Below are 144179 nucleotides of genomic sequence, written 5' to 3'. Positions count from 1 at the left end.
CCCTGATCTGTGATGGGAAGGTTACTACCACTTGGTTGTGACACTCTGGCTGATCCGTGTCCTGTGAGCTGAATGAAGGGGTCGGAGTGGCCTTATGTCAGTCTGTCTGACATCAGCTGACAGGCTGAAGGAGTGAATGATGGCTTTTCATAAAGAAGAATGGCAGTTTTACAGACCACCAGCTGCTCCCAAACACTCTTCTCTAACCTCCCATCCACTGCTCGTGTACGTGGGTGCGTGTATAGTATGTTTGTGTGTATTGGTGTGTATGGGCTTGGGTTGTGTGTACATGCTTTATATGGACAGCTTGAAAAAAAAACCTGAAAAAATCAAATGGTTTGTATTGTAACACACATTTGTAATGCATATACCCCCACATATTTGCTTATAAAAGTATTTATCCATCATTTTGATTTTATCTTTGTATTGGTGTGTAGAGTTACTTTAAATGTAAGAAATGGTCTGGTGCATATGTATTGTCACAGATTCTGAGCTAACCTACCGAGCAATTGGGAAATCAACTTGAAATATTAATAGAAAAAGTCTCCATTTAAGGATGACAACAAAAGTGTAGAGCATGCATTTCCTTTGTATCCAGATGATGAGTCTCCACATTTAGCCTACAGTATATTAATCCACTGTGACATGTAAAGTGGTACATGTCAACAGGGGGTAACAAATGGGATAAAGGTTTACTTGTCTAATCCTACAACGGGATAATTTTGGAAATAATCCTAAAGGGCAGTGGATTTTATGTGTCGGGTTTTTGGACCAGGGGCCTTGAGCAGCATCCATGGTTGCCCATACAGGAATTTCTCCATCTGTTATATGTCACTTAATCTTAATACTTAATACTAATACACTACTGCAAGTGACTCTTGAACATGTCATGTTTAAAAAAAAAAAAAAACACACACACTTTACTTTTAACAATTTTTGACAGAGAGCTTTTATTTTGAAGTACCTTTTCCCCTGCTTTTCAGCTACTATTTGATTGCCCTGTTTTTGGTAAAAATCGGCCATAAACATGCATTTTCTGTGCAGTGTTTTTATGTCACTGATCTTGAAGCAATATAACACGCATCTTTGGTTGTAGTGATCTTCATTCACTAAGTATTAAGTAATTGCTCTTTATTCTTGCAGTATGTTTTATTGCACTGTGTTCTAAACCCTGGTGTTTTATAGCTTTTGTGAAATAAAATTGAATATGTGCTAATTTATCTTATGTGTGGACCTTGAAGGAATGACTAAGGGCAACATCTGGCTAGATCTGTTGGGAACAACTGCATCATTTCTACAGTACTTTACTGTGCTAGAAATATAAACAAAATTAACCCTAAGATAGTTATTACTAATATCAAGCACTTACTGTAAACTACAATAGATGTGGAAAAAAATCGAGTTCTGTGCTCTAACTAGAGACACTGTAGGGGAATTTCAACTTTTTTTTTTTAAACTGCAATCAGCCCCCTCCGTGTAGAGCTGCCAGAACTGGGAAATCGTGATGGTGTTTCAGTCGTGCTTGTGAGCTCTGGCTTGGCTTGCTGCTCACAACACGGACTTGTGTTGCCCGCTTGAGGCGAGGCAGGGGAAGGCACGCTAACGGATGTAAGAAGAGGCGCTCCGTATTTCCCTGCTCCCCCACCCGCGGCTTGCTGTAGATAGCCGCGGCCAACCTCTTCGTCCCCAAGCAGAGAGAGGAGGTATTGGCAGGGCAGGGTGAGGGGTGCCAGCTCCATATGTTTTAGCGCGCCCGACTGCATCCGAAAAAATGACCCCCAGTTGAGGAACTGAGTACCATTGTGATAATCATTAAATAAATCTCGATAATAAAAAAAAATAAGCACACGCAAAGACGGAGAGAGAGTCGTCTTAGGTCCTGACTGTCATCCACAGGTCTGGCACCCACCCCGCACGGCGCGCTCCCTCACTCTTATTTATTTATTTCCTTGATGCGCGTCCCCACCGCGAAAGCCGGAGCGATCCTCACTCTCTCCCCTCTTCACTTCGCTTCCTCTCCTCCTCTCGACAGCATCCAGAACTATAGCGCAACCGTCCCCATCACTCTTTTCCTCCCCTCCTCCTCTCTCTCTCACCGCCAGCTCTCTCTCCACTGCGTCTCTCACCCCTTTGCCCCCCCACCCCCCACCCCCCTCCACCTCCCCATCTCAGTCCCTCACTCCTCTGACGCACGACAGGGAAACGGACCTGAGGAAAGAAAGAAAGAATAAAAGAAAAGCAGCAGCTGACCCAATCGTCGATATGATCCACAGGCTCTTGTTACTGCTGCACCGGACAGAGACACGGTCCTGAGACCGAGAGAGAGCACTCTCACCCGGCTACACTGCTGTTGAGCGCTCGCCCGGGGGCGGCGACGGCGGCGGAGGAGAACGAGGAGGAGGAGGAGGAGGAGAGGGGAGGAAGAGGAAGCGGACGGGCACAAGTCGAGGGCTTGCATTTTAAAGCAAACTGCTAAGAGAAAAAAGGGAGACGAGAAAGAAGGGGAGAGAGTCAGAGTCACCGGAGCGAGAGTGGGAGAGATTGCATTCCCATCACGTCTTCATTTCTCCTCTCTTTTGCCTCAGCCACTGAGAGAGGGTGAGAGAAGGAGGGAGAGAGAAACAGAGAGAGAGAGAGAGAGAGAGAGAGAGAGAGAGAAAACGAGCGAGAGAGAGAGATCTAACAAGATTCATACTAGTGGTCTTTTTTCCCTAATGCTGTCCAATTGCAGCACGAAACTAAGGTGAGTGCTTAAGCTATGTTGCGCTGGAGTGTTTTAATGAGGGAAATCTTATGCAGATATGTGTGTGTGTGTGTGTGTGTGTGTGTGTGTGTGTGTGTGTGTGTGTGTGTGTGTGTATGTGTGTGTGTGTGTTCATGTGTCTATTGGTGTCTGCATAGCCATGGACTTCAAAAGGGGACAACAAGCGCTCTCCATACATCGAAGATAGCGGATCGTAGGGATCCAGTCGAGTGATCAATAGCCGTTTGTTCTTTATTCACCGTTTTCCTGCCAATGTCACGACGAAAAGGCTACTGCATTATGCTTGGCATGTATTTCAACAAGCGCTATGCTCTCTCCGCTGTATTGACAGCAAGGTTATTTTGGGGGAAATTTCAGTAAACCAGAGCGGGATTCTCTGTCGGTTAGCTCAGACTGAAGCTTGTTAGAGATCATCGTTTCACAAAACTTGACATGAATTCAAGATTGAAATCTTCTGAATTGGTCGTAATGAAATTTCCAATCAAGCGAGCATCACTTTTAATTCATGTAAGTACAGGGCTGTGGAGAATCTCCCCCCAGCTTGCTTTTGAAGCCATGGCTCATTCACATGCGCATCTCTTCCTCTCTCCCTCCTCAATGCCCTGCTCTCTCCTTCCATCTCTCCCTCTCTGTTTCCTCCTGTTCCTCTATCGGCTCGGTCACCCCCCGTTTCTTGTTCTCTTCCAGCCCGGCATCGGACGGTGAGCGGGACGCACCGGGCAACGACGCAACACAACGCAGGAGGATATGTGAAGTTGGAATCCCACTAAACTAAGTAGGTATACCACCCGATTTGATATACCCCAAGGGAATATAATATGGCACGAATTGTTTTTAATTGCGTTTAATGTCGTTATTGCTTTTTTTTTTAAACATCGCATCTGCAATTTTTGATCTCTATCACGAAAGCGGAATCAATAAATCCTGGAGGATTACGCACGGAAAGGGCAATGAAAGCAGTGCATTTTACAGCGAGGAGATCGTGTTTGAGGAGCTTTTTTCTCTCCTTGGCGCGATTTACTGTCATGTCTTTTGTGGGGATTACAATACATATCATTTTCACTTCCTTTTCTCCCTTTTTGGCGCTGGGCTTTTGGTTTCAGCACCGTGGACAGCGGCTGGGCTCCGGCAGACGGTCCCAGCGCATCTCCTCTGGATTTTCAGCACATTCGTTTGAAAAAACATCGCTGTCAGTGCGCGGGTGCGTGTGTGAAAAGTGACAGCCTACAGAAAAGATATGTGCGTGTGTGTTTGTGTGTTTGACTTTTTTTCCCACATAACGCAATGAAGATACCGAACGGAATCTTTGATCAGCCTTTTTTTCCAATCAATATTTTACAGACTTACTACTTTTGTTTTTATCATTATTATTTCTTTTTTAAAATCGCATCAATTTATCCTCTCTTCAGGCCAGCGGGATCTACTGAAATACAGCCTCATGAGCTTCTCGGAGCAGCAGCTTCGCTCACTAGGCTTTTCACTTGCGTTGTTGTTCATCTAATCCTCCAATTGCATCACCAAGTGGGAAAGCCAGGAGAAGTTTCATTGATTGCATTTTTGGCAGATGACTGGTTCAATTATAGTGAATAGGTCGACAGTTCTTCATATTCCGTGGGGCATTTACCCAAGAAAACGCCGTGGGCGAACAGCCTCGGCTCTGCCGTTTTCTGCACATCTGTCTTTGGACATTTTGGACTATTTTCCCCGATTAAAAAAATGTTTTTAACATCTTTACACTGGTAAATTTTAAATCTTGCATTATCTGCAGCCCTAGGGCCAATGTTTACATTTTTACTTAAACGAAATCAGATTTTTATACGCTATAGACGAGAACATATGTGCGTTACATGAAATTAATTTTAGCGAAATTGATTTTCAGCGAGTACTTCGACAGTTCTTATCTCGTCCAACTAATGGTCACCGAGCTGACACCCATTCCGTCGCCAACCTCTTCCTGCTTTAGACTTTTGATGCACCTACTTTAATTTCCACCGCGCTTCTCTGGATTCTCATTTACCAAAAGAGGGATTGAGGTCCCTGTTATGTAATAAATACAACAGGGGGACGGTGTCTCCTCACCACTTACCTCACCCACCTGCTGTTGCCTTCGTTTATTCACAGCGATAAGCATCTCTGAGGTGATTTATTGCGACCTTAGCAGCATGTCTGCTGTATAATAAATGGCAATTCCCCCTATATACTGACATTAACTGTCTGGATGCAGAGATTTGTTTACATTGCTGGGTATCACGTTTCCCATCCAAGAGTGCTAGGTTTATATTTTGTTTGAAATAACCAGCAATATTGCAACACTGAAAGTATAGTCTCCAATGTCATTCTATTATTCATTGGTATTCATTTCAAAGCCGTCTTCCATTCTACTGAAACTAATGTGCCCATCCTCTCTGTCTCCCCCACTTCTGCCTGCCTGTCTCTCACCTCAAACCTCTCTTTGTGAGGGTGTGTGTACTCCTGTGTGTTCTCCTGTGTGTATTTCCTTACCCCCATTCCCTCCCTCCCATCCATTCTCTCTCCCTCTGTCCTTTGTTGCAGTGCTGTGAAGTGGCTCTGTTCCTGGAGCCAAGACTTCATCCCCTTGGTGTCAGCGAGGATGCTGTGGGTTACCTTGCTGAGCACCATAGCCTTAGGATGGACCACCCCGATCCCACTACTAGAGGACTCAGAGGAGATAGACGAGCCCTGCTTCGAGCCCTGCTACTGCGAGGTCAAAGAGGGCATATTCCACGTCCACTGTGACAGTAAAGGATTTACAAATGTCAGCCAGATCTCCCAGATATGGAGCCGGCCCTTCAAGCTTAACCTGCAGAGAAACTCCATGAGGAAGCTTTACTTTAACAGCTTCCTCCATCTCAACAACGCTATATCCATTAATCTGGGTAACAACGCTTTGCAAGACATCCATGCAGGAGCATTCAATGGCTTAGGAATACTAAAACGGCTTTTCCTACATGAAAACAAATTAGAAGTTTTCCGGAATGACACTTTTCTGGGGTTGGAGAGTTTAGAGTATCTCCAGGCGGACTACAATGTTATCAAACGGATTGAAAGTGGTGCATTCAGGCATCTTCACAAATTGAGAGTGCTCATACTAAATGACAATCTGATCCCCGTGCTCCCAAATTACCTTTTTCGGTCTGTCTCACTCAAAGTTCTGGACCTGAGAGGAAACAGACTAAAGACATTGCCATATAAGGGCACGTTGGAGTACGTTGGGAGGAGCTTAATGGAAATTCAGTTGGAGGAGAACCCCTGGAACTGTGTGTGTGAGATTGTCCAGTTAAAAACCTGGCTGGAGAGAATCCCCTATACAGCTTTGGTTGGCGAGATCACGTGCGAGTACCCATTCCACTTACATGGGAAAGACTTGCGGGAAATCAAGCGCAGTGAGCTCTGTCCACTGCTCTCCGATGCAGAGATTGAGGCCAAGCTGGGAATTCCCCGGCTCCCGTTCAACAATGAGAACACATGGCCTACGAAACCTTCCTCCATGCTTTCCTCCTTTCACAACACAGCCTCTTCTGTGGAATACAAGGAAAGAATTGTCAAGCCTACCAAACGACCTCGACCTACAAAGAACCCTCCAACTCCACGTAGCATCTATCCAGGCATCAACCAGCCCCCTATTGCTGGCTACCAAACAAGGCCTCCAATCCCAATAATTTGTCCAGCTGGATGTACTTGTAACCTTCACATCAATGACCTGGGGCTAACAGTGAACTGCAAAGAGAAAAGCTTTCACAACATCTCTGAGCTTCTGCCTCGGCCCCTCAATGCCAAGAAATTATATCTCAGTGGGAACCTAATACAGAAAATCTACCGCTCAGACTTCTGGAACTTCTCAAGCTTGGATTTACTGCATTTAGGGAATAACAGGATATCCTACGTCCAAGAGGGCGCCTTTATCAATCTGCCAAACTTGAAAAGTTTATATCTGAATGGGAATGACATTGAGAGACTCACCCCTGGGATGTTTCGGGGGCTTCAGATGTTGAGTTATCTTTACTTTGAGTATAATGTCATACGTGAGATACAACCCAACTCTTTCTCCCTAATGCCAAACCTCCAGCTGGTTTTCCTCAATGACAACTTGCTTCGCTCCCTCCCCAATGACGCCTTTGCTGGCACCAATCTTGCACGCCTCAACCTCCGCAACAACTACTTCCTTTCCATGCCTGTGCGTGGCGTTCTGGAGCATCTGACCTCCATTGTCCAGATTGATCTCCATCAGAACCCCTGGGACTGCTCCTGTGACATCATTCCCCTCAAGCAGTGGCTGGAGAAGCTTTCCTCTGTGATCGTAGTTGGAGATGTCATCTGCAAGACACCTGAGTTTGCTTTTGGGAAGGACCTGCGTTCACTGGAGGTTGAGGTCATCTGTCCTGAGCTTAAGTATTCTTCAGGCCCATCACCGGCCCTGCCTGGTGGGGATGACCTCACCACAGGGAGCAATGACATGGGGGAGGCAGGTGGACGAGGGGCTGTCCCACTGTCTGTCCTTATCCTCAGCCTACTCATCCTCTTCATCTCTGCTGTATTTGTGGCTGCCGGGCTTTTTGCCTTTGTTCTTCGTCGGAGGAAGAAGCTTCCCTTCCGGAAACGTTCTGAGGTAGATCTAACGGGGATCCAAATGCAATGCAGGATTTTTGAGGACCCACCAAGGCAGAGCAGTGCCGGCAACCCTGGTACACCGGAGAAACCAACACCCAGTATGCACACACACACTCACACCAGTCACACACATGCCCATGGTCATGTTTATGATTACATCCCCCACCCTGTGACTCAGATGTGTAACAACCCCATCTATAAGCCTAGAGAGGGGGAGATAGCAGAGGAAGACAGAGCGCAATTTTCAGAGAAGAAAGACAATGGCAGCAGTAGCAACAGTAACTACAGAACCTTGTTAGAGAAAGAGAGAGAGTGGACTCTGGCCGTCTCTAACTCTCAACTCAACACTATTGTCACAGTTAACCACTCACCGGCTGACATGGGAGGATTTCATGAGAACGGAGGGCTCTGCCCGACAGTAATTGACAGTCAGAGGCCCACGCCAACAGTGGGCTTTGTAGACTGTTTGTATGGGACAGTACCCAAACTAAAGGACATGCATGTGGCGCATGCGCACCCACCAGGCATGCAGTACCCGGATTTGCAGCAGGATGCACGGCTGAAGGAGACATTGCTTTTCACGGCGGGGAAAGGCTGCTACCCTGACCCCTCCCAAAGCGATTACCTCGAGTTAAGGGCCAAACTTCAAACCAAGCCGGATTACCTCGAAGTTTTGGAAAAATCTTACCGGTTTTAACATCTCTAGCCCGTGGGGAAAAAAAAAAACAAAAAATATACAAAATCAACACATTCACTTTGCCACCCTCAAAACAAAAATCACCCAAAACCAATATCAAAAAAACAAACTGGGGAAACAGCAGCATGATATAAAATAAAATATTATATTACAGTTACAACAAAGTTTCCCCCCCAAATCACTTTGGAGGAGAGGCCATTCTCAGATATTACAATGAAGTGCCTTTTTTTCAGAGTAGCCAGCAATGTCAACAGCCGTTATTTTTATAATATATAAATATCTCTATATGCCCAAGAGAGAGCAAAAGAGGAACGAGAGGGGCACCGGGGAATAAAACATACAAAACATCCTAAAATACATCTGTCACTAAAACCCCTTTTTATGGAGTTACCATGATGTGCAAGACGCACGGGAGCTGGACGTCTCCCTGACTTGGGGGTTTCCCTTCTGTCTCTTTTACCCCTGACTAGGATGTACAAACACCCGGAGGCCGTGCACATAAAGTTTGTAGGAAGTGATCGAAAGAGAGAAAAAAATACATATATTAAAAACAAACTGCAGTTTGCTGCATGCACTCGCTTCAGTGCAGGAAGCGAGGGGATTTACTCAGAACTATCACATCACATTATGAACAGAGATACTGCAACACATTTACAGTTCAGTGTTCTATTTAATTTTTATATCTTATTAATATGGTTATTACTATTAATGAGGACTTCTGTCTACATCAGGGTGCTTCTCATTAAAAGGACGCGCCAACGCACGGATGGTAAAACATTTGTGAATATTATTATAAGACAACGCTCAAGGTTTTCTGGATATTTCCACGCACTTTGTTGACCCTCCCACCCCTCCCCCTCCATTGCTTCTGGATTCCCCATCGTCACCCACTAACAGCTTTGTAGGAGGCACTTTTAATGTTTTCTCTCTCACAAAGATTTGAAGAAAAATGTGCATATATTTATTCTGTAATTTCAGTGAAGAATTTAATTGTAAAGGTAATGTTAAATCAATGTATAGTGATTATGCGTCTGGTATAGCCTTCTTAATAAAAACAAACTCTTCAATCAAATGATGAAAGGGTTGATGCCACGGGAACCTGTGTGTGGAGCACTGTTGACAGGCTGTGTATTTGGTGTCTTGTTAAAATGGCATGTTGAAGCTGTGGCCAACCATCATGAGGTAGTGCTGCTTGAGATGGAAGAATAACTACTGAACCAATACAGTGCTGGACAGGAATGTAGTGGAGGGCAATAACATTTAATCTCAGTTCAACTACGTATTAATTTTAGATTAGTAACAAATTAAGTTTTAGGGAAAGGGTGAATTACTTGTTTTTTATCCTGGGAATATAATCACTTATTTCTGTCGATTGCTAGTTTCTTCTACGATCATCACCTGCTGGATGTCATCGTGGGCTGTTTTTTTAATTAATTTTTTTTTTTTGCCATTACATTACTGGTTCTACTTGGATGTAATCTGAAGATAAAAGATCAGGAAAACACGCCAGAAGAAGTCAAGTGAGTTCTGCTGGTTTTAAAGTGGATGATATGTCAGGATATAACAAATCTTTGAGGAAGGCTGCAATTTTAATTATCTAAACGGGTATTGTTGATGTAGGATAATAAACAGTAATTGAGAGGGAAAATGGAAATGTGATTGGATGTTGCTCTTTGGATTTGTGCATCCAAATGCCCTTCAAAGTAGCAATGTGGATTCAGTCCACCGGGGGGCGATAAAAAGGCGTTCAGATTCATTGGGCATTTAGTAGATTGGATGCAGTTATAATGTAATGCACAAAATGTTTATCCTAAGAGATCATCATGTCTTGTATTCAGTATGAATTATTTTTGAAAATATCTATATATATAAATATATCAAACCTACAAGTGGCATAAGATAATTTTATTCATTCCAGCACCGTTTCACCTGCTTCATGCTTTTTTCCCCCTTTTATTTTGTCTTGCTTTATTTCAACAAATTGTCTCGAAAATGGCAGAATAAAGCAGTCATTCGAGCTGTATCAACAAAATGAAGCATTATTTTCAAAAGGAATATCTTTATAGAGCTGGCCATTGCTTTTATATATTCAATGTCTGGATTGTTCTTTGCATTGAAATCCCTATGGGTCAATGAGTCCTCAGTATCCTCTATCACAGCAGCCGACTCTAGTTGCTTAGCTTGTTTGCTGTGATTTTTAATATTTTATATTCCCCTGTCCAAGCCTGATTCATTTTTGGGACCAAATAGTACAAGATTGAAGCAGCTGTGGAGTAAATATGGTGTTCTAGTATACATCATCATAGTGCTTTTGCTTTTTCACTTTCATGAGGTGAAATTTTAATTTGGAAAAAAATATGACGCAATCTTGATGTCTATAAATTTGTGAATATTTTTTTGGAAAAGGAGAGTGCATTTCTGTTTTGTTATCAGATGGGCATGGTATGCAATTTGCTTTGATTTCATTAGGTTTACTAGGAGTGGTGATCCTCAGTTGCAATTGGGTGTTATAGTTTCTCACGTGTCATCATACACTAGGTGGAAGATATGTAGCAAACCACATACTTCCCTGTTAAATGGGGAGGCCCTTAGCTAGTTTAGAGCAGTCATCAGTATCGATCATCAATGATCTGGTCTATAAGCTTGCATAATATAAAGCATTTCACCTTGTGTTGTAATCACTGTTGCATTTCTTTGACAGTTATTGTTGCTGAAATGAGTGGAGGTCACCTTCATATAAAGCTTTTATAAGCATGGTAGCATTACGTCGGGGCTCTTTGTTTTCTACTCCGAGAAAGATTCACAATGCTGTACCCCCGTGTTCTGCTGCCCACCTCATTTCTCTGTTCTTTTTTTCTTTTTACTTTATCACTTACACGCTCTTTCTCTCTCTCTCTCTCTCTCTCTCTCTCTCTCTCTCACACACACACACACACACACACACACACACAAACACACACACACACACACACACACGTTAAGCCTTCCTTTCCCTGACCAAGATGTTAGACTATATGGTCAGCATTTTCAGTGTGCACTCAGTTTGATTAAAAACATAATGCATTACTCTGTTAACCCCCACCATCACCCCTAACCCCCAAATGAATAAATAAATAAAAGTTTTGGGATCACTGATGATTTTTGCTATAGTCCCATATCTTGGTAAGCGTTCATCACCCACCCACAATAATATTTCACAAATGAGTGCTGGGCTTTGTCCCTTTATACCATGCTGAGTGGTTTTATCCCAATAAATCCTCTTGTTATCCTGCACTAATATCTCCAAGTGATTTTTGGTGGAATATTAGATATGGGCAACCAATGGGATTGAAGGTTGGCTAAATGTTTCTTTTTTTGTGTGTGAAATGTAAACATTCACTGCCTGTTTGAATTTCTCTCTATTCACTCAGTGGTATTTGAATTTCGCAGTGGAGTTAACCTTTCCTTCAACATCTCTCTTGAGGTTTGTACGTTGGCAAGACTTCAGCACGGTAAATGCAGTGTGTGCATATCATTCTGTCCTTGGCTTCCTCCGTGTTTCTGTCCCCATGACTTCTTTGTTGCTGTATTTTGTGCATTTCTGTCTGCTCCAATGTGAGTTTGTATTATATTGTTCATATTTTGTTTCGACATTCTTGAACTGGGATTTGGCTGTGTGTTACAGTGTCCCTTGTGGCATAGGTCCAGGGTCAGCTTTGTTTCTTTAGTCTTAGTCTGAACCATTTTAACCAGCTTTGAATGCAATGTTGAATGAGAGACTTTTTGCATGTCTTTGGACTAATGACAGTTGTATTCATCTCCATTTTAAATCCATCATACAGTCTTTTTAACTTATGTAGGGACAAAATGTCAACAAGGCTCTCTCGCACTCTTTTGACCCTTTGACAATTACATAATTTGAATGGAATTCATATACTTTAATTAGTCGTGTCATGCATCTCCTTCTAACATTTTGTGCTATGTTAAAGATGTTTCGCATTGCTTTTCTCTGGAGTTGCTCTCCTTATAGTTAAGTTAAACTGAGAAAAAGCTTGGCACACTTTCCCTCAGGCATTATCTAAAACTCGTATTAGAACATAATGCAGAATATAATCCAGCAACGCATGCTTATTAAAATACACGTAATGACACATTATTCTATATCAATTGGCTGATTTAAACCTTAACCATGACATAGCTGTTTCAAATTAGCTCGTTTAAGAGATATGAGATACTATAAGCCTATTAGAAAAGCTTCTGTAGGCTCTCACACAAGCTCAGAATTCACCCTCGACACTTTCTGTAAGTAAATATATATTTGTGTTAAGTGAAGGCAGTAACCTAGATGTGGCTATGTGGATTACAGGCACACTTTTTAGGTGGTCCCCAAGGATGTGGTTACCAGTGTGGTTGTGGTGTGATATTTCCCCCCTCTCCTTTTTTTTGCTCAGGATATTTTTGGGCATCTGGTTGTTGTTTGGCTGGTATGTGCCTGCACTGCATAGTGGAAGAGGGGAGCTGTCAGTCGTCAGTGCACCTATGTGTGTCGGAGTGTGTGCATGCATGTCTGTGTGCTTGTGCAGAGAGAATTCAAAACTGACAGATACATAGATAGATAGATATATCTGTCATTGTGTGTCACATGTTTGCCATCTCTTGTTTCCCCCTGCTCTATCAGTGTGTGTTTGTTGATGGGGGTATTTGAGAGTCTTAATTAGCCCAGACATGATTTGGAATGGCAGTGCGGCATGAACAGCGAGAGGAATAAAATGGGAGGAAGGGATCAGTTTGAGAGCACTATTGATGGGAGCGAGAGCACAGACAAGCGGCTTAGGGAAGGGTGAGAGAACATGGAGTTGTCAGTGGAGGATTGTGAAGGATGTGCCACTTAGAGAAAGTAGGGATTCTTTTTGCTCTTTTGTCGCTGAAAGAAGCCGTAATTGTCCAATTAACCAAACTGAGAGTCCAAAAAAAAACATGAGAGCATGTCGTGAAGGGAGTGAGAAAGGGTTGTGACCACTTATATTTTGCATTATGTGCACACGTATGTGTGTGTGTGTGTGTGTGTGTGTGTTTGTTGCATATGTTATGCTTTCCCCATTTGGGAAACAGGGAATTATCTCCAGTTTGCTGAAAAAGCCAATCTGTCTCTGACCATGGTGCTGAAGTTGCAGTATACTGCAGGTGCTGCATACAGAGAGACACATTCCACTTTTTGTGCATGCGTGTTTGTTTGTGTGTGGTGGGAAATGTGGGGGAAGGCTCTCAGGCCTGTGTGTGTGTCTAGGAGCTTATTTGAATTTTGTGTGATTATGCTGATGGCTCAACTGACTTCTGGTTTTCTTCACAGTATCATAAAGTGCTGCATGCATCTTAATGCAAAGATAGTGGAGCATGCAGTTTTTCCCAGTTATATATCCGTGCACTACAGGGCTGAATACTGCACCAACTGACTTGGACTGTGTTGACAGGGGTAATCTTCAGAGGACCAACTGTCATTTGACAGATTTGCCACAAGTTAGCTTGGCCGTTGCTAAACATTACAAACATTGTTCTTTTTTTAACATATTTTCTTTAAAAAAACCCTATAAAATCAACCAAGTCTGTCTTTGTGCATCCAGCATACTGGCTATTTGGCTATTAAACACTATGATGTCCCTGCTAAAATAAGAAATTTCTCTCCTTGTCGCAGCTACACATTTTAATAAAACCAACTCAGTACATGGAATCAAACGTTTTCTAAAAATCTGATTACACAACAACAAAGAAATCAAAGAGAGAAAACCCAATGGGAGAAGAGAACCAACACAGTCGACGCAGTTTCCTTAGTCCTGAGATCACAAAAATGCCGTTAACACATTACTTTGCTGTGCTGCAGTGCAGGAGCTCAACTGACCCAGTACGTTGAGAGGGAGGAAGGGGTGAAGAGAGAAAAGAAAGAGAAAGAAAGTGGGTGCAGAAGGAGAGCTAGAGAGTGAGAGAGAAAGTGAGAGGGTGATTCTCAACCCTCTGCTACTTTTGCTGCCGTCTGCGCTGTAAAGCTCTGCATTTGTACTGTTTGCCTAGTGAATTCTGGGTCCCCAGAGATTGTGGCCCTCTCTCCTGTCTAAAAAAATACTGCAAGTTTGGGAAAAGTTGCAGCCGTTTTGTGCTGCTCAGCAGTGCGCTACAGTCTTAGCTCCTGTATGTAAGAAAGATTAGCAATCTGTGTCGTTATCACTCATTTCAAGGAAGGGGAGGGTAGGCATAATTTTATGAAATAAAATATGGAGCATGGTGTCCCTGGATGGTGTTCTGAATAGCCCATCTCTGTCTTTGTTCCGCAGTGTGGAGCCTACTTTGTGCTTGAGGATGGCCAGCAGTAAATTTCCTCAGGACTCTTCTTCCCTTCATCTTTCTCTATTCCTTCTCCTTCTTTTCTTCTGCTTTGAGCTTGGCCACTGATTATTTTTTCATGTAACCATTACAAATGAGGTGACATTTGCACAAAGTCAATCATTTGTATCTTCCCCTGACTCACAGTCTCATATGGTTTCATATTTTCAACTTCAGTTATTCCACTTTTTCTCTCTCTTTACACATATTTGCCTTTTCCATCCATTTTTTTTCTGCCTTCATCTACCCATCCATGCATCTCTTATTTAGTACATAGACAAACAGCCAACTGTTGACCTGCTGACCTTGCTGTTAGTCTGTATGTTGTGCTCGGCTGGGTAATATTCCACTGACACCAGTTTAGTTCAGTCATGTATTTTGTGTTTTGCTTTCGCTGACATGGTACAACTGCTTTTTCGCAGCTAGTCTTCAAGAGGGAGGTTGCATGTGTGTGTTTGTGGGTGTGTGGCCATCTGTGTTTTAGTCAGGTACATCGCTTTTTGGACAGTGCTCAATGACAAGTGACCCGAGAGAATGGACCAAACTGGTTGAAATAAGAGTTGGATAACTGAGAAATGGAATAAGCCAACTTTCTATTTGTTTTTTTTTCTTTCATTCTTTGTTAATCAAAAGAAAGTGATATTGTCTTAGATTCTGAATATTGTATGTATTGCCTTTACCTGGTTTTTAAGGCTGCATTACAGTAAAGTGATGTAATATTCTGAACTTAGACTGTTCTATTTGCCTCTTCCCACGTAGTCTTTATGTCCACATTATTCTGTTATTCAATTCTCATGTAAACATTTTGTGTAAACACAAATAGTCAACCCTGTAATATCAGTCTTGAGGTATTTGGTCAAAAATGTTGTGATATTTGATTTTTCTTCATATCACCCAGTCTTAGCGTTGAGTCTCAGCTCTTAAAAGACGGCTGTTTGTTGTATGTCGGCAAAGAAATTTAAAGAGGAAAGTATCATTCTGAAGATCAGCATATTCACTGGTTCGACTGATTGCTTCACAGTTTCTAGAGATAGGCCTAAACATTTAAAATCCTTTTGTGCATTTTGATTTCTTCCCTTTATTGTTGCTTTATATCAAAACTGTTTAACAAAATGTTTTCTTTAGGCCTGATTTGTTTGAGGTTGTATTTTAAGAAAATGAAGCTCAGGATAGAGACTGGTGTCTCTTTTGTGCCTGCATTTAGTGGTTTGACATTCAGCTGGTCTACTCAGATTGTGAATGGTTTTAGTTGGCCAAGGCCACCTGCTGATGGCTGGTGTAGCTGATGTCCTTGCTTGTTTAAAGGGTATAATGCATCGTACGTAAAAACAGCCTTCAGGGGGGTTTGTTGCTATTTCAAATTTAGGGCTGTTAGGTATTCAGATATTTTGTGTAAGCAAGATCTAGCTGATGATTTAGAAATAAAAGCATCAAAGCATGTGTTAAACTGATGCCAATAAAACCAGCCCTGAATAGCGTAGTGCGGACTGCTGTGCCAGCACACTCTACAAATTTGAGTGACACTGGAATTGTGAATGGGGAGGAAAAGAAATAAGAGGGAAATGGAGGTGATGACTGAAGAAGAGACGACGAAGAAAGAAAGAGAGAGGAAGTAGAGATAGTATAATGGAGAGGGCTGGATTAATCAGTAAAGACTTGACGATCTTTGCAGTGCACTCACTGGCTGCTCAAATGGTCTGTGTGCTGAACAACCCACACTAATGCTTCAAAAATGCGGCACAGATTACAGCAAAGTACATTTGCATGAGAGATAAATAATTCATGTTTTTAGCAGGGTCAACATGATGCAAAGCTGGATTTATGAGGTCAAGTGAGGTGTAATGTCATATCCTACCTTGAGCTATATAAATATTGCTTTTATACATGGTTATGCATATGAATAAAATATATGGGTATTTGCTTGCACACACACACACACAGCAAAAACAGCGGGGATTTTAGCCAGAGTAGAGCTGACTTACACTTTTTTTGTGGAATTGTATTTGTATTGCTAACAGTGTGTATCCTCTCTGTTAATGTGTATGTGTGTGTGTGTGTGTGTGTGTGTGTGTGTGTGTGTGTCTGTGTGTGTGTGTGTGTGTGTGTGTGTGCGTGCGTGAATGTGTTGCTGGCTCTGGCTGTTCGATCGGCTTGCTGACTTGCATTAGCCCCAGGCTACTGAAGTGGCACAAAGAGAGGGCAAGTGGAGCAGGAGGAAGCAACTGAAGAGAAAGAAGCAGGGAGGAGTGATTGAGGACATATGGCACAAGACAGAGAGGACGGAGTTGCACTTAACAGTTGCATTAGTACGAATACATTATAGGCTTTTTGAAATAATGGAAGTATCAATCATGATATAATGACATAGACTATTGCTTGGAATTTCAATTGATGCTCCTCAGGTTACTCATTTATGTTCTTTGGTTGAGCTTTGTTTTATTTCAGACACAGTTATAGTCGTTCAGGTGAAAAATTGTTTTAGAATCTAAGAAACTATGTCACGATTACAAGATGAATTCTGCAATACACAACCAGTCATTAATGCTAAAATGGCCAATCACTTATTTTGTTGTTTAACTGGAGATACATTTAGGGTGAGTTATAAATCCAAAATCAGCAGTTTGTGTGCTGCTTAGCTGTTCAGAATTGAAAAGATATTCTTTTTTCTGATGTTTTTATGGTGCAGTGAATGCAGCACAGGCAGAACTCGTCATGAGGTTGTTTTTTTGTTTGTTTGGTTGTGTTTTGTTTTTTTTTTTTGTCCTTCTGCAGCAATTTAAGAAGTTTGAGTCGATCCGATTAGAGCCAATTAGATAAATGGGCAAGAGAGCAATGAATGGAGTGCAATGAATGGTTAAGTTTCACTTTAAGTGTGCCTGGCATTTGGCTGCTCCATCTGTGCCCAGAGTACGCTCTGAGTGTACTTCAAACAATAACCAAACAATATAGTCAAATAGTGCTGAAAATGAAGTTCAGCTCCAAAAATATACAGGGTTCCCATGCATTTTCATGGACCTATAATACTTTTTTTCTTGCCCCACTTGCCCAGAGTTTTTCAAAATCAGATTCTCTCCTTACAAACAATTTCAGGTAGCTTCCATACAGGAAGGAAAAGAGGGATCACAGGTAGAAAATAAAGAAACATACACAGTGATAAACAAAAAGTCACACGTTGACATATATTGGAGCTACGTTATGTCAAAAGCTATAGAAGCCGTTATGTCATATTACAGGAGTTATCCATCTATGATTACTTTAAAAATTCCTTACTTACAACAAACTTCCATGGCTTTTTCAAAACTGTCAGTAATTCTCACAAATTCTATGACTTTTCCAGGCGGGAGACCAATATCAGGTGGCAGATGTTTTAATTGTGGCAGGCCATCACACATGGATGAATGTGTGGGAGACCTGGTTGTAAATACCAATATGACTGAGTCTTTAGGGACGTTAGAAAATTTTAGGACCTTACAGTAGATACAGTAAGCCTAGCTTTAGATGGTCTTTTAAAGAAAGCTGACTACAGGGCTGTGTTTTAATTTGCAGTCACTGAACCTTTTAGAAATACATTGTGTGTGTCTGTGTGTGTGAGCGTGTGACAAAGAGAGAAGGCAGTCGCTGCCTTTCGACCCACCAAGACCTGCCACTGGCGTGTCGTCGCCCACTGACCTGATGTTAGCCAAACATTTCTGCTTGGTTAGTGAGCGTAATGTTGCGTAATATGTCTCTATACTGTAAGTGTGTATGGCTGTGACTGTGTGTATGCAAAGTGTGTGTAATGATGTGGATCTATTGTTGAGCTAGTAAGAGTGCTCTGAAACTACTACTACTACAGCAGAGAGGTGGAGGGGGAGGGGACTTATGGAGATTTTTGGCTAATGAGCAGGGATCACTTGCATTGTTAACATTAGATCAACAATACAGGAGTTTGCTTAATTAAGGCCTGACTGCATTTAGAGGATCAGCACTCACCCACGCACACATACACAACCACATGCCTCTGCATTTCTATAGGTAATGCGTATCTTAGTTGTCACCAATCCACAGCTACCTGAGGACTTCTTTAGCCAAACATTTTTGACATTAATTACATTGAAATGCATTTTTAATGAAGATCTTTGGCCATGTAGATGACAAGTGGTGTTAGACTGTGATTTGTGTCTTGAGGCAAGGCAAGACAGCTTTATTTGTATAGCAATTTTCATACAACAGGGTATTTCGAAGTGCTTAAGAGAGCAATAAAATATAAAACATAAGTAAGGATACACAGTTTTACAATAAAAGAGTAGAGATGTAAAATATAAAAGGCAAACTTAATTACTAAATTATTTTAACAAATCAAAAATCACCATTAAATATGGCAAACATGTAGACAAGAGGTGCAAAGATAAGGCGATCATTTAAAATTATTTCAAATTGAGTTTAAAAATAAGTTTGCAGTCATTACCGGGTGAAGTTGGCATTGTAAAAAATAAACATTTTAAGCTTTGACTTAAACTTGGTCAGAGTCAGGGCTTTTCTAACATCATCTGGGAGGTTATTCCAGGTTTGTGCTGCAAGATAACAAAAAGCTGCTTTACCTTGAGTGTATCACAGAGCAGTATATATAAATTTACTGTCCTAATGGTCCTGGTTGTGATCTTTTATCTTTTCTTTGAAACAGTTTGATCCATATCACCACTGCCTTTTCTTCCTCCTAACACCTTTAATCAAGAACCTTGCCATGATTTGGAATATACATAAACGATCTCCTTCATTCTTACTATTCCTAAAAGCCCAAAAATAATAGACAAGGCCATGACTGTCGCAACATAATCTGTTATACCATGTAAAACACAGGCCCTTAGAACACAGACAGGAAGAAAACCAAAATTGTAGATGTGCTAATTTTGCAGAGAAATAAAGGTTATTATCTTGTTTGCAATTTATAGAGCTGTGCCTGCAAGTGTGAACGTAGGAGGAGCATGTGTTTCTTCTTGCCACAGCTAAGCAATTGTATAATTTCTGTGGCAATGTAAAAAAAAAAAGAACAGTCTCACCAACAGGGGAAAATTGACACTAAGCACTTTGTTTTTCGTTATTTAAAAAAAGCTCTCACTGATGTCTGTTGGTCAACAAGCTGTTTCTGCGTGTGCATGTGTGCGTGCATGTGTGCGTGTGTGTGTTTCTCCGAACAATGTCTAGAGAGTATGTGGGGGTTGTGGAGAGAATCCATAATGCAGCCCTATAATTCAGGCAGAATGCTGATTCACGGTCACAAGCAGGACAAAAGCAGTAGGTTTGCTTTAGCACGCTGCATGGGTGTAGGCTGCTTTTTTTTTTTTTGCAAATCAGCATGCGTCTTACATGTCTGCTTTGTTGTGTAGTGTATTTGTGGAGATACTTTCTGTCCATGTACATTCCTGTGTTTCCCTGCAGGTGTGTGTGAGTACTTGTGTGAAGACAGGCATGCGTGCGAGTGTGTGTGCTGCTGTCAGGCATTGAGGGCAGCACCAGGCAGATCTCAGCTGTGTATGAGTGAAGCTGAGAACCCTTAAGGAAACACAACTCGACAGAGAAGAACAGAGAACCCCGCAGTGTGTGTATGTGTTTGTGAGTGAGAGAAAGCACAAGGGAGAGAGAGCTGAATAGTGAGATAGAAAACCAGAGAGGGGAAAAACAAGCCCCCACCCACTTCCCCGTAAGCTGCTGTCACTCTTCTCTCCGCTATCTCCTTTTCCACCCTGGTCTCTTCTTTCTCTCCTTCTCTCCATCTTGCCCGGAGAGGAGAGGGCAGAGTGTGATAAGAAACCAGGGGGAAGACTGATGAGATGGAGAGGTGAGAAGAAGAGAAGAGCGGATGGGAGATAAACAGAGTAGACGCTGCAGACAAGTGAAATTATAGACACCTAAAGAGAAGACTTTAAAAAAAAGAGAGGGGGGGGGAAGGGAGGGAGTGGAGACAGTGAGGTAAAGGGTAGGAACTATTTTTAAAAGTCTGATGTATGAGCATGCTTAACTGCTTCGACTGAGTAATTTTCCGGCCTCCATGAATAATGCGGTTTTCGAGAATGACTGAGCGGTGAAGAGGAGCACCGAGCAGGTGATAGACAGGCGGGTGAGGAGGATGAACTGTAAAATGTAAAGCTGTAATACTGTACCTTCTATCAACCTGGGCTCAGGCGGTAATTTGGAGAGACACTCGAGGCAAGAGCCAGGCCAATTTATCATAATTTTCACTGGCCATTACACCAAATTATTTTGTATAAAAAAAATAAAATAATAAAAAAAAGAAGTCACAGAGGATTTTCACTGTGAGATTGCTGCTTTGTTTAATTGGAGCATTGAGCATTTTTGCTAGCATCAGTTCTCAGAGAGGGAAAAGAAATAAAGGCAGGGGAAGTGGAGGAGAAGAAGTGGTTACAGGGAGAAGGAGAAAGAGGTGCTCCATGGTTTCAGAGGCAAAAAGTACCCCAACACTTCCCTCATGTAGTCCGCTGCTTCGTTTCATTGAAGGTTTCGTCCCTCTTTCTGACCAGTCTCTCATTCACTCTATTCTTTCTCTCCTTCAACTCACATCCTTATCCCTCCCTCCAGCAGCGGTTGATGGATCGTTCAGGTCGGCGGGGTTGACAGGCAGGTTGATGTAAGAGACAGAGAGACAGAGAGACTGAAAGACGTGGCATGCACGTGTGTGTGTGTGTGTGTGTGTGTGCGTGTGCGTGTGTTTGTGAAAGAACTGAGGACAGGGAGAGAGAGAGGTGGCTACCCTCATCCTCTCCTTCACCCGCTCTTGTTGCCCTTATCCTTTGAACTTCTACAATCATCTACCACTTTGACCCCATCTATTTTCCCATCCTTCTCCCTCTGTCTGTATCATATCATGGTTTTACAGTGATGTGCAGGAGCAGCAGTAACCTCGAGGCAAGAAAAACATGCCTGTGACCATCAAATTGCTGATAAAAAAAATCTCTGGTCCGGCGGGGAAAACATGGGTGGTGAATGTGAATGAGAAACATTATTATTTACTCACTTACTTCACATGGGTGATAACAGTGAAAGAAAAAGTTGTACATTTTGTAAAATAGGCTACCATTATTGGCTTTTTTTGCAGAGTCAGACAAAAGGGTTTAGATGGTAAATCCAAAACAGCAAAAAACAGTTAGCTTAGCTCAGCAAAAAGAGTAAAAATTACACGAGAGATGTAAATGGCTTATTGGTTAACCACCAAGAATATTTTTGGTCAGACGGGGTATAAACCAATTTTGCTCCTTTTATTTATTTCACTGCGCATCAACAGTGTCTGGTGGGAACTAACTAGCAGCGCTGCTCATCAGGGTCGGGGATTGTTTTTTCCAATACCAATGCTAAAATGATACTTTTAAAAGCGTACTGGTGCCTAAACAATGCCTGAACTGATTTTTTTTTTTAAGAAAGCACAAGATAGTTAATGACAATAAAGTACACCTTTCTTTTAACTTGCTATGGCAAATTCAAGTTTGAAATTTTGACATTAGACTTACCAGTTTAATGGTTACAGTATACTTCAATATATAAATATGGATAAATACAAAGCATTGTTGACAAAACCACCCTAAACATAAAACCAAAATCCAACTACATTAACACCATAACAGCAATTTTTTTTTAATTTTATTTGGGATCAGATATTGCCTCCTGAGCTCAGGACTGACTCATCAGATAGTAATTTCTGTCTGTTTAGGAGAGGCTGAGACTGTCACTACAATGAGAACAGCTCGTCCACCTTAAAAAGGAGCCTGGGAGGCTAATTTAGGTTGCTAATGTCAGTGCTAACCCCCTTCACTTTAATCAGCAGGTGACAAGCAAGACACAGCAGCTTGGCTTGGGTCAGCCTAAACTGTTGACACTGTTGTATAGGAACCGGTGCCATGTTGGCACTGAGTTTCAAACCCAACCCCACTGCTCATTTGGTAAAGACCATTATTATTGCTGCCCAGACCTAACATTGCTGTAAAACATTATACTCAACATCCAGTCTCCCCTCAGGTTGCCCCAGTAAGAAAGCAGCTCAATTTTGAGCAGCATAACACATTGTTAGCTACATTTTAGCAGAGTCAGCATGGTGCTAATATCATTTACAATGCTAAAGGAGTTTTGTGGCTTCAAGTGAAGCTGCTTAATGGCTATCTATCGGGAGACCAGAGGGTGACCACCACGTTTCCACAATAACGCCATCCTGCCACCGAAAAGGCATTACCTGCGGTAACTGCAGAATGAGAGGCACAGCTAGACATCTGTCTAGCAGGAAAGTCAGTGATGGTGAAACAACATAAAGGCAAGACATTTACAACACACACAAAGAAAATATATTAAAAATTTCTCCACCTCTAAACGGATCATGCTTTGAAATGCAACGTTAAAGCTCACTGGATCAATGGAATGCCAGACCAAGAGGGCCTCTTGCATTTAGTCTTTTTTGTTGTTGTTTGCATTTTTTTTCTTAAAATATAGGTAGTTAGTCGCTAGTTAGTCAGGCTACCAAAAGCAAAATTAACACAAATTGACATAGCCCTAGTTAAAAAAGATAGCTTGTCTCTGTCCAAAGGTAAAAATAAAAATCGTTTTTTCCTCTCTAAAGCTCACAAATTCAGTAAGTGAGTAAAGCGTTATTTATGTAGCACATTTTAAAATATGCAGTTACAAAGCGCTTCATAAACACACATAACTTAAAAATACACACTTTAAAATATATCAGTGAATGAACGAATTAATTGAGTTTCAGTGAATTACAATTTGGAACACGGTATAATATGTGACAGACAAGACCAAAACAAACAAAGAAAAACATCACACATGGAGTCGCTATAGGAAGGCCTGGTAGACGCTTAAAGCAGTCCAAGGGCTCAGCAAATCTAATGGAGTTGGAGAATGTTATGTCTTTAAAAGTATTCGTTTTACAAGTGGTTATGTGCTGGGTTATTTTTTGAGCAGGTGCCGTCACAAACTAGCTGCTAACCAAAGCATGTGTTGCTAGCAGTAGTTTTATAATTAACAAACAAATGTAACAGTTGTATCAATCTTCTCATTCGACTCAGCAATGAAAAACAAAAAAAAAACATGGGTATATGGGTGTATGTTTCCAAAATTATATAGGGCTTAAGTTATACATAACATAAAACATTATTAAAATAGTCTAGGCTACTCTATTTATAGATTGTCATCTACTTTGAATAACCCCTGCTAAACAGCAGAATAAAAATCCAATTTTCTCACATAGTTTGTGTAGCTGGGAGCTATTGTATTTTCATTATAGAGTATAATGCCCATTTACAACGTGCAGTGCATTTTATCCTACCATTACCACCTGATAACTCCTCATATTCATTTAGGTCTAAATGCTAGTTAGCTAATCACATTGTGGCGCATTACCTTAAAGGAATGTATTTCCCCTTTAATTTAATCCTAAAGCTCCTTACTTCACACAATTAACCCTTCGACACACATAATCCAATGCCTGAGATGTAAGTGTAGCGGTCTCTACCATGCACAATCTTACATGAAATACTGAGGAGCTTTGGTTAGAGCGTTTATGTTGCAGTGAGTCAAACGAAGAGCTGAAAATTACTGTTTACCTCCGGGGATACTTAAGCCCACGTATTGTGCCTGAAAGACAAAATAGATCTTTAGCGTCATTGGAATAGGCTATATCTAGCATATGTACTATTAAAGCTTTTATCTTCAGTTTGCCTGACCTTATCTGAGTTCATGCATCCACACAAAATATGAATTAGTCCTGAGTATTAGCAGCTTGTTGGTGGAGTGGAGAAGGCAGACATTGCAGGACAAACAAATGCCCCGATTTCCTTTCTTCCCTGCATTTTGGACTCTTAACTGGATGAATAAACGCTCAAGCATGCATGAGTAAACAAAGCCGGGGTCTTTAAGAGGTTGGAGAGGACTGACATTGAGGCTGTTGCCAAAAGCTGTAGGCTATCTATGGCAAGAAGAGAGAGTAGTACTATCCGTGCAGCAGTGGGTTACAGGATGGGATATAAATACATGTGTTTTTCCTCAAAATTCTTTGTCATTTCTTTCAAATCTACAAGAAGAAAAAAAAGATGTAGAATCAGAGCGTCTCTCCTACGTCAAAAGTCTAAATCAAAATTCAGTTCTGTTTGTATTGTCATCATTACGCAATATTTCTAAAGTCTGAAGATAAGAAAATGTAGATATATCAAAATGCAAAATGGTTTTACCCTCCAGACCCTCTTTAACAGTGCTTTAGAGGGCAAGTGTGCGTCTGAATCACAATGCAATATTGGGATAGACATAAGATAATTTGGTGTAATGTACTCTCTCGTAGTTCTCATTTTCTTCTGTATGCCTGCATGCCAGATTTCTTGTGACTTGATTCTCAGTCGCCTTTAACCAGTGTTAAAGGCCTTTTAGGGTATATGTGTGGAGGCAGAAAATTCCAAACTGTAAAGGGACTGCCTGCGAGGCACTCAGTCATGAAACACACAGACCTTGGTGATTGGTTGTGGCTGTTTCACAGGTTTCAGCAAAGCACTGATTTGGGACCTCTGTTTGTGATTTTGTTTTTTTCTGTTATTTTTTTAACTTGTCCGTATGACAGCACACTCTTCAGCGAGCTAGATTCCTGCCTGTGTTCCTCGGAGGAGGTTTGAAATGGAAGAGGCTTTGTTTTCTTTTTTTTTCACCTCTCATCATGTTCATTGAGAAACATCAAAGTCACAGACGGCACCTTTCATATTGCAGTATTATTATCTCACAAGTTTCCAATTTATACTCAGCTTTAATACCGCTCCACTGGTTTACGTCATTGCATTTTTATTTTAATTTGCTCTGATTCTCAAGTTTCAATCACTTGCCTCTCCCATTCATGTTTTGTCACATTAATTGAAATTTAAAAGTCAAAAGTCTTTTCATTTTGAGTAACCCAAAGGTGAAAAGCAGTGACAGCTTTATTTTTTGATACTTTGATCAATTTCTGCTCATCAAAGTTTGTTTTTTGACAATTTGCTTGGATAAAGAAACAGAAATGTCACTGCTGGCCATTGTAGGAGAACGATGAAGCATTCTCTGTCATGGACATGTGTGTGCAAGTGTGTGTGTGTATGCGTGTGTGTGTTCTCAAATGTTGTGGGTCTCAGATTAGATTGGTCTTGAGGGACCTCGTTGAACCACTCCCCTGGATTGAACCAGACATCAGTAAAGCCTGACATGGCAAAGGGCTACTGCTGAGCTCGCACTGCTTTATTTATCACCCCGAAGTGAGTGTGTTTGTGTGTATGTATGTGGTCACATATTTCAGCCTCTCACAAGAGTGTCTGCGTATGAACATGTGTGTGTGAGAGAGTATCAAAGAGAGTAAGAGGGGGGGTTGGGTAAGAAACTTTGCGTGTCTGCACACATGCACATGTGTGTTTCAAACTCTGGACTCGGTCCAAGTTTTTCTCCTTCTGTTTTTATACATGATATTTCTTCCACAAGGACAGTGATGAAGTCAGGAACAGAATTTTGATTAAGTGTGTGTGTTTATTTGCCTTACCGTGTGTGTTTGGGTGTGTGTGTCTACGTATTTATAACACAAGGACAGTGATGCAGAAAGGAGCTGCATACTGATTAAGTGAAGTCGAAAGAGAGGGCCTCTGTGTTGGCAGGCAGAGCCACACAGCAACAACAAGTCATTCACCTAATTTAGGACACACACTCACTCAAACACACACAGACATGTTTCACTCCAAAATCTTTCTGATAACTCTGTATGGATATGATGCGCCACAAGATGTCTTGCAAAAAAAAAAAACAACAACAAATAAAGTCTCCAGCTACGGTGCTATTTACCTTTCACCAGAGACTAATAGGTTTTTCTAATTATCGTTACATAGAAATAGAGATATGCCATAACTCTCCATGGCCTCTGATTCAGCAGAGAGGTCATTAGAGATGGAGTAAGGAAGAAAAAGAAAAGAGCAGCATGAAGGGAGGATAATGGATAGAGGGAGCAGGGAGAGACAGAGAGAGAGATTGAGAGGGAGGACGGGAAAGATCAATACAGTCTGTACTTTGAGAGCTAAGAATCTGCATATCACGAAACAGGGCGAGGGAGGAGAGTAGGAGTAGGAAAACAGAAAAACACACAGTAAGTTTTCACGTGTTCTTTCCTTGTGATCAGAAAGGGAAGACGAAGAAAGATGCACAGGAGCAGGTGAGAGCCAAAGAGGAAGGTGGCAAAGTTAAGAGGTCCCCTTTAGTCCTTTGAAGTGATAGGGAGAAGTATGCAACAATGGAGTTGCTGAATGAAAGATAATGGAAGATACGGAGAGAGAAGCTGAGAGAGAAAGAGAAAGAGAGTCACGCTGCTGGAGGAGTGAGAGTGACAGACCGAAAAGGGATTTGCAGTCTTTCTCCAAGATAAGCACACTGTTTTCTTTCTATCCTGCTAACCCCTTGCACTCACTGTGGCACCATGTGCAAGTGTGCACAAACGGGCACGCACACATAACAAACACTATTCTATTGCAGCAAGCTCTTGGCACCTGACAAAAGATCACCCGCTCAGAGTTGCCATGGCAACGGGGAAATTCGTTGTTGCTACCCGTACAGCCTGACTCCCAGCCTGATGAGAGAGAGAGAAGAGATGGGGGGGGAAAAAGACATAAAACAGCTAATTGAACTTTAAATGAGGATGTTAATTTGATTAGAAAACTGAGAAAATTGGAATCCCATGGTACAAAAATTCCATATTTATTTGTTGAGCAGTTTTTAATTAATGTTTGACCAACATGTTATTTTACAACATCAAGTGTATGCTGGGGTTTGTTTGTTGTATTGTCAAAAACAATTATTATTCACTGGACTCTGCACGTGGTGCAGTGTAATCAGAGATCATACCACTGCAACCTCGTCTGAAAAAATAAGCCATCAATAACGATTTGATGAATCTGTTATACATTTGAGCATGTCTTTAAACCTAAAATAGTTGATACCACCTGCAGATCCGTATTCCATCAATTCAATTTTGACACAAAAAAGAAGAAATATATTCAATTTGTTTCTTTCAATTGCATAGATGCATTTAGAATTTCAGAGAAATGTTAATGATATGATTCCTTATTTAAATTTGTTTTATGATAGCTGTGTTCTGATCTTTTTCACCACATTCAACTTGGATTTTAAAAATAATGTTAAAACAGTCCCATATATTCTATGTCAGGTAGAAACAGGATTCATTTCTTGGATTAACAGTCTGTCAGTGAAAAGAAATATTTTATTTGCTGATATAATGCATCTCCAATGACTGGAGAAAGGTAAATGCAAGTCTATTCTTTTGCGGGCAAATCAAATGAGTTACCACTTTGGAGAAATCTTTGAACACCAATAAAAAAGTTAAAGTCGATGAGTAATCTAAATCATCAATGTCAGCCTCACATTTTCAAAGTATGTGTAGATTGTCTATGTAAAACTTTAACAGATGCAACTCCTCTAAAAACACACACAAAACCAGAAAGATGGTGTCTCAGCAACTTGTCTAAAAGGTTCACGTACTTTTTGATGTTTAGTTTGTCTTTTATCTTTTTCTCCTTTGAGTTTGCTTGACAGGCGGGAGACATGATGAGTGAGTAAAGTTGCTGTGAATGTTCTAACGGGGGGTGCAACTAAAAAATTCAGCAATGCAGCAACATTGTCAAGTGCAGAAAAGATCACACCCGTGTGATATTACATACAGAAATCTCCACGCGAGAAAACTACATGCGAGAAGACGAAATGTTATACATAAAGGGCCTGCAAAATCACAACAAGCCTTATTGATCACCATGAGAGGATTCTCTCTCCAGGCAGGCTGAAGGAGAGGATCGGCAGCACAACAGCACCTCTGGAGGAAACACTTCAGAAGGACAGATGTTTGCCAATGATTGAACCTGGGTTCACATCCTGTGACTGCCAGCCTGCCACCAAGCTAAATGCATGTACATCACTCATTATGCATAAAACAAGCCTTGTCCATTAGTGCCCCAACAATTATGGCTAATGTTATCTTCCATACTTGTGCCAACAAAGATCAGTTTACGTTTGCTGAAGTTCTCAGTGCCTGTTACAAACCCAGATGAGGAAGATTGTTCCAGAGTTGATTAGTGTCTCATCCTGTTTCTAAATGATTGTGATGCTTGTCATACTGTGGTGGGGATATAAATGAAGAAAAAGTAAATATACTAATAATGAAATAGTTATCTATGGATGATATTGAGTTTTGTTTATCCTTTAATGGCATGACTATTATGCTATCGTCAGCGCATTCAATTTAAGATAATTAGCTGTCAGATTATATTAGCTTTTAAATCTGCTATGCAATCTGAGAGAATGGTGGGGGTAAAGTGGGGAGTCATCCAAGAACTAAAGAATCTTTTATGTGCACATGCACACAAAAGAGAGACACACACAGCACGCTTTCCTCTTCTGCTCAGCACACAGATATGAAATTATGAAATATTGATACTCCTCAGACCATGAGCAGCTCAGCAGCAGTACTAAATTTGAGACACATGAAAGGAGAGCTAGAAGTTTTTTTTTTTTTTTTTTTCTGTCTTTCTTCTTTTCGGCTTCCTGTGTAATACTCTACAACTCGGCTGAACTCCAGGCCCCCCTGGAGTTCACAAGGTCACTGCCGTGTTTCACAACATCACTGACATAAGACAGTGAAGAGGAGATATATTAGATATATTCACACTTTGACCTTCTTTTGAACAGATAGTAGCGGCTGGTGAGCTTTGCACCGAACGTGAATAACAACACACACAAATACTGTAAATAGTGGTTAATCATTATATCGGATCCAACACACGGTGCATTTAACGCAGCTATCAAAGCTTAACACTGCCAGTTGTTAGCAAACCTAATATTTTATGTGAGAGAGAATGTGTGCACATGTCTATATGTGTGTGTGAGTCTGTCAAAACATGCAGAGTAGCAGTAGGGACGGATGACATGTCCCTTAGAAATAATCCAGCAGACGCTTTGTGCAGGTGTATGTATGTGTGTGTGTGTGTGTGTGTGTGTGTGTGTGTGTGTGTGTGTGTGTGTGTGTGTGAGTGTGTGTGAAAAGAGTTGTGCATATGCATTTTCCTCTTTATTCAGTATGCTGTTTCTCCCCCATAGGGGTCTAACATCTGTGCCATGCTTATGGGGAATACTGCATAATGGGAACACTTCGATAGGCCACCTGCATATTATGGCTTGTGCAGTCATTGGTGATGTTACAATCACACATACAGGAACTGAGAAAACAACTGCAACACCCCTGTATAATTGCTTGATGACTTTGTCTCCAAAGAGGCTGAATAACTATATCAACACAGACAGTTCATTGTTATGTTGGTATTTCCTGGGCTTGATTTCTGTGAGGCTGAAAGCAGGGAAAAATCAATTTTTCCACCACTAAACTTTATCTTGTGTCAACAGTTTAACTCTTCCTGGAAGGGGTTATCCCATCGCACATCACAAGCCATAGTAATACATAGTGTGGGTGATACAGTGGGAGACACTTTAATGGAAATAAAATGCTGATAAAAGCACAAACCAGCATTTATTATTTGAGAAATCGGGGATGTATAGATTTCATCTAAGCTATCATCTTTCATTCTCACATTAAAAAGCTCAGGACACCAGTTTAATTCCAGATGATGTTGTTTGAGTGTTGAGTATTGCATGGACTGTAATTACCACCCCCTCCTCCATTAACCTACCAGCAGAACATGGATCCTTGTTAAGGAGACGGGCCTACATTTAAAGAACAACTTGGTAATTGCAGATTCCTTTAGAGAGGCTCTTTGTCATTGGGGTTACATTAGATGCTAATACACTGCAATACTATGGTGCTTATTGGAAACTGACAGATGTGTTGATTGTGCCACTGACACATTGTTTTGCTAAAGTATAAGCAGTAATGATCTGTAGCAAACTCACCCAAGGTGGTTACAGGGGCCACCATGGTCTCAGCAGATTTCCATTTTAAAACTTGGAGTCCAGCACTGAGTACAAGGTCTCTGAGCAATGGCACCTCATGAACTGTAACAATTTGGTGACATTATATATGCGGGAACAAATAGGCTGGTGTTTATTGTAGTTCCTCCAGCACCAGACTCGACAGATAGCGACACCCATGTGAAGAGGTCAATTAGTAAGGAAGGGGCTGGAGATCAAACGCAAGAGCAGCACTGAGACAACAGCTCAACACTATAGACCCCAGCAGGTAACAGGGTTAAAATGTGCATGAACAGAATACTATTGGGACAGAAGAGCAATAAGTCTTGAGCTTGACTGGCGCTCTTAATTAGGTTATTCTGTGCAGAAACTGAGCTGAAACAATCTGTTGTATTGCACAAATGGGGATGTCAAAAGGTTAACAGCCAAAACTCAGTACTGTATTGCCTCTCTCAGTCTACATTAAAACTCCATACGTATCATCATCTCTACTTTAAGATATTGGTTTAGGAGCTTGTATTGAGGATTTTTCAGGAATTTCAATTACCTTGGCTGCAATGAAGTTTGGAGAGATGCAAAGATACAAAGACTCAGAAATGCTGATTAATCAGAGCAGACTTGACTTTTCTTGGGAGGGGGGTTTTTAAAGAGAAAGGTGCCAAACCGGAGCTTTCTCTATGGAAAAAAAAAAGTATTTTTGACTACCGAAGACTCTAAAAATGATCTGTTAGAAACCCAAAACACATATATGAACCTGAAAATGAGCATAGCATGTCCCTTTTAAACAAAGCTGCTAGCCTGCTGCTGAAATTTTGGGTTTTCAGTTGAGCCAAACAAACCTTGAACTTCAGTTTAATTTAGACAAGTTTTAGAAATAAATCTAAGGGGAAAATATGAGAGATTCGTGTACACTTATTTAGCAGTTTAAGGGTAAATATTACTGAGTTGTGCAAAAAAAATGGTTACAAATTTGCCTATTTACATGACTGACAAGCAGAAAGACTTTGCAAATTTGGCAACAACGTGGTGATTATTTTGTCACAGTTTATGGAGGTTTGTTTGGATAAATGTAGATGTAGATCTTTCAAGCTTTAGACTAGAGTGTGCATTAGGAAAGTCTTCCTGTGTGAACTTTTGCAATACCTTCATATGGTCAATTATTAATAGTCTAGGCATTTATCACTGGAAAAAAAATTTAGTGTAGAGACACATACTCAGAGGGCTGAGGCTGGATAAAAATCAGTATTAACACATTTATTATATTGAGACCTTGAGAGTGTTTTATAGAGTTTCAAGAAAACAGAAAATGGAAATGTAGATAAAACGCTGCGAAAGTCAAATAAAAAATTAAATAAATAAATAAAGACCTACATGTGATTCAGCTCTACAATGCCAAGAAAAAGAAAGTGAACTCATTGGATTATTCATTCATAAATCATTATTAAAAATATGGTCTGATCTTAATCCAAGTCACCATGACAGACAAATACACACGATGTAAACTAATAACACTCAAATTCCCAATTGGCATATTTAAAAAAAACAAAACAAAGAGGAAATTATGCATGGACCACTTTGCAAATAACATTTAAAAAAGTCAGGTTTTCCCATCAATGATTAAAATATGTAGTTAGTGGTTATTTGTGCCTTCTATGTACAAAACACTTGAAAAATATTGTTTATACATACATACATACATACATATATATAATATATATATATATATATATATATATATATATATATATATATTACAATCTTAACTCTAGAAGTTAGAAAATGTATGCCCATAAACAGTAAAGAATGAACACAAAATGGCTTTGACATATGAAAAGCAATGTTTCAGAATGGTTAAGGTCAATCCTCAAATCACCAAATATTCTGTCACATGAACTGAAAAGACCCATTCACAAAAGACTTTCCTGTAATTTCAACATAACCTGGCCAAAGTGAAGCTGTGTCCAACACAAGGTTGTGGTTGTGGCTGTAAAGCAAGGTGAGCTAGCTAATAAAACCAAGGATTCACTTTCTTTTTCCAACCTAACTTTGAATGTTTAATTAAGTAATTGAATGAATACACATTCACTTTTGATGTTAAGTATCTATGTTACTATTTCAGGCAGACATAGTCTGTCCATTATTGTGATTTTGGAGAATATCAGACCACATTTTATCACTAAAATATGCAGAAACACAGGGGAATCAAAGAGGTTCATTTACTTTTTTTGGCACTGTAAATGATATTAATCAAGAAACATTTCAGCAGTTTATGGTGACCATACTATAAAAGTAACTAAAAATAACTTGGTTTGTGCATATCTGGTATCAGCTGGACAATCCAGGTATTGATTCTCTATAATACTGGTAAGGGTTACCAGTCCCACATGCACACAAAAAAAAACACACACGCATGAACACACATATATAATCTTGGTTGGTTGGCAGCTCTCAATGTTGAGTGCCTAGTCTTAAAGTGACTGGATCGATACAGGGGAGTGAATTGCCAATTTCAGTTTGTTCTATTGAAATCGGCTGGCGCTGCATTCTAGAGGGAGAGCACCTGAAATTGGCAGTGGCAGAGTGGAATTGGATTTGTAAGGAGAGAGAGAAAAGGAGTGAGTAGAATGATCAGAGACGGACTTGGACACCTACATTTTCATGCATGCACACACACACACACACACACACACACAAACGGTTGTTGAGTCGTCCTTGTGCCCATGTATTTTAGCCAAATTACGGTAAATGTTATGAAAGCCCTTTGTCTTTAACCATCTCGCCTAGATGTACCCACTCACACACACTCATCCAGAGCTCATTTTGGCTTCTTCGATCGTGTAGTCCCAGGCAATCAAGCTCTGTGTTGGAGGAGCAGATGATTGTGTCTCTAGATAGTGAATAGCTCATTCAGTTGATCCTCCCCATTCTGTTTATTGGGATTACATGGACTGATGCCATCACCAAACTACAGAGTGCATTGGCATAGATGGATGGATGTCTGGCCATAGACACTGTACACAATTTAAACCATAGCTTTGCAGTCCTTTCTAGGCTGAGAAACTAAATAAACAGACAGTGCAGAGTTTATTCAGTTCCGCCTTTGAAGGTCGCAGAGACATGGTGGTGCTGGACCACACTGAACCTTCACTCTTTCCGGTCAACTAACAGACCTATAATTTCATGTTCAGAAACAGAACTCTGTTATACAACTGGAGACTGCCTCCCGTTATAGCTATTTAATCTCTGTCTGAGGAGACAAACAGGACTCCCTGGAAGAAGAGAGCTTGTATCCCAATGGGACCCTCCTGGCTAAATAAAAAAATAAAAAATAATTTGCTAACCAACTGCCGGCTTCAGATTTCTGTGGGTCCCAACATCTATCACAATGCAGGATGACCAGAGAGGAGGTGAGTGTTGTTCATCACTGCTGCTGACCTGCAACATGATGATGATTGTGGCATTGTGTTAGTGTCACAACAGAGGGTGCAGTCATCCGTCTCCCCCCACAAAGCCTAGTGAGCATTGTTACGAGACAAAGATGGGGCAAAATTGAGCAACAGTTACACGTAGTGACTCTAGGTCTAGGATCACTTGCAGAGCTTTGTAATGAGATAGCTTTTTCCCTTTACCCTGTATTTGTTAAAGACTTGTGTTCTATACAAATAATGTGTTAAAAGTGTTTTGTTCAAAATAGCCACTTTCTAAAGATGGTACTTGGTCCAATAAATCCTCATAACCCTCAAATCCACAATGGCTCGTATATGATATCCTACAAAAATGCACACTAAACAATTTGTGCTGTTTTGCAAATGTGCAAACCACAAAAACATTAACTTCCTTCATAATGAAAAATTATGTTAATTAATGTAAATTTACTGAAATTAGGTTTAGGCAAGTAAGGTTACTATAATTAGGTTTAAGAAAAGAGGAATGGTGAGGACATAACCTTAAAATTACTCAAAGTTCACTAAAAGTTCACATGGTTTTGAACTCTGGTCTCACTGCAGCATTCAGGATTGTGTCCTCATAATCTAAATACTTGGGTTATGCATGAATTACTGGCTCATCATTATTTGGGATATGTATAAATTTTGGTTCTTCAGTTTATGAATGAACAGTGCAATATGAATAGCCTGCCTTGTCATCATAAGCAATATTTACACACCTGTTTTGTCCAGTGTCTTGGTTTTTGCCGGGTATGTGGAAATCAGAGTCTGCTCTTAGTAACACCAAAAATACAAGAGGAGGGGAAACGTCTGCACTTATGCAATTCACGGTTTAGCTAGTGTTAACTAATAACTATATTACCTAACACGAAAACACAGGAGTCAATCATATTTATGGACTACAAGCAAATAACAGTTTTAGTTTTCAACTGACTCACGCTGCTCACACACCCTGAGTGATCAGTCCTCTCTCACCTACATAATCATTTGGCTGTTGAACTGATTAGGGACCAGATAAAATGCCATGGCAGCTACTTGACTATATATGACGCTGGAGCTGTTTTTACTGCTTTAATGAGTGAGAGAACAACCATTAACTTCAGTGTAACTTGATCCGCTGTTATCAAAGGGAGAGAGGAGACGGCCCATGGATTTATAGAAAAAAATCAGAAAGTGAGTAGCTAGTTTCAGAGTGCTGACTGACAAAATTACATCACAGGGGTAGAAATCTTGTATGTGTCTTGCAGAAAACAGTGAACCTTTTTTAAACATCTTACTAGAATGCCACCAAAGCCCGGAAATCCCGATGATCCGCATGTGATTAAACATGTTGCCACGCCTGATAGCGGCAACACATACAAATACAGATACAGCGATTGCAGTATCATCTGTTACATAATCATATTGTATAAAAATATACAAATAACAATTAATCTTTGATCACAGTGGTTTAACAATATATTAACACGCACATGTACATGCATGTGTGTGTATGTGTGTGTGTGTATCTGTGCACCTGTGTGTAAATGAGTGGTGATGTGGTAACAGTGGGGTAAAGATTACTCATGCTAAGTCAGCTTACATAAAAAGCAAAAAATACACAATAATCTTTGGGTAAATTATAATCATACAAGTGTACACACACACACACACACACACACACACACACACACACACACACACTCGGCTCTGTGGAATCAAACATGATGCAGGATTGATTGTAGCAAGCTGATGTGAGGATTTTAGACTGCAGTTGTTTTCTTTCACTGTAGATGGTTATCTAACATTTTATGGTTTAGGGGTCTGCATGCTCAGACTATTAAACGCACGCACGCACACATGCACGTGCACACACGCACACACACACACACACACACACACACACACACACACACACACACACACACACACACACACACACACACACACGCACACACACGCACACACACACACACACACACACACACAAACAATGCTGTAAAGGAGTGGTGAGCCCCTATGACCATAATACATCCTGTTGATTATAAGGTGCTATCTCACTTGAACTCAGAAGCACTTTGCCCTGAACATCGGAGAGAGCCGAGGTAAGACTGCAGCTGCAGGCTGTCTACCAGCTTAACTCAAAAACTAATCTTTATATTATAGCATTTGTTGATGATGAAACATGATTCACAATACCATGTTGGATGATTATTACTGTTATGCTAGTGTTTTGTTTTGGTTTTTTTTGTTTTTTATAAAATTACATGATTATGATTAATAAAAACTATCAAATTCAAAAACCAATACTGATTTCCTTTTAGCTTTCTGCAGCCTGCAGATGTTTGCATTATGCCATTCTATCCACATTACTATGGACAGACTGTGACCAAGTTTGTTAATGATAATGTTGGTTATGTGTAGCTCTTCGCCAGTAGAGTAAATAATCCACTGCCAATTGCAATGCAGCCCTGAGGAACAGATGTCTATGGAGGGCTTTGAATACTGATTTGGAGACAGATTTTTTTTTTAGTCAGATGTACACAGCACTGACACACTGTTTTTAGTCAGTCTTGAACGTAACTACAGGTGACAAACCTCCTCTTGGGCTGACATTAACGTTTAAGGATATGTCTCAAAGTAACCACTGAACTAAAGGTATTAAGTTAAAGTTCAAATGAGATATTAGATGATATTCTAAACTGCCTGCACTCATGGGAATCTCAACAGTGCGGCCATAAAGTGCCACTGATTTTTTTTCTAAGTGTGTGTGCATGTACACATATCCGAGTCTGTGTGTCTGGAGACGTAAAATGATATGCTGTTATGGGTGGAAGCTATTTTTGGGCACTTAGGCTGAATGGGAGACGAGAGAGGCTAAAAGGTTTGTACTGTATGAATGGGTCTGTTTGTGTGCCTCTGTGTTTCATTGCATGTTTGCAGGCGAATTTTTGTGATTCTGTGTGGTGTGCAGGGGGGGCATGCACACATTTGACACTCTGTCTCTCTCTTTGCCCTCGCCTGCTCTTCACAGCACATTAAACAGGATGGCTATAAGCCTCTCATTCACCCAAATAGACACATACCCACACACACACTGACATTCACCTTGTTTTTGTCTCCAAGAGTACACTGGAGTGAAGCCTAATTGCTTGAGTGATATGATGGGTGCCTTTGCAAAGACTGGGCCCGGCCTGTCGGGCAGTTTTGTCAACTCTGTTTTCTTTCTTTCTGTGTTCTTTTTCTTGTCTTTCCTCTGCGCTCTGATTTTTTCAATTTAGTTTTTTTTTAAACTTCAGAAAGCTTTTGCTGAATCCAAGGTTAATGCAAGGAAAATATATGTGTGTGTTTACTATAGTTTGGCTGTTTAATGCATGTGTGCGTGTGTGTGTCCCGCCAATGGGCCTCATTAAGCAGGAAAGTTTTTTTGAGACCTTCGAGACCTTGCCTTTAGTAAACTTGGTGTCATTATTGGGTGTTAATGATGTTGGCCTTTGTAATCACTCTCTGTGTGTATGTGTGCATTTGTGTGGTGTGTGTTAGATGGGGAAAAGGCGGTTCTCGGGTTTGGAGGTGACCCTCATGGTCATGTTCACACTGATGTCTGTGGCAGCCATCAGTCTCATAGTTCTGTTTGTCACTGGAGAACCTGGGGTCCTTAAAGACGGTAAGTGAAGATGTGTACACATGTACAGTAATGACTATGTAAACTTAAACATGCCCTGTTCCCCCTGTATTCAAAAAAAAAACTGTTAGCTAGCTCATTAAAAAATCAACAATGCATTTTATTGCATAATGTAGGTAATAATAGGTTGCTAACATATTTCCAGCTATAGTTAAAGAAGGCAGGCCTATAACTTTGTATTAGAGATGGGGACTTGAGTCACATGACTTGGATTCAGAAATTTGATGACTTTGGACATGACTTTACAAAAATTTAAAAAAAGACTCACAACTCAACTTGGCCTTTAACACCAATGACTCGTGTCTTCACTTGGACTTTTTTTTACTTGAAAATACTCAAAACCACCACCCAAGCCCAAGAAAAGATTAAAACATCTGTTAAGGTTAGTAATGTCGTATATGATGTCAACGCAGTCTTTTTACTATTTTACAACATTTACAGTTATGTTATAAAACAAGATGAGCAAAAAAAAAAAAAAAAACACCCCAGAAAATTCTCTTTCTGTTATGATAGTGCTTAAAAGTGATAAAAAGTGTAATGTGAGTACAACTTTTAAAAGATAAGTTGTTTTTTGTAAATTTCATATATTTTTACTTTGATGTTAAAATGACATCACATTTGATGAAGAATACATATGACTTGTTTAGGACTGGGGACTTGACCTTGGGTCTGCAGTCTTGATTTGGGACTTAAGTGCAAAGACTCAACATTTACTTGTGACTTGCATAAGAGTGACTTTGCCCCACCTCTGCTTTGTATTATTTTGGATCTAACAAAATGTGAAATTATAACTGATCCAAAAAAAAAAAAAATTAATCAACAGAATGAGTCGTTTGGATCTGCCCTTAAGAACACAAGGACACATTCTTGACAGCCCTATCGGCAGTACAACATCATTGTCAGTGCCCTTCAGAACCTTTACCAAATTACTGAATAATAAATCAATTTGATGATCAAAGATGGTCTCTTGTGTTAAAGGCCAATGTGAGGATGGGGGGGGGGGGGGGGCTTCATCATTGATAGGTAACAGGCTGGAAATGGGAAAGAAACAGTTGTTACCCATGGCAGTGCTTTGTTGATGTATCCTTCCAACTTGTACAAGGAGGATTTTGTTCTATGACAAAAATCAACCTACTGTGTCCTCTGCTCCCATCATAACTTAAGCCGAGGTCTTTGCTGAAATGACTAATTATGCAGTTTTGTTAAATTGGTTAGGGTTATTGGTTCATTGCTCACATGGGTATGAATCTTAAATAAGACTATTCAGTAGTTTAGCGTAATAAGATTTGGTTTTCACTTTGATTTTCTGTTTTAAGCAAAAATTTCATCTTTTGGCAGAAGCTACTGATACATTCGTTCCTCAGTGTCCCATCATTCCTCTGGCTGAAAGAGTAGACTGTTTCCCTGATGCTGGCGCCTCAAAGGTATGAGTCATCACCATCATTTCCAAGAATGCAAAATAATGTTTGTGGAGAAGGTTTACCCACAGACTGTAAACAGAATGAGCACTGAGAGTGAGTTGAAGTTTACATAATGACTGGTTCTTCTTACAACTCGATTCTTAGGCCTGTTTCACACAGCACGCATCAGCAGTGCGTGTTGGCAGCCTCGCCAAGCTGCAGCATGTTTCATGCTTGTGGTGTTCACAAATGCAGCGTTGTTGTAACGTCTCTGCTACATCGCTGCCTGCTGCTATGAGTACTGTATTTCTACATTCATAAGCACAAATTACCCTCATTTATGAAGTCAGGCAAGCTTCTGCATTGCCGGTAACAGGGGTCTGCAAATGTTTCAAGTAAAAATGCCTCGATCAGCAACTAATGGGATTATGGCCACAGAAATGTTGTCAGAGGGCTTTTATTTTGAAATGGAAGCAGGGCAGTTGGAGTAAAACAGACATCTTTGTATTTCCTCATCTCTGTGACAGAGAGGGACTTTTAAACTGCAGTAAAAGTATAAGTATATTAGAGTCAATATAATCATCAAAACACCATTTTCACTGTCTACTGCTGACAAACGTGCATGGCACATGTAAAAAATTGGCGAGCCACCATTTCTTTAGTGGTGATGTGTGCTGTGTGAAACGGGTTTTACTCTTTAAAATCATTATCATCAACGCTTCACTTGTGAACATTCTTCTGTCCCGATTACAATTATTAGTACAATAGTGACGATGACAATGATAATGATAATATTGTTTATAGTATAGCAGCAACACAATAATTGCAGTGAGGGTGATGATAGTGTCACTAAGATCATATTTTTACTTGCACAGCACGGATGTGAGCAGCGTGGATGCTGCTGGAGACCGCTGGATGAGAGAAATGTTCCCTGGTGTTTCTTCTCAACCAACCATGGATACACAGTGGAATCAGTAGAGGAGCCAAATCCTTATGGTAAATCCCTACTTCCCCTTTTTTCTACCCTGTACTCCCACTTATGCGGTCTCCAAGTGGTGAAAATATTTGGCTTGCCATTTAGTTTATTTTCTAATTCTAAATGCTCCAAATTCCTTCAATCTGTCTGTCTGTCTTCCTCATATCGTTCTTTCCTTTTTTTACGTATTTTGCCTAAGGCATGCTTTTCTGTGAAATATGACATGGATGGAATATCAGAAAACATGATTGACTTTGCAGCATGCAGGTTTTTCCATTTTCTGCTTGATTTCACTGCCTCGTGTGAACTCAGTTATTGTGTAAAAGCAAGAAGAAACATTTTATATCAAGTCTGAGAGGCAACATTTTCAGTCACAGAACTTTTTTAAAGAAACAATATTCTTGGGCTTGTTTTGTGTTAAAAAGGTGTTTAAATTGAAAAATGACAAATGCTTAGACTGAAAGAAAGATTATCAAAAAACAATAATTTCCTGCTCTGTCTGAAAAAACGTGTAATGTTACTCAACAGGGACTTTAACCAATACAGGAATAAAACAAAAGCACACCTTATATAATTCTAACTGTGTCCAACATTTTCACATGCTTTCTGCCATGGTATCGCTCAAGGCTACTATGCAAATTACCCACATTTAACTCAGGGGCAACTGTAGACTGTATAAGCATATTGCACCCTTTGATTATACTGGTAAATGGATAACCTGGAAATACATCTGTGCTTCAAGGAATTTCCATCCCAGTTCACCTGATTAATTGTTATGCATGGTGCTCAAACCAAGGACGATTGCAGTTTATTGTTTTTGCAGTTTACTTATCATTGTAGGAAAAATATATTTGTCATGTTATGACTATTAAATGTTTTTGTTTCTCAATGCATTTACATTGCTTGGATAACTACTGCGGGTGGTGTACAGCTCATCCAACTATTATTCTCAAGCGCTTGGATGTCAGTGGGACCCATTGTGATCATTAAATGGACTATTCATATTTAAGACCTCTTGAATATTAATACTGAATATCGCTGAGAGATGTTAAATAAAGAAATAGGTTCTTGGAGTCTTGATGTCATCATGATGTTGCAATGCAACTGGCGGCACATAAACCTAACCATAAAAATTACTGCAGTTTTACAGAGGGATTTGTGTGCAGCCTGATCTCACTCCTGTTTAGCTTCTATGTAAGGCGCACGGGGCTTTACACCAATTCAATGTAAACTGATCAGCATTAATATAAAATGCTGTTTACAATGTACGTAGTTTCAAGAGCATGAAAGTCTTATCAGAGTGCAGATGTACGGGTCTAACTAAAAGCGAAATTTAAGATAGGAATGCCGTGTTCAAGACCGCAAACCCCTTCTTACTACCGAGTTTATGCCAATGAAAGCAGGGTGGTTTCTTAGCAACATCTCCGAAACATAGACAAGTAGTTTTGTTGCAGAAACCTAACTATCGACCCCCTCACACTGCAAACCCCCTTCCATATCAAGATGCAAAAGCCCCCCTCAGCGTAATTTTAGTAACACCCAAGGACTCTGCCTCAGCAGCAAAATATAATGTGTAGTGAAGTAATCACATTACTCTATAGGTTAAACAAAGGAGATATAAGTGTATTTAATGAGCTCTATAAGGTCGCAGATTGTGTTAACTTGGACAGACATGAGTTGTATCAATCGTTCCACCTAACTTGCATCTATAACAAAAGAATATTAAATGTCAATCTAATACTTTAAATCTGTAACTAAAAACCTAAATTGTGACTTAAGTCATTTCTATGTGCAGTAGAGGACCTGGAAATTGTAGAGGAAACAACAGTCTAGTATAATCTCCATTTTTGCTCACTTGTTCTGTGTTTTACTAAAATAATGACCATAACATTACAACTCTAGTTCCATAACAAGATCATCATTTTCATCATTGTCATTTATGCTATATTGGGAATTCATTTGCTAAATGTAATATATATATTTCTTAAAATGAATATTTCTACCTGTTTCTAACCTTTCATAACCTTTTGCCATGTGTTTAATTTTGCAGTAACAAAAGCAAAACTGAAGAGAATGGCCTCTCCTTCCTTATTTGGAGCTGATATACAAGAGTTGTCATTTCACGCAGAAATGCAGTCAAACCATCGACTCCGATTTAAGGTACACACTGACAGACACCATCTCTGTGAAACACCTTGTCTGTTTGCACACACATATGCACTAACATACACACATACACATTTAGACAGCAAGAGAGGAAAAATGTGTGATAAATCTCGTCCAGTTGAATTTATTCCTAAAGTAGGCTTTTTTTTAATCAAAGCATGTTCAACACAAACGCTGTACAGAACAAAACGGGACAAAAATAACAACGTGCACAACAAAGTACAAATATGACCACGCGATACGAGGCGACACTCACACTGTGCCTGTACGGTTGTTTCTCTCCTCTCCCTCTCTCTGCTCTCTCCTCAGATCTATGATGCCCACAGGCAAAGGTTTGAAGTCCCCCATGAGCACATCAGCAGCCTCAACAGTAACCCCTCCAGCCCCATCAGCCACACACTGGAGATGACACACAAACCCTTTGGCCTTACTGTGCGCAGGAAGGAAAACAAAAAAGTCCTGTGAGTGCACACCGTGTGTGTTTCTGTGTGTCTGTGTGTGTGTGTGTGTGTGTGTGTGTGTTAATTGTGTATTTTGGTTGGACGGCAACAAGGTTGTTCATAAAAACTACAATATCACATTGTTTGCCATGTGTATAGTGAAGGAAATACAAACTACACATACTGTGCGTATTCAACAAAACAAAAATGTGCATCAAAGCACATACTGTATGTTTACTGTGTGCTGTTTACTGCAAATACTAGAAACACTGGGTGTATATTGTATGGCTGCAGCTATAGAGAAGATTGATGGTTGAAGCATATACTGTAGCGGGAGATTGTTTTGTTGAGTTTTATTAAGATGGTACTGCAAACTATGTTCTGTGTGGAAGTAATTCTGGAGGCAAAATACAGTAAGTGTGACTGTGCCCAAAAATATCATAAAACAATCTGAGCTGTTGAATATTTTATATCTCACCTCTTGTTTCTCCTCTTACAGTTGTTACTCAGCCTTCTCACAGCAGCCTTGTGGTATTGTCAATATTTTTACATTGATTTGTTGCGTCCGAATTGATGCAATTATGTCAGAAATCCTCCGTGCTGGTCTGTGGGTCACTTAATCTCATTGTCATGAATTATTCCCACATAATGACATGTAACATGCTGCCATGTTACATGTCAAGTTTCCCACAGCAACGACGTATTATGTTCATGTCAACCAGGCTACTTGGTTAGCCCTTGGCGACATCCCAGTGATCAATTACCCCTCAGTGCTATGTGCCCACACACATACACTTACTATTAGAAATTACCATAAAGGCATTAAACCATTATTACCGTTGATGCTACATAGAATATGACACTTTGTGAAACATGTGGCTTGTGAGAGCAAGTGAACAGAGTTTTTAATGACTAGGACGTGATGCACAGGAGTAAATGCCTTCTCTATGACTTTAATGACTAATTGTGTTTTGAACATCACTGTTTGCTGTGAATTAGAGCTGATAACCAATTATGGCCCATGACAATTTTCCTTGCAAGGCAAACACTTATCTTTAATTAAAATGACTCAGAAAGTTTTAATTTTATGGACAGGTGATATCTTTCTCTTCTGAACTAACTTAGACTGTTATCCATAAATGTCAATATTTGTTTTTTCTCCATGTACTCCAATGTGGTTGTAAAGCTAAATACCTGAGTTTCTACACTGAAACACTTAGATCATATGACAATCTTTGCCTTGCCTCACCCACTGGTGTACTGAGCAGCATTATATTTCTCAATACTGCCCATGACCTTCAACCAGGGGGAGTGAAATTGCTCTGGAGATTAGAAGTCATTTAAATAACTCTAACTTTGTTTTCCTGTCATGACCCTGGCTTTACAGTGCCACATGTTATGTGAATCACCATTATAACTAAGTGTTTGCTGTGTATTCAGGTGATGGGTCAGACTTTTGTTTTGAAGAGATTCTCTTTTTCTTAAGATTACACTTCATTATTCCAAAGGGTGGATTGGACACTGCCTAGGAACTAAAATCAATTCTGCGCTCAGTACAGTGGTTACTGGTAATCGCAGGAATACAAAATTCCACATTAACACCCATGCTGCCAAGTTAAGTCATCTTAAGGAGAATATAAGCATGTATTAAAGGAGTGTTGGCGATTGACCCCAACTGAGTTTCAAAGGGCTTAATGATATTTAACCTTGTACAGGAAAATAATAAAAAAGGTGGCACCAGCTAAAAGCATGTAATTTATCACCATTTTTATGTGCATGCTATTAATTTAATAATCCTGTTGTATTAAAATGCTTATACAAGCTGTTGGAATTGTAATTGGAAATCATTTGGTACAATAAAATTTGATATTTTAATAATCGCATGAGCAGCACATGGCCACTGAAAAGTATAGCGATAAGAGTTTATATATTGACTGTTCATATGATAAAAATTGTAGCAAGTCATCATTAAATGTTTATTAAGGGTTTAATTCTCCTGATATCCAAAGTTTTATTGATGTATGGAGAGAGTAATACTGCTACTATCATTCTGCCTTTTGACCTTTCTTGCTGGCAGGCAGAGATTCTGTCCTTGTAAAAGAAAAGCTTGTGCATAGACTCATTTGGTGAAAACAAATGTAGCAATTCTTATTTTCATCCAGTTGACTATGATTTGATTTGATCTGATTTATTTCTCGTTTGAGAACAAATATATAGAAGGTTTTACTTACATCGAACCAAATACTAGGGGTTTAAATTTAAACTTGAAACCACTGATTTCATCACTATACCACATTACATTGATTGTTTAGACAACAATACGATATTTGCCAATATCAACACAGTCTGCCATGATACAATTTAAATTAATTCATTCCTGCATTCAAAAACAACACATAAAAAACTGTAACTCGTTAAGTGCAGTAAAGTTTACTTTAAATTGACTCCACCAATCAATTTAGTTAGCTGAAAAAATCTTTATCATTTTAACCCAAACCATGATCTTCCCCAAAAACTGAAGGACTATTTGGCTCAAACTTTTCCCACACTGCAGATTTCTTTATTCTATCCACATCACCTTTTCGTGGCTGCCTCCCATTTTATGCCTGATGTTGCTTGACGGTTAAACAGAATTTCAAAATAAAGGCGTAACCTAAAAACGATGATATGGATGAATGTTTTCACTTTGCTTCGATGGTATTGGATTGTTGATTATTTAATTGACACATTAATCATGATGGATGGTAGGATTGCTGCACCTCTACCAAATATGTACATACTAAATTAAAATACCAAGATTAATGCAATAAAGTTAAATGAACAACTTCTTTTCATTCTGGTTCTCAAACATAGCGGTTCAACTCTAATTAACAGCGACAAATTAAACCGTCACTGTCATCATCGTCGTCCCCATCATTGTCATCATCATCGTATGACTAACAACTGACATAGAAACACCAAATAGACTGAAATAAAGACTGTGTGTACATTAAAATTCAATAACAATTTGTATTTACATAATTTACAACCTTTGCTTGTAAATTTTGTCTCTATTATCTTTGTTATGGCAGCTGCTGTATACAGCTTCAGCAAGCTCAGTATTTCAACTACCGGTGTATGTCTTTTTGAAGGCTAGAGAAATGCTACCCAGAGGGCTTATTAGAGCTTGATGGGATGGTCTGTCTTCCCCTTGTTTTGTTTTTTTCTTTTTACAACTCAACTCCTCCACACATCTTGTCTTGTTCCCACTCCCACTCTCCCTTCTCATTGCATCTCACTCTCACTTTCTTTCTTACCTCTGTCTCTCACATCTCACTCTCACCTGCTCTCTCTCTTTTTTCAGCATCCCTTTGCTCTCTCATACATCAGTCTGTCTTCTCACTTCGCTTTTTTTGTCCCTTAACACATTCAGGTTTGACACTACAATGGCTCCACTGGTGTTTGCAGACCAGTACCTACAGCTGTCTGCTAAGCTTCCATCTCATAATATTTACGGCCTGGGAGAGCATGTGCATAGACAGTATCGCCATGACACAAACTGGAAAACGTGGCCTATCTTCACCAGAGATGCTTTCCCTAATGGGGTGAGGAGAGCGTGCACACACACACACACACACACACAATCAAGATAAGATATTAAATGAACAAATAGGGCAACTTGACAGTATGCATGGTTAAAGACACACTTGTGTGCATGCAGATGTACATAAGAATAAAAAATAAACACAGTGTATCAGCATTTAAGGATATGTTAACCCCTACAATGTTTTTGTTTATTTTATTGTATTTTAATACTGTTGTACCAGATATATTGTGTGCTTAAAGGCTTACACTTGATAGGTCTACCAAGGGTGTATGTGTGTGCGTGTCTTTAAGAGCTGTATTTACTTGTTATGTTTACGTGTGCTCCCAACATGTGTATTCTCCTTCCCAAAGGGCTTATAATTGAATGCCTTGTAAGCTGATTAGGCAGTGAAGTCACCCCCTTAGCTTCATAAGTCTTCCACGTCCCTCCTGCGCCTCACACCTCTTTCGTATATCCCCTCATCCTTCTGTCTCTTTGCTTTCCCTGCAGGGAACACACAACCTCTATGGACACTATCCGTTCTTCCTCTGTCTGGAGGATGAGAGCGGAAAGTCATTTGGAGTCTTTCTCATGAACAGCAATGCTATGGGTGAAGATAATTACACACGCAAGCACACATGCTGAGATAGAGAAACACATGAATTCATGCATGTGCAAGCACACCAACAGTGTCACTGTCCTCAGGGAAGTCAACAGGGACACCCTAAAACTTATTAAAAGCCATTTCAAAGAAGTTTAAGAGCACATGAACCATCAGTTATGTGTCCTCCTCCTAACAAAAATGGATATACTGTTGCCTCAATCAAAAAATTGTGCTGTCAAATCAAAGAGAATATTGCATGGCTGTTTTATTCCATGACAGCGATGACTGAAAGCAATGGGAATGCCCGCTGACACGTTTCTCTTGCTCATGTCTATAGTCTCCTGATATAAAAGCTTTTTTTTTTTTTGCCGTTCATGGATTGTTTGAACTGATACACTGACGATGTATGTTTGCTTATGTGTGAAGCAAAAGTCTGCAAAAAAATTAATAAATAAAAAATCAAAATCAAAGTATTGCTAGTTCACAGATGTTTGAGAGGGCATTTAAGGGTCATGATTTATAATTAGGAAAGGAATTTAGATTAGGTTTGAAGCATTTCCATTTTTTTGTGTCTCTTTTTCAGAGGTGACTTTGCAGCCGGCTCCTGCTGTGACCTACAGGACGATTGGAGGAGTCCTTGACTTTTACATTCTGTTTGGAGACACACCAGAACAAGTGGTGCAGGAGTTCCTTGTGGTGAGACACTCAAAAATTACTTGATTTTTTTTTTTTTTTTTACAATGTATACCCTAAAGTTGTCAAAAGGATTGATACTTTGATTTATTTTTGATATTAACTATAACTAACTATATTATTTCTATTAATTACATATTCAGCAATATCTATAGTATCAGCGCAATTTAACAAAATAGATCAAAAATCTGATTTTCAACACAAGGCTACATAAATGAAACAAATAATAGTGATTGTTTTGCTGTTGTTTTGTGACTTTTGTGCGGGTAATTTCAAAAGACAGATAGAAAAAAAGGAAAAATAAAATATTAGAAAGAAAGAAAGAAAGAAAGAAAGAAAGAAAGAAATGTTCGGAGAGGGGGGGGGGGGGGGGTAAAAGGGGTATTGAGTATATATTTTTTAAGAGTTTAAAATTTTGGTATTGGGACAACATTAATGTTTACTGTATATGAGAATATACAAGCACCAGTTTCTGGAAAGTCCATTGTGTAAAGTAGTTTGAGACTTGTCTTGGCACAGTAATTGCATTAACAATATGTCCAATTTTGTTGTCCAGCTCACTGGCAGGCCTGTCATTCCTCCTTACTGGGCCCTGGGTTTCCAGCTCTCTCGATGGGATTATGGTAGCCTGAGTGAGGTCAAGAAAACGGTGGAGAGGAACCGTGCGGTGGCCCTCCCATATGTAAGATCCTGTCTGCTTCCTTGATTTTCCGTTTTTGTTGTTTTTTTTTTCAGGCTGTTTATACGCAATATGTCTGACTAACTGCCAATCTTAAAATTGCTATCAGGACTATTGGTGTCACTGCAGTGGTCACTGTTTGTAAATCAGTATCTCAGTTCTATGCTGTAAATCTCAAGCATATATATATATATATATATATATATATATATATATACATATCACATTTTGTTTGTGCAGTGTTTGTTATGACCATATAAATGCACAATAAATTAATGTAAAACTAGGTTTAAGGCAAGGCTTGATGTTCATTTGGCTCTGACACCATGACAAAGACAAATGGGCAATCCGAGGACCTACATGACAGAATCCACCCAAAGTAGTAGTAGAGGAAGCATGTTATCAATTATCAGTTCGCGACAGTCTGGAAAATTAAGATGCGTCCTTGATTTTCTTTGCAAAGCGAGGAATGCAAATTGGGGACACAACAGAGGCAGGTCTTTGATTTTAACCTTAGATGTCAAATGCTGAGAGACGTTTTAAGGATGCATTTCAAAGACCAAATGTCTGAAGTCATGTGACAATGCATAGTACATGCATTGGGGTTTTTTTTAGCTGCTACCACAGCTGGAAATCAATAGTTCACCTTGCACACCCCTTGTTAAATTTGAACCACTCATGCACTACTGTGTGGTTCCAGAGGCAAGAGCCTTAACCACTACACTATCTGTGAAGACGTGATATGAAGGTTGAAGCAGGAGTTCGACAGACAGTCAGAGTGATAGGGATGGCCTTTAGCTTAGACGGGGTAATCCAGCTTTCTGTCAAATAATGGAGAGTCTGCTGGGCTCCATAGGTTCAATCCCAGGACAACTATTTTTCAAGCGTCACTGAATGTTAGCGCTGATCAAAGATCAATCGACCGAGTTCCTTTCATTATCTCATTCATCCTGATCTGAATGTTAAAACTACTCTAACACCTCTTCCCTTCCGAGACACTTGATAAATACCAGTTCTGGTTGACATTTTCTTGGGAATGAGCCTTACTGCTTATCTTCGTCTAAGCTCATGAAGAGTAACTGTATAAAGTCACTTCCAAACAGAGCAATGATGTTTGATGTACTCCCCATTCCTTAATTACGAAGGTAAACCCCTAATCCAAATATTTATAACACTTCAACTGTATCAAAACTCAGCAAAGACTGCGCCAATCAAGGACACAGTTTGAACTTTGCCATATTTAAGGATCAAATGCAAACAAATTTCCAACCCATCTCAATATTTCACTCTGATATTCTCCAATCTCTCTTTCATATCCGAAGACATTAGGATGCAGCTGCTTCCTCTCCTGCCCTACTCAGGGACATATTTGATAACCATTAGATAGACCACAGAGGGCATTATCACATTCTCCCTAATATGTCTGGAGCTGATTACCATTAGAGGAAGGATCTGGCAGAGGCTTCCAAACCATCTGCTCTATCGATATGAAGTAGATTTTGGCAGACAACAGACAGACAGAGAGCAAGCATAAAGTCACACCCTGAGAAAAAAAAATAATGTGCTAAAATTCCCATTGTCCTCCCAAGGTTTAGCAGCACATTAGCCAAGTTGTTAGCACTCAAATCAGGTCTCCAAAATTCCAGCAAAGGCAGGTCAGACAAGCTAGCAGTTAATTATTTATTTTTTTGTGTGATTTTTTATCCTACGAGAGGCTCAGTGCAAATGCTTAATAGAGAGTGTTTATTAGCCATGTTGCGATGGGAATATTCTGTGTTTGGATGATGCAATAAAGCCATATTGATGCTGAATTTTACTGGATGTGTCTATGTTGAGCACAAAAGTGGAGGCATGAGTGGGTATTTTAGAGTCACTTTTAATTCCTTGCATTAATGCAAGATGCAAATATTATTTTAATACATGGAAGTCACACCAGCATTTTTAGCATTTCCAATTAAGCTTTGAATATCTAATGACATTCAACCCATTTGAAGTAAACTCATCAAGGTATTCATATGATATGCAGTTTTCTGAAAGATCATTTCAAAGCAAGACTAGGAAGACTAACTTTTAGTTAATAATTTGAATTTCTTTCCCCTTAACTAAATATTAATAGGAATTTCATGTGCAAGAAATGGCCATACACTAAGCATTTTTCTTTCTTTTTTCTTTTCTTTCGATGCAGGACATTCAGTACACTGACATCGACTACATGGAGGATAAGAAAGATTTTACTTATGACAAAATCAAATTCAACGAGCTGCCTCAGTTTGCCGATTACCTTCATGAGAAGGGACAAAGATACATCCTCATCCTGGTAAGAAGCACTTCAAGCAACTGTGTATCTGACACTTTAACAAGCAATGCAACCTTTGAGCATCCCTGTGCAACTACACGTAATCAGTTCACCTTGCATTTCTGGGTCCTTTATTGTTTGGCAGTTTTATATCTTTATATTACTGACAAATTGTTAGCTGCTATGATGTCCGGTTGATATTCCAGGTGTAATGAAGCTTGGCAGATCTACTTTCAACAATAGAAGCTTGCTTTCACATAAAAGTAAATTCCATGTCAAGTCACTAACTGCAGTAATAACGACTTAAACAATGGGGCTAAAAACGTTGAAAGAGGTTTATTGCTTCAGGGATAAAACCCATAATGTTGCCACTTGAACATGATGCAGCATTATGTTCTTTTACTTGAGTTAGCCACACCAACCAACCAGTGAAATACAGCACTTTCAAAACTTTAATTATATAGATATTTTAGTTATGTAGTAGCAGCATATGAAACAAAACTTGATCTGTAACATTTGTGCCCTTTCATATTCTTATGAGTGCGTTCCTTCACCCTGCAGGATCCTGCAATAGCCACCAGTAAGAGAGTGGGGAATACCCCATATGGCTCCTATGACCGTGGTACTGAGAAGAACGCCTGGGTCACTGAATCAGATGGAAAAACTCCTCTGATAGGAGAGGTGAGCTTTATTTTGGGTGCAAGAGAAAACTGATGCATGCATATAGATAAAACAATACACTTAGTGGCCCATTGATTAGATACTTATCTCCATTCAAGCAAAGATTTCCCTCCGCCAGATAGTAATGTCTCTTTATCACCAAGCTTCCATCCCATATACATCCACTGTCTGCATCTTGTGTAAAGGGGTAATCACAGTGATGTTCAGGTCATGAGGATGTGAAGTATACATGGTAAAGCTTAATGATGCATAGGTGTTAAGTGTAAAATAGGTGGTAATCATTATGGTCATACATTCATATACTACAGCAAAGCCACATGGTAAAGGAACGAGCCATAGGTTTGCTTTCTTTTCCACTTAGCATTACAAGTGGCAACAGACGTGATTTAAACAACCTGAGCAGGGCATGATTGTTGCAATATGCACCATGTCTGGCATCTCAGGAGCTGCAAAACAGCCAAGCCATTTTTTTTATATTTTTTTTACAATACAGCATATGGACTTTACCCAGACTAATGTGGTTAACAAAATGTATTCAGTCAGAAGTCCCCCAGCAGTCCTTTACCAACTTGTGCCAAGACTTGCTCTAGGATAGGTTTAACAACCTTATTATCAGACTGAACACTGATGTTGGAAAATTCTTCATATTCTCCCAATAAACTCACTGACAGGTTAGGAGGAAATCATTATCATCTTTGGGCTCATATGTAAAGTCTATAACATTGATATGCAGAAAATCCCTGTGCATCACCACTCCATGCTTCAATTCCTCAGTTGTATTCAACCAAATTTAGTATGTTAAAACAGCCACTATACAAATGACTAAAATGTCACCTACTCTTTAACCAACTGATTGGTCAGAGATTTTTATTTATTTTTGTAATTCTTTGCAATGAGAATGTTGCACTATGATATAAATGTGTCTGCACCTTTGCCTTTTTTGTTTTCTCAAAGAATTGAAAAAACATCCATTTATTTGCAAAAAGACCAACTATCAATTCCTACATTTACACATGCTGAACAACAACAATGGAGGAGAAATTAATATGGGCACAAACCACAAGTTTTATATTATATAAATTCCATGGATAACAATAAGATATTTCCTGATATCACAAGGTGCCATGATATGATTTCGATTTGATTCATTTCAAGGACCTGCAATTGATATGAACCATTATCAGTAAATGTCATAATTGTTGTTTTCTTGGCAGCTTGCCTTGTCTGCCTGACACTAGGCCGCCTGCACCCTTTGAATGTTCAGATAGGAGCTGTGCTTGGGCAGAAATGGTTACCAGACGTGTTATGGGAATTCAATTTAAAAAAGGCGGATCGCAAAGATGATGATATGTATCGATGTTCTCGCTTTTCATCAATGAGACTGGATTGTCCATCATTGAATCAATATATCTATCCACATATATATTGTTAGACCCATAGATATTAATAATGCTTACCAAATAGACTGATGGGTCTGTCCTTACTCCCTACATGCTGCAGCCTTCCCCTCAATTGCCAGAGGAAGTGCTCTACCTTGGGCCAACAATTGTACATCCGTAGATATTCTGTACAAAAGCAAACCGAGCTAGAAAAAAATTATTTGGTGTTCACACAGCCTCATGAAAGTCACACCAGCAATTGTCCGACCAATTAGAATTTGGTCGGACAAAACAACATGGTCAGACGAACAAAGCAATTTACCTTTACAGGAGCACATCATCCCATTAATTCGCCAACCGACCACAACAGGTTGTCTCTATTCGATTCCACTTTGTATCAGTTGTAAAGGCCTGTAAAACTGCTTTAATTGTACATGAAGTGTTTTGTGGCGTGTTTGCCCGAAGCACCAATTGAGCCTTGTTTTGTACAATGTTGTTGCTGAGGTACACAGTCAAAGTCAAGCGTTTGTAAAATTAATACTCACGATTCCAGGAACTCTGCAAAACAAGGAAAAGAGCCCAAGGATAGCCAACAAAGACTCATCATAAATAGAGAAGCATGTTGGTGAGAATTCTCCTGAATGTATTTAGGACCATGCCGAATCCATGACACATGGAAATTAAACTGCACCGAAGGTCTGCTTTGCCACCGAGTATTTGAGTCTATGCATTATACAATATATCATGCAACATAAGCATAAATATGCAGTTGCTGTGTGCACTCCACAATCTCCATCAAACTATAATATTCCCTAATGGAAGTTCAAGCCTCTGGTATGTTATTTTTTGATCCTTCTCCCCATAGAGCACATGTTTTAAAAGCTCTCCCCTGCAGAGAGGGGTAGAGGTGGGGGTGAAAGTCTGTTGCTCCCATGCTTTTATAGTGTTACTTTTGATTATACACACGATTAAGCACAGTCCCTCGGCTAATCGCTTTTTCATGCTGTTTATAACAGGTCAAACATATGCATTGATTCCGCATTAGTGTTTAATCTTAAAATGTTCTGCATCGCCGCATCACAGATTAGGTGTGTGAGTGTGTTTGTGTGGGAGAGACAGGGAATGAAAAAGTCTGCGTGTGCATCTCTGTGTTTCCATTTCTCCAAATGAGCAGCTATTCTTGGTTGTTTGTGCTTTATGTCTGTGAACACGTGCACTTTAGGATGATAATTGATTCTGATTTATATCCATATGAATATATGTGTCCTGGTTATGAAAACAGCGAAGGTCTTTTTGAAATGACCCTTTGTGGTGGCTGTGTCAGTGATAAAGGAGATACAGAGACAGGCTGGTATTTATTCTGCTTTTAGGACGGCTAATTGCTTGCAAAGATGAGGATAAAAGCTTTTCCTGGTGGCCCATATGTTGCAGTGTGTGAGAAAAATCATAGCAGGACCTCAGTCACACAGATGTACATTTCTGTTTAGAGCACAGAGGCAAAAAATGTCTGGGAGTAAACAAAGCAGCAAGGAGAGAAAGGAGTCCCATGTGGCTTTAAAAGGTAGGAATGACAGACAGAAACATGGGCGGAGAAACAGGCAGGTGCAGGAAGACAGACAGTCACAAATAATAGATTAGAGAGCAATGCACTGGGAGACAGACTGGCTGTCTTTCAGAGTAGTGGAGTGACAGGGAGGTACACAGGAAGTCAGCCACAGTGAGAGACAAGAGACAAAAAGACAGATTATCAGGTAAAAAAGGGACAGACAAGATGGAAGGTGGAAATAGACTTTGGAGCAGAGGCAGGCGGAGGGACAGATAGAGACAGGTAGATGAAAAGACAGACAGGTAATGGCATAGATAGGCTGACTGACAGACAGAAGAGCATAAAAACAGACAAATAGACGTAAAGATGGAGTGAGATATGCAGCTACAAATGCCAGCAGATTTGTTGAACGCGTTTCCAGGCGTGTCAGTATTAGTAAGCAGCTGGAGGCGTCAGAAAGACAAAAATCTAGAGTTAAAAGAAGACAGGAACTACTGGGAAAAGGAAAGATTGCTGTGAGGGACTATCAATAAGATTACAACTGTGAGGGACTATCAATAAGATCTGACCTTGGAGTTCTGACCACCTGCCAAAAACATCTGCCCGTAAATTTATGTGTGTGTGAGCACGTGAGCGCACACAAGCATGATTCATGTCTTTGCCACAAACTGGGCTGTAAAGTTATTGGCAGAGGAAGTAAAGGTAAAAGATAGCTAGCATGGAGCAACCTTGAAATTTAATATCTACTGTGCTCTACAGAGGGGTAAATGCACACACACACACGCACATGCACGCACACACAAAATCTCCGCCTTTCCCTGTAGATTAATCATTTTTCTCAATACATGTCATTAAGGACGACTTCTAACACACAGTCACGTCTAGAGATTTCTATTGCATTATCGATTTCTCCTCTCCTCTGTTCTCTTCTTCAACTCTTCTGTTTCTCTATCCCCTTTCTCCTTTGCCATCTCTCTCTGTCTCATCAATCCCGCCCCCTCCTGCGCTTCATCTCTCCTCTGTTCTCTTTTTTTTGTCACTTCCACATCTCTAAGCTGTATCTCTGACATTTCCATGGTCCTAGCTTTTGCATCTTAGCCAATCATGCCCCATCATGCTGTCTACATGTACACTTTTGTGTAGGCTCGCTTCTTGCCTAATTAAAGACATGTTGCAGATGCTTTTCAAACTCAAATAAAAAGGATTTTAAAAAATGTATTAAGTCCTGTCAAAAAAAGTACAACGCTGTGCTTTGCCAAAACAATACTTGAAGTGAATATTGTCAGCAGGGAGGCTCACATAGCGATGCCAAAATAATGTTCTCAGAGTTTTACTCCAAAACTATTAAAAAGTGCTTGTAAAAACACGACTTGCTTTCTCTCCCCTTCAGGTGTGGCCAGGAGAGACTGTGTTTCCAGACTACACCAGCCAAAACTGCATCGACTGGTGGGTTGACGAGTATGAGCGATTCTCCAGGGAGATCAGACACGATGCCCTCTGGATTGTAAGTCAATTTTAAAATACATAAAATGAAGGTGTGTATTCACTGATTAGCTGCTCGCCAACCCAAAATCCAGAAACCCACATTATTCCGCAGCCAATTGCTCATACACCGGAGCAGTGAGCTTAATTTTTTTAATCTTCTGTGGCAATTACTTCACTGTGTGTTGAACAACGGAGGCCAATAAAGAGCACCAAATACAGGCTGACACAAAAACAGGCTGAAATTCATAATATGCTGTTAATGGTTCCTCAGCTGAAAATCTGGATTTGGCTCACTTGTTATTCAGGGTGTTTGCTGCAACACACTTAATTTCACATCTTACTTCAAACACTCTTGCTCAACCCAGGTCACTCTGTGTTTACCCAGAAAAAAAAGCAGATGTAAATAAATTTTCCTTTCAGCATATGATCACCTTAGTGAAAGAACCCTGAATTCACAACACTGTTATGTTATGGTATGGCATAAATAATCGTAATTTTAAGTTAAGATGATTGTGTTATGTCAAACGATGTCCTCTGATGCACTTGCAGGATATGAATGAGGTGGCTAATTTCAAGAAAGGATCAAATAAGGGCTGTGCTGACAACAAACTCAACTATCCTCCCTACACTCCAAGTAAGAGTGATTTTTTTTAAATGTTATGCACTGTAATCATACTAAATACTTGCTTTTCTTGAACAGTTTTTTTTTGGGATGTATTGGCCACACATCAGTACTGGCTGATATTCACCTTGCTGGCTGCCATCACCCTATCAGCAAATAAGATGGCATTCACCGATGGCAGCAGCTGACGTTTTTCTATTGTGTCACATCAGTTTTGTGCAGACAAAGTAGCAGGGCTTCAGACTAACAGCTTCCAGAAATCCCAGGGACAAAAGAAGATGTGTCTGGGATACCCTCAGGATGAAGGGAAGCAGTAAAAATCTCTATCGACAATAAAACAAAAGGATGTTTATATTGGCAGAAGGAAAGCTATGATAGAGTTATATTTTGATGTGTTCAAGATTACAACATTCTTATGATGTTTTCAAATGTTATCTTGTAAAATATAGTTTCTGGTAAGAAACTTGAATAAATGCAGTTGTTTGAAGTAAAAATGTGTTGATATATTCACAGCAATAAAAAATTAGAGAGAGGATTGTGATTTTTTAAAATATATTTTTATAGTAAAAGGCTTTAGAAGTAGTAATTTTAAAAAATAGATTTTTTTAGAGGTTATTTTATTATTATTTATAGTTCATTTAGAGGTTCTTTCATAAATATGATTGATTGAAATTGTACCCATTCAAAGGCAGTGTAATGAAGGGACTTTAAAATAGTTTTAGATTATTTTAATATAGCATAGATTTTTTTTGGTCTCTGGCACGAAAGGAGGAAAAAAAGAACAACAAGAAAAACATTGGTATGGGCTATCAGCCGAATTCTTATTTTAAACATCTGTATCTGCACAGAATTATTATAATAAATGCATCCCTAGTTTTACCATCAATGTATCTGTTCCTTCAGAGATATGGTTGAGTCTCAAAACTTTGTCATGGTGGCCTTTTTTACAAGTTTGTCCTTGCTTACAAAACAAGCATAAATCTACTGTTCTACAAAGAAATAAGGGGATGTGGTGGGATTGCAGCTTGAAGCCCAAACGCTCTGCACAAGTTGATAAATCCAGCACAATAGCTCATAAAGTAAGTTCAGGTCCAGAGGAAAACTCATCTAAAATAGTGGGTCCCTGGTGAGGAATTTCGAAAATGACTCTTTGCCATGTCTTTTATTCCGACTGTGTCCCAGACAGGATGATCATAACTGGAAAAGGCATGCTCCCTTGATGCCACCTTTTTATTGCACTCCTCCTTAGTCATCCTCTTCCTCCATTGCTCTTTCTGTCTCTCATTTCCTCATTGTTCCCAGTTCCTATTGCGGTATATATCAATGTCTCTTGTTCCTTATGTCCCCTTCTTTTTCTCTTCTTCCTTTACTGCATCCTATATTTTGTATTCATTCCATACCTCCTCTAACCTTAGCCCCATCTCTTTACCTCCTTCATCTTTTCTCTCCCCCTAGAGATCCTGGATGAGGTGATGTACAGTAAGACTCTGTGTATGGATGCCAAGCAGGCCTGGGGGGACCACTATGATGTCCACAGTCTGTATGGCTACTCTATGGTGCTGGCTACTGAAAAGTGAGTGCATTCACAATGACAGAGGGACTTTGGCCAGCTTGTGCTACAGAGGCCAACTTGCTGCCACCTCTTCAGAGCAATGAGGCCATTGGCGAGCTCAAAATACACTGTGTAATATCCGAACAGTGTGACACACAAAATCTTTAAAAAACAAATGCAGCAGAATCAGAGGTTATTGAAAAATGGCAACAGAATTATGGAGCTGACAGGAAGAAGAAAAAAAAAAAGTGCAACAGAGTCAGTACGGTGAAGCCCAGTGACTTATGCTCTCCGCTAAATCACAGCATGTGACTCTTGCAGACCATTTGCAAGTTGAATCCCATGTGATAAGTGCAGAAATATGTTTTAATGAGCCTGGCTCCCAGGGTGAGTGAATGAAATTCTCATCTGGGTCTGGCGCTAAAACTGTTTTTAAGGGCCCATTACTTACACAAACCTACAGAGAGGCATCGGTGTGATTATAGGATATAGTCATTGAAACATAGAAATTGATGAAGCATTAAGTAGGTCTAAGTCGATTGAAGCTTTATTTATAGATATATAGGCATGGTGCTTATACATTGGTATTGATATAGGGAACTACATGGGCATCTGCAAGTTGGAAGGACACGCTCGCTTGAACATTTGGCCCGTTATACCAGTTCAGTGTATGCTTAATGCCGTGGGCATCGTGCATGCAGGTGGCATACCAGTTTTTCTATGTCTTCTAATGAAGTTATGCTAATGGATGTAAAGCTCATTAAGTTACATTAAGTATGCTACATAAAGTTTGCCTCGCCTCTGTAACTGTGCTCCAGTACCACGCAAATGATGATATTTTTATGACAGAGGTGGTTCTAAAATGCAGCCAATCTCTGTTTCCATCACAAAATCCCAAACAAGCACAGAGCAATTTGAAAAGAGAATAGCAGAGGAGGTTCACAGGAGCACAACAGAGCCATCCTTCAAAGATTATCAAAATAGTATAGTCAAGATAGGCAGCCTGGCACCAGAGCAAGTGCTGCACAAAACACAAACCACTTAAATGTCACGGAGGTATAAACGCTGCAGTCACATTTATCTTAGTACAGGAATTTCTATAGTCTCAGAGCCCCCAGCTAGTCATTTCACACAAGGCTAAAGTTGGCATCAGTTGCCAGAATTTTAATATGCACTAATGGTGATGGTATGGGAAACTGCATCAATTAGAAAGCAGCACATACCTGCACTAATGGGTTTTTGGCTGATGGAAAATAACACCCCGTGAAACTAAACAAATGCAACACACACACCCTGATGCAGAGAGAGATCATATGTTGCGGTTAAAAGTCAAAAAGCAGCAAAAACTGTAACAATATTGATACATTAAACTTCCCCTATAGGTTATAGTGTATCTCACATCAGGTTCCTTTTTCTCCACTTAGTGGGATATTCTGCAGCTATTTCCTGCTGATTCATCACAGTCATAAGCTTCCAGATGCATCTTAGATGCCAATAAAAAAATCACTGCATTTGAATAAAATGCCACTGTAACCTTTCAGGTGTTACTGTTTTCTTGACGGTAGCCTCAGCACTGCTTAGTACAGTATCTGCAGAGGCAGAGGAAGAGATTATTTCACAAAGATATTATTATGGCACAGTATTCTGCACACCATTTTTTTAATGTTCTTTGTGACATCTTAAAGGTTGCAATGACATTTGGCTACAAGACCGCCCACTATAACATATAGACATCCATTGCACATTGATATAAAGAAAAAGGTGTTTTTTTTAAATGTCAGATACATTGTTGGGGTTTCCTGTTGCTCCTAAATTAGAAATAAAATGACAGTTTAAAACATTCCATATGCTGGAGCAATGTGTGGGATTAGTCGAGTAGTCAATTAAATGCTTCCACCCAGAAATACTAGTTGGTCAAACCTATTATGAAAAGTCTTTTAATATTTGATATGCAGCTACAAATGCCAGCAGATAAAGTATTTTATGTTTTAATAAAGTATTTTATGCATCGGCATTTGCCTAATGAAAATCCCTAATGATTTTTTCACCTTAATATTGTTTTCAATACATGTTATTTGGTAGCTTTTAACTAATCAAATGTTGTTTTGTAGGATAGTGTGCAATGTTCATAATGCACAGTGCAAAAAGCCACACACTTCAGTAGCTAGATTTCTGAGTGTTTTCTTACTGTTTAAGGTTGAAATTTCCATTTAAACATCAAAGAAATTAATTGTTCAGAGCAAACTAAGTATGGTGAATGGCTGTCACTGAAGCCCACCTCTTGATTGTAGAGAACTGACTGCAAAACAAATATGGCTTGTTTTACTAATGGCACTTCCTGGTGTAGTTTTTCTCATCACAACATACGTACACAAAGACACACATGAGGTATGCACAGAAGGAAAATATAATACTTCCATACACATGGTCACGCAACTGGGCTCATGCAAATACACTGGAGACCATAAAATACCAGCCCCTCTGAAGTCCACTTGCTGACTCACTCCTTTGGTAATGAAGCTAGCTCATCTTTCTTTTGTCTCCTCCCTCCTTTTCTCCCTCTGTCCACTAATTAAAATGTATTATTGGCAGGAGACGCATTTCGTAAACATCATCAAGGTTTCGTATTGTCATGGAAATCAATGCTGCTTCGATTTCCCTCATCACACAAAATAATGTACAACAGGAAAAGAAAAGTACAACTAGCTCTGGTTTTGTCCCATCTAATATCTCTCTATCTTGCTCTGTGACCATATATTTTTGTGTGCTCGATATCTGTTTCTCCCCTGTGCTGTTTGAGTCACCCTTTCTCTTTCTGTCCCTGTGTCCTTTTTATCTCAACGACCTCTTTCTTTCTCTCTCCCTCTCCTCGCTGCCTCCTCTCCCTCCCACAGAGCTCTGCAGCGTGTGTTTGGAGGAAACCGTACCCTGATGTTGACCCGCTCCTCCTTCCCAGGTGTGGGAAAATATTCGGGTCACTGGCTGGGGGACAATGCTGCCAACTGGAACGACATAAAATGGGCCATCCCTGGCATGCTGGAGTTTGGGCTCTTTGGAGTTCCCTATGTGAGTAGCAAACCTTCACGGAAGGGCAAATACTGTTCATTTTACACTTAAAGTAAGTGAGTTTGACAGGAAAAAATGTTTCTACCTGGTTGCCATGATAGGGCTTAACAGGACTGCAAGGAGTAATCTCTTCAGCCTTTTACTTGAGCTACTGATTCACACATCACATCAGAAAGTCCAGATTTAAGAGTTTAATTTGGACCTCATTCTGAGCCTTTTTACTTTTATTGTCACAGCACACCTGCAGAAGAAAAAGTTATGTTTGGTTTGATTTCAATTGCCCATAAATGTGGGCAAAAGAAAAATCCCAGGCACCCAAAAGCTCTATGCAGTCTGGTTCATTTTTTAGCAAATATCCATTAACATAGGGACATTTCACTTGCGGCTCAGATTCCCCTCAGATATTAATGAAAGAGACAGAAATGCTGTTAGGTATGTAGAACACTTGTATCATACAAAAAAAAGACCTTGTTACAAATCTTAGAAAGTTAAACCCACAGCTCTTATTACGCATTTTAGTTAACATGTACTTCTGGCATTAGAAAGTTTCCTCTTTTACCTTTTTTAGTGAATTCAGCTGTTAATTGAGATCTATGCTCAGGCGTTAGCATAAAGACAGAAAGGCAGGCAAGAAAAAGTGTGTCTGGAACAAGATCCATTAAAACGTCTGAAAGAACACAGGTTCTCTTTGTGGAAACGCCACCCCGTACAAAACTTGAAAAAAAAATAAATAAAACACACTGCAAGTCAGTACCCCAAGTGCACTCTGTACTATAAACATGTGTGTATCTGTAGTGCAAACAGTGGTGAGAAAACAACAGGGAGTCAAATGCACACAAACACACACACCTACAGCTGTGCACATCAGGTGGTCTCATAGATGCCAACTACATCCTAGTGGGACTGTGTCAAGCAGATTTTAGGTTCTTCAGCACACATACACACAGACACACAATCACACAAACAAACAGAGGGAGAGACAGAAAGAGAGAAAGCGGGAGAAATGCGGTTTGAATCGATTTCCTCCCATTGAGTCTGTTGTAAAATGTGGCCAGTAGTAAACAATAGAAAGCAAGCAGTCTCTGTGGACTGGCCTTTGACTGAAGTCTCTTTCTTGGACTCCATTGTGCAATTAATGTAAATAAAGATCACTGCCCACATCTACTGTCTGCCAGTAAATCTGGACTGAATTGAAGAGACATCAAGAGAGCCATTTTAAAAGACAAATATGTGGCCAGCTGTCAAAGCTGTGCCACTTTTTTTTACCACTGCAGGAGATTTGTTGACCTAAAATTCAGTTGTTCACTTCCTGAGGATGCCTTTATAATACATAGACCTTTATATACTTTAGCATACAATCTTTTACTGGAATCCACAACATTACCCTTTTCTGAGTTTGCCAAATGGCACGCCAACTGTATGATTCCAAATGCATAGAATTAAACATTAACCCTTTGAAACCTGAGAGCAAATTAGAAGAAGGCAAAGAGCAGCAAAACAAGAAATGACCCGATAATTAGAATGCAATGAGTAAAAAGTACAAGAAAATAACAAAAAAAGAAGGTATATACCTGGGAAAAATGCTTAAAAGTTATACTACTTTAGTAATAACATTTTTAAAATGTTATTATGATAATTATAAATATGTCTTTCTGTGACTTTTTCCTAGCTTTTTAAAAATAATTTTTTGAATGTATTAATTTCTTTTTCTTTTTGCAATTTGGAGGAAAATTTCTGACCAAGTTGCTCATTACCTTTTTCCCATGTTTTTAAAAGAAATCACACCAATTTGTTCAGGATTCCACGGTTTGAATATGTACGCATTTTTAAGTGGCATCTGAAAGAAGCACAAGAAAAGTGATGCTGCTGTGGGTTTCAAAGGGTTAAGACTTTAATGGAAATAAAGCATAGGTTGTGGCTAAATGTCAAGTTTTTGTCCCCTTTTGTGTGTCAGATCGGTGCTGACATCTGTGGATTCTTTGACGACTCCTCTGAAGAGTTATGTCGTCGCTGGATGCAGGTGGGAGCTTTCTATCCCTTCAGCCGGAACCACAACGCTCAGGGCTACAAGGTACTGTAAAGGTGTTTCGTTCTACAATTCTTGCATTAGACTGTCAGTTTTAGATTCATGTATCACACCGCTATTGTTTGGACCGAAGTGCTGCAGGGTATACCCTTCATTTCATAACACTGCATAGGTGCATTACAATGCCAGACGGTTAAAAATAGACACTTCTGTCAGTATCCATGGAGATTGTCATCACACCAGCACTATACAACTGTGCTGTAAAATGGGAGCAGTGGGACATCTGATTTTGGGTTTAACACTGGGAATGTTAGCTGTTGAAAATCCATTATAGCTGCAGTGGGTATTGGAACATCTGAGCCTGAAGTAAAACGAAGCTCACAAGCTCCGTGCCAGACCAGTGCTCATCAAAGAGGAGATTTTACACTTTAGTAAAGGATAACGTTGATGCTAATTCATGCTAATTTACTGTAATATGATGTGCCATATGGCGGATACACGACCAACATATTGTAAAATATGAAGGCAATCTCAGCTTAGGTGGCCCCCATAGGCATCAGGGTAGTATTATCTCTGTCCACTCATACACAGCACTACCTCTCTCAACTTCAGCTGTGGGTCTGCTTTTGTCAAGACGTGTTACAATTATGGGAAAAAATGTGCTACTGTAATTGACTACTCACCCACACGTTACATTTGCCACACTAGTCAAGTCACACAGTGATTCAGATTAATTTTTAAAGCAATGAGGTCTTGGTTTCAGACAGAGGTGGATGAAAGCATCTTCTCATTTCTAGATGATGACTACAGTTGCAATTCTTTGACATTTTCATGGCACAATGACCGTCTTAGAAAATATCACACTTTAACGGTGTACGATTTTACATAAAAAAATGTCATTAAAGGAATGAAACAGAAGGATTTTTGGTTGAATATAGGCAGTCGATGAGGAAAGAAGATGTGCATGCAGGTGAGATTCTCTGTCCGGTTGTTTTTAAAAAAAAAAAATTTAATACAATAGATGAGCTGTCTCCGGCTAATTTTTTGTGTTTGATGTTATTTTAATTTTTTTTTGTTTAAACAAGAACCCTGTTTAGAGGTCTTAAAAATGCACTCGATGAACTAAACCATGCTAAAACACTGACACTACAGCTAGCAGGTCCAGAGTAAAATGCCTTAAAACACATATCTAAAAAACAAACAGATTATGGACCATGAGGAAGATTAAGAAGTAAACAAACAGCATTGTGTTTGTATTGCAGTGTGGCACTGGTAAGACCCAGTGTTATCAGTAAAAACTTAAATAACGAGACTGTTAAGTCATTCCAACATGATGCCGTTCAGGTACGTTTACAACTTAGGGGGCAAGACAAAAGTTAGACATGTGGTACTATGTATTTTTAAAACAGCGTGTTCCTATTTAAATTATGCATGAGAAAAGGTTGGAATAAAAAGGAGTATCAAATGTGCTTAATGTAACATAAAACTCCACAAAATAATGTGGTGTAAAAGGTCCCTGTCCATCAAAGGGATGCTGGGAAACGTCTGTAGGTATAAACCTGGTAGCCAGACATACTAACTTTTTTAGCCTACATTGGAGCAGACAGGCACACCATCATATCCACCCCTTAAATATTAGCTGTTATTTTTGGTTTTGGACATGATAAACAAAAATATAACAACCAAACACTTTATAGTATCACTGTTAGTACAAGCCCATGCACACCACGTTATAACGAAGAGATCTGCCTTGCCAAGTTAAGGTTGTCAAGCTGACAAGATTTAAAATGACAACAATTCTCAACATATACAATAACAACAAAAAAAATAGGATATAGAGACAATTATGTTTATCTTTAAAATGCACACTATAAATATAAATGTCAGATCGGATCAAATGTCACAGAGAGACACAGGAAAAACACCCACTGGGCCCTACAACAGTGTTTATATTGATGCTACATACTGAGCTATTATTGTAGATGAACACAAATAATTTGGTCGAGAAAAGTCAGTCCGCAGCATTGAATAGCGTGAAAATTGATGCCCTCGCAACATTCTTCATGTGACATTTCCATGCTCATCACTGTTGCAAAAATAGCACAGCGTCGAGGTAATGCTGTTGGGGTAGGGGGGTGAGTAAGACATGGTGTGTGTTGGACGGAGGAAGGGGAAGGGGGCTGTATTTGCTGGAGGACAGGGACATGATGATGATGAATCTGAAGTACGATTTCCACTAAACGAGACAGCTAATGTGTGACCTTTGCTTTGCCCTAATCATGCCTCTCATCACACGGCCATGCAGGCCAGTCCAAACGCACACACTCGCACACACACATGCGCAGTCCTCATCGCACTCTCTGAGGTGCCGAGGGCATAAATGATTAGCCAGATGAGAGGAGCACGGCCTGTTAGCAGCTAATCACCCTCTCACTCACCACTATCATAGAAATTAAATCATACTTCTCTGTTTCTTTCTCATACACTTTTCCTCCTTTCTTTCAAGTTCTCTTCTGCTCATTCTCTTTGCAAACTCTGCTTTTGGATTAGTCCAATGTAAAGTTAATTTTCCATTTTAATCTTTATAAATAAGGGTTATATCCACTTATTCATCATGAATATATTCCTGGATAACAAAAAATAATAGCCGCTTTTGTTCTTCCCGTTCCCTATCACACCTTTCTTTCCTCTCGCTTTAAGTCGATTTCCCTCATTTCCTCTCCAATTTATTCCTTCATTCAAACTGTTTTCTTTCTTTTTTCCCCTGAGGACAAAATATAAATCTTAATTTTCCATCTACCCTTCTTCCCTCTCATTCATCAACCTCATCTTTCTGTCCCCAGCCCCAGGATCCAGCTGCGTATGGCCCCGAATCAACTCTAGTGAAGAGCTCTAAACATTACCTGAGGATACGTTACACACTGCTGCCTTACCTCTACACACTGTTCTACAAAGCCCACACCACAGGGGAGACTGTTGTTCGCCCTGTCATGCACGAGTAAGTCATTTGAATGGTTGCTTACGGTTTTGTTTGCTTTGTAATGCTTGTCTGCTATCAATGAGCTTTTGAAGAAGACTTCTGTGTGGCCTGAATTGGTTTGGTGTTTTTTTTTTTTTTTTTAGCAATGACAAGGAGTCATCTGACAGAAACACATACATGAGCATCAATCTTGGAGTAGAAATCATATATAATATCATAGGATGAGGCTGGCAAGCCAGGCCTCCTCTCCTCCCCACACAAAACCAAATATTAGCAGCAAGCAGGAGTTTTTTAAGCCTCATTTCATGACTGACCATTAACCAAAGTCTGAGTAAGCATTTCCTAGTGCTTTTCAAACACACCAAAAAAAACAAACAAACAAAAAAAAAAAAAAACACCAAACCAATTCAGGCCACACAGAAGTCTTCTTCAAAAGCTCATTGATAGCAGACAAGCATTACAAAGTAAACAAAACCGTAAGCAACCACAAAGCAACAAGCGACAAGCAACAAACAACAAGCAACAAACAGCAGCAGCAGCAGCAGCAGACTAACCTGGACCCCGGTACAGGTGAGTTGAAATCAGGTGAGTCCTCCTGTGTCAGAGTTGTGGCAGTCCCGCAGCAAACGCTGGAAAACTGGGCTTCTGTTGTAGCGTCCATGAGACCTCCACAGCTGTTTGACAACCAGCTGACCACGCGCACACAGCAGCGACATAAGACGCACGCAGTGCGCTGCGATTATTTACTGTGTTTAAAAGTAATCCAAAAGGAGAAGCACACACTGTTTTTGGCAGCAAACGCGTCGACGTGAGCAACACAAGCAGAGTTTCCGACACTTTGTAATGTCCGCGCTGTGCACCTGCATGAATATGACTGGAAGTTAGTGGCGGGATGAGCCAATCATTGTAAAGCATACTACAAACACCTGATGCCAACCAGCCAATACAAGCGCCACTTCGGTGCTCTGCCTGAATTAACTTTATTAATATAAATAAATATGAATAACATAGTCTGGACTATTGAAAAACATAGTTTATTCTTATCCCATATAGCAAGAAAGACAACTAGCCCATACATGTATGCATAATATAAGTTTATTTATTTAATTTCTTCAAGGTGATCTAAGATGCCATTGAGAGGGTGTTTGCCTGTGGAGGTAGTAGGCATTGGAGACAAACAAAAGACTGTATTTCATGTTTAAACTGTCCACATATGGAAACTATGTGACTGCTAGTAGCCAATATGCAGTGATTTTATGAGCTATGTCAATCCCAGCTGGAACCTATAAAATTAACAAGACATTTCAAATAGGCATATTGTTGTTGTTGTTTTTGTTTGTGTGTGTGTGTGTGTGGTTTGTTTGGTTGATGTTTGGGTTTTTTTCCCTTTTATCTCAAAATTTGGAAAAGTCTTCAATAAGTAATGATTTATAAGGATGAAAACAATGCTGATGTAATACAGCTGTAAAAGTCAGACAGGTGGGCTATTTACTGATTTAGGGACAAGGTGCCCTAACACAATGAATGTAACTATTCTAAAATATGTTTTGTTAGCAGAACAGATAAAAATCTTCTTGATTTTACTTCTTTCTTTTTTTTGTGTCAATCCCAAGGTTCTACTCTGACAGCACCACCTGGACAGTGGACCGCCAGTTCCTCTGGGGAAAGCACTTGCTCATCACACCTGTACTAGACCCGGTCAGACAACATACAATAACACACACAAAACACTCCAGAAGACACACACATACATACATACATAAACATGCTTTGGACTTAATAGTACATGTGCTCAAACAAAATGAACTTGCAGGTACAAGATCAAAGCTACACAGAAACTAAACTATCATATGCTGCACATATAGAAATGTACATGTAGTGCACAAAGAAGTGTGTCTTGCAGAGGATGCAGATGAGATGATCAGTTACTCACACACACACACACTCTGACCTCCACTGGGAAAACATGACATGGGATTTTCTTTGTTGCCCTCCCCTCCTCTCATCCCTCTTTCTTCTCTCTTTCATATCCTCCCTCTTTTCTCTCAGCTCTAATGAGAGCACTGACCTCATTACTAGCAGATTAGAAGTGTAGATAGAAGTGTGTATATGTGTGTATGTGCATGTTTGTCTCAGTGTGTGTGTGTGTATGTATGCGTGTGCCTGTGTGTAATTGTAAGTGAGCGTGCCTGTACGTGTATGTGTATGCGTGCATACACAGCGATTGCGGTCATGTCAAAGTGGCCTGATTAATAAGCAATTTAGCATGGCCTCTTGTGAATTACAGAATAGTGGAAAGCGAATTGGATTCATAGTGGGGCCGGGGATAAAGTAACTTCAATCAGTGTGATTGTGGAAAAGTTTCTAATACAAGAAGTGGAGGGTTTATACTCACAGTGCTGCAGGGTTTGAGCTGTCCTAAGGGTAGGGACATGGAAGGGCCATGAGGTGACTAGCGGCAGACAGGTTGTTGTGTCAAATCAAAAAGATAAATAAGACAAACAAATGGCGGTCGTTCAAGGCAAAAGGCATAGCTTAACTGCAGTGCATTTGGAAACAGATAGGTGGGTGTGTTAAAGGCTGGCATCAGTTAAGTCCAATCATTAGTTTTCTTTCTCTTTAAAAGCAATGTGCTCTGCCTCATCAAAGTGCCCTGATAATTGAATAGAGAGAAATGTCTGCAATAGAAATGCATCTCCAAGGAGACAAATTACGACCTTGCTTTTGATGGTGCGGAAATGTCATGAATGAATTCACAGTGCGATAAACATATTCAGAAATATTGCTTACCATGTTGCTGTCATGTGGAAACTCTTTGAGTGACACTGTAAGCATCTGCAGAGACAGTTTGGTTATAGAGGGGCGGCTAATAGTCTGTCCCCAAAATGTAGAAACAATGCATTCAGCCTTACAATTCTCACTTACTGTAATGCATCATGGAGCATTCTGACAGCTATGTTTTCGAAACCAATCGTTCACACCACATCTACATGTGCAGCATGCAGTTGGAAAATACACATTATTTTCTCCCTGCTTGAGGGTGTTCAAATTTCAAATCAATTTAGCCAGCATATCATCCACAAACAGATTTTGTAAGCTTCTGTGTAACATTTGTTCGTCTGCCCAGAATTTGGGTTAAACCAAACTCGAGCAAAACACCAAAGATGCACCATGCTGCTTGATCAATACTGACAATCAATACTTACAAGACCTCACATGAACCTCCCACCTCTGCCTACAGATGTTCATGGTGGGCAAAAAAAACAACAAACAGATCCAAGGCAGCTAGCACACAAAAACAGATAGATAGATAGATAGATATATATCAGATTTTAAGATACTGCATAGATGTCAAAAATGTGTCTACTGGTGGTATGAGAGGGAAGGGTCATGAAGTTATAAAGTTAACCTGGTCTGTCCTTTGAGCAGCCAAATTACAGTAGTTTTTAGTTTTTTGATGTATGTTGAGGCCTTGACTACATATATATTTTTTTATTTTTAAAGTTGTGCGAACATGTATAAATTATGTTTTGTATTCTCTAACATATTTTTTTAACATTATTTCTTTTTATGCCTCTAGTCACAGTGATCTCATCTGTCCCATTCTTGTGAGTGTGATATCTCAAGAACACCTTGAGGGACTTTTTTTTTGTTTTTTGAAAAATGGTACAAATGTTCACTTGGACTAAATGATGAAGTGATTAGGTTTTAGAGGTGAAAGGTCAATAAAACCTTACATCCATCACATTCTCTTGACAGTAACATCTTTATAACACCTTGAGGGAGTTTCCTTTAATTTGACACAAAGGTCCACTTGGACTCAAAAATGAACTGATTAGAATCCGATGGTGACTGATGTCACTGTCACAAAACAGTGTTTTGACTGTAACTCAATAATCCAAACTCTTATCAAAACAAAATTTTACAGGGTGTTGGTGGCTGAGCGGATAAAGCAGGCGCCCCATGAATGACGGCAGTGTCCTTGCAACAGCGGCCTCGGGTTCGACGTCCACTCGAGGTCCTTTGCTGCATGTTGTCCCCTCTCTCTCTCCCCCTTTCATGCTATTAATCTTTCCTATCTAATAAAGAAAAAAAAATCATCTTTAAAAAAAAAACATTCACACAAATGTTTAATTCGATGAAACAATGACATGATTACATTTTGTATCCAAATGGTCAAAGGTCAACTTCACTGTGACATCATAATGTTATGCAAAAACATTTTTCTGACCATGAATCAACATCATAACTCAGGAACATTTGGTCAGATACTGAATTGGTGACACTGACGATGCGTGTGAAGCATCCATATTTTCACAGACATGGATGTAAACTGTATGAAAGTTGACTGGTGCATGGAGGCAAATAACTGCAGGAAGTAAGTCTAATTTTTAAATAACGGATCATGGCCTGTTGTTCTGACATGGCCACCTCTTTCTCTGCTGTAGAAAAGTACCTCAGCAGCACAGTGTAGCTCACTGATATTGACTTTAGAAGCCTTTCGGATCACCGCTACGCCACATGAAAAGGATTCTATCCGAATGACAGATCGATGTGGCTGAATATTCATCTTTTGTGGTGAAAGGGTGCTGCTGAGCCGTGGTGCAGCGGCTGAAGCCAGGGTAAGGGCAGGCATTAAGAACAGAGCGCCTTCGATCTCTTACAGATGCATCAGGCTGTGAAGGGCTGCGTGAAGAGATAGTGTCAGCTTCTTGAGTGAGGTCACAAACTGATCCTTAACAACCCTTCACATCCTACCTTCACTTTTCTTTTTTTTGGTCATTATTCTCATATCTCTCTGTCTCTTTCTATTTATCGCTGTGTCCGCCTGCCTCCCCCTTTTTCTAATGATGCTCTCGCTCTATCATTCAGATCAGTCGATGCTTTAACCTTGATCTCTGCGATAAACTGGGGAGATCTCCTGCACTCTCTCTCTCTATCATCCCCTCTGGTCTTCATCCACTCTCCCACTCTCACCCCCCTTTTGCCCATTACTCCCTTTACTTTTTAGCTCATCCTTTCATCAAACGTTGGCTCCCTTATCTCATCTGCATTCTCTTAATCAGCTGCTGTCAACTCACCCTTGTGATCCCATTTCATTTCATCCCGTCTCTCTCTCCCCTTCTCTCTCACTCTCTGCCTCTCTCATCTACCTCAGCTACCATCTGATCATTCTGCCAGTATGAATCTTTAGTCCACCTGATCAAGTCTTACCTTATGGCTAACTGTGCTTCAGTAGTCTAAATGAGGATACAGGCCTCATGGCTTGTCCCTCTCAATCACAGTTAGCAGCCATGCTAAGTCCTGCAGTCCCTTCCCATTAGTCAGTGGGGTGAGTGATAGGCGCCGCGAGCAAATCAGACACCAGAAAACGAGGTATAGGGGGAGCATCCATTTCCCCAGGCTGTCATCCCACAGGCTGTGCAGCGCTTGTGACAGGTGATCTGCCCCAAACTGTGAATGTGGCCCCTAAAGAGGACATTAATCTGATTAGTAGGCCATTAAAGCAATATGTCTCTATCGTATTGTACTCTTTATAGAGTTTCACATGTACTTTTTGGGGTGTTTTGCATTACACATTTGCTCCCATTTGCCTGTGTTTATTTATCCTTTGTTCTTAATTCTCTTACCTGTTTGTTCTTTCTTGGCTTCCTGTCAACCTTCTTTCTTGTTCGTAACAACAGGACTCAGAGGGCCACAAAATAGGACATGCTCCTGAAAAGAGAGAGAGAGAAAGAGAGAGATGCTAGTGCCATCAGTGCCTTTGACAGACGGCCTTGGCCTACACGGCTGACATAGTGTATTTCACAATTTGGCCTGTTTTGAGAAGGACCTCTAGTTCGTTCTTTCTCTCACTGTGCTCTCTGTGTTTATCTCTCTCTCCCCCTCTGTTCTGCCCTGTCAGAGGGAGCAGGGAAGTGACAACGCTATCAAAGGCTCGGTGCTCTCCTATTGATTGCTTCTGTCTGTCCACCACCTTAAGCTATCAAAGGCTGTCACCTATCAGTCGTCGCTTGATGCTGTCTTTTCCATCATCTGTTGCCTCATAGCGCTGTAGACTGAAATGTCACAAGGGCTTTGTGGAAACTTTATATCAGATGGTAACCAGTTTTGAAATAACTCTCCTTGATGGAAACATTTTATCTTCTTCTTATTTATGATTAAGTTGCATTGATTTATGGTGGCAAGAAATATCCATGCTTCCTTTGTGGTGCATTGTAGCTTTCCTTCTCATGTTTAGCCTTGTAAGATTAAAGTGTCAGGATCGGCGTGGCGAGCTAAAGCTGGTGTTACCGGCTGCGAACACAAATCAAACACAGGGAGGCTTTCACACGGAACACAAAGCTGACATCTTTTGATGTCTACTCCACAAATCAGAGGTGTATAGTGTTGCATTTAAGGGCAACAACAAACATTTAGATTTGTTCCAAGTATGCAGACATCTGAGAAAATATGTTGTTTTTGTTCTCTGCAGGGTGTGGACAGTGTGCGGGCGTACATTCCGGATGCTGTATGGTATGACTACGAGACGGTAAGATTATATTTTGCTCACTTTAAAAAAATTTCCTCTAAAATGCATCCTTTTCCTCTTAAGACAAGAAATTACTGAAAGTTGTTATAAATGTAAAATTATTCATATACTTTCAGCAGGTATTCAAAACACTTCCGCTCTTCAAGTTTCAATTGCTGCTCAAATATTTATTCTCTTAATATTGAATAGAAACAAAGTGAATGTTCTCCAAGTGAAGTGCACATAGTATGAATAGCATTCTCTTCTCTCCTATGATGGCCAAATAATTCTTTAGGATATGAGAAAATTATGCGAGTGTGACCAAATTTACATACATGAAATAGATGGAATATTATAATAACCTTTTATTAAAATGCAATCTGATTTACAATCACAAGGCATAAAAAAATGTATAGTTATTTGCTAGCCTAATTTTCTCATTTTTTCTTTTTTCCAATTTGTTGCCAATTAGGTAAACTTTATTGTTTGAAATGAAAGTCATGTAACCATTTAAATCTGTTTATATGAACTTAAATGTACCAGTTACTATTATTATTTATTTATTTTTATATTCTAAGATTTGTTTTGGATTTTTAGCTTCCTGTTTTTTTTTTCTTTTCTATTGTGGTGGGTAACTCCAGTGTTACTTATGACATATAATTTCTTTAAATGCATATTGGAAAAAAAATGAGCAAACAAAAAAAAAGCCCCATGATTATTATGTTACATTAATGGATTTAACACATACACAAAGAGCATGTATCACATGAAAGTCTTTGCCTCGAGTTCTTTGTTTGAGACAGAGAGACGAGAGCGATAAGATGAAGCGAGACTGAGGACAAAGATAGAGTGAAAGAGGGGACAGCTGAGAGAGAAGAGAGACTATCTCCCTGACAGAGAGATAAAAGAGGTGTTGAGCTCCTTTGGGACCTTATTTGGGCGTCACAGTGGCGATGTAAAGCGCCCACTGATCAGATGAACGATTAGATTGGCTGTCTTGCCGCCGGCCCCTTGTCCTGGTTGGTCCCCTGTGATTATCTGGGGAGGAGGATGGAAGGGTTGGAGAGAGGGGGGGTCATGGAGTGAGAGGAAAGCAGGGACAAGAGAGAAGATGAGAAGAAGAAAAGAGGGATGGCAGTAACGGTATGTAGAGGAGTGGGAAGATGGGAGGATTAGCCAGGAGGAATAAGGAGAAAAAGAGAAGACAAGGCTAGAAAAGACCTCCTTAAGGCAGACAATGAGGGGGTGATACGATCTGAAATTGCTTGTAGACGCTCCACTAACTCCAGCCCACACATTCGCCCATACTGTACTGTACTGCATAAAATGGTACACGCACACACATTCTCTCACACACCTCCATGGGAATGAAGTAAAATGGGATAAAAAAAAAAAAAAAAAGAATTAGAGCACCACAAGAGAGAATAACATGACGGGGAGAGGGAAGTAGGTAGAAGGAGAATGAGAGGAGATGAAGAGAAGAGAGTTTTAAATTGTTTTAGGCTGGTCTGAGGATTCAGTCCTCAGGGGATCAGAAATTAACTGTGCTCTATCTGGGCCCTCCAAAAACGAGTGGAGGGGCAAAGAGAGAGAGAGAGAGAAAGAGAGAGAGACACACACAGAGAAGGGAGAGGAAAATGTGTCTCCTCATCTCAAATAGGTGCTTCTTAGCAGAGCAGAACATCATGATTATATCATTAAAATGCAAAAATAACACATAACATTCCCAACTGTTTCATTAAAGATATTTTCAAAACTATTTTGTTAGCATTTCAAAAATTCAACAGTGGTCCAACCCATCCAAAATGTTTGACAACTATAAGCTACAAGAACATGCATTATTTCCCTATTGTATTGATGATTTTTATTTAAAGGGACAATAGTCCTACAGTCATACAAATAGATGTGGCTTTTTTTGACTTGAGCCCCATTCACACAGGACTAGTATTACCAGGAGACTTTGTGTGATTTAGAAATTACCCTCCACCTCTGTGTTTCTGTAGCTTCTGGTTCCAAACTTGTGGGACTGCTGGTCTAAAAGTGGGTCACGGGTCTATTCTGAATGGACCACAAGTAACTCCTGAACACTTATTTTGTAAAAAACACACTTTGTTTTGAACTTCTGGTACAGGGCTTTAATTTTGAAATGCAGTTTTCTACTGTTAAGCTACTATTTCAGTGCCCTGCTCTTAATATAGTTTGGCCTATAAACGTGTGTGCCTTTGCGTGTGTTTTTATGTCACTGATCTCTCTTGGTTGCAGTGCTATATATTTACTAAGTTTTAAGTAATTGTACTTTATTCTTGCAATATGTTATACTTCATTACATACATGCTGTTTACATGTTGCGAAACAGATTTTAATATGTGGTAGTATATCTTCTGTGTAAACCTTGACCTAATGGACTAGTTGGGAACCATTGCTCTATACAAAATACTAACATTAAAAAAGCACTACTAGCTGCGATGTTCAATGTTAAACTCCTTTTTGTCTCACTTTTTTAATGTGAAAAATTCTGCTACATGTAATCCATTTCATTATATTTTCGAAATGTCACTGTTCTGATTATTTTATTATGGGCTTGCATCTTTTGCTAACTGCTGTTTGGTGAGATGAGCCTCCTGCACCAAAAATGAAAAGTGTCTACAGTCAGATCTGCAGAGTATCCAGAGTAAACAAAACCAAGGCTGCCGGCCTCATAGATACCACTTGGGGTGGGCGAGGGAAAAAAAAACTGTCCTTCAAAGCAATTATTTCTTACATTTTGAAATATTCTGCTGATGCAATGAAACTTCATGCAATCAAGTTCAAGTAGTTCAAGTATTTCAAAGAGTGGATTGTATAGCTGAGAAGGCCAAGGACTTTCATCAGTTATAGCTTCAATATGCTGTTTTGACTCAAGAGTTAGTTTAGTAACCTGTGTTCACTTAAGTTGATTGCAAAGCAGCACTGGACCCATTAAATGTTCTGCCAAGGCTGCAGACCCAAACTAATGGCTGGACCATTTTACACCAGTGACAAACTCGGGTTTCTCATGTTTTTCTGCCTCAGAAAACATTCCTTATAGAGGCTGCTATTTCACGCAAGACCAAAGCCTGTATCATCCAGCTCAGGGTTGTGCGAAATTATGGTCACTGTCCTAACCTTGAAATGGGCTACATGGAGATTGTCTTGCCCACTGAGCATCACATGAGGGGATTTAATAGATTCTGTTCTCTTACCAATCAGATGGAACAAGTGACAGACCGCAGAACACATGTTTATATGTATCTGCCGGCTGACAAGCTTGGTTTACACATCAGAGGTGGTGCGATCCTCCCCACACAGAGGCCTGATGTCACCACCACATACAGGTACACACACACACACACACACACACACACACACACACACACACACACAACCAGCTCTTAAAATGAAATAATATTTCAACAAGCTGCGCTCAGTCATAATATTTAATGTGCATTGATATTTATAATGCACACACTAGAGAAGCAGATACACAGATCAGTCAGCACGTTTTTACACAAAATCATAAATGCATCGAATTGTGTGTCTCCTGTTCTATTTAATTAATGTGCACAAATAGTTGTTGTCTGATTCATTTTATAGTAATCACACATTCATATGGTGTTTGTACTTTTGTGCTGTGTTTATGTGTTTCCCTCTAGTCGACGTAACCCCATGGGTTTGATCGTGGCTCTTGATGACAACAACAAGGCAGCCGGGGGGAGCTATTCTGGGATGATGGAGATTCCAGAGGTATTGTGAGCAAGATGCATTAGTGTGTGTGTGTGTGTGTGTGTGTGTGTGTGTGTGTAAGAGACAGGATCATCCGTATCTTGTTATTACCGCTCATTACAGGCATGTTTATTTACGAGCATCAAATTGAAGCTCTTATCTTGTTTAAACACAAAGCATCACACGAGTTCAACCACTGTTCAAACACTGTCAGTCAGCTCACACACATTAACAAGTGAAGGTCAGTTACTCTACTGTGTGACAGTACATCAGTTACCAAACCACTGTGACAAACATTAACATCTGCTCTTTTTTTTTCATTGTACAGAGACTGTTGAAACAGGCAATCACATCCACTACGATTTCAACGTCGACTATGTAAAGTTTCCCTCACACGTATCTACACCATCTTTTCAATCCAGCCCACATATTCCTTCTGATCTGAACTCAAGTGCAAAGTTCAAAACCACCTGAGACTTTAGACTTCCTCAGTCCACAAAAACCAAAAGGAATTGATCCATGTTATGCTACTGAAGCTTTGTTGGATCAAGTACCCTGTGTTCCTGCTTGCCACAGAGCTGAGAATTGGCTCGCATGTTTAATGTATGACTGTGATGTTCTTCCTGTATGTTAGCATTACACTGGGGTGTGTGTGTGTGTGTGTGTGTGTGGGGGGGGGGGGGGTTACAGACAGGAAATCTATCGAAACAGCTGTTTGACTGATGGACAAGAGTTGTGGGAGTTTATATGCTGGCTGCTTAACTAGGAATACCTGATGACAGCAAGTGATGTTCTAAAGTGGATTAGACTGTCGATCAATGTTAAACACAGTGTTTCCTTGTATAATGTCAATTCAACAACAATAATTACTATTTTTAGTTAGTTCAAAGTTTTTTTTTATTGTCAAATGTACAAAAACTGCAAGAGTAGTTATTGCCATTAAAAAAACTCGGGTCACTTTGTCCTTACAACAAAGCAAATTAACACTTGACATTTGATTTCCTCTTCATTTTGATTGAAAATTACTCCAATTTAGCAAAAAATTAGTAAAAAAAGTTTTAAGAAAATAGCCTGAAAATTGGTATAAAAAACCCCCAAAACAAACCCAAACAAACCACAAAAAAAAAACAGGAAATGATCCGAAAAAGTACTATGTATGTATACATATATATATATATATATATATATATATATATATATATACACACACATAGTAATAAACATAAAAATAAAAATATATGTATATATAATAATTTTAAACATAAAATTAGAATAATCATTAGTTTAAAAAATTACAGTTCTCTGGACATATTCCCGATTTACAAAAATAATTTCTCGAATAAATTTATCTCCCCCTTTTTTTCAAAACTAATTTAGCAATGATTAAACCCATAATTTTGGGGGGTCTGGTGGCTGAGTCGATAATGCAGGCGCCCCATGAATGAAGGCAGTGTCCTTGCTGCAGCGGCTTCGGGTTCGTCTCCAGCTCATGGCCCTTTGCTGCATGTTGTCCCCTCTCACTCTCCCCCTTTCACGCTATTGATCTGTGCTATCTTATAAATGCCAAACAATAATCTTTAAAAAAAAAAACAAAAGACAACCAAAAAAAAAAAACATAATTTGGTAAGCAGAGGTGACAAGAAAATTACCTGCTTATTTGTGGCAATTTTCTGGGTGTCTTTTGCCAAGTAACTCATTGCCTTTTTCCCCAAGTGGGTTAAAGAAATCAAAAGAATTGGCTCAGATTTCAAAGGTTTCAAAGGATTCAAAGGTTTAAATGCTTGTGAAAGGGGTATGAATGCTGCACAAGAAATTTGATGCTGATTTAGATTTTAAAGGGTTACACATATAAACAACGTAAGAACAACAGTACTGATACTAAGCATATAATAAACAAAAAGAGAATAAGAATACTGCGGTGGGTTTGAAGAAATGGAAATTGACGGTTAGGCACGTAATTGTATGTCCTCTGCTTTACAGGGAGTGCTGAAGTTGCAGGTGACCCATGCAGGCTACAAGGACCCTAACAACCTTAAGTTTGAGAACATCACTGTCCTCGGTGTGCCTCATCCTCCCAAGTCCGTCTCTGTGACTCATGTTAGCACTGGAACAGATAGAAACTCTACCACTCCGGTGCCAAACACCAACATACAGTACGACGATGGCAAGAAGGTAAACACACTCTTTACCACTTCATACAGTATACCCTCAGATCAAAATTAAGATAGTCATTCTCCTCCTTATAACTTCTTGGGCACATCAATACTGGCAATGGTAAAACAATAATATAAAGAGATTCTGAATCTCAATGGGACTATCCCTGGTTAAATAAAGGTTAGATAAATAAATTAAAATACTGACCAGGAGACCATCTTGCGATGTTATCATTACAACAATCTATGACCTAAAGTGAATGCAAGCCAGGGACGTAACTACACACATGTAAAGCTTCATGACTGTATAATGACATGCATGCATAGGACTGCATAGGATATACGCACTTAGGAAAGTTCTCAAAGCGACTCCTGTGGTAGTTCCCATTACACGCACACACACACGAACACACACACACACACACACACGCGCTAACATATTTGCCATATTATCATTGTACTATGATGATATGACAATGTTGTTTCCACAGCTTGTTCTGTGGCCTCCAAGTGGCCTAATTATAATTGATTATAGCTTAAAAACATTATTTTTATTATTATTTATTGATCAATTGATTTACTGATTAGTTGATTGATTTATTGATCACATTTGGGAATGCCACATTGCATAACTGAAAAAAGATCATTTTTTAGTAGGTTTCAATAGTAGTTTAGAATTGAATAAATAATGGTTAATATTTAACACTACATAACAGAGAAAACAATTCCAGTACATATTTCCACTGTCAGAAAAACCTTGCTGTGCTGAAGCAGGACAGATGCAGGGTGGATGAGCACTACAGTGGCTACTCGGGCAAGTGCCCACCATTTGTTTCAATAGACCAGGAATGAAACCATTACTGTACATTTCAAGGTTAGGCTTTAAGTGTAAGAAATGATAACAATTTACATTAGGGGAGGATCGAAAAGCTTTTGTGTGTGTGTGTGTGTGTGTCAGAAAGAGAAAGAAAGAGTGAGAAAGAACGACTGAGCAATTGTCCTACATTAAGTGTCTGGAGTTATGAGCAAAGAGCAAGTCTATAAAGTATCAAGAGGCTCTGTTAACTATTACTACCGAGACTTGCTTTAGTCACTGTGTATATTTGCGTGTCCACGTGCTCGTGTGTGTGGTTGTAGACTATGCTTGCGTAAATCCTCAAGGTCTCCCTGGTCACACACACACAAGCTTGCATTTATCAAATGACTCTCAGCAGTAATCATTTCCTGGGGGTGAAGGGTAAATGTGCTGTTAAACCTAAACTCTGGCTTGTCATGTCCATCAGTCTTTGTATGCCTAGTCGGGCTGGGCCTTGAACATAGCTCACAGCCGCCAAACATCATTAGTTCCACATACACTTAAATAGAATGGTATTTTACGACACATGAGGCACATTTGCTCCTGTGTTTTATTTTGTTTTTTTGTGCTCTTCTTAAAAAAAAAAAAAAGAAAAAAAAACTGCCGACTATATAGCCTCACTGCCTTCAATTTTGTTTACAGTGCATGCCCTTGTGCCCTCTTCACCATTTATCTTATTCTTTACTTTGCCTTTAATTTTTGTATTTATCCCTTTGTCCATTCCCAGTCTCTTTTCCTTTCTAAATATGCATTATGTGTCCTGAAAGTTGCATTTTACACAATAGAACTGTAGAAGCATGACTTCAAAATAAAATGACACGTGGAAAAAAAAAAAAAGACTGATGAAAATCCCGGATGTCTACTTACCAGCTGAGGATTTATCAGATGGTGACTGCAGTGACTGGAGTGAAAGGGGCTCCCCGAGATTTGGTGTGAGAATGACTCACAATTCCCAGCAGAGGCTGTTGAAACAGCAAAGAGAAATTAACAGCTGTGTCTTAATTGATAGCACACGCAACGTCAAGCACACATTCTGTCTCAAGGAAGCATGTCTGGGCTTTCTTGAGACAACTTGAGAAGAATGTTCTAACATTGGCATCCTTACATTCAATAATCAATCAGTACGTTTACATGATGTTAAAGTCAAATTACTGTGTTAGTCTGACTAAAACTAGACTTTTGACACACATGTAATCATGTTAGTCAGACTGAAATTGTACCAAAATGAAATTCTGGTTAAAACACCTAGTCAATGCGTTTGGAAATCGCATTACTCCATCACATAAACACCTCAGTCGGACCTGAATTGTCCTAGGTGTTCTGCGCACACACCTAGTTGCCGCGTGGGTTAGGTACAGACTGTTCAATATTTATGAGGGGGGAAAGGGTGGTGCAGAACGGGTCAGGCATTTAAAAAAAAAAAAAAACACAGAAGAGAGACTTGTTTGCTGTTGACGGGACTGCTGCAAAATATTTTTTAGCCACCTGAAAAAAAATCCATATCAAACTCAAAATCAGTTTAATTAGTTAAGTGCACGCTATATTTGAATATTTGCTCCTCTTTACCTTACAAAATATAGCAGTATAGCAACTTTGCGTTTGGTGGAGTAAAATGAATGAATTTTTCTCAGTAGAGTCTGATGTTTTTGATAAAACGGCTTTAAATCAGTTAGTGAGGGCTGTCTTATGCATGGTAAAGCTGTGAAAATATTCTTAATATAGGGCATACTTAAACTGATACTGATTTTATTCAGACGGGCCGTTTTTTTTTTTGTTTTTTTTTAAACTGTCTTAAAACTAATGAATGAAGGCAGAGTTTCCTCAGCACTGTTTGATTATATAAACATGATGCAGGGATTTTTACCCCAAAATTATTGTAAATAAACATTGTGATTTGGTCTATAGCAACTACCTGAAAGGGGGCATATGGGACGATCTTCTGTCAATAAATCCATTATCCCCTGGTGCCTGTATATGGGATAAGGACAGTGGTCCAACTAAATAGACTGATTGAGCTAATCAATAATCATAGTTTGACTTATCAGTGAATGCAAACGTAGTCACTACTTTCTCCCACATTTTTGCTTCATCAAACACAAAGGTTATGTTCCTGCATGGTCTCTCTCTGACTGTTGGGGAGACCTATCTGGTGCAGTGGGAGCTGGAGCCGAAGGAGAACAAGCGCTTTGACTGCCATCCAGAGGAGAATGCAGATGAGGCTAAGTGCAGGGCCAGGGGCTGCATCTGGGAGGTGAGGGGTAACACAGATGAGGTTCACATGCACATATACATACTGAAAAAGTTTGTTTGCAAAGCTGCAAAAAATCTGATGCGCTTTTTGTCTCCATTCAGCCAAGCAACATCGAACGGGCTCCATGGTGCTTCTATCCAGAGGACTATGGCTACACCGTCACGACAGTCAAAGAAACCAACTCAGGCATGACAGTTGATATCACTCGGAACAAGAAGTACAGGAGCAGTGGACGCCCAGATTCACCAGACATTGACAAACTCCGTGTTGACATCCGGTATCACAGCAGAGACATGCTGCAGTTCAAGGTGTGTTTGTTTGTGCCAGTAGTGGTGCATTCTCTTGCATAGCATGTTTCTTTCTCTACGCTGACTATTTGTCTTTATATCAACACATCCATCTATCTTTGCCTGCTCCACATAAACAAACGCACGCATGCACGCACGCATGCATGCACGTACCCATGCACGCACCCACACACACACATTGATTTGTAACATTACCTCCCTGTCTAGATCTGGGACCCAGCCACAGATCGTTATGAGGTGCCAGTGCCATTGTCGGTTCCCTCTGCTCCTGAAACTGATGAGAGCAAGAGGCTTTACAAGGTTGAAATTACCCACAACCCATTCGGCATCCAGGTCGTAAGGAAAAGCACAGGCACAAAGATGTGAGTATTTCAGTTCTACGAGTGACTCATGCGGGCTGAAGTTGTGATGTGTTCTGGATATTTTATTCAGTATCATGAGTTTAATGTTTATTTCTGTTGTTTTGGGGTATCTTTCAACAGCCTTTCTGCCTCAAAAAACATTAGAATCTTAAAGTTAAGCATTGATTTATATGTCAGCATACAAAAACTAAATAAATCTATTCACCATTTTTGCTAAATTGTATGTTTTTTTTTATAAAAATCTATAAAGAAAAAAAGCAATTTTATTGTTTACAAACTTCAATGTGATTTTTAATAAAATTTTCTTCTTCTGCAACAGTTCTAGTTTCACCTCAGAGCTCTACTAGAATTTGGATTGTAATTTTAAAAAATGAATAAAGTAAACATATATATTTCTACTATTCATATGCTGATGTGTTGACACATTTTCAATAAAAACCCCTTGTTACTGTTATTGGTAGGCTCTTAAAAAAGCTCAATTTATCCCCAGGGATGTTTAATAAATACATATATAATATACAGCCCTAATCAGTAAGGTGCATGTATATGCATTACATGCTATACTTTGTTTCCACAAGCACAATGCAATCCCTTCTTTTACTACCTTAAATTGACCGCCTCAGGGCGTTGACTCACCAGGTAATTTTAGGCAATATAGGTGCTCCCATTAACAAGCAATAAAGTGAGATATGAGATAAAAAAATCTATTCAACTTTTTCCAGGGAAGAAACTTTTTTTTTTACTCCCTGTGAGATTAAAGAAACAATGCTGAGTCAACTCCTCTGGCACCATTACCCAATCAGATCAGCTCAGGAAAGTTGCCCAGTGTATCAGCGCCTCAAGTTGTTTCCTCTTGTTCAGCAGTCGCGATGATGTCACATGAAGCAGTCGAGAGTCAGAGTCTTTTCAAAGCGTATCTTTAAGCAAGGGTGACATTATTTTGTAGTTAAGCCTTCCGTATTTTTTAGAAGTGTCAGTTGAAATTTTGCTAATTAAAATTTATGAAGTATGTTGAAGGGATGCCTGCAGTTCCTGCGGGTTATTATGCTTATTTGTGTCAAACATATTGTGAATAACTCCCTTTGACAATAATTCCCTCTCCCCCTCTCTCTCCATCTCTCATTGATTTAATCCTCTGTCACTTTTCTCAGATGGGACTCCTCTGTGCCAGGTTTCACTTTCTCAGACATGTTCATCCAAGTGTCTACTCGACTGCCATCAGAGTTTGTCTACGGCTTTGGAGAGACGGAGCATCCTACCTACAAACACAACCTCAACTATCACACCTGGGGTATGTTCTCCAAGGACCAGCCTCCTGGTGTAAGTATCACACTGAAGCACATACGTGCACCCGCATGAAAACATTAGTTTTGCAGCCAGTCTTATCAGGTCCAGCTGTTATTTCACACAACAGTTGATGCAAAGTTCACCAACATGAGCATTTTTTAAACAGAGATCCCACGATAGGGCCGCTAGAAAGTCTATCCATGATGCCGCTTTTGCTAATTTATACAGCACTAAACAACAGCGGCATCATGCTACCCCAGTTTGTGATCTGAGACAGCATGCCAAAACCAATGGCATTAACATGGCAATTTCAATCATTTACCGTCCCTGTTATATGGCAGCTGATCTCAGCCAAAAATACCAGGATGTTCCACTAGATGTGGTTGTATTTTGCAATATGCAAGCCAGCAAGCTTTCCAAGTTATTCTTACCCACAATCTTCTGCACAGTGGCAGATACATCACATCTTGACAGCTGATTTGCAGCTGATTTACAGCTGTCAAAAGCTGCAATGACAGCACTTTCAAGTGACTGATGACCAGTGGAATGGTAATAACAGAAAAATGAATTGTTTAAGTGAACAAAATAAGGTTACCAACAACAATAACAACAACAAAAAAGCCAACTAAAATAACAATAACAAGGAAATGCACCCTGCACATGGCAAAGTGACAGCGGAGCTCTCTGAGTTAATCCCCCTTTCTGATGAGTTTTTCCAATGGTGATTTGTTTTATCTCCATGTTAATTAATATATGAGAAAGAGGGTCAATGTTCAGGGTGAAGTGCTATGTAGAAGTAGCATGTCCTGATTTTGTGCATACTGCATGCAACAGTGCATACGTTGCAAGGGCAGCCACAGTAACTACTAAAAGTAAAAGGAAAAGAATATGTTTCGGAACACACTCATGGGCTCCCAAAATGCTATTCTTTTTTGAGTTGGCTGTTTACTGCTATCAGCTGCTTTTTAAATGTCCCTGCAGTGGGCTGCAAACATATAACATTGTCTCACCTGTCCCATCCATGGCCCTGTCCTACCGGCTGTCCCTTACACACAGACGTTGATTTAGTGCTGTTACCACCTCTGCTGCAGGCTTTAAAGCAGCTGCACGTCCCTCCGTTCCACAACCTTTTATACAGAACGCTGAGGTGGAACAATGGAAAAAAATCCCTGCCTTTGAACAGGCTGTGTAAAAGGGGCTATGGCATCTGTTTGAACGAATGTTTGACTGGTTAGGATTTCCATGAACAAAGTTTGACATTAATCTAGCAGTGTTTTCTCCCATCCTTTTTTAAAGCATTGGCATGTTTCATCAAAACAAATTGTGTGCTTTCATGGCATAGCAAGAAAAGCGCCCTGCTCTGAATGTCTTTACCATCACACTCTCTAGAGACTGCAGAGGTGACTTGTAAACAACCTTCCTGCACAGTATGTAAACTCATCTTTCTCACATTCGTGTCACTTTGATGTGGTGCCGTTGATATGAGCAGCGGTTATAGAGTGTCATCATGTTTTCCCTTCTGGTGTCAAGGCCAGACAGGATGAGGTTTCCACCTGCATCAGCATTATCAAGCCTAATTGCTGAGCTGTCAAGACAGCTCCACAGGGTTCAGATAAATGTTATGGGGCCCCTCGGAGAGCAAGGGAATTAGAGTTAGGAGAAAAAAATAAGAAGGAAAAGTGGATGAAAATGAGAAAAAAAAACAGAGTCGACAGGGTGACGTGGACTCTGTATTTACAGTCTTTGATACGCTAATATTAAACTAGATGATACAACACTTTAAATAGGAGTTTGCCACATAAATACATTTTTACGTCACAGTCAGAGAAATCATATTCACACTAAAACACACAATTGGCCTGGCAGTGAAGGTGGAGACTTCACTCCAGTCTTCGTTCCAGTGATTCGCAAGTCATGTTCAAGCTCAAACTGGGTGTTAACTTGTCCCTTAAAGGCATACTTCACACACACATATTGTTTTTTGTATATAAATTACTCACCCTATGTTACACTGAATCATAATAAAAACAATGTTTTTCTCCCATAACTCCACAGTGGATGAAAGAAAATTCTTGATGAGTTGGGAGTGTAAAGGGTCCATGTTTAACATTAGCAAAACTTTAACAAAACATCTGTTTAACTTTAACAAAACATCTGCCAGATTAAGAAAAAAAATCAGACATTTTTGGAATAAAGTAATAATATCACAAGAATAAAGTTTTTTTTTTTTTTTCTTTTTAGAAAAAAAACTAAATATTATTGGAATACAGTCATAACTGAATGAGAATTAGGTTCTACTATATCAAGAAAACTACCTGTAATACTACACTGATGAAGTCATAAATTTACAGAAAAAATGTTCCTCAGAAAGACTCTTCTTTTTTGTATATCGTTTCACTATGAACAAGATGTCTCTACTGCTTACAAATACAAGCAAAAGTAATGATGGATGGCAATTTCTTAAAGCTGTAGCCTTGCAGTGGAGCCATCAAAACCTTTGTTTAAAAAATGTTGGCTGGGGTTAGACTGCCAACAGCAGTGGCATGTTAGTACTGACTACCAACAAATTAAACAGAAAAAGATGCATTTTCAAAAGAACAGGTGAAAACCCCAAATAATAATAAACAAAGTGAATACAACACATATGCAATGCAGAGCACATCGTCAGATTCTCCTCTCATGGGCCCCTTTTGTTTAAAATCTGCACAGACATAGCCACAAGGATACACAACTACAACAACATGAAAGAGAGACATGTTCTGTGTTTTACAGCTGGATAGTTGAAGAAAACTTTGTAGCGTCCTCTGGAGAGGACATCTCCAGCCATTAACTAAGTAATGGGCGATAAAATATAAAGGAGAATATAAATATGAAGTTTTATAACGCATCGAGTAATTTTCAAATTCTGTTTTATTCAAAAGGGTGTTCACAGTTGGACTTTTACAATCCATGTAAATGTAGAAAGATTATGATTATAGATTATGTGTATGTGTGTCCATACATGTTTGCTGTGAGTGAGGAGTCAAGAAAGACCGTCAGGAAGACACCAAGAGAACACTGTCACTGGCTGTCACTCTTTGTTAGAGACAAACTGATGACCTTTCTTCTTCTTGAGTCAGGCCATCGCACCACGTAGCAGGGCCACAAGGACACCCGCGCACACACACACAGAGCAAGAAAAGCACAGACGAGGATGACACAGAGACAGAGCTGGTCCTCAGAGCCATTATATTACAGTTTAACAACTTCTTATGAACCAGAAGTGTAAGAGGCTGATGGAATGTGACATGCCCATGAGTTTTAGTTGCAGGGTTGGTGACATCTGAAAGTGGCAGATTTCCTGTCCCTCGCCACCTTTCTATCTGTTCCTCGTAGCCTGGTCTGTCTCGTTCTATCCTCATCTAAACACCTGAAGACAACAGTGGGGCCCTCACGGAAGTAACACACATAAAGTCCACACTCTGAAACTCAACTCATTCCCATTAGAACAAAATATTGTTACATATGCAAAGTCACTACAGCACACTCCAAAAAACATTCATTAATATGATTAAGTGTCTCATAAAAATGAAAAAAAAAGAAGTACTCCAGCCACATAAGCTGATTTAATTAGTGGTTTAAGGAACAGCGTGTAGAATTTGGGGGGGGATATAGTGGCATCTAGTGGTGAGGATTACAGATTGCAACCAGCTGAAATTTCTTCCAGTTGGGACATTCCTTCAGTGTTCATTGTTCAGGAGGTTTTTATCGTGAGCTGAGTTATCTGCAGGGGTCTCCTTCTCTCCAAAACAAATGGACTCTGGAATTTAAACAAGTAAAAACACTGAATAAAGCAGTTTCACATTAAAAAATAAGTGTCTTTCTGACACTGTTGTCGCAGAGGGACTGCTAACTATGTTGGTCGATTCAAAAACGCGAATGGCCCAATCTAGAGACAGTGTTTGGTTTGTCCATTCTGGGCTACTGTACGAACATGACGGTGTAACATGGTGATCCTTGAACAAAAACCCACTCCCCATGTAGATATAAGCGCCTAAACCTAAGGTCACAAAAATACTCAATAATTTTTATTTTCATTTATGTATACAATAAAGAAAAAATACTGATTATGCTATATTCAATCCCTGCCAACAAATCCTCCTCAATCCTACCTTTGAGTAGTCATAAGAAACTATTTTTGGAAAAGCAAAGTTGCAGAGCTGAGTCTAGTAACCACTCAGCTACAGTTTTGTCATTAATTTTAATGATCTGTATGCTACACTTAGGACCTCCTGGTTTTGTTATAGCACCTGTCAGCAACTCCAGTCCTTAAATATTGTCCCAGTTCCTTGTTGATATCTTCCAACTCAGGCCAGAGGAACTTCAGGGATTCTGGAGCACTACTGTGTGCATTAACACAGGAAGTGTGCTGTATATTTAAATAAATGTTTTAAACAGTACACACTCATTTGCATTAAGGATACTTGTAGGGGTATGTTTTTCCTACTTTTGGGAAAACCTCTGAAAGTCAACAGCACTGGGAGCAAGCCCATTGTAGTCATGTTGTTATATATAAGAAAAATGCCCTGTCAGGTGTAGAGAAAAAAAATGCTCATGAATAAACAAAGTAGCGCACAAGCACAAACGTTACAGTCGTACAAGCCAGAGAACACACCAACATTCACCCATCTCACACTTTCTCCATCATTCTTACTCTCTGTCTCTTTGCTACAGTACAAGATGAATTGCTATGGAGTGCATCCCTTCTATATGGGCCTTGAGACCACTTCTGATGCTCACGGTGTGCTGCTACTAAACAGCAATGCCATGGGTGAGAGAAACACTTATACGCATTAACAAAGGCACACACATGCTTGTACATACACATACGCCATACGCAAATAAAACCAATCATCCTCACACATACACACAATCACACTCAGTTTATTCATTTATTTGACTGTTTTTGATGGAAACAAAGCATGTTAATGCTAATCTATATCCGTAGTCAACACATTCTCATCCCAACTTGTCAAATATTGCTGCTTGGTCAGTACCGTTCACATCTATATACAACGCATTTCTTGTTGACCTTGTGGGACGAACTGTCAATTTATGCTTGTTAAATGCATTGTCTTTTCCAAAATATACTCCTGTTTTCACGGGAAATGTACAGTTTCTGCTTGTCAGATTCACACAGTGTTTTCAAAAATAACATGCAAATGTTGACGCATGAGGTTAGGTTTAGAGAACATCATCACAGTTTGGCTCAACATTCATACAGGAAGCAAACAGCAAGCTCCCAGGTTGAAAGTCCAGGGTTTGTTGGATGCATTCTCCTTTAGGGACAGCTCCTTATATTATGTTGTTTCCGGGCGTATTTTAAACTGACGCCGCCTGGCAGTGTATGATACCGCCACAAAAGGTGCTGTCTGGCCACATTATAAAGCGATGCCATCTGGTGCTGTATCATATTGCAGCAAAAGTTGCCTTTGTGCATTGGTGTCTGATGCCGAAATTACTGACCAAGTGGCGGTATTCAACAAGTTTTGAATGAGAATGGGCAGCTGTAGTCCACAGGCAGCATTCCAACAATACACAAGAAAAAAAAAAAGACAAATATATTTTATGACATGTTGAGTTAAAAGTGACAGTCTCACAGTTTCCCTTGAACTATTGATTGAGATGGGTCTTGAAAGTGTGATATATTTGATACTTTTTTATTGTAAGTTTTATGCCATTCCACTATACAGTATACTTCCCTTTGCTGACGGCACAGTTTGTCTGATGCGGTGTGCCTATGTGGCATGTCACATAATTACATATGAAGGAGACTACTTCCCATGTTCTGAGCAAATGCCATTTGACAGGGAGTCTTATGTAAGGGCTTTGAGCACTTTCTACTCATCACGACTGTATATTTGCATACTGAGCAGTAATACACACTCTCTAAACACAGAGAAATTAACATGCACCACACAGACACTACTATAGACATACATTTCTCACTTTGCAAGAACTGAGTGACTCACTCTGTGCCAATGCCCTTCTGAAGCCATTTCATGTCTTGATCTGTTCTAATCTGTCGTCACAAAAAAGTGAAAGAACTACCAACTTTGTTTCATGAATTCCAACCAGTTTTCATAAAAGAAGGCTCACACTCTGTACTTCTATAGAATAAAATGTTGCTGTTTTCCCATCTTTTCTGCCTGCCTGCCTGCCTGCACTGCTTGCCTAATCTTAAAGTGCTAAAACATGCATGTGGCACACATAGTAAATGAGCAGGGACACATATTGTACATACCACTTCATATACATTTTTAATCTTATTTGCTTTGCGTCCAGATGTCACTTTCCAGCCTACTCCAGCTCTGACTTACCGAACTGTGGGAGGCATCCTGGATTTCTACATGGTCCTGGGACCTACGCCTGAAATGGTGGTGCAGGAGTACACTGCAGTGAGTCTTCTTGGACTTCTAGTTTGCTCGTGTGTGTAACTGTGTTCATTTGTGTGTGCGTCTGCGCCTATGTGTGTGTGTGTGTGTGTGTGTGTGTTTTGTGTCTGGCCCTGGGCCGCTGTTGATGGACTGCAGCAGCTGGGAGTTCCTCGCTTCATTGCGTTCTCTCATTTAGCCTATCTAAACACACACGCACACACACACACACAGACAATCAAACAAACACTTTGTGGACACCGTCCTGTTTTCCTGCAAAACAACTTTTTCCTGTGCTGAACTGTTTTGACTTCCTTGTTTGTTTTTCTTTTTAACAGCTGATTGGACGACCCGTTCTACCTGCCTATTGGTCCCTTGGGTTCCAGCTCTGTCGCTATGGTTACGCAAATGACCAGGAGATAGCAGATCTATACAAAGACATGAGGAAAGCGGGTATACCCTATGTGAGTTCCCAGACAAATATTTTTTTAAGACATGTAAATTCAAGGTAAGAGTGGCCACAAGAGTACGGATTACAATTATGTGGCAGGAAAAAATTCTGTCAGCATAAAAGTCACTACAAAACATAAATCCTAATCTCATATGCTCTGAAATAACAAAATTTTACGGGACACAATCCTGATGCTGCCCACATACATCTTATCCATTTAAATTCCCATATGTTTGCCTGTTTTTACGGAAACACTGATTTAATTTGATCAGAGTCCCAAACCAAAGGAATCATGTTACTGCCGAGATACGAGCAAATGCAATCTGATAGATTCGACTGTAGTTGAACAGTAAAGGGACATGCACTCAGTGGAATGGACTGCGCTCAAGCCAACACAGTATATACCTATATTTACAATATGATTCATTGTATGTGGACAATAACTACATAAAACAAAATTACATAAAATAAGTTACTGGGCAAAAGCAAAATGGAAACATTAACTTCATGGATTTAACCTAATAACACATGACCTTTAATTTAATTTGAAATCCATTTCACCGTAGGTTTCACAACCTTAAGACATTTCCAGTTTGTAACAGAACAAGTTATTTTCTCTGAAAGTGAAATCTGGAGCTCACATGAATAACATAAGTAATATCAACCTGTGGCAGCGTTGTATTTGACATGGAAACACACCAGGATCTAATCCTCTTCATCATGCAGAACAGAACATAAGAATTTCCATTCATAACCAAGTGATCCCCTGAATATGCTTTCACAAAGGTCTAAGCTGCAAGGAGCTGATGCCAGCCAAAAAGAATCCTACATCATTGACTGGAATCAAAGTAGGGGGAAATATAGCTACTTACAAAGGCTAAACATCAGCTAGACTAGCAGACAAACCCAACAGTTCTGAATCTGAGGGTCCCAACTCCGAAGAGGGTTGCCAAATAGCTACGCAGAAGAAAAAAAAACACCTTAATGAAAATAAAAAAACATATTTTAGACTAGTGAATTATTTTTACATAACATCCCCAGTACTAGTGATTTACCACAGAATAGATTGTATTTAGTTTGTTTGTGGGAGTCAGCAAGCAACGTTATGTCCCTCACCAGCTCTTAAAGGTGCAGTCTGAACAGTCTCTCCCATTTGCTCATAGACTTAAATAATACCTAGACACCAGATCATGATGGTACCTATTCATCCCAATGGAGTTGCTTGACTGGCACATATGCAAAAAAAGTTCTAGCCACAGGTTTTTTTTTTTGCAGTATGCAATATGCGCAGTAGTGTTTCTCTCGCTGACCCTGCCCATAAGCTCCTGTTTGGCACATAGACTTTACACTGTGATGACATCACAGATTTTTAAATCACTTTTCTCAGGCTCAAAAATTTGCAAGAGAGAGAGTTGTTATTGACCTTGCTTGAATGTTGTGGTGCCCTGTCAGCAGTTTCACAGATGTGTCTTTTACAATGCTGGCCTGTGGGAAAAATGCTTTTTGGGCCATAGGAGATTTTTTTTTTTTTCTGTAACACTGTGAGTTGCCACGGGAAAAATTGGCTGCAAGGCTGAGCAGTTTTCCTGGAGGCCTACATTTGCTTCAGGAATGTTGGAGAGATGCAGCCACAGCTTCTAATGAACCATAACTTTTTGTTACTCCCCACTCCCCAAAGGCATAAAGAGTCATGGTGATCTGATAACTCCTTAAAACAACACATATAAATATTGCATTTATTGTGGTTTTAGTTTATAATGAATGTTTTCATAATGAACCCACTTTTCTAAAAATTGTGGTCTTTTAATTTAATATTTTTTCTAGACATAGCAATTGCTTTAAAAAAAAAAAACAAAACAAAAAAAAACTAAACTGCAGGCACCCAGCCTGAGAAATGTACAGATCTAAACTAGGAGAAAGAGAGCATGCACATGAGTGAAGCAGAGAGGGTTGCAAAACAGAAACCCCAACTTCTCACATATCCCAGGTGTTGCGCACCATATGTAAAGGCAGATTTCTTAAAAAACAATATTATTCAGGCTATAATTATTCAGTTATTCATCCATTCAAACATTCAGACACTACATTCACATAACTTGCTCCCTTCTTTTGTTAAGTTCTGGGCATAATTTGCAGTTAAATTTTTAAAAAGCAGTAAAATGCATGCCCTCAACAAAAATCTATTTCTCTTATTGTGATTTTGTTATGCTGCTAGCACAAAATACTCTGTGTTGTTCCAGTTCCTGTTTGGTTCTAATATTTCTGACAAAACAAATTCAGTTTAATTTCAGTTAATTTGAGCTTTAGTTTACATCTGCTGCAGGATGTGCAGTACGCAGACATTGACTACATGGACCGTCAGCTGGACTTTGTTCTGGACCCAGAGTTTGATGGACTGCCTGCCCTGGTTGATCACATGAGGGAAGAGGGCATGAGGTTCATTTTCATTCTGGTAATGCCATAAACTATTGATACAGTCACATGACTGTGTAAATATTACATAGAGATATTAAAAATAAACCTGAATGGGAAATTACTGAATCACTAGCCATGGCTAGTCTCCACTACATATTAAAGAGTTGTGTGTATTGAATTCCAGGATCCAGCCATCTCAGGCAATGAGACACGTCATTACCCTGCCTTTGAGAGAGGTAAAGCAGCGGATGTCTTCATTAAATGGCCCAAAAACATCAGTGATGAAATTGTGTGGGGGAAGGTAAGAGGGAATGGATCGCCAAACAAACAAGTGGAAAAATACAAAACCAATTAATGATGATTTTACATCGTGTGTGGTGCTACAGTATTTATATATTTTTTTGCAGGTATGGCCAGATTACCCCAATGTCACAGTAGATGAATCTCTGGACTGGGATACTCAAGTAAAGGTACAATACTTTCCACATTCACCACACTAACACATAACACTACCTGTCCTCCGACATATTATGTTTATAAAATATGCGAGATCTTTAAGACTTGGGTTTTTAAGTGCTCAGCATTACATGTTCTGATCATTTGACTATCCAATTTTCAGATATACAGGGCATACACCGCATTCCCCGACTTCTTCCGCACTAAAACAGCAGCCTGGTGGCAACAAGAAATCCACGATTTCTACAAGAACACAACATTTGATGGCATTTGGATTGTGAGTGGCCTAAAATATTTAAATAAAGTGACCTTACTACCTCATTCTGCCTGATTTTCTTGTCACTGTCATTTTTTCTTTCCTTTGTAGGACATGAATGAGCCCGCCAGTTTTGTCCATGGTACAGTTGGAGGGAAATGTCTCGGCAATCCGCTTCTAGAAAACCCTCCATATATGCCACGTAATACACGCAATTCTATTTTTTGTTCTCCTCATGTTGTAATGAGATTTTAAAGCCATGATGTCATTTTGAAATTTGAAATATATCCAAATGTGTGTGTTGGTGTGCCCTCCTTAAAGCGCTGGAGTCTAAACACCTCGGATTAAACCACAAGACTCTGTGCATGAACAGCGAGCAGATACTCAGCGATGGAAAGAGAGTCAGACACTATGACGTCCACAACCTCTATGGCTGGTCCCACACCAAGCCCACCTATGAGTAAGTGAAAATGTATTTATATTTGTGTGCCTTCCTGTGTGTGTCCAAATAAATGTGTTTCTATTGATCAGATTACATTTGGAAGTGGACAAATTAGTGTAATAATCCCAATCTTGCAACCCTGCATCACCCATTACAGTCAAAAAAAGAAAAGAGAAAAGGAAGAGCACAGGAAGTATCATTGCAAACACATATTGAAAGAAAGTGCAGCCACAGGATACTGATATCTTCCAGCTATCGAAAGAAATACAATCTCATCAAATCTTTGTGATAATAATCACTTATGTGAAACTATATCGGTCCTTGCGGTGAAACTTTCCTTTCAGGCCAGATTGCAGAGTTCGCTGCAGAAGTGCCTGGGGATGCTGGGAACCACTGGGCCTTGAGCCCAGGTGCTTTATCTCAGGAACTGTTTCATTTTTAGCACCGCATTGAATTTAACTATCACAATTAACTGGCTAATTCGCTTTCAAAATGAATGTTCTTTATTTAAGAGGGAGAAGACACTTTTGCATTCTATCTGTTTCTGGTTAATGTATATGTCTACGTGTTATCTGGATGTGTAAAGCAAATCCCTGCGTCTCTCTTCTCTGTGCAGCGCCCTGCTGAACGTGACAGGTAAAAGAGGCATAGTGGTGACGAGGTCCACTTACCCCTCCAGTGGGAAATGGGCTGGACATTGGCTGGGAGACAATGCTGCAAGCTGGGACCAGCTATACAAATCCATCATAGGTAGATAAAGACATACATTGAAAAAAACTACATGGTGATGGCCCTATTTATTGTTATAACTAATCTGATAATACAAGGGGGATAATCTGACAACTCAATCATCAAAATAAATATTGGCATTGAGGGTTTCCGCAAACAAGGATATGTAACATTTGTATGTTATTATGTAGCAAACAAAATTAAACTTCACATTTCTTTACATGTCAACCAATAAGGCACTGATGGGGCGTAAAAAATGAAGCCAAAAACTGCATTTCCTGGAATGACAACTTGAGGCTGGCTCCGAGAGTGAGTCAATCCCCATAGACTGCCATGTGTCAACGCCGAACTTTACAGCAAAAACAGAGAAGTTCACAGCCATGTACGAAAAAAAGGATGTCGCTCACATTTGTTTGAAGTTACACATTATAAGGGGTGTAGCAGCTTTAAGTGGCAGGCTGTCTGCGAGGCGCCACCTTGGCCTAGGAGTCAGATCCACTCCTTGCTCCTTACACAGCTCCACCCTTGCGTCCAAATACGGTCACTTCTGGTTCCAAAAAAAACAAAATGTGCCAAATTTGAGGCTTAAAATGGCAGTCCACAAACTAGTGGGTGCCATCACAGTAACTATGTTCATTATTTATACAGCCTGTGGTTTGAACAATGTTGTGGTTACTGTGTGGTTGAGCGTTGGCACAAAAAACACTTGATTAGGGTTCAGAAAATATCATGGTTTGGATTAAAGTACCCATTTTGGTTGCACAATTATGGGTGGAAATGCTGCCACTGTCTCTGCAAAAAACTATTGATTTTGTAGTTAGTCTCAAAAAGTATTCTGCTGCTTGGCAGCCGCCTTGTAGGTGTCATGCCATCCACCATCCCCTCAACCTCACAATGACAAAGTCAGCTCATTCACATTTAACCGGAACTTTGGCACTCTAGAAACATTGATATGATGCATATGAAATGTACAACTGTAACATATCCGTGGTTTGCAGAAATGTGATCAATCACACATGCTTGCAAACTGTGCAGCATAAAGAAGAAAACAGAATCATTTTTTCGACATAAATCCCCATTTTCTTTGTTCTACAGGCATGATGGAGTTTAGCCTGTTTGGCATCCCTTACGTAAGTATCATCATTTGATCTTGGTTTTGACAAGACATAATCTTATTGATGTGACCTTGTCCTCTCTAAGTAGATTACAGCGGCCTGAGTGATGTTATTTTGTTTGCTAGACCCTTTGATCAAAGGACATCTTGAGATACAATGTGAAGCATGTCATTACAAGCCCCACCCCAACCAAGAGGCCCACTGCTAGTCCGTCATGACCCATAAAACTTGAACTAAACTTACATTTATACATTGTTGTCCTGGCTTGCTCCGACTTTGCTTGCTTGTCCTGCTGTCTCTTTGTATTTATTTCTGTGTCTCTCTCTCTCCCTTGCATACTGTCCTTCTGTCGTCTCTCATCTCCTCAGTGCGTCTAATAATAATTATAATCTGACACCTCATCGATCCCTATATGGTAAATCATTTGCATGGATCCCGCCAAGCCACAGGGTCAGGTACACAGCATCACTCACTCCTGTGGTGTCTTGCTCAAGGACGCGTCAGAAACATGACGCTTGCAAAAGAAGTCGAGTGACGCCAGTTACTGTGGTCGGACAGTGCTCTTTCTAGTCGCACCTGCAACCTGGTGTCCATCTTTTTGTCCATATCTGTGTCTACACGCACGCGCACACACACACTGATGCTTTTTTGTATATCTCTCTTTTTCAGACCGGTGCGGACATATGTGGGTTCTTTAATGCAGCTGAGTATGAGATGTGTCTGCGCTGGATGCAGCTGGGTGCCTTCTATCCATACTCACGCAACCACAATGGCAAGGGGAACAAGGTGAGTTCAAACAGGAGAAAAACACATACATAAGAGATGTACTTAACAACTGCTTCTTTTTGTGCATTCAAGCTAACTTTTCTTGAGGGAATACTACAATGGCAGAATGACTCAATACAAGTTACCTTGAATTTGTAAAACAAACTTTATTTTTCTCACATGCCTACACAATGATTGGGACACCCCAAAATAGGTAAAATTCTTGATAAATTGAGGGGCCTTCGTTTAACAACTGCAAAATTATGTCAAAAGAGCTCACACAACTTGTGCAGTTTAATCCAAGTCTTAATAATCCAGTTGTATGTTCAGTACTTTCAAACACAAACTGTAACATTTCATTAAAACGTTACCTTTTAAGACACTTCTACACAAACAGTACTATATATGAACAAGTATTGTGGGTGTGCGCGTGCATTTGAGTTCAAGATCACATGCATGCATGTGCCCAGATGTGCCCAGATGTGCTCAGAGCATGCTTCTCCTATGCAGTAGCTAGAAAAACATGGTTTTCTTCACAGATTCAAGGTAACAGAGGGTTAGTAATTTCTATACAAACGATCATTTTGCAGGTGAGTTATTCATATAATCTGAAAATGATCATTGTGTCAAATTTCTGCAACCACATTCATTTGTTAGGGTTTACTGTAATGCTGGAATTCAGATCCTGATGTTGCCAGGGAATTCTCACCAAATTTACTCCCATTTGCTGGAAGAAATACATTCACGTGAAAGCAAGATTCTCTTCCTATAGTCCCTACAGAGCAACATACCAAAATGGGTGTATGTTTCAGACTTTTTTCTGCCACTTCATACAGTATTCCCACGGATTAAAATTACTAGGACATATCAATACTGGTAATGGTAAAACAATAATATACTAAACTGAAGACTGTCTTGTGATGTTATCATTCCAGCCGCATTAAAGCAATCCATGACCTTAAGTGAATGTAGCGCGCGCACACACACACACACACACTACACAAGGTGAAAACACTACCGGCCATCACTATGTTGTCACAGTTGGTAGAAACTATTGGATGATTCTACTGTATATGGTTGACATTGTGTTTTTACACCTTTAGGATAGAATTATTTTGCTACCTGTGACTGAATAAATACAAATGAAGAATAACAATTTTTAACAATAATTTTAATTATTTTTTTTTTCAATAATTATCCATAATTGTGTGTTCAACATCAATCCTTGCAAATCCTGAGATGACCAAATATCCCCTCTAGTTAGCATGTTATTGTGCTCTGACAATTGGGGGTGTATAACTATATATATGTATATATATGTGTATATATATATATGTATATATATATATATATATGTGTGTGTGTATATATATATGTGTGTGTGTGTGTGTGTTGTGTATATGTATATATATATATATATATATATATATATATACATGGTTACACAAAGAAAAACATGCCCCAGCACTCCCATTGTTTGCAAAAAATACAAACTAAATTGCTTTTTCTACCCATATCTCTCTTAATCTGCGTCTGACATACACAAACACACAAAAAGATAGACCTGTTTGGTGGTGTAGTGTCGGTGGCATTCATTCTAGCGGTGACCTTTAAGAGCGTTGGAACACATCTGAGAAATCCAATAACGCCCGTCCGGAGATCGATCCCACCGGGCGAACTTTCTCTGCACTGGAGTCTGCAATACTAGACAGGACACAGATGTATGTGTGTGTGTGTGTGTGTGTGTGTGTGTGTGTGTGAGTGTGTGAGTGTGTCAGTGCCTGTGCTTTTTAACGGCATGGAGTGGGGATATAATTGAATTCTCAAGGTGATCTGGGCACCACTGCACACCACCTAACCTCTACTCCACACACACATATGCACCCCATGATTCCAATCATTTAATAATGGCTTGCAAATGGGTGTTTAAACATGGAGAAAATTGACAGGAAAAAAAAGTCACACACACATGGCAGGAGAGGGCGGCACAAAATGACAGTCTGAGAGTCAGTCAGACAAAAAGTGAGAGGGATTGAGAGAGAATTGGTGGGAGAACAATGCAGGTATTTATATCAAATAGCAGAAAAAGAACAGAGGGATCGAGAGGTGAAATACTGACAAGCAAATACAGATAAAGGAATAGGGAGGGGAAGAGGAGTTCATGGGCTATGAGACAGAGAAAGCGCAAAAATGATGAGGGATAAAATTGGCAGAGAATAAAACAAGATGGCAATTTGGCAAGTTAAATGGTGGTGACACAGAGTAGTGATAAGGACGTGAGAGCTGGGACGAGGCTGAATAAACAATTTGCCCATTTTGAAACACCTGCGATCAAGTGAGAAGAAGGATGTGAGGGAGGAGGGTGCTCAGTGAGAGGAAGAGGAAAGAAAAACACACGAACCGGGACAAAGAGATGGAAGAAAGGGGAATCAAGGTCAGCTATTTATGTAGTCTACTGTAAAAACTGTATTATTTTTCCAGTCAGCCATATAAAAATCCCCAATCATCAGACAGTTAGTGACTGTAACCTCGGGTCTGCTTAACAAGGCATTTGACAACAAAGTATTAACACCACAAACCAGATTGGAGGGTACACAAGGTCAGAGACAGCGGAGAGAGAAAGAGAGAGGAGAGTTTTTGCAGAGTCATTCCCAGAGCTCCGTCACGCCTAGTGTCTCTTTGCCCTCAGACAACTTTCAGTGTTGACCTTGAGATAATTTCACTGCACCAGCAATATGCTGCAGTGTCCACAGTCATATCAGAACAATGCAAAATTAATTAAACAAGATATATATCCTCTGCCAATGGTTGTTTCAGCGGTGTAGTCATATTGGAGCCATGCATATTGTTATTCACCCAAAGGGACATATTATTGTTCATCTAAATATATTTTCCTTTTTGTTATGTGTGCTCTGCAATGCAAAACAGAAACTCAAAAGGTTTATGAGATGGGGCGAGGGAGTAGATTCCAGACAGATAAATGAAGAGAAAGACCAAGCGGAGAAGAGAAAAGATGAGAAGGGCTGACACAGCCAGATAACCTAATTTTTCCTTGAAGTCGTGCACACGAGTATGCGCGCGCGCACACACACACACACACGCGCGTATCTGTCTACAATCAGTGTGTGTCACGAGGCTTTTTGCCACTATCACTGTGGCCATAAATTAGGTGAATTCATGAGATGGATTCTCCATCTGCTTCTCACTCTTCAGCACTCCTCACTCTCATCTCTTCATCAATCCCTCCTCTGGTTTTCCACAGATGAAAAGTCTACCTTGAGGGCCCCACAGACACTTGTATAACTGTCAAGTCAAGCAAGATTTGAGTGACTGGATGTTAAAAAGTATAAACCCAGTGTTTTGGAGATTACCCTGTTGGTGATATTACTTCTTACATAATGATGGTATCAGCACCAAAATCATTTAATTTTGCAGGCTTGAATACCAACATTAAATATTATTTCAAAGTAAGAGCACTACATCTGTGCACTTAACAACGATGAAATATCATTAAAATTGCTGCTGCAGCCATTTTAGTTATTGGAGATGAGTATGCCCCAATCATCCATGTCCACATCCTTCAATCACAGTGAAAAACAAATACTGACTGACTGCAGGGTCGTAACTCGATTAGTCTTTTTTTTTTAGTTTTTTACTTTTCATCTGTTAACGTTTGTGTTAAAAACCCTAACAAAATAAACACACACACACACACACACACACACGCACCAAGCAAAATTGCAAGGTAATGTCAACTCTCAGAAATTTATCTTGATATAATGATGATAAAGACCAAATCTCCAGTACAGGGCACAAAAATAAAGCATAGATCAGAGCTGTAAACTGGTAACACAAGTTACTTCCGAGCTTTGAAATCCAACAAAAAAACCCAACAGGAAATCCAAAACATGAGTCAACACATCATCAATCTTGCTACTAATCCCCAGTTAACACCAAACTGTCAAGTTTACACAGATCTTTGCCTTGTTCCAATGCTCGGTGAGAAACACAGTGCCAAATGGAACATCAGGTGTCCAACCAAACCTCTTTACTTCACATATTGTATTTCACCAGTGGATTCGCTGCCAACAAATTTTCTGCAACTCTGGAGTCATAGTTTTTGAGTTCAGTCATATTTACGCAAGCCTGAGCTCTGATATGTTCCTTGCAGTCCAGGTGTATGGATAGTGAGCAACCGTCATATGCAATCATCGATCAGTTACCATGCAACTATGTTCAGAATAGCTGCATCATATTTATTTATTTATTTTATTTTTGTGTTATTTTTGTGTTTGTGCATTCCAGCATTTATGTAATCTCTAAAATTTCTAGACTGAGCTGCTTTGTCATTGTGACATTCGTACATTTTCTACCACATGACCATAGCCAGCCCTCAAGTTAGGCACTTCCAGAACCAAACAGTTCTGGGGACTCCCTGAGAGGAACAGCCCACTGTGAAGCTCCCTCGAGAACTGCATACCACCAATGGCAAATAGTGCTGTATTTCACAGTCATGTGCTCAGAAAAGCCTGGACATCAAGTGTCGGTCCATTTGTCCATTTTTTCCATGTCCACAATTACAGCTAGTCGTAGTGTTGCAGCCTTCGGTCAATCTGCAGTCATTCCCACAGAGCCAGGACCCTCCCAGCTGTGATAGAGAGAGCGCACTGATATAGACCAATACAAAATATAATATTTTCTAACATTTACTATGCATTTCTTGGTGAATATATGGCTGCAAATACTTATAGATGCCAGTCAGAATATAGTCTATTAACAATTATTAAACTCAGCCAGATTTCCTCTGCTGCACCACAAGTCCACACTGTCTCAAACTTGCATATATGAGCTGAGACCTGATGTGTGATCTGATAGTAGCGCTCACGTCCAGATTGATAAATGCTGAGGTTTGCATGGAAATGACCTCATGCCAATTTTTCTGTCGTACATTTGTTTCATAAATAAGGGCCAATGTGTTTTCTTGCTGTCACTAGAGTGCTGCACTGTATGTAGTTGATGTCATATTTATCAGTGAACACAGCAAGGTTCCTTTTTCATAATTTGTTCCTTTTTTCATCCCACTGTGTATATGCTTGCAACACATGACACGCATAGACACAGATGACTGAAGTTGAGATGAGAGAAAAAAAAGAGACAAATGTCTAAATAAATAAAATTTCAAAATGAAAAAAATTGCCTTGAGCCTGAAGCTCTTTGCAGCAGAACCAAAACCAGCACTGACACCCGATACTTTGTCTAGACTCATCTGGTTCTGTTTGTGTAGTGAAACTCTGCCCTTGACCTCCAACTGTATCTGCCCTCTCTCTAATCGTGAAAGCAAAGCAAGCTCGTACTTACTCATACAAATTCATTTGATCAGTCTCACTCTTTCTATCTCTTTCTTACACGCACACACACACTCACAACTTACCACGATAATTACTTCTGAACAAATCTGATTGTAAGGCATGAGGGTGCAAAAGGAGGGTTACTAAAAAGGGAGGCAGTTAGAAGAACTCCTGGGTTTTCAGGTAATTACAATCTTGTAAATTTCCTCAGAAAATTAAATGATAATCTGGTAAACTCCTCAGGTCATAAGATAATGGAAATGTTCTGTATTCAATCGTGTGCTGTTAGGCTTACACTTAGTAACCACTGGGCTACAGTTAATAACTATTATCAAATCTGACCCAGCTAAATTGCAGCTGGGAAGAAAATGTCTGTCATTTTTATTGCTCTCTGTGATGATTTTTATGATAATATCTTATGTTTTCTTTTCATCCTAAATCGAAAGACAGGAGGCACATACACACAGATTTACCCTTAACTGCATAATACACTGAGAGAAGCCATGCAAACACGTGCATACACACAGTCGTAATTATGCAAATGCAGTACACTCTACACACACGGTATCACAGGGAGGAGCATATGGTGATGACACGCTTGAGCTGAAAATCTTCATGATCCTCACAGTGTGTTTGGGTGAGTGTGTGTGTTTGTGTGTGTGTACTTGACCAGACTGATGATTGTCCTCACTACAGCTCGAGAAAATGAGCTAATACATTTAGATTGGCCCATATCTACAAAATGACAGTACACCGTGTCCTCGTTTTCTGTCCTTGTCTCTTAAGGGGACGTTACGCTTGTTGCCAATTAAAATGAGGTAAATGTCAGTACAGTGTGGGGCAGAATACTTTTGGCATCATTTATCAGTGTAAATGCACGTGGGCCATTTGAGTATTTCTGCCGTGCTGCAAACTAGCAAGTGTTCCTGTCAGTCTCTCTCTTTGTGCCTGCTAACATTTTAAAGTTATTCATTTTCAGCATGTTGTGAAATCCAAATAGGAAGGAGTCAACTCTTGAAACACAGTGACAAGATAAAAAAAACTCAGCTGTGTGTAAATGTACATTTATTTCACGGACAAATGTAAAAGTAATACATTCTTACTCCGCTGGCTTTTTCCTGCAGAGCCCTGTATGTCTTTGTGTATCTGTGCTTGTAACTGAGAGAAATGAACCATAGACAGAGCTTTTGAAATGTACGTCTATTGAAACAGTGAATGTGTTTACTCAAACACTGAGTCCTTGTCTCCAGATACAAGTAAACAATCTCAGTCACAGGATGTTCTACAGCTATCTTGACTTTTTGTATTTTGCATTTACTAAAACATATTGTCCACCTATATGTCAACTAGAAGATCACCCAATAAAAAAAAAAAAAAAAGACTAGCCTTCTACCAGCTGACTGCTAATTAACCCTTTGAAACCCAGAGGGACATCACTTTTCTTGTGCTGCTTTCAGACACCTTACACAGGTATTTAAACCTTTGAAACCTGAGAAAATTATTGTGATTTCTTTTTAAAAATATGTGATAAAATGCAATGAGCAGCTAGGTAAGAAAGGTCCCACAAATTACAAGAAATTAGGAGATTTAAAAAGAAAACAAGTTTTAAAAAAAGCTAGCGAAGAATGTCCAGGAGCAAAAGAAAAAGCTAGACCACAACTATATTTACAACAATCTTAATTACATATTTAAAATTAAGTTACGTTTAAAAAAAAATGTAGGTGTGTTTTTTATGTAATTTTCTTGTACGTTTTACTAATTTCTTGCTTTCAGGTTACTCTTATTTCATGTTTTAAAAATAAATCATACCCATTGGCTCCGGTTCCAAAGGGTTAAACACCTGCCCCAAACAGTCATAATCCAATCATGGTTTAGCAACAGCAGGTTGGTCAAGCTTTTGTTTTGTAAGCATGTTAAAGTGTACATGGTGTGCATGGGGCTCTAAATTCCCTCTCTCATTGAGCATGAAACCCAACAAGACATCCCAACACATTAACATCTGGCTTTTGTATTTAATGGGTAAGGTTACCGCTGACATTCAGGTCAAATGACTCTGCAGTGGTCATGGGTATTTACCTGCCGCGGCTCAAGTCAGCAGTGATGAAAATATGACCCCCTGGTGGACGCACTAGTTGTTCCAATGCAATGACACGTTGCCACATTATACCATCTGTCTATGTCCATGCAGCGCTCAAATATTATGCAAAATTACACTAGTCTGCACCAAGTCACGAGGTAAAGTGGATCATCCACTAATTAGGTAGATCAGTGGTTCGATCCCCGGCTTATCCAGTCCCCTAGTGCAGTATTCCTTGGCAAGATACTGAACCACTGTGGCATCAGTGTGTGAGAGTGTGTGAATGTTTTGACTTAAACAGGCACTTTTTATGGTAGCCTCAGCCACCAGTGTGTGAATAAGTGAATGTGACTCTGTAGTGTGAAAGAGCTTTGAGTGGATGGAAGACTAGAGAGGGACTGTACAAGTGCAAGTCCATTTACCAAAAAGCAATGGATATAAAATAATGTAATGACAGTAGCATTTTTACCTGCCTCCATGCTGCTTGCTACTGTGAAATAACATTTGTGACATTGAACCTGACACACCATAAAAAGAAAAAAACAAAACAGAAAAGCATATCCTCATCACACAGCTCTGGGCTAATGCCAACGGGAAACAAGTCTATAGCCTATTTTGAGCCGGTTTTCCAACATTTTGAAAACTTGCAGATATGTGCTTATTTTGGTAGGAAAAGAGTATAAAGATGATATTCTTCATTTAGAGTTTATTCTTTTGTATTACAAAAGCCAAAACACAAGAGCTAAAGTGTAAGGAATGAATTATACAGAGGCATTTCCCTAAATCTGTTCCTGGAGAGTTAAGGATAATTGTAGTGACATTGTCATGCTCTTATCAAATTTGGGGACGTTTACACTCGAGCAGCTCCAGCCATTGCTACATGATATGATATTGCATTTGCCAAACAAGTCAATTACTCCTCATCCTTAAAGCATTTTCTTTTGCAATTTTAAATTTAAACATTGTGTTCAAGTATACAAGTAAAAAGGGTTACATAACAGTATGATCTTACATTTTTCCTTATTATACTCTTGATTCTCCGGCCTAACTATATCAATGCAATATATGAACTTAGTCAAAGGCGTATTCTTGGATCCTTAACAGAGCATGTTGATCTTTTGCCAGACACATGCAGCTTTACCCTCAGTCAAAATCATGTATATAGTCATAAAGTGCATATTAAAGACCCTGGGCAGAGCTCGAAACATTAAAAATTCAACAGCAGACAGAATTTCAACCATTTCCTAACATTATATTAACTACTCGATAGGTACAATTGATAAAATCTGCCTGTGACCGATCTCAAGCCAGACGGAAAAATCAATGGTCGTTATAGCTATAAACCGTACATATATATATATCCTTTATTTAACCATGTAAAAGACTCATTGAGATGTATGTGCTGAGCAGGAACATGAATCTTGTCAGGTGTAGCAACAGTACGAGGGTAGTGCTCAGCATGTGGTCAGTTGCGAGTAACAATATAAGTGAAAATTTCACAAGACCAGAAAGCCAAAATCCTTTTTTTAGTTTAGTTGTATTGGCACATACATATTTATAGAAAAGACAGAATAAGAAATTAAAAAAGTTTAAACATTACACAGGAGAGGTCAGAAGTCGAAAATGGCGTATGCAGATACTTCCCCTATTAAATAACTAATTCATAAAAAGAAGACAAAAAAGAAAGATTGCACTGACCGAAATTGAAAGACTAAGCAGTAATACAAAAATGTTTCAATAAACTGCTGTGAGTCATTGCAAATTTTTTTCTACACCAATTTGTCACAATAACTAATTAGGACAGAGTTGGAATTTTTATCACTAATCATTTTGGCAGAACTGTGAGTAACCACCATATTTACACTCTTTCCCTTTCAGAGACAAGATCCTGTTGCTTGGGATTCCGCCTTCTCCGAGGCGTCCCGTGACATCCTGAACATCCGTTACACCCTCCTGCCCTATTTATACACACTGATGTATGAGGCGCATACAGAAGGAAGCACAGTGGTCAGACCACTCTTGCACGAGTAAGCACAGACACACAAAACACACGTTTCTTATCTTTCCTGCTAACGTGCTGACTAGTAATCACTTAATGAAATCATTTAGTTATTACCTGGATGGATCTTTTCTTGATTTGCTGGCAAGATAACCTGATTTTATACCACACTGCTTCTCGTTAGTATGCAGAATATAACATGTGGTGATTGCCGGACTAAAAACCAATTTAAGCAGAGCTTTTATATAAGTGCTCCGACACGTTTTCGGCACCACTGTTTTAATGCCTAACTCATTCACAACTAGTTGAAATGTTGCAATCAAAGCCTCCTTTATGAGTTACAGATGTTAAGTCGAAATGGGGGATTAAAAATGCATTTATTTACACATCCAGAAATGTTGCAGTGAAGTTTAACAACCTGGTTTGTGACTTTTGCTAATTTTAATAACTTGACAGGGGAAGACAAATTAGAAGTGTCATCCCTAAGAATCCTTTGAGCAAGGCACTTTCTGTTTCACTTCCAGTGAGACTGTTCAGTGGCCAACCATAGATGACTGTGGCTATACTTGGCAGCTCCCAGATGTGAATGTGTGGAACTGTGTGAAAAAAAAAAACATATTTATTCATTTTAAGAGACTCTTATAAAGTCACAGATGGTATTTAAGGAGCTGGCAGGATGAGTCTGGCAGGGATATTTGGCTTGCATCTTTAAACCATTGAATTCTGAATGAGTACTTGAACAGTCGTCTGGGCTGAGGACACAGGAGAGAGCGTTAGGAACGTTTTTCTTTTTAGTCAGGCTTAATGGCATCTGTGCTGGTGTGTCACAGGTTTGTGGATGATAAAACCACATGGGACGTCTATAAGCAGTTCCTCTGGGGACCTGCTCTACTTATCACCCCTGCCCTTGATCAGGTATATACAACACAGCTTCCCTTTACTCTTTGACTTATATACATGTCACAGATGAAACTTTTTAATCATTTCAGGGATGGCCGCCAGTCTGTCTCAACTGCCTGTATTTCTTTAGCTTGGACTTGTGCTTATGATTAACTGACTTTGTGATTGACAGGGAGCCAGGAGCGTGGATGGTTATGTTCCTAATGCACGCTGGTATGACTACCACACGGTGAGTCCAAGTCTGTAACAACCACTAAATAAATACAAAAAACCAAAGTTTTCATTTGATCCAAAGCCAGCCCTATCTTGTCAATGGCATTGCAGAAACACTGCCGGCTGATGAACAATGACGATCACCAACACATTCAACCCCAGTAGATAACAGTGTAGAATAATTACACTATCCATTACTGAAAAAGATAACACATCTGGCTGGCTGATTAGTGTATGCATAATAATGCATGACATATGAAAGTATGTGGGACATATCTTGTATTGAACATGCAAAGTGCTGTGTCTATGAGGTGCTTTAAGTCTAAAAATAATCCCTACAAAAATTAATATGTAGACAGACCACGACAAGACCATGACTACAACAAAAAACCCAAATGACAATATTAACAGGAGAGATCTTTGACAACATCATTACAGACTAGCAGCTCAACAATGGCAGAAGGCGCCTTGATGACAAAAACAAACATCCAATCGCTCTGTCTCTTTCTAGCTAGGGGACTCCCCATCTGTTAGACAGCATCATAAAAGCAAATAAAACTCGAGAAAGAACAATATAAATGGAGACATGTAAAATGGAAAGACGCGAGGAGAGGAGAGGAGTTCGTTACCTCCATTAAACTTGTCCATTCAGCACACAGAGACTGTTAGAAAGGACCAAGGACAAAGTAAAAAAAAAAAAAAAAAAACCTGAAAGACCATTGCAAAGAATTCTTTTGGCTTGTATTTAATTACTAAAATGCTTCAGATGAAGCCTTCATAGATGCCACGCATTTTACTGGCTGTTCTGTCATACAAACGCAAACTTCTCACAAAGCAATTGTTGAATAAAATAAATCAAAGTTTAATTACCTATAGTATTTAATAGCCGTGTAACCGTTCTCAAAATTTCCGGTTCAGTTCGATACGGCTTATCAAACTGAACCGCTGCTGCTACAAGCAGCGCAGCGACTGTTTTTCCCTGACCCAGAGGAGGCGTACGGGGTGTGAGCTGTCGCTTAGCTGCTAACAGTTTAAGTCTTTGGTTTGGAATGGCTCGTGCTTCGGCTCAATGGTCATGTAAGTGACTGTGCTCTACAGTTGGTTGCTATAGACAGTGCAATAGGATAGTTGAACGTATCATTAAATAATACGTACCAAACTGAAAGCCTCGCACTGAATGGTTTAGTACAAATACATGTATTGCTACACCCCGACTACTAAGAGTATTTTACTAATATGTAATTATTGCTGCTTTTATCAGGCCAAAGACGTCGGAGTGCGCGGGCAAATGGTTAGCATGCCCACACCCCTGGACCATATCAACCTTCATATCAGAGGGGGATATATCTTACCCTGGCAGAAACCAGAGAACACAACATATTACAGGTATGTGCCACACTCATCATGACTGATACATCATGACGGCACTCACCTACAGATTAGCGTCCCTCGTGCTAAGTTCAAGTGTGTGTATTCCATACGTTTGTGCATGTAGAGAGACAGGGTGCCAAAGAATGGTGTTTTTCCTTTTGTATAACACTCATAAAAATAAATGCCATCTATGATTGTCAACGTGTTTTCAAGAACGACGCAGTGAGCATGAGAGTGGGAGACATTTAGAGGGTGATAAATGCTCCAGAAGAGGTGAGATCAGGTGGATCCCCCCCAGCAGGAATGTTAATGTATTTGTCCTCAGCAGCAGGTATAAATAGATGTTGTCCTTTAGCAATCTGCTATAACCCTCTCTACCCATTTTATTTCAGTCGGAGGAATCCTTTAGGACTGATCGTTGCCCTGAGCGACAGCAGAACTGCTCGAGGATCATTCTTCTGGGACGATGGCGAAGGAATAGGTAAGTTAAAGGTCACCCTTGAACACACACACAGAATGGGAAGTCATTTAACGTTTTTCAGTTGCATGTATGAACTAATTTTCATAGTCATGATAGTATACCATGTATTAGTAGTATATCTGTGCAGATAATTCCCTGGTAAAAGCATATCTTGATCATGAAAAGTTAAATTACTAGGCAGACTAGATGGGTAAAAAATAAGGGCTGTACACGTCTCAGAACTATGCCAGTCGAATAGGATTTGGCTCTTCAATATGAATATTTGATGATTCATTTTGTTTTCCACACAAAGTTTTAACGGGACATTCAGTGTAACAGATATATTCACAACATATAGTAAACAAGCTAACTGCACTAATGACCAGCCATACATATGCGATAACGTTTTTGCTGATGCTAGATATTGAACAAAAGACAGCGACTGGAATGTATTAAATTGCTGTGAGCTGTAAATTCACCACGTCTGAGCCGGAGGTCTCTCCTTTCATCCACTTTGTGCATATCCACATGTTCTTGTTCTGAATCATTTGGTCAATACTTTATAACCAAATACCTGAAACATTAATGACCGTCCCATCAAGCCCAGTTTTTGTGTCATTTTGTGTTTACTACTGATTAGCAAATGTCAGTATATCTGCTTAATATCTGCATTTTAGCATTTACACTGTGAGCATGCTAGCATGCTTATGTTAGCATTTAGCTCATAGTACTGCTGTGCCTCAGGCTAAATAAGGGTAGTTTCACTGAGGTGTTAGCATGATGACACTCTTAGGCTTGTTCAAGCAAATATTTGCATTGCAAAGCAAAGTGTTGCCCCCAAACACCCCTGCGAAGAAAATAAATAAAAGGCACATTTACATGTTATCATATGTTATGTTAAAAAGTAAACAAAAAAAAAACCCTTCTTTGAATAAATTTTGTTGGCTGAAAGTTACCTAATTGTTTTGATGACATAACTTCACATAAGGTTGCATTATTTTGTAATTTACAGATGAAAACACCAGAGTTGGTATCTGAGTGGCATTAGATAGATTAATTTTTTTTTCTGTCAATAAAAGTTTTGAAAATCAGGAACACATGAATGTGTAAAGCCCAGTCTTACACTCCTGTGCAGTATGAGAAAACACAGTTCCTTTTTTCCCCACTGAATATGAATTACTTCATTGATATCATCAGATACACATGGACAACTACAACATATTCTTCTCTTCACACATACACACATGCGCGTGCACAGATATACGAACAGAATCCGCCTCTGAAGTGCCTCTGTGAGATGATGCACTCCTCTGTGAAAGGCGTGTTTGTGTTGGGACAAAGAAGAGAGGAAGAGATAGAGAGAGAACGAGGGATGACAGAGAAGGGGAGTGACAGAAACTATTACAGTAATTCCCCATGTCGCTGCCTGGAGATATGCTCTCCATCACTCCTCTTTTATCTGCTCCCTTGCTCCACTCTTCTGCGTCTCCCTGTCTGTCTGCGGCGTAGCCTCCCTATGTCTTTCTTGTTTGCTCTGCCTCGCGCTGCAGCGCCTGCTTACCTGTATTATCTGCTTTTCTTGAGTTCTGCATGTTTGAGTTTTACTTCAGAGGGTTAGCTATCCACTCTGCTGTCAGTCAGGCTGGCTCAGCCGCGCGTTAGTTACTCACTCATCAGTTTCATTCAACCAGTCCGATGTTCACTCGTCCATGCAACTAATTAATTATTCAGCCTTTCCAGTTAAGCACCTTTACAGTTAAGCAGCATAGCTAGTCAATCATTTATTTTACTACCCCAGTTCTCTTATTCGATTATTTAACCAACCACTAATAAGTTGAAATAATGCTGTGTGATGAGTCAATGCATGGATGAGTCTATTAATGACTCAGTACTGTATGGTATTAACTCATCTAGCCACTGTGCCAGTCAGTTTTTTTTTATTTATACATTCAGCTTCTCAATGTTTCATTTACTCATTATTACATGACTCACTCATTCATGCACTTCATCAGGTGATTATTTGTTTTTTTCCATCCAGTCAATCACATCAAACTCACTTATCCATAAAATCCCTCGTTTATTCACTTGAGCACTATCTCTCTGTCATTCATTCAGGTAGTCAAACACCAATTTTCTCTCCCTCTTCATTCCTCTCTGTATGTAATTGACTCCCATTTTCTCTCCTCAGATACAGTTGAGCAAGGACAATATCTGCTGACCTCCTTCACAGTAGCAACGGTAAGTTCAAGGGCCAACCACATGTCACCCTCCCTCTACCCCCCACCCCTGTAATTAAGAGTTAAACATTAAAGGCCTTCTCTTGTTTTTGTCCATTTTGTGATCATTTGTAACAAGGTAGGAACAATAAACAAAGCGGTCCTATCCACCCCTGGGTAACTTTCTCAACCGTTCCAGGATGAGAAGACCTTCTTTGGACTCCTATGCGAGCTACCAGAAAAAATCAGCAAGCTTAAACTAGCACCAAATAATAGGCCAGAAAATGAGCTTTCCACATGTTTTTTTGTACATGGCATAACTAAAAACAGTTTGGTGGAGGAAGAGCAGTAAAAGAGCCAAGAATGAAATTGCATGCTATATATTTCAAAACAGTGACCCAAATGTGAGGAACAGTCAGATGTTCTCCAGTTTGATGTTGGACTTGGAAAGGGTGTGGTTGTCTGAACTAGTTGCTTTCTACAGGACTCCTATGGTCATGAAAAACCTGGAAAAGGAGTTTCATATTTATATTTTCCATGCCTGGAAAAGTAATTGAATTACTAAAAATCAGTGAAAGTTTAAGAAAAGTCATGGAATTTTGTCTATATAATGGGATTGTTACAGTAATCTTCCATGGATAACCATTCGCATAATGTAACATATAGTAAAATTTATTTGAGTAGCTGTTGACGTAATGTAGCTCTAGTTTACGTCAGTGTTTGACAAAATTTGTTTAGGATCCCCCATGTTTTGTCTTTCCCTCCTTGTATGTCAGTTAGCTGAAATAACAATCATTTGCAAGTAGTGCAAGAAAAAAAGAGTGTTATGGGTCCTCGAAAAGTCATGGAAATGAAATTTTACCCATGAAAATATGTGGGAACAGTCTCTAACTTGCTAAAAAGGCACTGTCCCTTCTGTCCCCCTTACCTAACTGACCCTGCTCTCCCCTATAAAACCAGATTTATTGCCTTGTTCAATTTTATACCCTTGCAGTCTTGTGCATGTCATGGTGACATTACAATTTTTTAACAATTTTAAGAAGGTGGAAAAGGAAAGTAGACACTGTCAGATCTATGTTGCAGAGTCAATTTTCAGAATGTTATACTAAATTTAGATGTTCTGACTGCAACAGTAAGAGTCTTAGGCTTTTTGTTTTGCGCCATCACCAAGTCAACAGCCATAATGAAGTCACAGTGTCATCTTCATCAGGTGCAGGCCTTTTGTTGTGCACACACCCATGCAGTATTTTCATGGCTCCAAAGAGCCATGTTCATGCGGAGGTGGTTGGAGTGGAGCAGCTGTGGTTGTGTTTATGCAGATCACAGTGCCTTTTTGATACTTGTTTTGGCACGAAATTGCACTTACAGTTCTGTCTGCTCAGGCAACCTCTTATCGCAAACACAAATAGCACTTTTGTGGCTTTAGTTGGCATAAGCACAAACACTGATTCCAAAATGACGAAAAAAAAACTCTTTCTTGTACGTCGCACTTTCCATTTTCACCTAATACAGCTTTAAAGGTGTGTCAAAGTACAGTTTTCAGGATAATTAAAGGTGTGCTGGTCAGATTAATGAGTGATTCTTATCAACAAATACTTCCTTTAGTAGAATGAATATCTGTAATGTATAAACAATAATATGCGCCCTATCTACAACCTCTAATTTGATGAATATCCAATGTTTAAAAGGTCAAATACCTTACCTTTGTTATATAATATTGAGCAAATAAAATGGTAGGACATGGCAAGGGGTCCAACAACAGAAATACACTAGTTTGTGCATAAAAATATCTGCCAGATAAAGCCAGAAACATTGTTCTGTGTGCTTGCAATTGCAAAAAAGGGGTGGTCTCAAGAATATATAATTACTTTGTGACTGAATACCAAAATGGGTACCAAAAATTGCGCCATGCAACCTGATCAATACAGCCTCACTTGTGCTCGGGCACTTTGTCTTTTATGTTGAACCATGACATTACCAATCAGTTATAAAAACAGATACATAAAGAAAGAAAACAAACATGAAATTGTCTTTGTTTGCACCTCTGCTGCATCAAACTGGGGCCCTAAAAGTTTGTGTTGCGTGTGGACAAGTCTTAACGGCTAATTTCAGTGAGAAGAGAGTGTTTACCACACCACAGTTTGATCACATTTTGAGTCCGACATGACAGAAACCCCTAATCACTGGGACTAATGGGACTAACCCACCCCTATTTGCTTCTTAGCCAGGGAAAGGCACACAATCACACACAGACACACATTAATGAGCACACGCTTAATCACAAAGACACACATACATATATGCACACATCTACAGTATACACATACTCACATAAAGCAACCATGGCCAAACATCTGTGGCTGTCCTCTGCCTACCATCAGGCTCATTCCAAAGCAATTTCACACAGCGATAAAACAGGCACACTGTCTGACAGCCAAAGGGGGAACAGAGAGAGCGCGAGTGATCGTAAGTGTGTGTGTCTTTGTGTTTGAATGCGCTCTTGTGTGTGCATGTGCATGGTGTATGTGTGAACAGGCAGATGTGAGAAGATGAGGATAAGTTGGGCAATGAGGCCAGTGCTGCCTGGCAGATTAGCAGATCGTATGCCATTTTGGATGGCTATCTGAATGTAGATGTGGGTTTGTGTGTGCGTGTGTTTGTGTGTGTTCCCGTAGCTCCATATGAGTTCTGGACCTTAAGTGTGAGGCCTTTTTTTTTTTTTTTTTAACAAAGTGAGAGCGGTTTAGTCTCTCACAGTTTTCAAGCTGCTGTCAGTACTTTGGTTCATTTATAATCAAGAACCTTAAACATTTGTGTGTGTGTGTGTGTGTGTGTGTGTGTGTGTGCGTGTGTGTGCGCCTAAGCGTGTGTCTCTCATAGCGTAAGCATTATAAAAGCACAGATGTAAAACTATTCAGAAAATCAAACTCTGCCTGCGGACATTATCTCCTAAAAGCAAAGCATGGAGTAAAAATTGCAATACCGTGGACATAAAACCAATGATATGGAGAAAGATACTCAAATGTTAAATCTCACTCAGTTAAGAGATGGAGCACAAAGCAGAATAGATATTACTTTATATAATTCAAGTGCATGATTTCTTGTATCCATTTCTAATAACCCTGTCTTTTTGTTTCAATCTCATTTCTCCAACAATTTCACCACCAGAACACCTTGACCAGTCGCATCGTCCACAATGGCCTGAACCCCACTGACCGGTTGACCCTGGGTATGGTGAGGGTTTGGGGTGCAGGAAGTGTTCAGATCACAGAAGTGACCCTGACAGACGGGGCTGGAACAGTGCATCCACTGACCCCGCAACACAACCTTGACACACAGGTCAGTAATGTGATAATTAATGTAGTTGTCTAAATATTTATCTGTATTATATTACAAGTCAGTTTAGTGTAAGTTGCATCAATAATAACACAAAATGACACCCTCAAGTTTTTAGGCTTAGAATTGTGTGTACTTGATGAGTTCCTCCAGGACTTTCCAGGCTGTTTTTCAGATTATTGCGGCCTAAAATGCCGGGTTTCATGGTAGCTTTTTAAAAAAAAATTGTGATCCATGCTGCATTGTTTATAGGTGTTGTTTTGCAATGAAATTGCGACATCGTAAAAATATTTGCACTACTGTCTCAGAATTGGAGCCTGTAAAAATGCAAATTTATTGTTTTTCATAGAATTCAAATCTTTTTATACTGGTGGAGGAGGTGTCGGTGGGGGGAATCATTATCGATCATATGTTGCTTCAGCTCAACGCAGGGCTGAAGGGCCATACCTGTGGGGTGGTCTCCTTCTGCTTTCTCTGGGCAGTTAGCACAAGCTAACACAGCAGCAGCGACTAACATGACTTGGCTGCTAAACAGTCCTAACAATCTCAAATCTCACACACATTAAAACGGCTTGACTTTAATTAATAACCATTGGGTGACGCTAATCATGTGATGTCAACAGTTAGCACCCTGTCCTTGCATGTGTGTGTCACTCTGTCCCAGCCATGGAGCTCACACTCCCGCAGCAGTAGTCTCATGATAAACAGAGAAAGAGTGAGAGTGAAGGCAAGGGTGGCTGAACAAATCAATACAATTATATTTTTCCTCTTTATAATGTATGCTGACTGGACAAATTTGCAAGGTCACGCAGAATGGATGTAGATTTGCTGAATTTGTGTCAATTGTTGTGATTGCAACATCCTGGAGAGACTACCTTATGCTTCCTGCCACAGTGCACTGGCTTCTTTGTGATAAGCACAATTCAGCAGAATGCTGACCTCATTAAGCAAAGGAAATGGCCTTTGACTGCAAATGGCAATTTCTGGCTGTTTCTGGTTACAGTGTATTTTAGCACATAGTTGCAAATAGAAACTAATTGATAATGTGTGTTGTATCCTATTTATGTGTTTGCTTATATGTTTCTTATGTGGTAAATTAAACAAATCACATAATATGTAGCTTTAAAGCCAGAGAAAAAACTATTTTACAAGTCACAGAGAAATGCCTCACAGCATTTGTTTAAAATTGACTGCAGACATTGCTATTCAATAACTTTTTTTTGCAAAGTCTTATTCACTGATCATTAATACCATAAACACTAGACTGAGGCATCCACTGTCAAGGATGGGAAACTTTGATGGTAATGGAACCAAATTAACCTATGTGTATACCATCACATATATTCAGTTGCATACTACAAATTGCACTAATTACATTTCTGCTCTAATAACCCCAAAATAGACATATTAATCACTGTCTAACATGCATACAGTCAGTGCCATGGCATTCAATAGTAGCTCAGGGAGCCTCTTTCATCTTAACATGCACACAATTCATAAACACACCCCTGCCTTCATGTTGATTGAGCATTTCCCTGCCAGTCAAAAAGTGTAACCACAAGAAACAGAAAGACAAAACCTCAGGTTCACAACCCAACCCCTGCTGTGCAGCACTTTGTCATCTAATAGCTGTAATCATCTCTGCCTTCCCCCTGACACTGTTGTTTTTGTAATGAACACAGAGCTGAAGACTTGACTCAGGACAGCGATTTTTTAAAGCTGCTCATGTAAAATGATTGTCATTTCCTCTTGCTCGATCCATCATCTGCTCCAATGGTTCAGCGGAAAAGAAATGTGATAGAGAATCAGGAGGAACTGTGTACACAAGGCCAAGCCATATGTCCTATTATTATGCTATGTGGTGATTCATTTGATCAAGAGTGCCATTTTCAGTGACGATTGTGGGAACAGGACACTGACATTTTGTCATTTCTTTACAACCAAGGATTTTTCCTACAGTACCTGTGAGTGAATCTCCCGTGTTAGGAGGTCAGAGGGTCGAGATCAACAACATTGTCCAGCTAGAGGGGATTCAGTCTTTTACATAAGGACACTTCAATAAGATGATGGTTATCAAAAGAGGGCTTCAAAAGAGGTCATCTAACTTAATAATAGCTTTTTCAATCACTAGGTCAGGTCACAGTGATGGTAGGTATAAGAATGAAAAAGGGAAATACCACCGGCACTCATGAGACATGAGGCAATAATGGACACAAATATCAGGACCATCAAGGTCATTTTTAACCAATCCAATGTTTCACATCAGCTGTTACACAGGTGTTTTACTGACATAGGTTTCATACACAGCAATGCATAGTGCAATTGTTGTTGACTCTACAACTCTCTGCCTTTCCTCCACTCTGCACCCTGCCTGTTAGGAAACAGCACATGCCATAAATGACCGCAAAACGCTGTGTTTATTTTTGTTATTCATCAAACTTGTGAGCACTCGTTTCAGCTAAGTGTGAGAGCGTGTTATCTTGGAGAATAGAAGAAGAAAAAAAAACTTGATTGGGACATCCCTTGTAAGTAGGGTGTATGGGTATCCTACAGTAATACTTACAAGTGTTTGGGATGGATGATACATGGGTCAAAGATGTGAGTGTATGATACAGCAGACAAAAGGAAAGATGAGGCCAAGTTTAAGAAGATAGCACATGTTCCCTCTCCTCATTTGGCCTGTGATAAAATATTCCTGTCGAGGTTGTGTACTGTACTCAGTGCACTTATCGGGAGCATGAAAATGATAGCTACAGCAGCTCCATAAATAATCGTAGGTGAAAAGCCCGGAAGCCTTTGATTTATACTGTTCTTGGAGAAGACGGACAGGGAGAGGAAAGAAGAGACGGCAAGAATTGCAGATGAAGAAAGTCAGAATGACGGAGGGATTTTTGGAGTGTGTGTGTGTGTGTGTGTGTGTGTGTGTGTGTGTGTGTCTATGTGTGCGTGTGTGTTGGAGATGCAAGGATGGGTAAAGAATAATGAAAAGACAGAAAGACAGTCCATCTTTGGAAAGGAGAGAAGCAAGGACAGAGTGGTGGAGACAGAGAGAGGGAAAGAATGCATCACAGGAAACAGATGGAGAGAGGAGTAGAGAGGTGAAAGAGATAAACAGAAAGAATGAAAGCTGGGTGGAGGGAAGGAGGAAGGGCAAAGAGAAAGGAGAGAAAGGGAATGAGGATGACACAGTATGCGCATGGTAATAAGTGGTATTTCAGTGTGAGACAATCCATTCATCTCCTTAAGTATTGTCTGATGGGGTAACAACTTGAAAGAAGCAGTAAGCAGCTGGCACTGTGTCATTTAAATACAGTGAGGTGGGAAAGCTATTTCTGTCTGGTACAGGAGGTTTTATTCTGAATCTATTCATATTGTCATTTACAATATATCATTGCATGTACAAGCTCAGGCTTGTGTAACTTTACTTGGGACCCATGCTGTTTATATGATATGAATGAAATGGGATTCTTTGCCTTTAAACCATACAAGGTATAGAAAAAAAGACAAGAGCAATATATTGTACATTTCCATACATTTTTTTCCACATTTGGTATACTTATCTTCTAACAAAAAAGGAGCAAATTGTGCATGCATCCATTATCTGTGCTGGCTTATGTTGTGCAGGGTTGCAGGGAGGTTAGTTTATGCAAAATTCATTGGGTGAAAGGCAGAGTGCTACCTGGACAGGCCACAAGTATATCACAAGCTAACATGTAAAGTGTATAGACAGGCAATTATTCACACTAACATTCACACATACGGGCAATTTATGGTCACCCAACTTGCATGTCTTGGGATCTGGGTCAATATATGTAGCAAACCGTAAACTCAAAAAATCACTTTAACTCTTTTCTATGTTCAGAATGTTTCACTTATCTCTTGCACATACATTTTTTACATACATTACTTATATATAACTTTTACAGCAGCATAAATCCAAGAAACAGAAGTAAAACCGATGTGACAAGATGCTATAGGTTTATAGTGAAGACTCTCTCTCTCTCTCTCTCTCTCTCTGTTAATTGTATTTTTTTTTCTGTCTTTCAGATGATGGCATGCTCTTCATAATGTGTAGATTGAAATGTATCTGTAAAATACAATAGATGAGGAAATACTGACATTGGTTTTAAAAAACATTCATGCTTAAAAATCTACTCCCCTTTCTTGTGTCCTTAGGAGCTGATTATAGATGCTACATCCAAGTCTGTTCATGTGGCTCAGAGTTTCACCATCACATGGAGGACGAGCGTCTGATCAACAGAGTACAGTTTTTGAGTTTGATTGCTAAATAATTATCATACTTGTATATAATGGCCCATTGTGATATAAAGTAAACACAATGTCATTTGAACAAATAATCACCTTCATGTACTCCATTGATAAGCTGACCTGTAAATGTTATTTTTTGGTTGTATTTCACAACCTGACTAAAACTTTTTCTTTCACTTTGATGTTCCATCCAAACCTTCATTGACATTACATTACATTGAATACAGGAAGAAATAATGCCAAAAGATGACATGTTTTACAATAAATTACTTTGGATCATAACTGTTTAGTGTTTCAATACCCACAGTACGGAGCTTCAAATTATTAAGTGCTTGGAACTGAACAAATTATGCATGAGTACAATGTTGGCTGTCTTGATTTTTCTGCGGCAGTGATAGTTGTGGCCAGAGGCAATATGTTTTGGGGTTGTCCGACCCAATCTCAAGAACACCTTTAGGGAAGTTCTTCCAATTTAGCACAAACGTCCACTTTGAGTGAAGGATTAACTGATTAGACTTAAGGGGTCCAAATCTAGGTCACTGTGACCTTGCATCCTTCTCATTGTCATGAACATTTGAATCTCAACAACATATTGAGGGAATTTTTTTATCAAGTTTGACGCAAATTACAACAAGGACTCAATGACAATTACTTGGAATTTTGTGTTCAAAGGTCACTGTAACCTTGCACCTGTCTCAGTCATGTGAAGGCGATATCTCAAGAAAGCATTGAGTTAACTAAAATTTGGCACAAACACCAACTTGGACTCAAAAATGTACAATGAAATCACTCTGATTTGCAGTTCAGCTCAGTGCACAAGAAGAAAAAAACAAGTGAGGAAAGCAAACAAACGACTGATTTAAGAGGGCATGAAACTGAAACTAACTTGCTCTATATTTTTTGTATGATGAGCAGGGAAAAATATTATTCAAATGCAGTTATTGTGATATTATCTGTTTTCTAAAAGGAGGAAAGACATGTTAACCTCATTTGTATCCACAACACATTACCTGCAGAGTGAGTAATTTTATGAAATTGTTCTGGCCCTTACCTCACCACACAGAAGCATCAGTAGGCAACCAACTGCTGTGCAAAATGAGCGAGCAGGTGTTTATAATAAAATGACAGACAGCCAGAACTAATGACTGGTGGAAGAAAACACATTCAATATCTCAAAAAGTCTGCTTTTGATAATTTGGAAATACTTTGATTTCAAGAGACACATGATGCCATGGCTGATTCCCTGCAGCACACCAGTCACCAACAGAGTAAGAACAATTAAAACGGAATTATTATGTGGAGCTTACATTTTTAAACACATTTAGTGTCATTGGCATGGTTCAGTGGGTGGGCACCTGTGTAACCTCACTGTTGCACATATGCATGCATCCGGTCATGTATGGGTGTGCCAGGAACTAGACGCTAATTATAGCTCTCACCTGCAGCGAGCTGTCTACCTGTGCTTTGTCTCATCCCATTACTTTCCCATATAATGATGCAGTCATCCATTATTCAGCCTGCAGTAAATGTAATGATATCAATTTAGCCATGGGCACCTCAAATTGATTTCCACTCTAATCGCCACTGCACGCATTGGAACATCGGGGGGGCGGGGGGGGTGGGGGGGTTCATGCTGAATGTGGGTATGTGTGTGTCTATCTGCATTTCTGTTGTGGCACTCCCAAAAAGTTTTCATGTTTGATGATTCATTTCAGCCCCTGTCTTCAAGTAATATGTGATCTAAAAAAAAAAAAGTTCTCTGTTTTGACTTAAGAAAAGAAAGTCAGCCACCCACGAGTGCCAGCAGGACTAATTGAGCAGGTGATCTGTCTCGGCATTTTCCCTTCATAATGCTGCCCATGGAAGAAATCGAAGAGAAGAGAAGAGAAAACTCTGAAACAATATTTTATCTGCTTTCAACATCCCTACACAAGTGGTTTCTGGTTTAATCAATTGTTAGAAAAAAAACAATATTACATCTCTAATCTTGCTGGGGAAAGGAACTTGATAATGAATGCCTCCTGCTATTATCATCATATGACATTTTTTGTGTGAATATATGTATTTTTCTGTCAAAAACATGTAAACTACCTTGACAGACTATACCACAGGGCAGTCAAATCTGGCATTCTTTTTGACATAAAGAGGACTAACATGCTCTGATGTGTTTTGGCTCAATTGTTCTAAAAAACAAATGTGTCTTTATGCATGAATTAGTGTCTAAATATATGAGTGTAGTCTGGAGCCTATTACAAAAACTAACCTGTGTTAGTTGCAGTATTTAAGATTGTATATGTTACAAGTTAGACAACAGCAAACATATCATAAAGGGAAACTCAGTATACCTAGAAAAAAACAGGACTTATGTATACAGACAGAAATGCATGACTGATATTAACGGTGCAGTGTGTAATGCCTGCTCACATGCTGACTGCATTTTACTGGTCTACTACTGGGCCAATACAGTCTAAATTTACAGTAATCAGTTAACCAATGCCAGGGCAAGTATAATAAAAATTTGACCGCTTAAACTCTGAGAGCCAGTCAACATAAAAATGCTATTTGTTAATGTTCGCAGTGTGGCACTGACCTATAGCTTACGTTATAGCTTTCGAGTTTTACAATCCTTAAAGCTATATCTGGTAACTTTTATGAAAATAACTATCATCATGTCATATTTGCTTAAAATGTCACTATATTCTGAAAAGAAGTATATGAGACAGAAAATGTATTAAAAAATCCCCCCCTATACTACCTACTTCCTCTAATGGCCTCATTAGAGGCTTGTAGCATCTACAGCCAGCACCCCCCCCCCCCCCCCCCCCCCCCCCCCCCCCCCAAAAAAAACAAAAAAGGGTTACAAACAGAGACCAGGAGTCTAACACAGCTGTCAATCATGTCAATTACTACTCACACGCGGTCAGACTGTCAAACTAGGTCTTGTTGATCAAATATGAATCAAGATTCTGTTAATGCCTTGCCTATATGATGCCTGAAATGTTTTTAGAAAAAATATTTAAGGGTAGTGTTTAGCTGTAAAATAAGAATGTTTGTGATCTGGCTGGTAGGTGGTATTTTGTTATAGTGCAACTGCCTCCAACATGACATAACAAACTTTTGTTTTTAGCTAAAACACCTCAAACGTTTGGAGGTGAGAAATAGGTGATGCAATGACAGACTCCTGATTTGATCTGCACTGCCTAGTTTGACACTTGACCACAATTCAAATGCAGTGATTGATATGATTAACAGCTGACTCCTCGTCTCTGATTGGTCATTTTGTTTATGTACGGTATAACCATTAGAAGCCCTATAAAGGCAATGGAGTAGGCAGAGGAGTATGCTTGTTTTTTTTTTCCAGATTATCTAATTTAGTATATAATGCCAGTTTGAACAAATATGACAAAAGTTATTTTTTATAAAACTTTACAACTACAAAGAAACCTTGCGAGTTAAGCATCAAACCTCATCTCTTTACTCACCAAAAGCTGTTTCCAGCCTCTGAAAGCCGCTCCAATGTTTACTCTTGTTTTGCTTCTTTTTCTTTGCTGCTGCACATGGTATTTTGGTGGGAGTGGGTGGTTGGGGTGGTTTTAAAGGTCACTTGCCCAAGAGCTTCAGCCATCTTTGTGTTTACTGTGCCACTAACCGGGGGGGCTGTACCTTCAATGTGATTGACATGTCCTTGGGGCAGCTCTATGTTGTCCCTTACAGGCTCAAAGCTACAGTGACTCACTATCACCTCTTGAGGTACAAGTATTACAAAACAGGGTGGGCTAACTCTTTAGCACGCTAATTTTCTTAAATTATCTTTGCAACAAAATACATAGACTTCTTTGACATTACATCAAAACATTTACCTTTTAACATTCTGTTGATAACGCTAGTTAATTCTTTTAATGTTTTAAACTAAATATCTGGCCATATCTTACACATTATACCTTTAAACCTGGATCTAAAGCATAATCTTTCTATGACTGTTGAGTTCATTGATGAGATTGATGAGTTCTTCAAAGTAATACATAAAAATATGTTCCCTTCTTTCCACACGGTGAAATAATGTGGCCCAACATTTTTCACAGAAAGTCTCATTTATATCTTATTGTCCATAGATCAATGTGTTTTTCTCTGACTTTCTCAAAGAGAACCCATCTTACCAGACAACATGCTTTTAAATGAGCTGCAGTAACAATGTGTCTTTGTTACTGGGGTGACTGACAGATACAAGTGTGTGTCACAGATGAGGGGGAAACAAAAGAGATAAAACAACATGAGAGAAAAAGGGAAAACACTTTGACAACTTCAAAGACTGTCAGATGTGATGGGAGTGTGTGTATGTGTGTGTGCACATGAAAATGTGTTAATGTGCTGATATATACTTGTGTATGCTTGTGCATGTTAGTGTGTATGAGTTATTACTTGTCTTTGTACATGTGCCCTTACGAAGAACTGTGAGCAGCCGTGCAAAATTAATGTCACCTTTATGTGGTTACAAGTATAAACTGAGTTGATGAAACATCGGGTGATTGTTGGTTCTGTGCATCAGTGCTTATGTAATAGTCATATAGCTGCTACCTGCATAAATTCTGCATTTCAATATTCTTACATTAAAGGACAGGTTGCATTTTGGAAAGAAGTGTCAAGAGTGAGCAAAAAATTCCTAACAGCACCCTTACCCTGCGACATAGGTAAGAAATAAATTACGCAAATATCATGTCGTTAACACAGCGACTGTCCCGAGCCCAAAAAAAACCCTACCCGACCAGATACTCAATTTTCACCATTGACACACATCCACCTCTCACTAACACATAAACACACTCAGTGTAAAAACTGTTTGTCATGTGTCATGCCATGCTTTAGCTATGCAATGTCCCTTTCACCTCCACTAATCTGCTGCTCAATTAGGGCAGTCATGCACACCACCAAGTCAGACATACCCTCCCAATGGGAGCCTGCGATGCTAACTATTGTTGCTGCACTGCATTAAAGGTGAATCCCGAAGTAGATCAAGAACAAAATGAAAATCTTCCCCAAACCCTTAGATTATAAAGACAAAAGAAATAAAGAGTAACCTCAGGGAGAACCTCAAAAGAGAAACTCCCCTTTTTGAGAGCTGGGGGTGTGAAGAGAACCATAGGTGAAAAAAAAAAAATCTTTTCAAAGAAATCTTTAAAATCGTTAACTTATTTTGTAATTTGCACCACTTTTGCTGATTTATGTCTGCCATTCCTTGGCACTGTCATCCCATTCTTTCATTTCATTCTTATTTGTCAGACTGACTTTGAAGTAAACAGGTTTTTGTGGTTTGTTTTTTTTTTTTTTTTGCCTTTTACCTCCTCCACTATCACACATGAATATCTGGCTGACATGCCACTTTTCTCCTTTTGTTATACCATCTAAGTTGCAGATGAAGATCTTGCACAGAAAATATAATGACAGAATTAAGACACCTTCATCTGTTTTTGTTTGCACTTTTTCCACTCCACTGCTTGATTCAAGGCTAGTTAAAGCGCATTGAGATTAATGATATTTCACACGGGCGACTGCTAGCGGGTTGTTGTGATATTATTATACATAAATTATTGACATTACCCAACACTAATAATATGATTGACTGTATAAACTGAGAGCATCAAAGCAAAGACAATTGTGCATCAGACATAGTTAATTAAAAACATGACAGTAAACCATCTAAGGGGAACTTTTGAGACAAAAGGCTGATACAAAGGTGCGACAGTGGTTCAGATGACAAACGATTTTCATTCAGATCAGCATCAAAAGGCAAAAAAAAAGGAGAATAAATCTACAGAGAGTACTAGACAGCCATTTTATTTTAGAGTGAATGACTGTAATTAATAAATGCCATTAAAACACATCTGTCGACACTCGCGCTATCCCTTCAGGTGGCATGGCAATCATAATTGAGACGATCACCATCATCATCATGATCATCGCTGTCATCACTCTTAAAATGTCTCAGTTAAGAAGAGAACTTCCCCCACAAGAAACAAGCAAAAGAAAATGTCTTGAAATCTTGAGAAGCGCTGGAGTTAAAAAGGAATTTCTGTTGTATTTGGTAAAATAGTACATCATTATTTCCTGTATCTTCGACCTTGTTATTTAGGTATCTAACAAAAGCTTGATTTTAAATGACTGACTTGCTAAAAGTTAGTAATTCTGGCTAGGTGACTTTGCCTCGAGGGTGAACATGAGACCAAGTGTTTCTGTTTGCTTTGGAATTACTTAGCAACCAATTACGCACAAAGCTTACAATAAGCCTTAGGTGGCGTCAAATCAACAAAACAATGGATCAGATGTTTGCCATGTTAGGCCTTAATTGCTGCAAAGGATGGTGAAACTGCAAGGATGCTTATGAGTCAGTGCAAAGTGAAAAAGATAAAGCGAACCCCCCAAAAAAGGATATATATACCCTGTATATATATATATATATATATATATATATATATATATATATATATATATATATATATATACCCTGTATATATATAATTTCATGATTTTTAAAAAAAAAAATAATAATTTTTTTTCTGGATAGAGCATTGAAGGGGAAAAAAAGACATCTTTCTGGCATACGGCAGATTGTGGATTAAGCACCAAAGGATGGCCACACGCACACATCTTTGCAAATCACATCAAATGGCACAACGGCACACCCACGCACTTACACACTAACAGAAACATTCCTTACAAATCAAATCAAAAACAGAGCACGCATGGAGGAATAGCGCTTTGCCAATTGGCCAGACCATCCACGCAGAAAAGGATTTAAATATCACTGGAAATGGGGCCAGTGTGATTGCATCACTTCCGGTTCAGCAGAGCTAGTCAAATGCCTCTGGTGGCCAAGTAATTCAATACACAAGATATTATACGTAAGGTCACAACTCACGCTGTGTGTGATCACCAGCAAACTGAAGATTCAAATCAAGCTTGCCCAGTGGTATTGCTCAGGGTATATGCATTTCTACTAAACACATTCTCCCCTTGAATGCTCAGACATCAGCTTAATTACATACAAAATATATAAAGGCTCAAACTTACTTCCCTGAACTCCTGAATTATAATTTTGTGCATGAGCTTGCCTCATCTGAATATGAGAGAGAACATGTGACAGCTGCTCCCTGTAGCTGTCAGCTAATAAATAGGAGACAAGAAAGAAGAAGACCAACAAACAAATGAATAATCCCTGCTCATTATGTATGCAGAGTGGGCGGTGAAATCTGTTTATTTTGGGTTTGCCTCCATTTTTTTTCTTTTAGTCACAGCACCACAAACGAAACAAGGGGACTGAAACATTCATCTCTAGCTCCACTGTAGATTACAATCACCCCCAGAAAATGACACACACATGATTCATTCACACACTTCACACACTTGTGTGGGCTCAGGCTAATGAACGTTTACAGCACAAGTCAAAAGTGTACCAAAGCTCTGCAGCTGTGATGTATAGTAGTAATCGCAAAGCTAAGACGAGAAAGTGTTTTATCTAGTTTGTGGATAAGTGTTGCCATGACAACACACATTGCGCCTGACTGACATTTACAAAGGACACGCTGGGATTGCTCTCCTCATTTTCAGTCTGAACATATGACGTACACACACATATAGGCTGGTAAATACCAATAGTGCATGTAAAGTGCAATGACAGGCTAAAAATGTAAGCGTAAATATTGATCAGTATTAGCGCAACTTGTTACTCTTCCAGAGGCAATCAATTCAACAGAGAACTGATGTTTTCACCTCAGTTTAACAACTCTTTGATTACAAAGACGACTGAAACAGAGAAAAGAGAAGGACAGAAGAAGAGCCAGAAATTCCAGCAACCATATAAGTTAAATCAAATGTCAAAGAGATTCATATGGGCCGAAAGTTGCATTCTTCCCTGGGATCACATCAAGAAAACAGAAAACGTATAGTTACATTTAGTAATGTCAAAAACTTGTGATAAGTACCTAACGCAGTCTGCTGTAAGTGCACCTGTTTCAGAGTGATAAAGTATTAATGGTATAACTGAAAAAACAAAACTACAGTGGACAATACAACTACAACAAAAATATGTACTTATTCCAAAACAAGTACTTCAAAGATACCGATAACAATGCAAACCACATGGTTGATTTATATTTAAAATCTAAGCCTACATGCTGGTCAACAGCATGCTTACTGGGTAATTGGAAGTGGAACTGGAAGAGTCCGCAAAAGCTAGATACACAGGAAAGCTACTGTTTTGCCAACTCTAGAAGCCAAGAGAATCTTTGATTTTAATTTCAATTCGACAAAAAAAAAAAAATAATAATAACAACAACACAAAAAACTTACACTCAGAAAAGAGTAGAGGTGTTACCTACAGCAAAAAGCTGTATAAGTAGTCTCACCGTAAATGTTTCTTGCCCTGACTGACACTTGGCTCTCTGAACTGGCCTTTTTTTCAGTGCTCCAATGATGTGGTGAAGCATCAACCAATCATATGTTTTTGCATTTCGCTGCAGTGCTGTGTTATTTAGTTTAGTTAGCTGACACTATGCTTACTTTGTATGCTTTGCGGTGCACATGGGAGGCAATGGGGTAATGAAATGTGGTATTAAAATGGAGCTCAGACATTCAAAAGCATAAATATTTGTATGACTAAATACAAACTTTGAAACATGATCAGTCAAGATGCTTTGGGGCAATTAGCGGACTCACACAAGCCCATGATGACATAATGCATTAACAAGCGCTTGAGCAACGCTTTCGCAGACAGTCAGCGATAATGTGGCTTATCACCTTCTTGCCGTGTTGCTCATATTGCGAACACAGCACAAGTATTACTGTACACATGGAGTTGGCTAATGTTCGCATTGTAGGTACAGTTATAGGCCATCGTGCCCTTGTTTGACTTCCTGGTGGTCAAAGCTATAAGGTACTGGCATTAGTCTGGGTTAAGTTTACTACCTTGATGAGCAAACAGACAACAGCTTGTTGGATTACCAGTGCCATGCAATGTTTATCAACCATATAATGTCAGACGCTGACTGCACTACAGTCCATTCTCTCTGTACAGGGCAGTGCACCACACACCTGTAACTGATATTAAACTCAAAGGATTAAGGGAAAGAAACCACAGCACACTGTTTGGCTGTCACACTGTGTGGCCTCCATCTTTTCCCTCATATTGTTGATTGGTTTAATTACCAGTTCCCCAAATATAGAATGTATAAACATGTAGATTTAAATAAAAATAAAATAATAACAATAAAAAGTTATTTTTTTTAAAGAATTTCAAGACAACACAGAAAGTCAAACTAAACACTAAGCATCCCTAGAAAGTAGCCTTTTTTGTATATGTGAGCTATCTTGCACACAGCTGAAGATGGCAAATTTGAGCGTTTCCCCCCGAAGGACAGATTACCATCACAGAACAATACAGGCGATGATGACAAATTGAGAGTGATCACTGAGAGTGGATGGGGAAAGATGAGAAATGAGAGCAGAAAGCAAGAGAGGGAAGATGAGAGATGGGGAGCACTGACATGGCGAGGGAGCGGGTCAGGGAGAATAAAGGATGGCGGATGAGAGTCAGGAATAAACTGAGTAGGAGGGATGGATGGAAGGAAACAGAGAGGAGGGGAGGGTCCTCTTGGTAGAATAGTTCTGATTGAGGTCAGTTTTCCCACCAGATGAGACTCCACTTTAATCACCCTCTGTCGGTCTCATCACCATGGAGGGGCTGGCCTCATCAGGGAGAGAGGAGAGACAGTGCTTAGAGAGAAAGTGAGAGAGAGAGATATCGACAAGAGAAATACAAATTACGAAGAGAGAGACACATACAAAGAGTGAGCGGGATGTGCTGAATAAGAGAGTAGGGAAGGCACATCTACAATGAGAGAAATGGAAAGCAAAGGACAAAGTGACAAAGAGAAAGAAATGCATATGCTGCGGGATATACAATGTCGGACCAATACCGAAAAGGAAGGGATGCATGCACAGAATATGAAACAGCGTGGAAAGAAAGAGGAAAAACTTTTTTAAGTAATTGACTAACACAGTTTTCAACAATATGAATAGCAAGGCATCTTAGTGAATGGAAATAAAGAAAGCCAGTGATACAACAATAAAAGAAGGATAAGATTTATAGTTTGTGTACACAAGAGGAAGAAGATTAAGAGAAGGGGAGAAAGAGAAACTAGCTTGGAGGAATACTGAGAGAAAGAGGCTAAGTGACTGAGAGAGACTGTTTGAGTTCAAACCCAAATTCAATAGTCTGCTATCCCAACAACCACGCTTTGCTGGTTTTCACACTCATTTATGTTGTTCTGATTCATGATAGAATCGCAGATAACTTTCCTCATCAACCACCATCACTAGGTGATGAAGGAACTAGATATAAGCCCATGTTGTACTTATTTTAACCCTTTGATACCTGAGCAAATTGCTTAATTTCTTTCAAAAACATGGGGCGAAGGGATAAATTATGAGTTACAAAAAATACTTGACATTTAGCAAAAAAGGGGTTAAAAAAGTACAAACAAACAAAAGAGGTGAAAACAAAAACAAAAAACAAACAAATCTATCTATCTATATGTCTGTCTGTCTGTCCACCTGTCTGCCCCCCCATCCATCTATCCATCTATCTATCTAAATTATAATTTACCAATTCTAATAATTTACTTCTCTTCTGTTTTGTTACCTTTTTCTAATTTTTTGCAACTTTTTAACATCTCTTGCCAATACACACACACAAAAAACTACAATAACAAATTCAAATGTTTCTGAGGTTGAGGGCGTCTGAGTTCATGATTGCAGCACCAGAAAACTGATGTCTGACCAGGTTTAAAAGGGTTAAACTATTTATTTAAATACTTAAATACTTGTTTTTAGACTATTTCATACATCCAATCAAGCACAACTTAGAGACACATTATACTTTCACTTCACTACGTTTACAGTATAACGTATATCAGCCGTTTTATAGATCAGCCCACCAAACAGTTCAATTTAAATCTTCGGTGACCAACTACCTCATTAAAGTTAATGCTGCTTACCCATTCAGGCATTTCTGATTAACCCATTGACCACAACCTGCCCAGCACCAAATGCCAGACAGACACATAAAGTGACCAGCTGGGGAACAAAGTGAAGCATTTTGGAGCTGAGATATTTCCCTCAGGAGTTTGTATAGACCTGAAAAGAGCTAAAAGAAGAGTGCGTATTGTTTGCCAGGTGGCCAGAAATTCAACTCTAAATAATACCAAATGTTGCTCTGTTTTGCTCTGTTTGTGCTGGATTTGTGAACAGACAACTGGATGCTAATAATTTCACCATATCAACTTTATAAAGTAATGGATGGTAAGTTAAAGTTGTGTTTTATTTTATACTTCTTAAGGTAAAGGATCTGAAAACATCATCCATCACTGTTGGAGATAATTTAAAGGCAAAATGGAGCCATGTAAGCACAAATTAGGGGAGCACTACCAAGCAGAAACCCCTGGGGCTGAAAGCTGAAGCTGATACGGAAAAGTCAAAGTGCAATTCTTTGAATAGCCACTTAAGGCTGGCCACAAAATCAGTCCCCACAGACCCACATGTTAAAATGCCCAACTTTACAGCAGAAATAAACATGTGTACATGGTACAAAAAGCACTTTTGGTCTCTATAGCTAATTTACAATTCATGACACCTGTACGACTTCAGGTTTAAAGTTAAGCATAATTTAGGGTGAGGCCACTTTGAGAAACAGACTGTCTCCAGATATGGTTTCTCATTTAGATCCACCAGTCACTCCTCCACAGCTCGACCCTCTTGCCCAAATATGGTCACACAGCCAAGATCCCAAACTCGAGGCTTCAAAATGGGAATCTAACAACCACGTCACGGGAGTTATGACCATTATTCTACAGTATATGATTATGTTGTGTTATTCTCTCATGATCAGCGGTGACGCATTAAAAACAAAGCAAAGTAACCTTTAGACATATTAGAGTGAGAGAGAGTGATTTCAATGTATTCCACATTAAAACGTGTGTATGTATAACTGTACGTCATATGTCTCTGCTTCTTTTTTGTTAAGTGCAAAGAATGACATTATGTAAGCTACGTTTCTATAGTCCTACTGTATAAGTACAAATTGTGTTCTTAATGGACATTTCGGACCGCTTCATTTAAATGCACACTTGGAAAAAAACGTATTCATACAAAAAAAAGCACAAACAAACAAACAAAAAACTAAAGCGCAATGGAATTTTAGGGAAACCCCACTGGAATCACACCAAACTGTCAATGTAAAAAGCCAGCCTGTACTGATGCAAGGATAAAAATGGAGATAGGCAAACAAAGAGAGATCAGAGAGAGAAATAGATGAGAAGGCAGGATTCTAGTTTCAGCATGAGGTCTCCCATCTGTCTGCAGCCAGTGACACCTGCTCAGCTTTGATTCAAAATTCCACACTGAGCTTGTATGGGTGGCAATAATTTGGAAAAAAAAGACTAAATAGTTTCAAAAAAATAGTTAAGGATTGTGTTTTTTTTTTTTTTTTTTTTTAGCAAATGTTACTTTGGAAATAATTCTATCGCTGCGCTATAAATATTTACGACAGAAGGACGACATATGCAATGCCTCTGTATAAACTATACAGTGCTTATATTCATTAATTAAGGATCATGTCAGAGAGCGCAACAGTGTGGCTCACTGATGTGGTTTTAATAGTTTTTGGAGAACAATTGAGGAATATGGCACAGAGGAATATGAGATACCAGACTTTGGGATATAACATTTCTTAAAAGAATAAATTCATTGTTGGTTTTAGTCTTATTTGTTGAAAGCAAAAATACAGAATACTGCCAGCCTTTTTGTCAAAGAACGGCGGATTAATAGATTTGCCATCTTATTTTCAGAAAATCTGCAATATACAGTATGAATATGGCACTAAATCAACAGTCAGGCGTACCAACTGCAGTCTAACTACAAGTCTAATAGATGAAAAGGGATTAGGGTGGTAAAGTTATCATCCAACACTGCAGGGACACAGGGTTCAATGTGTCCGTGTTCAGGGGTCAGAAGCCATCAAGAGTTCTCACTCTTGTGGTTAGGAACTAGCAGGGGAACCTACTGCACACAGTGGAAGGTGGCAAATGGAAAAGATTAACTTGAAACTTGCAATCTACCCTTCCTGTGAAGCTCATTCCTGGCTAGAAGCTGATGGTGACTTGAAATGAGTCATGGAAGTTTTCTCCACTCTTACCAACAGCAGAATGACAGAGACAAGAGGACTTTTACATCACACCAGTCACCAGTAAACTAGTGGAAGCCTGTCCTCCTTATTGCGTTTGTGTGTACATTACATAAGACAGCTTTGAGTTCAGTGCTATTCTTGGAATTGAACCCCTGCAGGATCTATTGTCCTACACCTCTATAGCCTCCAACAGGCAGTCTAATAACATCCTCATCACATAAACCCCCTCGGTCTCAGATCCTGATGAAAGTACGAGCTGAGATGGTGACGATGACCAAATCCTTCCTAAATGCCAGCGTGACGTCACAGGACAGCAAAGTGGAACAAGTGCTTGTTTTGGATTTAGAGCGCAAACTTTGTGAACTTTCTTCAAGAGGTCCCACATACAGGAAATGGGAACTGTCCTTTCATTTTGTTTCGAATGACCTTGAATGGCTGACGCTGAGTCTGCAGTGTGGTGCTGTTTATTGAGAGGTTGTTATTGTTATTGCAACGATAAAACTAGCAGATAATTAGGATTTTTAAAACTGAAAAAATCTAATCAAGAAAAGCGAGGGAGAAAGCAATTACATTATCCTACTATAGAACGCTAGTTCGATGTCGATGTTGGACTGATTGCTGGAACACTGGTTTGAGTTTATTGAGCTGAATGGATTTGACTTTATGACAAAGGGCATCCTCGTATGTTTATGGACGGCTGTCTGCTTCGGGATGTTACGTGATTTCATGCATGGTTTGTAATGCAAGTGGCACATGGCTATGTTTCTATATACGGCTCTGTGCACGTGATTGTTAATTGAGTTAACATTTTGTTAGTGTTTATTTGAAAATAAAAAACAGAGTTAGATAGTTTTTTAGCACTATGAGTGACACACATACTCAATCAAGACTTTTTAAAAAATAAAAGTGGCCGTATGGAAACTTTATTTTACATTTGTTTGCAGATGTGTTTAGTGTGAGTGTGCTCTAGCATGTTAATGTAAGTGTATGTGCAGCCTGTGTGCGACCCTGGTTTAACCTTGGGGCAAGTGTCATCCAAGAGATAGATCGGTTTGGGAGGAATCGCAGGCCCCGCAGACACATTAAGGGAGTGCAGCTTCACTGAAGGATTACTCTGCACAGCAGGAGCCTGCCTTTAAATGTGTTAGCATAATGCTGGAGACAGCCTGGCAGAGAGAAAGGAGGCGAAAAGAAGACCAGAGAAACAGAGAGAGAGAGGGACAAAGAGAGTGGAGAGACGCTTTCCGTGAAAAGGAAAGGAAAATGAGATGAGAACAATACTACATTGAAAGAAATAAGATTGGGTGTTAGATTAAAAAGGTCTGCATGATGTACTGATATAAGATGTATAATCTGATCCATATGGGTAGAGGATTATACATTGCACAATATTACACAAATAAAGAGAAGCTATTTTAGTGATAATTGTAAGAGCCGGCTTCAGAGCTCTTGTCTAAATAATAAAGCTTTAGCCTATAATTCTCTCACAATTACCTTAAGGAGAAAATTACATCCTACATTTTATTCTTGCTCTTTTAAACCATCCTCCTGCTATTTATAGATTTATATCCTTTGTCTCCAAGGGTCTCTGTTCAAAACAAGATTGATTTTTTTAATTAAATTTTTTTGTGTATTTAAAACATGAATCAAGCTTTTCTGCCATCCCATAATTAAGGAATGGTTTCACCTAGGCAATAGTCATTATTTAAGGACAGAGGCAACTGGTCAGGCTGCAAACAGGGTGCTAGATAAATAGATTATACATACATTTTACACATTTTTTGTCATGAGCGTATGGCTGTGCATGCAACATAAATTAATTGATGGTTATTGTTAAAAACTCTACAAACATTAAGCAATTCAAAAAAAAAAAACAACCTTCACTCACTTCCCAATGTCCTTGTATTGATAAACACCATAGCACAGTGGCATAATGGAAGTATGTTTTGGCAATTTAGGTCTTTGACTCACAATTTGGCACATCTGTCATATTTAATACATTCAAGCCTAATTTTCACTTGTTTACATGTCTGCTGTTATTATTACTCATCTTTTTTTTAACCATCTGTCCAACATCTGTAATGTTTGTAGATGCAAATGAAGCGTGGAAATCCAGTGAAATCAGTTCATATGTTTTAGACTGATTGAACGGTGTCAGAATCATAATCAAAACCATAAATATTTATTGATGCGGGGGAAATCTGGTTTGTTACAGTCACTCTGGTGCCAGGCATAGAGAGTTATAGAAAGTACACATAAATACAAGTGCAAAGTATTTAAATATATTAAATATAAAAAAAGAAGTACAGTAATAAAAAGAGACACAATTAGCACTAGTATGTGAATATTTAAATGCGCTAAGAGTGGAAAGTGTGTAAAAATATAAAACTATACAAACAATACAATGTGTGTGCGTGTATATATATATATATATATATATATATATATATATATATATATATATGAGCAATTGACTGCAGGGTGAACAACTGGTGGCGGAGGGCTGTGACAAAAGTATGAGCATATGCAACTGCATTTACTGTTAAATGACACAAAGTTATGTGTGTGGACTGATGAACCACTCGTTAGCAACATGGTGGCAAACTGGCTGTAGGAAATTAAGTATGGGCAGTCACAATCTATATGGCACTAGCTGGCTTTGCATGCAATTGTGGTATGTGTTAGAGAGGAGCTAATGTATGAGTGCAATTGCATTGTGGGACTGAGGTGAATGGCTTAAGCAAATTACATTATGCATGAATAAGAGATGTAAACATCTGGTTGCGTGCAAGTGCGAATGGATTTGTTTTCACATGCATGTGTGTAGAAACATACACTATGGGCTTTTTTTCAGTAAATTTAAAATTGCAAATGTAATTTTCTTCTATTCAAAAACTTTATTTAGACTTCAAGGCTATGGTAATAACGTGTCAATGGCAAAAACTGTGAATGGCCTATGTGGGCTGGTAATGTATTCCCACAGGGCTGATGCAATTAAAGAGTATTTTGATGACGACAACATTAGAGTTGAGTAAGTTTGAATCCAGGATGATTTAATTAGACCCAAGGGGTTATCTGGGTCTGAAAAATGAAGCAAATGCGGAAGTGCCTTAAACCTGCTTTCTTTCTAATGACCATGGGGCAGCTCAACAAGATGTAAATAGAAGTCTGATCTTTTATGTTCTCGAGCTCTAGTGGCAAGTTTTCCTCAATACAGTATGATCATTTTGTGAATTAGTATTCCATTTTAAGTCAAATAGACAATAAAGCAGGGTACCCTTCAGGGCATGGGTACCTTGTGTGTGGCTATGTCCATTTATTTCATTCAGTCTATGGTAACACCTGCAGTCACTGTTGTAACAACAAGTGTGATTTAAGTCTACAGTTAACACTCATTGGGCAACAAAAGTATATGTATCTGTTTACAGTGCAGCCAAACAAACTCCCATTGTTGAAAAAAGAAGCTGGTGAATATTAAAGAAACCATAATTTGACTTCATTCTGCAAACAGTGTGTGTAGTTTTTCACACAACAGCAGGGCATGGTAAAAAATAGTCACCAGTGCCAATACTATCTAACAGCTTGCCCTGGCTGCTCCATCTTGTTCTGCAATTCTTCACAAAATCTCAGGATTTTTATTTCCTGTAAATCTTTTAAAGACTGTAACTTTAAGCAAGTTGAAGAAAGGCTCAGTAATTGACATATATCAAATTCATCTCAACTGCAAACCTTCTACTCACCATGTTCAGTGCTGTCTGTCGCATTGAATAATAGAATGAATGTACACAATTACTCAGGGGAATATAATTAAAGCATGATATGATCTGATCATGTACAATATATCCATTTTGGGTTGTGGCGGTGCTACCAATGTGTGTAAACACTGAAGTATAAATCACAACCTGTGCTGTATCTGTGACCTGTTGTTAAACTCTTAAATCAAGAATAAACCCATTCTAAGCTCGAACAAGGGATTTATATCTTAGCATATAATGACAGGAAAAAATTAATCTATATAACTGACTGCATATTATATGGTAGAAAAGAAAGCTTCTGCTAATATGTGATTGCTCATGTCTTGTATGTGTGCATCCAACATGTCACTGCACACATTGCCCTAGCAGTGTAATATGAATTGTTGGATAAATCTCTCTCTCTCTCTCTCTCTCTCTCTCTCTCTCTCTCTCTCACACACACACACACACACACACACACACACACACACACACACACACACACACACACACACAGACCCACACGCCCTGTAAGCTTTTGAGTGAGTACTGTCCAAGGTGCTGAGAGTTAAGCTCCTCTTGGCATTGGCTGTATCACTGAGGCTGCCACTGGCCATGGTGCTGAAGTGGCAAGGTTTGCTTGTGTGCCAGTGTGTGTGTACATTGGAGCTTTTGTAACAGGTATGTGCCATTCCTGTGAGGTGGTGATTTCAGGTCACAACTGTGCCTTTTCAATACTGCCAATCCCAAACAGTTTCTCCATCAAAGAGACTCAGACTTGAAAGAGAATAATCTCTTAGAGACTAGGACTTTTCCAACCTTTTCCACAAAGCCACTCGACGTGCACATAAAAAAAAAAACCCAATGTAAAAGTCATATGACCCCATTGCCTCCTACACACACATACACACACTCATTCCCAGGGTTCTCAATGGTGGTGCAATTCACCTGTTTAAAAGGCACACAAGCCAAAAGACAGGCATCTGGTGGACAGAGATAAAGACAAGATGTCCTCTGACTCCCTGACCCTTGGCATCTCTTTCCTTTCATCGGCCCTTCCCAGTCCCATCGACCCCACTCCATCATCCTGAAAAGGCATCACTCAAGTGTTTGACAGCAAATCAGGATAAATGGCAGACTCAGACTGTCCATTCACTTTCCTTAGGCCCCTTATAGAAATCTCAAGCTGGCAGAGGGAGGAAAAGAAATAAAAGATGCACAGCTGAATAATGCAACAGGCAAGAGGGAGAGAGGAAGAAACAGTAAGAGAGGACAAGGAGAGACAGATAGAGCAATGATTGGCAGAGGGAGGGGAAAGGTGGAAACAGAGCAGGAGGCAGAGTAAGTGAGTTGAAAACAGGGTTAGAGAGTGGGAGAGATAAATGTAAGGAAGAACAGAGAGGTAAACAGCAAAAAAGAAAGGAGGATGAAAATAGAGATAAGAGGAAAGAGGAATGGGGAGGAGATATGGCAGATAATCTAGGAGGCAACAACTCTGTTCCACTTTTGGCAACAAGACTGCAGAGCAGAGAACGAACAGAGGACAACATTGATATTCCCTTCTTCTGTCTGCCATGTTCTCTTCTTTTCTCATCGCAGTTTGTTGTCATTCTTGATGTGCCTTGCTTTTCTGTGGTTTTTCAATTGTTTGTGGCTTTTCAATCACACCTATTTCAAAACCCAGCTCTCCTTTTGCATTCCTTATCTTGCAAAGTGTCTTTGGCCCTCGCTGACTCCACATCTTTTTCTGTGTCTAAGTGCCTCCTCTGTCGTCATCCCGCAGTGCATTCGTGCTCCTTGCATGCACTCTTTTGTCTGGCAACTGCACAGTGATGACTAAAATTATGGCCCTCTATTGATTCAGTGCATCTGCAGAATGTTTGATTTGCACTGTTTTGATTAACTCTGTGTGTGTCAAAAAGGAAAAGAAAATAGTAGAACACGTGTGTGTTGATTGTTTTGATTCATCTGTCACATTTCAGAAGCCATGACAATAAACTAAAACTAACACAGTGCTGAGATGCGGACATAAAAACTTATAAAGCTGTCCACTGGAAAATAACAAAGCAATGACAGGTTAAATATCAACTGAAAACAATTGCAAAAGGTAACCAGACTTGAACCTGTGAACTATGTAGTATAGCAATATTTAGTAGCACAGTCCTGACCTTGTCCTGAACTAAGTCAATGTGCATCTCTCAGGCATAATCTACAGCCCTATTCACAGAGCAACCAAAGAACTAATGCCTGTTAAGTGAAGCTAAAAAATGATATGAACATCGTTGCTGACTGCCGCATAATATTCTGCACTAGTAGGAGTACCTTGAAGAGACGTTTACTGCGACAAATACAGTATGAACAAAGGTGAAGGGCTGTCAGAGCGCACCAGAAATAATTCTGTGCCTCTTGAAGAGAATATATATAGTTTGCATGATCTGGTAGATTAACAAAGCACTTAAAGATCCAATCAGCACTGCAGCCTGACGTAATGCAAGAAAGCCAATAAAAACAAATGGAGTTATCAAAGTTATTATATTGACATTTCAGGTGTGTTGATTGATTCATCACATCAACTCTGATTAACATGCAAAAAAACACTTCAACTTAAACATTGACGATAGCTGCCTTTTGCCCTTGAGTGGTACAATTAGCATATTTTTTCCTCACTCAACAGCTAGCTAACTGCATATTAAATAAGCATCAGTCTTTCAATGGTACTGTTATTTGTAAAGAAATATTACAAAGCCAGCCTGTCAAACTTGGCCAGCTTGTGCTGTAATACCTGCAGTAAAGTAACATCCACATAGACTGCCTATACTGCAACTTTTCCTCAGAAAAGATGATGCAGAGCTTCATTTGCTCATCAATAGTGAGGAAATGAAATTATTTAAAACACAAACTACTTGTGTTCACCTGCCTACATTGCTGCTTAATGCAGCACTAATCTACTGCATCCATAGTAGCCTAATACTACCTAGCTGAGTGTTTGGCTGATGGCTGCTTAAATATTCACAACATGATGAAAGAGCCTGTCTAAATTTAATAATGTGGTCAGTTATAGGTGACTAATGAAGGTTATGGAAACTTGCCAGGAATACTGGTTACACTGCAATTTGAAAGAGCCACAGCTTAACTGTGTACCAATGCACGTGTATCATAGGTGCGTTCCAACAATTAGCACTTTGTGGGCTTCTGTAAGTGTTTGGGACAATCATGAGAAATTGGTGTTTGCAATAAACATATGCAATTCACAGGCTAGTTAAAGTGCTAACAGCTATCGTTAACAGTCGTTTAGTCCGTGGGGTCTAATAAAATGTGTTGTCAATGTAAACCGACCAGTGTAGTTCATATAGTAGTATTTTATAGCTTTTTATTATGACCTATATGTTGGAATATGTTGTTGAGTTTGGGTGCTGTGCACTCTTCTCACTGTTTATTGCTCCCTAAGTGGAGTATTATAAGGTGTTCATATTTGAGCTATACAGATGCTTACAGTCAGTGGTTCAGTATAGTTAAGGTGTGTCTAAGATTACTGAGGGGGAAGTGGGCATAGGCTCCACCTCTATATATGATGTTTTTTGGCTGATACTGTTTCTGTATTCTGGCCAGAATAACAGTAGGGTATACCCTGTATACCTGTCTATAGCCCCTACTACACCACTGATTACAGCCCTGTTCACAGAGTTAACAGGGAGCTGATGTATGTTGAGTGAACGACAGACGATGAACTGAACTGTTGTCATAAATATGTTTTACACACGTGATTCCTGCAATGAAATGCGTTGCACCAGCCTGGACCAAGTAGCTGACAGCCATCAGCTCTCTTTTTTCTGATTTGTTTTATATTCAGCATAATCTGGAGAACAATTTTCAGAAGTCTGACAGTCTTCTTTTTCTTACTGTCCTGTTTCATATTATCCCGCCTTTCTCTAAATTAAGAGTTAAAAATCTTTGATGTGTCGATTTTTATGCAAAAATATGAGAAAAGAGAGGCTGAGCGGGACCAGGGGGGATGTAGATTGAGGGGACATCACGCTGAATAATGCAATAACAGACGCCATGGGCTACTTGTTGTCATTACTTATTTATTTATTTTCCTGGAAGAACAGTGCATCCATTCCTCTTCTCAGGCAATTACTTTTAATTGGATAACCTTTTCGTTTGCTGAAGAGCACTATTTTTAACTTAGAAAGCGCAAGGTGTTGAAGCGCCATGTTTTCCCTCAGGAATAGCTCACTACACAGATAGGTAGACTGAAGAGGGGAGTCTCTGTTAATATGGAAAGGATATGCAAGAAGTGGGAGGGAGACAAGGAGAAGTACACACATCAAACAGATGGAAATTCCTTGTTTAGGGTGATTTCGTATGGGAAAAAAAGGAGAGTAGAATAAAGTTTTGAAGGAAAGAGATAACAAAAACATTCACTCTTAATACATATGGAGCATCTCCACCTCAATGAATAAAAGTAGGAATTCATAACTCAACAAAGTTTTACGATTCATGATAAGCAGTGATATTATCAGCCGGTGTAGTCAGAGGTATTTCTTTCCTGGCAAGACTGACAATGATAAGAGACTCAAATCTTCTTTTCAAGTCTCTTGTGGATGTTTCTGGATGAATTTGACATTACCTGCTAGTGAGATTTTTTAAAAAAAGGATTTTACTTACTTTGGTAACAGCCCCAAAGTGTTGCCAATTGTATTTCATTTAATTAAACATCTCATTTAATCATTGTTAAAGTTGGTCAAGATATACTACATTATTTAACCAATGTTACCATATCTTGGTCTTCTGTGTAATATTTAAAAGACCAGACACTGCAAGCTAAAGCTGCATAAATATCCATCAATGAACACCTTTACATTTAATGTGACGGATGGCCGAGCTTTAGTTCTGTACATGTAGGCTATATGTGCCTCCGGGAAAAAAAAGGAAGGGAGACAGGATAGATGGAGTGTGTGCCAAGAAAATGTTCAACACTCTGTAAGATACATTGGTGGATGTCATTTGCTATTCACCATGCATCACTTGAATTCGACTGTTTTGTCAAATTGTATGCCATGTGTCAGTTCACATTGTTTGGTGCAACCTGAATCTGCTGCCATAGGCTTTCAAATCAGCAAACAAATCTAACGCCAGACAGAGTTGGCTCAGATATTTGTGCGTAAACTTTAGTTTTCAGTTGAAAAGATTATTTTAATCATTGAGTCTTATAGCTGCTAAACTACGGCTTTTGTGGATTTAAAGAAAAGCTAGAGTGCAAAAATGTTTGAATAGAACACCATAATTCAAACGATCCAGAAGATCAATGTCAAAATCCGCCTGAAGAATGTCACTAAGACCAAAAAGTTGCAGAATGTTAATGTATTATGGGAAAAGGAGAAATAGCCCTGTCAAAGCCACAAACCTAGCAGCAAACACAGGGCTCATATGTCCTTCAGACTGCCATTTAGCGTACAAGAATGAAGAGATAAGTAGTGCAGATTACAACATGGATTTGCCCGAGAGTTAAGATATATTGCAGGTAAAACAGCCTTATGTTGAAGGCTTATGTCGACTGGCAGTGTGCCACTAAGTAGGAAGCAGGCCAAGTGCAAACAAAATACAGATTTTGTTATGTTTCGGGCAACCCCAGGAGTAGTTGACAAGGCATGAAATCAGAAGGAAAGGGCTACAAATAAACTAAGCTGTTGTGATCTTGTTCTCTGGACTGCCTTCAGTGTGTTTTCAGGATTATACTATCTTTTCTACAGCACTCCCCAAACTGTTGATGCTTTCTCTTCTTCTCTTTTCTTGATTTGATGCAGCAGTCAATACTATTAAATAGGCACATTTAACTATATTAACTTTTCTTGTTTTCTTGTATTTTGTATCTGACTCAATGGTCCACACAGGATAGTTGCAATTTAGCAGAATATAAAGATAATGCTTGTTCTTCTTCAATAAGACTTCATGACAGGCAACCCTGCAAATGATCCTTGGTAAATATGGCCAAAAGAGATACCTAAAACTCTCTGAATTGATGTTTTAGAAATGTTTGGCTGTGTATTGTCTGCTTGAGCCCAGCATAAACCTATACTCTTAATAACCATGGTCTTGTTTCAGTTAGAATATATATGTTTGTCCTTCAGATTGGAAATACGAAGGACCTTTGGTTGTTTCTATGTACTATCTACTTAATTATGATGAATCATTGCATGTCGATGGCTCCATACTTCCCACCCATCATGGTTCACACTGGAACCATCCATATTGCTTAGGATAAGCACCTATTTAGCTCAACGGGAAAATATTGAGGTCAAAAGCTGAGGTGACAGGAATTACAATAACAATGTCAAAAATGACTATAAAACTCGACAGTTTTTTTTTTTACACATAACAACTTAAAGGAATAACCATTTGTTTATCAGTTACTAATCCTGTATCAGATTGAATTTGTGAAAGAAAAAAAATGTATTTTGTGAACAAAGACTGAAAAATTATTCATGAAATGAAGTCATAGGTGACTGTGTCTAATATAATTTCAGGACATCTGTTTACAAATTCTCACACAACTAATGCAGTGTAATCCAGGTCTAATTCATCCAGCGTATGCTCAGTACTTCCCAAGCAGACAGCTCTTTCTGATGGGAAACTGAAAAGAAACTTAATCTATGACCTGTTCAAAGCCAGATACCTTTGACAAAAACAGTCATTTTACCTCACTAAACACAGGAATTGCTACTTTTCCCCAATAAGTTAGCGTGTTATCATTTGACTGAGTTTTGCTGAGCAGAATGCACTGTAGAGGACATATACTGTGGGATATGAAAAAAAACTAAATTAATCAGAAAAAAACGGAATTAATTTCATGTCATGTAAGACATGTTATGATAGACACATTTTCATCTATTGCACTATATTTTGCCTTGCATTTCATCATGCTCATACACTTCATATAGTAACCTATTTTGCAAGAATTCAGCATAAGCGTAAGCATTCAACATATTACTAAAATGAGTAAACCATGTATGTACTAGTGATATGAAGAATAGGTGAAGTTCAGTACCTCTATGCTTATTTGCAGTCTCCCAGAGCTCATAGATTGGTTTAAGGACTTCTTTGCAAACATAACAGTTTTTCTGAGTTTTACCATCTTTGTGTTTTTTCTGTCTGTGTACATTCGTATATGTTTTCATCTTTGTTGTTCTAAAAATTGCATTGATCCACTATCATACATATATGTTTGCTGACTGGTGCATGCTGAGTTGATTGCATTCAAGTTTATTTAATCAATTGTAAAGAAACTAGACAGTCAAACACAATAAAAATGTAAGTATAACTGAAACACACATATATTTATTGGCATTTCTCACAATTTGTGTTTCTATATTTTGTGGGAGGTAATTACAAATAAATACCATGCATTGTATGCTTGTTGAGTGATCTGTGTTTTTATGTGATGTTTTTCTGCAACCTATTTCTTGTTTTTCTTCACATTTTCCAATAATGAGCCAAGATGGCTTTTTGAGGGGCTGCAACATTGTCAGCTATTTCAGAGTGCCTTTATTTTGACATATCTACCATCCTAGCAGTTTAAGATCATAAAACACACACACAAACACACACACACACACACACACACACACACACACAGTTGTGCAAGAGTTTTACGCAATTATTCATGTTTGAGATCACTAAGTGTATTGCTTAAGAATCCCCAACAAGTTGCAAAGTACCACGCTCGTAGATGAACATCCACTAAGGTCACTGCACTCAGCCGGATGGCCATTTGTTAGCCTCAAGATGGCATTACTATTTATCAAGCTGAAGTCGTGTTAGTTAATTGCTCAGCCTTGTACCTTCTATCTGTTTCTCTTTCTTTTACTCTCTTTCCTGCAGGCTGGCTGATGATAGGCTAACCTGATCTGATCGGAGAGATCATCACATCTCTCCTCAGCAAAAGTGCACGTGCAAGTGCAACTAGTGAAGTACTTTCTGAGCATGTGTGTGTATGTGGGATGGGGAGCAGACCTGTGTTTGTGATTGGCCTGTGTGCTATGTAAAGTGTTTCTGTCCTTTTGTTTCCATGTATGTGTGTGACCTGAATGCAGGTGTTTGTATGGTAACCCAGATCTGTACACATGCAGCACTGAGAATCCGCTCTTTCAGCAAAGCCTTTGATGATTATCTGCTTTCATGATAGCGTGATCCTGAATGCACTGAGAGTGCAGATGTTTGTTTTTCTTGAGCACTGCTCATTGCTGTGCCTTTGGCACACTGCTGTAGCTTCATTTTATTGTGTGAACTTGTTTGAATTGATTATCAAGAGTGTGTACATACAGCTGTATTTTGGAGTTAAGACAAGAACTGCAATACATAAATGGCAGTGACGGTACATTTCTTTCATTTGAGAGGCATCGGGAACAATGTTCTCTGTCGTTCTTTCTTTCAAACGCACACACTGACACACAAGCACACATACAGTGAATATCACAGACTCTGCAGATTGGGGTCTATAGGCCTTGCTTGTTCTATTTCACACAGGCTACTCCCTCCAAAAGTACTTTTTAGGCTTGACCTCTGTGGATGAAAACTGTGAAAAGTTGCATGTATGTGACCAGCCAATCAAAACCTTTTTAGTCCTATGGGGAGTTGCTCGTATAGAATGGCAAAGATCAACCCCATTCCTCATCCACTTTCCTTCAGTAACAGCAGATGAAAATACATCTGAAAATTGGTATGTCTGATGCATGTATAACTGTTCATAAATGACTGCCTCAGTGCCACGGGTGTATATATAGACAGTGCAGGCAGTGTGGTTGTATTGGGCCTATGGTGTGACAGGGCCCATAG

General features: G+C 39.4%; 2 protein-coding genes across 2 annotated transcripts; both read left to right on the top strand.

The window, feature by feature from the left end:
• Positions 1 to 2629: 2629 nt before the first annotated feature.
• On the top strand, positions 2630 to 9342 carry slitrk3a (SLIT and NTRK-like family, member 3a). The gene is made up of 3 exons (XM_042486037.1): positions 2630 to 2743; positions 3452 to 3539; positions 5318 to 9342. Exon 3 carries the CDS (start codon positions 5376 to 5378, stop codon positions 8088 to 8090), a length of 2715 nt encoding a protein of 904 aa, XP_042341971.1. The 5' UTR covers positions 2630 to 2743; positions 3452 to 3539; positions 5318 to 5375; the 3' UTR covers positions 8091 to 9342.
• Positions 9343 to 33802: 24460 nt separating this feature from the next.
• Positions 33803 to 118604, top strand: si (sucrase-isomaltase (alpha-glucosidase)). Its single transcript, XM_042486938.1, is given in 49 exon segments — positions 33803 to 33817; positions 37379 to 37502; positions 38859 to 38944; positions 39796 to 39916; positions 41947 to 42056; positions 42372 to 42523; positions 45915 to 46086; positions 46578 to 46677; positions 47255 to 47367; positions 47921 to 48046; positions 50229 to 50360; positions 50901 to 51020; positions 55336 to 55449; positions 55980 to 56064; positions 57508 to 57625; positions 60499 to 60670; positions 62625 to 62741; positions 65540 to 65694; positions 67290 to 67374; positions 72152 to 72208; positions 75416 to 75540; positions 75859 to 75913; positions 75916 to 75949; positions 76257 to 76306; positions 77909 to 78100; positions 81039 to 81188; positions 81290 to 81496; positions 81704 to 81858; positions 83010 to 83178; positions 87859 to 87955; positions 89470 to 89582; positions 89897 to 90022; positions 92333 to 92461; positions 92609 to 92725; positions 92832 to 92894; positions 93044 to 93157; positions 93248 to 93338; positions 93458 to 93596; positions 94195 to 94328; positions 95403 to 95437; positions 96092 to 96208; positions 105491 to 105639; positions 106442 to 106526; positions 106684 to 106740; positions 107986 to 108110; positions 108488 to 108576; positions 110744 to 110793; positions 113940 to 114110; positions 118284 to 118604. Coding segments are annotated over 49 exon segments (5490 nt in total). The 3' UTR covers positions 118362 to 118604.
• The last annotated feature ends 25575 nt before the right edge of the window (positions 118605 to 144179 follow it).

The sequence above is a fragment of the Plectropomus leopardus genome, chromosome 5 (genome assembly GCF_008729295.1).
Source record: "Plectropomus leopardus isolate mb chromosome 5, YSFRI_Pleo_2.0, whole genome shotgun sequence".
NCBI lineage: Eukaryota > Metazoa > Chordata > Actinopteri > Perciformes > Serranidae > Plectropomus > Plectropomus leopardus.
This window is presented reverse-complemented; position numbering and strand designations above follow the sequence as displayed.

Bases quoted from the DNA above. Each gene is read 5' to 3' on its own strand.
- slitrk3a (XM_042486037.1), top strand. From the start codon at position 5,376: ATGCTGTGGGTTACCTTGCTGAGCACCATAGCCTTAGGATGGACCACC.